The 144179-nt window shown below is 38.0% G+C and overlaps 1 protein-coding gene across 4 annotated transcripts; it reads left to right on the top strand.

The window, feature by feature from the left end:
• The first annotated feature begins 22368 nt into the window (after positions 1-22368).
• LOC149790267 (acyl-CoA 6-desaturase-like) lies at positions 22369-106117 on the top strand. 4 transcript variants are annotated; one of them, XM_089972314.1, is made up of 14 exons: positions 22369-22472; positions 47095-47321; positions 51948-52100; positions 57222-57368; positions 64644-64745; positions 72509-72568; positions 73662-73727; positions 76451-76511; positions 79213-79289; positions 83389-83486; positions 88751-88927; positions 93699-93824; positions 97369-97440; positions 98250-106117. In XM_089972314.1, the coding sequence occupies exons 2-13, from the start codon at positions 47133-47135 to the stop codon at positions 97427-97429; spliced, it is 1317 nt and encodes a 438-aa protein (XP_089828440.1). In that variant the 5' UTR covers positions 22369-22472; positions 47095-47132; the 3' UTR covers positions 97430-97440; positions 98250-106117. The 4 variants fall into 4 exon arrangements, with proteins under 4 accessions (XP_089828440.1, XP_089828442.1, XP_089828439.1 ...); XM_089972316.1 differs by lacking the exon at positions 22369-22472 and adding an exon at positions 39838-39954 and having other exon boundaries at positions 97369-97444; XM_089972313.1 differs by lacking the exon at positions 22369-22472 and adding an exon at positions 39838-39954.
• Positions 106118-144179: the final 38062 nt, after the last annotated feature.

Genomic DNA, 144179 nt, shown 5'->3' on the forward strand with positions numbered 1-144179 from the left:
TAGCGATGTAAAGCAAGCAGGACCGTTCCCGAGCTCTCCTTCCCACTAATGACAGCCAACCATTCAACTGTAGGGACCTTTATGGACCCACAGATTGAGGCCAAACTATCATGGTTCCTTGAATCCATAAAAGCCTGGGGGAGGTGGCACCATCCCCTTCCTCAAGAACAACTAGCAGACTGCGGTGCAGTCAGAAAAAAGTGGCACATGCACAATTGTGCGCACGCCACTATAATTAAACTCAACAACAAAAAATCACCTTAAATCAGTTCAATGATTCCAACCCAACCCCACACCTCATTCGTCACCTTATATCATTTCAACGATTCCAACCCCAACCCCCTGATTCCTCACCTTAAATCAGTTCAATGATTCCAACCCCAACCCCCTCATTCATTATCTTAAATCAGTTAAATGATTCCAACCCCAACCATCTCATTCATCACCTTAAAGCAGTTCAATGATTTCAACCCCATCCCACACCTCAATTATCACCTTAAATCAGTTCAATGATTCCACCCCCACCCCAACCCCTCATTCATCACCTTAAATCAGTTCAATGATTCCAACCCCAACCCCCTCATTATTACCTTAAATCAGTTCAATGATTCCAACCCCAACCCCCTCATTCATCACCTTAAATCAGTTCAGTGATTCCAACCCCACCCCACACCTCATTCGTCACCTTAAATCATTTCAACGATTCCAACCCCAATCCCCTGATTCATCACATTAAATCAGTTCAATGATTCCAACCCCATCCCCATCATTCATCACCTTATATCTGTTCAATGATTCCAAACCCAACCCCCTCATTCATTACCTTAAATCAGTTAAATGTTCCCAACCCCAACCATCTCATTCATCACCTTAAATCAGTTCAATGATTCCAACCCCAACCCCCTCATTCATCACCTTAAATCAATTCAGTGATTCCAACCCCACCCCACACCTCATTCGTCACCTTAAATCATTTCAACGATTCCAACCCCAATCCCCTGATTCATCACATTAAATCAGTTCAATGATTCCAACCCCAACCCCATCATTCATCACCTTATATCTGTTCAATGATTCCAAACCCAACCCCCTCATTCATTACCTTAAATCAGTTAAATGTTCCCAACCACAACCATCTCATTCATCACCTTAAATCAGTTCAATGATTCCAACCCCATCCCACACCTCAATTATCACCTTAAATCAGTTCAACGATTCCACCCCCACCCCCTACCCCTCATTCATCGCCTGAAATCAGTTCAATGATTCCAACCGCAACCCCCTCAGTATCACCTTAAATCAGTTCAATGATTCCAACCCCAATCCCCTCATTCATCATCTTAAATCAGTTCAATGAGTCCAACCCCAACCCAAACCTCATCTCACTACTATTTTAAAGAGTTGATCTTCTCTCGTCTTATCGTGTGCATATTATCTTCTTTTAAATACAGGTTGTTTTGAAACATGGAGTTGTGATTCGTAAAAAATATAAAACATGCACTCAACGAAACATAAAACATCAAAATGTTTACTATTATCCATCAAAATGTGCTTAAAATGCAAAATATGTGCAGTACCCTCCCAATAGCTGATTATATTACACGTATACTATGTATAGAATCATGATCAATCTACCTCTTTTCAGAAAAATATCGAGAGTAAATTTACACACATTTGCCACCACATCACTGGTAAACTTTAAACAAATCAAACAAGAGTAGTGAATGGGGATCCTATAGGGTCTATGGGACTTATCATTAAAATTACCCTTGGGACAATATAGGGTCTATGTAAATTAAACATGGAGAAAAATCGTGGGACAATATAGGGTCTATGGGAATTAACATGGCCAAATACCCTGGGACAATATAGGGTCTATGTAAATTTAACATGGCCAAATACCCTGGGACAATATAGGGTCTATGTAAATTTAACATGGCCAAAAACCCCTGGGACTGTATAGGGTCTATGTAAAATTGAAACAGGGAGGGTCTCTATCTCTAAAAAATAAAATAAAAAAAGGGGTAGGCAATGGAAAGGCTATCTCTTTTCGAGAAATATGGCTGGCCCTGAAAAGGGCCTTTGGTTTATGTTAATATGCCCTTAACATAAAGGGCATTTGCGACATCTTCTTGTCCTCAAACTTCGTCTTACAGCAGGGCCATACATCAGAGTTCTCTTGAGGCAACCTTGTCTCTCTATATAGACTCTTCTTATCCACAGGCTGCTGCTGGTCCTGTGGACAACGGTCCACTTGGATCGGACATACATGAGCATGTCCGTCCTGAACATCATTGTTCACACAAGGGTTGAAGATTCAACGTCTGTCCACATGTTGAGGCTCCGACAATAGGTGAATCAATGCAGTGAACTGCGCTTATTTATAGGGACAGAAAGGATTGAAACGGATTGAGTTCATTCACCAATCCGAACACGCGTTACAGAATTCAGTCAGTCCGCATCCAATCCGAAGAGAGCAGTCTGTGACGTCACGTAGTCTATATAGATTCGCTAGCGCTTGTGTGCAGTCAATCTATGCGACAGTGATTCAACATGACGGAAACTCAGAAAACGATCCAATGGGGTGCACAAGCAGGGGAGACCGCCCAAGGGAACCCGGACTTACTTTCAGAAGAGGTGAATTGGGATTTTGTGGATTTTCTTTCCTCGCAAGAATTTGTTCCGGAACCTTCGTTACCTTCTTCATTACCGCAAGTGGAGAATTTTAGACAGAGACAGAAAGAAGAATTGGAGAAATTTATACAACGACAAAAGGAAGCGGAACAGGCTTTTCTCCTACAGCAACAAGAAGAAGAGGTAAGAAAAAAACAACAGCAACAACAGCAAGAAGAAGTAGCAGCAAAGAAACAAGAGGGTGAAAATCAAACGGTCACGGTACTGTTGGACATTTTAGCGGAGTTAAGGAGTCTGAAACAAATGTATCAGACTTCTTTATTACGACCGAAGAGAATACGACCTTCCCGAGCTAAACACGTCAACCCTATGACTAAGCCTACCGTACCACCCTTAGTGATTTCAACCCAATCATTATCATCATCAACATTACGCAGTCCAGAAGTAGGCCTTGGCCGTGGCAAAGGCATAAGACAGTTAAAGTTGATTGCTTAAACTCAGCCCTTCACCATGAAGAAAAAGGCCCTTTTCAGGGCCGCACACATTTCTCGAAAAGAAATACAATTTCAATTTGCCAATAACTCAAAAAATAAACCCCACCCATTTTACCCTTATAGTACGTGTCTGTGTATGAGTGCGTGAGTGTACGTTCTTATTTTAAAATCAAAACTCAAAGACACTTATCTTATATCATTCATTTATTCTTTTATCCATTTTTTACAATCTAATTCACAATTCACAACACTTTAATAAAAAGTTCATTGACTTCTTCTTTCTCCTTGTTTAGTCTCTCTGTTTTTTAAATTTCTTCACCGTCATTCCCTCTTCTTTCTTCTCATTTTCTTCCCTTCTTCTTTTCTTCTCCTGTTTCTTCACCTGTCTTCTTTCTTCCTCAGAAGAATCCCTCTCTTCCTTTGAAGAATCCCTCTCTTCTTCTGAAGAATTCCTCTTTTCTTCTGACTCCTCTTGTTTCTTTTTTGGGCAATCTGGAGACCAATGTCCTTTTTCTCTACAATAATAACAGGTATCTTGACTTTTGTCTTTTTTATCCCCTGTTTTTGTTCTTTTTTGACGGTCTGGACACTCTGAAGACCAATGCCCTTTCTTCTGACAGATATAGCAAGTATCTTGACTTTTATCTCTAAAGGAAGGAGAGTAGTCCGTAGGCTGGTCTGAAGAGAATTTTCTAATGACCCCTCGCAAAGCTCTGACGAAACGTTCCATCTGGTTAGTCTCTTCCATCGTTGTGCTCGGCTTGAGAGTGAAATGAATAGTGAAAGGACAAGACACACACCCTTTTATATACGCTGGTCTACTATGACTATAAAGAAGCTCATGGTGTTTGAACTTGAGTCATTTGACTTTTTGCTTTCAAGATGAAACGATCTAATTCATTCGAGAAGAAAGAAGAAGAAAGTAAGAGGCAGAAACGTGATCTATCGCCTCGAACCAGGGCTGAAATCTTGGCACAAATTCATGCCAGTGATTTTGAAGAGGACATGAGTGAACCAGAATTTGAAACCTCTGAACCAATTTCACCACCCTTAGTCAACCCTGAAAAATACTATTCCATTCGAGAGACGGAAAAGCGCTCCTCTAGAAAATTTAGAACCACGGCTTACAAATACACGGTGAAGTTTAAAGATTTCAAGTCCGAAGTACCGTTAGAGAAAGCAGAAGGGTTCATCACCGGAGTGTGGGATTCTCTGCTCACTTCACTCAAGCGACAATGTCAACCCAAAGAAGACGATCGCTTGAGACTTTCCATACAACACGACGGTTTGAAATCCCCTGTTTGGATCGAGTTTAGCACCCCTGCAGAATTGACCGCTTCCAAAGTCATGGACAAGATTCAACACGTGCAACAATCTAATGACCAGTTTGACATCACCGATGGAAAAGCCACATTGGACATGACCCACGTCTCTCCTCCTCAAGGGACCGGACGCAAAAAGATGTTATTGGTGAACGACCTTCGCAGCATTAAGCGTAGCCTTGTCCAAATTCACAATCCTCATGACCAGATGTGTTTAGCCCGTGCCATCGTGGTGGGACGAACCTATGTCAACAAGAACGACACGGCAGAATGGAAAAGAGACTGGGAGAACATTCGACAATCGGACCGAGCCAAACAACGAAGTGAAGCAGAACTCCTGTTACGACAAGCTGGCATGTCCAAAGACACACCCTGTGGCATTCCTGAGATGCAAAAATTGCAAGATGCCCTAGCTCCACGATACACTTTGAAAGTGCACCCTCAAGAAGTGCGCGGGTCTCTGTTGTTTCGAGGGCAAGGTTTTAAGGACGGAAAATACATTCATGTTTATCATCACGATGACCATTTCGATACCATTACCAGTATCACCGGATTCCTGGGATACGGTTATTACTGTGAGAAATGTGACCATGGTTATAATAATCGAGAGCAACACAAGCATTGTGGATCGAAATGCTCAGGATGTTTGGCCTCTTCACCCTGTCTGAGCGAAGAACCAGTGCCTTGTTCAACTTGTCTGCGCACGTTTGTCAGCCCTACCTGTTACCAACAACATCTGAAAACGCAAGGTTCACAGCAGAAATGTGCTTGTCAACTCCTGAGATTGTGCCCTACGTGTGAACAAGTCATACGTACCAATAGTACCAAGGCACACGTATGTCGAGGAAAGAAAAAATGTCACATTTGTCACCACATCGTGGACTTGGAACACCAATGTTACGTGCAAAAATACCAACCCCCACCAGAGAAAGAGGATGGTCACAAGAAGAAAGGCAATTTCATCTTTTTCGATTTCGAATGCATGCAAGAGACCGGCATTCACATTCCTAATTTCTGCGTGGCTCATCGAGCGTGCGAGAAGTGCATTCAAGAACCTATCTTCAGTCATTGCCCTCACTGTAGCAAGATTCCTGGAGGGCGTGAAAAAATCTTTCGGGGACCGAACACGTTAGCCGATTTTGCCCAATGGGTCTTAGACCCCATCGACAAGACGTGGAGCCAAGAGGACATCGAACTTTACGGAGATTGTCATCGTCATGCCACGGTGATGGCTCACAATTTCTCCGGATACGATGGACAGTTTCTTTTGAGGTACTATACGGAACAAGGCACCGAACGTCCTAAAGTGACTTTGAACGGAGCCAAAATCATTTTCATGCAAGTGGGACAAGTACAGTTTAAAGATTCGATGAGCTATTTGGCCATGCCTTTGAGTCGAATGCCTAAAACGTTTGGAATGACAGAAATGGCTAAAGGGTACTTTCCACACTTTTACAATACGGAAGCCAATCAACACGCCGTTCTACCCCATTTACCTGAGGCTCACTATTACGACCCCGACAACATGCGTACCGAACAACGAGAAGCTTTCTATGCTTGGTACCAGGCTCACGCCTCGGACCCTTTCGACTTTCAGGAAGAAATGCTAAAGTATTGTCGTTCCGACGTGGACATTTTACGGCGTTGCTGTGGAAAATTTCGAGAACTGTTCATGGAACACGGAGGGGTCGATCCTTTGAAAGAAGCTTGCACCATTGCCAAAGCGTGTTCCTTAGTGTATCGACAACGATTCATGCCTGAAAAGACCGTGGCTGTCATCAGTCCTCAAACGACCCACTTTGTCAAACGTCAATACTCGGTCAAAGCCCTACGTTGGTTACATTACTTGTGTGACAAGGAAGACAAGTGGATTCAACATGCCCGCAACGGAGGGGGCGAAAAGACCATCGGAACGTATTCGGTCGATGGCTGGGACTTAGAAAACCCCAAGATCGTGTACGAGTTTAACGGTTGCTTATTTCACGGATGTCCCGTCTGTTACCCTGACCGTGGCACTAAAAATCAGTTTTTGCAACGAACCATGGAAGACTTGTACCAGGACACTTGTCAGCGACGCCTAAAGTTAGAACAGGAAGGATACCAAGTGGTGGAAATGTGGGAACACGAGTACGATCACCGTATGAAAACCGATCCCGAGTTTAAACACCTCGTGGAAAGTTACCAGTTCATGGACCCGCTGAACCCGAGGGATAGTTTGTACGGAGGAAGGACCAATGCCACCTGTTTGCTGTACCAAGCCGACGAAGAGAAAGGAGAAGAAATCAAATACTTGGACGTGTGTTCGCTGTATCCCTACGTGTGCAAATATTGTCGCTTTCCTGTAGGGCACCCGCAATTGTTCACGGAACACATCGACCTGAAAAACATTCGACAATACGAAGGCTTGATCAAGTGTAAAGTTTTGCCTCCCACGAACCTATACCATCCCGTCTTACATCACCATTGTCAAGGCAAACTGATGTTTCCCTTGTGCCGTACTTGTGCCGAAACGTGCAACCAAGACCAACCTTGTCAGCACAGCCAGGAAGAACGGGCCTTGACGGGAACCTGGGTCAGCGTGGAATTGTTCAAAGCTCTGGACATGGGATACCAACTGTTAGAAGTGTACGAAATTTGCCACTTTCCCAAGACACAACAGTACCGCAAGGGTGATCCCAGTCAGAAAGGTATTTTCGCTGACTACGTGGATGCCTTTTTGAAACTGAAGCAAGAAGCCAGCGGCTATCCGTCCTGGTGTCACACTCCCGAAGACCAAATACAATTCAAAGAGAAATACTACGAACAAGAAGGCATCACTTTAGACCACATCGAGAAAAACGAAGGCAGGCGATCGTTTGCCAAAGTGATGTTAAATTGCTTGTGGGGTAAAATGGCACAACGACCGTGTTTACCCAAGACGGAATATTTGACAGAACCTTCCCGCTACTTCCAGATGATTCACGACAAAACCAAATACATGAAACACGTGGACGTCGTTCGAGAGAATTTGATCTTGGTCAATTACGAAGAAGATCTGGACTTTGTACAAGACGACCCTTTTGGAAATGTCATCATTGCGGCTTACGTGACAGCCCATGCTCGCTTAAAATTGTACGAAGCTTTAGAACTGTTAGAAGAACGCGTCCTGTACTTTGACACGGACAGTTGCATTTACATCCATCACCCGATTCAACATCACCCTAACATCGAAGGAGACCGTTTAGGAGCCTGGACAGACGAGCATCCCGACGACAAGATTCTAAGTTTCGTCAGTGGCGGTCCCAAAAATTACGGCTACGAATACCGGGACAAACAAGGAGAAGTGCACACGACGTGCAAAGTGAAAGGACTGACTCTGAATTATCGTACCAGTCGAGTGGTCAACTTTGGGGTATTGAAAGAAGCCTTGCAATCGGGAGAGGATGGAAACTTTAAAGTGACCACTCACCAACCGAACAAGATTGTACGTTTACCCACTCACCACATCGTCAGTCGACCCTTGGAAAAAGTTTATCAAATCGTGTACCAGAAGCGAGTTCGACTTCCCAATCATTTTACCTTACCGTATGGACATGTTGGTATAAAACATTGGTTGTAAGAGGATAGTCACCCACCAGAAAGATGACTTCGCCACAGCAAGAATCGAGTGAGAAACCCGATGAGAACTCCAAGTTCAAACCCTACCATTTTCCAGTCTTCTTACCTGACTATTGTGATTGTGCCCGTCGATTGGACACGTTTCAAAAATGGCCTACGGATAGGGAAGGATTACCTTCTTCGCATGTTTTAGCTAGAACAGGATTTGTCTACTTGGGACCTGAGTCAGGATTGGGATACGAGGTACAGTGTTTCGCTTGCGGACTGAAGTTACGAATGGATCTATGTATCTATAAAGATTCAGCTATTCTGGAACATACTCGATGGTCTCCGCATTGCCCTTACCTTTCTATGGCCTTTCCACCCATCACACTACGGTACAATGTTGACGGTACCTTAGAGACGGTACCTTCCAGAACAGGACATAAAAAACGTAAAAAAGGAAAGATGTACAAGCTGGAGACTGCATTGCGACTAGTATAAAAAGGGGCTATGGTCAAGATCGATAGTTCATTGTGACTACCAAGACCGAGCAAACAAGATGAATACTTTCAGAGAAACACAGAACAAGTTGTTTAGAAAGGCACAATTCAAGTGTGAGGCTTCGGAAGTGGAATGCGATTGTGAGCCTTGCGATGGATACGATGCTGTACCTTGTGACCTGAGCGATGCCGTAAAGCATCATGGGAACTTTAGTGTCCCTACCCCTATCATGGAAAGTGATGCTGTGCGTGTCAAACCTGTGGGATGCGAAAGTGATGCCGCTCGTCCTCTTGGACATTTTACTGGGTTTCGTTTTAAAGGGGAATGTTCACCTTCACGTCTACCCCCCTACGGATGTCATCCAGCCCTGAGCAAACTCCTACCCATGTCACTCAACCCTCATCGAAACGAACCTGTGAAAGACGAATATTCGTTCCCTGTGCGTTTGTCGGAATACTGCGACTTTGAAAATCGTCTTCAATCGTTCAAAGGAAAATGGCCTAAGTATCTGGGAGGACCGACCCCCGAAGAATTAGCCAGAGCCGGATTTTTCTACTTGGGCGAAGGAGATAAAGTCAAGTGCTTCAGTTGCGGTGTGTCACTTCACCACTGGGAACCGCAAGATTCGGCCTACGTAGAACATGCTCGATGGTCACCGAATTGTCATTACTTACCCTTAGTGGGACCGAGACATTGAAGTAACTTCTTACCATGTCGTTGACGAAGAAGAAACCAGATTGGCTAGGAGTCAAATGTTGGACATCACCGAGACCAGTATTTAAACTTCATTTCAAAAACGATATTGAAACATTACCTAAAGAACTACAAGAGAAGATTTACAAGGAAGTTTGGCAGGGGTTTGCCAGAGTGAAATCTCAATGGGTCACTGTAGAACTTTTGTGTCGAGAAATTCATAAGAGGAAAGTGAAAAAAGTCAACCAGTGTGTTAGATTTCTTTGGGTCAAGGGTGCATTCATCCTATTGTATCGCTTTAGACCGTTTACATCAAAAGAGTTCAGTGACATTCTTGGACGTTACCCTGAATGGCAGTGGTCAGAAATTACTCACTATGTGGATTACTTTTGTGAATTGTAAGGACTGACCTATTCATGAATACTTTACAAGAGAACATTCGTGCTTTGCCTGTGGAGTTGAGAGAAAGGATTTACCGAGAGCTGGTCAAAATACAAGTGAAACGTAAAGAACAATTGCATCCGATACGTCACCAGATCTTTAACCACTGGTACCTGAATGGTATAAGAGAACTGATTCGTCAGAAATTCTTTCAATGGTCAGACATTGTTCAAAACTTTGAGGTCGCTAATGATCGACATGTTCATGATTATGGTTACTTCGAGATTCACCTAGTGCAACGCATTGAGGAAGACAAGTTAAAGGATTACAAACATTTGTTACGTGGAATCTACTTAGAGGAAGAGGAAACACCTAAACGAACTCTGACGTTTCGGTTACAGTATGCAAGATTTAGATTCGCTACTGGAGAACGAAGATCTCTGGCTAGAAAGTACGTGTATTGCATCCGAAAAAAAGAGAATATAAAAACAGGCTGCCATGCCACGGTTTATGTCACATGTCATCCAACAGATTCCGTGGAAGGAACTCAATGACCATATTCAAACCGTGGATCATTACCATCAATTATTACAAGAACTGTATCCATTCAATTTGGGACGACAAGTGGTGTGTGTCTTAGTGACTTGTTTTCTGGGATTTCGTTTACCAGCCGATTCTTTGTGGACTCTTTACGATCAGTACTTACCACCTCAATGGCCTTAAATGGTCACGAAAAACTCCTTTTGCTCAAAGCCTTGCGGTTTCATCTGGATACTTCTCGACCTCAACAGAAAAAAAAGATTAGTCAACTTTTAGCTACCCAAGACGTGTATGACGATGCGTGTGTAGCTTGTGACTTACATCCCCATTGGACAGATGTCCGTGCCTGGAAAGAATGGGGTTTTGAGGCTCGGACCCAAGAACTGGCCCAGTATGCACGAGAGTTGTTCAAGGAAAAAAGTTACTTTTCAACCCGTGTTAGTGACGGTGCCAGAAGAACCCGTCACCCAGGACAGGACTGTCGTGGACAGGCCTGAAAGACCCTTTCGGGAGGACACTTGTGTGACCTTACCCCCTACTATAGAACTGGTTAGAACATTACCCAAAACATGTTGTACAGACACTTGTGTTTATTCCACGTTCATAGTTATCATGTGCCTTTTATCCTTGTACTTAAGCCTTTGGCTTTTATGTATTTTTGTCTTTCGTATTCATGTTTGAAAAAAAACATTCAATAAACGTGTTCTGAAAAAAGGCATATAAACTCTTGTCTTGTTTGTTTTTCGTGTCACAAGTGACATTTCTCACACCATGGCTACCTCTGCTGTCTCTGCTCCCTCTTCCTCTACTGTCAAAGTCATCGACGAACACTTAGATCGTGCCAGTTGGGAGGCTTTGTATCTTCGCCATCCCTTTAACATGCTCATTGCTGGACCTAGCGGTTCAGGCAAAACCGAATTCGTCAAACGTTTGATCGAACATAAACATCATTTGATCGATCGACCCCCTCAACGGATCGTGTGGTGTTACAAAGAGTGGCAATCGGCGTACAGCCTCTTGCGAGAAAGTCAAGGCGATTCCATCGTGTTTGTGGAAGGCATTCCTAAAGAAGACGACGGCATCGTCTCTGACTCCCGTCAAACCCATTTGGTCATTTTCGACGACATGTTAGGAGAAGACGAAGAAGAAATTAAATTGTGGTTCACGCGCAAAAGGCATCACCGTTATGCCAGTGTCATTTACATCACCCAAAATTTGTTTCAACAAAGTAAAGCCCATCGCACCATCAGTCTCAATGCGCGTTACGTGGTCTTGTTTAAAAGCCCTCGAGATAAATCGCAAGTGCAAGTCTTAGCCAAACAGTTAGGAACGCCTTGGCTGACTCAGGCGTACGACGATGCCACTCAAACGCCACACGCCTATTTACTCGTCGATTTGAAACCTACCACTCCCGAGGATTTGCGATTTCGTACCCACTTGTTTCACCACTGGTGCCAAGACGGAGGGCCTGTCCTGTACACGTCTCCGTCCTCGACTTCATTTCACTCCCCATAAAAAAATCTATAAAAACCTCAGACCCTTTTTCGTCTGTCTCACTCTCAGTGCGAACATGACGTCCCTTCAGTCGCATCTTCCCGTCAAATTGATTCGTGCCTTGTATGGCATCAGTCGAGAAAAAGATCCACAAACACGAGCTCGTGTCTTAGAAGCTAGTCTCAATGAAGTCTTACGATGGTTCACGGTGACGGCACGTCAATTACTCCAAGGAATCATTCAGATTCCTCATCAAACCAAACGCTTTTTCGATCGAAACAAAGTCGCTTTGGTCCAACTGGCCGATCCCCGCATCGACACTCAAACCAAAAAACAAATCATTTTGAAACCTGGAGGGAGCGGTACTCTAGGAGGGGTCATCATTCGCTCACTCTTAAGATGGGATCCTAATGCCCCCAAAGTTATCCCCAAGACAAAAGTCCAACGAAGCCCCAAGAAGAAAAAGACCAGGTCCCCAAAGAGAAGAACTTCTCCAGTGGCAGGACCCTCCTCTTACCAGACACCACCCCGAAAAAAGAAAAGAAGCCCCCAGAAAAAGAAACAGAGAAAGAGTCCTCAGAAAAAGAAAAGTCCACAAAAGAAAACTAGTCGCAAGAGAGGCACTTCGGCCAGGACGCAACCTTACACTCGCAAACCACGACCTGCCACAGCGGTGACTGCGTCTCCGGCAGCCTCACGTTTATCCACTTCTCCGTTGATGTCACCAGGAACTGAAGAGTACTTGGAGACGTTGATCACACCAAGAACTTCTCCGTTGATGACCCCCAAAAGAACTTCCCCAGTGGCAGGACCTTCCAATTTAGCGGCAGTGGCTGCTGCTCACAAAGTACCTTCTCCCAAAATCAAAGTCCATGAAAGATCGGGTATGTTACAAAGTTTACTGGATTTGTCCAAGCAAGAACTGGCTCGATTTAGTCCGTTGCGTACCCGTGCACGACGTGTCATGCCTGTCCTCAAACTGATACGCCGTAAAGACAATCAGTGGCGACGCGTTCCAGTATAAAAAAGGCCTGTGACCAAGTAGGGTATCAGTGTTCTTTTGGTGCTCCTAAAGACTCAAAGATGTCACCCTCCAGAAAACCCCAAGGAAAGAAAAGGAAAGGACTGCCACCACGTTTAGCCAAACATGGGGACATGTTATCTGTCCTGTTCAAAGCTTCTCCACCCCTACGAAAAAAACTCATTCAAACAGCCTCCAAAGAGGTCATCGATACCGTGTGCGAATGTTGTTTGAACGTTTTGAAAGGCACGATCCCTTTGTCCAAACACCAGAAACAATGCTTAGGCAAACATCGTCACGTTCTTCGCCAAATGGTTCGAAAAAAAATTCCCATTCGTCAAAAAAAGAAGATGTCAGTGCAACGTGGAGGCATTTTGCCTCTCTTGTTAGGTCCCATACTGAAAGGAGTGTTGGGAACCATGTTGGGAGGACTGGTGGGAGCAAGATAAAAAGGCCCTCGGAAGTCCCAAGATCTCAGAATCGACCCCTGACAACCCCATGGAAGGACGAAAACTAGCTTTAGTGCCTTACAAACGATGGATGGAATACCATCGGTGGCAAGAACAACGCACCCCGCATTTACCTCCCAATCCCAATTTGAGCGAGATGTCCCAGTTACAACACGAATTGCAGTCCTTGATGGATCGCCAAGATTTGTCCGAAACAGAAAAATCGCAAAAGTACGGTCAACTCTTGCAACGATTGCAACTCTTTCACCAGAAAGCTTTAGACGAAACAGCTCTACCCACTTTGAAAGATTTTAAGACCTTGATGAAAAGTCCAGCACCATCACCAGTACCAGTACCAGTACCAGTGGTCAAGACAGAAAAAGGAAAAGAAGAAGAAGGGTTTCAAACTCCACGAGAAAAAGTACAGAAGTTAACAACACCACCTACCTCCAGAATTGGATGGATTAAAAAGATGATGGCCACCCCTTCTTCATCACAAGAGAAAAAGAAAGTGAAGACAGAAGTGAAGACAGAAGTGAAACAAGAACCGATATCCCCCACTCAGACATCCTCCTCCTCTTCAACACCTATTGCCGGTCGCACACGCAAAGCCTTGCAATCCAAGAAAATACCCCAAGAGAAAAAGAGTAGCCTCTTCCAAGAGTGGGTGCCTTATTAAGACACCAATCAACACAAAAAATGGAAAAAGTCTTAGCTAGCATTTACTACGATCCCTCCCATCCTGCAGGTTACGCAGGAGTTCAAAAATTGTATCGTGCTGCCAAAACGCAACTGAAAAGTCTCCGTTTACCTCAAGTGCAACGATGGTTACAAGAAAAAGCTACCTACACTTTACACAAACCCATTCGACGCAAGTTTGCCAGAAGTCGCACCCGAGTGGAAGGCATCGATCATCAATGGCAAGCCGATTTAGCCGATGTCTCTCATTTGGCCAGCTACAATCGCGGCTACAAATATTTGTTTTGTGTCATCGACGTCTTTTCCAAATTTGCCTGGGTCGTGCCCTTGACTTCCAAATCGAGCAGCGAGTTAGTGCGAGCCTTACAACGGGTGTTGAAACAAAGCGGTCGTCACCCTCTTCGATGGCAAACGGACAAAGGCACCGAATTTCTGAACCAAGCTTTTCAAAAAGAATTAAAGAAACGTGACATTCATTTTTTTACCACCGAAAATCCCGAAACCAAAGCCAGCATCGTGGAAAGTTTTCAACGCACTTTGAAAGAACGCATGTGGAAATATTTTACGCATCACCACACTCTGAAGTACATCGACATCTTACCGCACCTGGTGCAAGCGTACAACCAATCTTACCATCGAAGCATCGGACGTGCCCCGCAAGACGTGACTCCCGACAACGAAGTGATGGTGTTCGAGCGTCTGTTCGGTACGTCCCCGACGAGGGCTGTCCCCAAGAAAAGTGGAGAGTTGACCGTAGGAGATTGGGTACGCATTGGCAAAACCAAACGCACTTTTGACAAAGGTTACTTACCTAACTGGACGACCGAATTGTTTCGCGTCACTGGACGAGTGCATGGCCGTCATCCTGCCGTCTATAAATTGGAAGACATGAACGGAGAAGTACTCAAAGGAACGTTTTATTTGCCCGAGTTACAACGTGTCACCAAAAAAGAAGACGACGTGTACGACATCGAAAGCATTCTCGAACGCAGAACCCGTAAAGTGGGCAAACGACGTGTCAAAGAAGTCAAAGTACGTTGGAAAGGATATCCACCCAGTTTCGATTCTTGGATCGACGCTTCGCAAGTCATCGACTATAAAAAGAAGAAGTGACCATCATGCCCTTTCACTCAGCAGACGCAGCTACGTCGACCACTCCTTCTTCACCTAGTTCTTCTGTGCAAGATTTACAAAAACAACCCTTGTGGGTGTGGTGTGGAGAACGTGTGCCTAAAACGCAAATCGTCTTTTTCTGCCAAATCTTCGTGGTGTATTGTGTCATCGGGGCAGCCATTGCCAATTTGAGTTTGCAACAAGGAGACAAACAATTGTGGACCATTTTATTGAGCAGTTGCATCGGTTACCTGCTTCCCAATCCTTCCCTGAAATTCTCCTCGAACGGGAACCTTGTGTCCAGTGCCAGTGTCAGTCACCAGTCCAACCACAACCAGAACCCCATTTTGGGCGGAGACACGCCTCTGACGTCCAGTAATAACCTCTCGGACAGCCACAGAACTCTGGAATTATGAGTCACGAAAACCAATTTTACTTAACCTTACCCAGTGACAGTTCCATGGAGGTGTTTCCCAAGAACACGTTGTGCTGTTACACGGCTAAATTACCTCAGGCCATCTCCTTAGATCACGAAGCCCATTGGGAAGTGGCTTTAGTGGAAATGATTCACCCGACCCAAGTCCTCAATGTCCTTCCCAATCAAAATTTTTTTACGGTGGAAGTTCATGACGTGCCATTGCAACAGGAATTGAATAAGAGAACCATACCTGACAAGAAAATCTATAATGACATCACTAAAACGTGGACCTACCACTTGTTCATTCCGCAGGCTATTATTTTAGTGGTCATCATTTGGTCAGCGCCGTAGCCTCCAGGTTTAGTGGCGTGTTTGGGAAAGCTTTTGAGCAGGTCAAGAACAAAAGTGTCACCATGGAGTACCACAAAGTAGCTCGTCGCTTCTTGATGAAATTTGAGCAGAGTAAAATCGTGACCATTTTATTTTGTCCTGAATTGTTTGACATGTTGGGCGGTGACATGGAGCTGAGGAAGAAAGTAGAACAAAAACCCGATTCATCAGGCATTTTCGACAACGAGACTTTTGCCAAGTATTTTCGTACCCCGGTAGAACTGAACCAAGGACTGAATTTGATCTTTGTGTATTCCGATGTGGTGGAGTATAACGTAGTGGGACACACCTCCGTGCCGTTACTGCGTGTCATTCCTTTCAAAGTGGATTCTGCCACGCTCGCTGACGAGGAAGGTGGAAACACTTACCACGTCCACCGCGAATTTGTCCATCCTCACTATTTGCCTGTCAGCAAGTCGTATTTGGACACGGTCAACATTACTATAAAAGGAGATCTGGGACAAAATATTCCATTCACCAAAGGAAAAGTCACGGTGAAACTCCATTTTCGAAAACGGTTTTCTCACGACTCGTAAGTAAGTCATGTATCCAGTGTACCGAGGGGTCGCACGACAGCGAGGACACGGTTTAGGAGACATGTTAAAATCGGCCTTTCGTTCGGTGGCCCCGGTGTTGAAACCGATGGTGACACGCGGATTGCAGGCCTTGAAAGATGCGGCACTGACGCAAGGCAAAGAATTTCTCCAAAATGTCATCATCGACAAACAAAACCCTAAAGAAGCCTTCATGAGGGCTGGCAAAAATGTCTTGCTGCAAACGGACAAAGACATTTTAGGCCGACGAGACACACCTATAAATGCCCTGCACGCTACCGAGTCAGGCATTCAGCAAGGACAAGGCAGAAAGAGACGACGAAGAAAACACCCTTTCACTAGACTTCAAGCTAGAAAGGCCAAGAAAAGAAGAACCGTTCGAGACTTAGACGTTTTCGATTATTGAAACACAGAAAAAAAATGATGCACCGAGAGTCTTGCGCCTGTTCCAAGACGGAACTAGATCTGTTTGCCATGCCCCCCACGATGATGACGATGCAAGAATCCCAATGGGTGGAATTTAATCCCGTTTCCTCATTGATTGATTCCGCTCCCATCGAGTTTGATATCAAGGGACAGCCCGAAGATTACATCGATCTGAATAGCAGTTACTTGTACTTGAAAGTCCAAGTTCTAGATAAGAATAATGGTTCAGTAGAAGACAGTGAGAATATAGCTCCCGTCAACAATTTCATGCATTCCTTGTTCAGCTCAGTGGACTTGTACTTGAATAACAAACTGGTCAGCAGCAGCATGGATACTTACCCTTACCGTGCCTACCTGGAAAATCTCTTGACGTACGGAATAGATGCCAAGGATACTCATCTCAATGCTTGTGTGCTATGGGAACCTGACGAAGCGAAGGAGTTTGACGAGCTAGATAAAGACAATAACGGCTTCGGGGAAAGACAAAAGAAAATCGTAGGTGAAAAGAGTTTAGAACTGATGGATCGTTTGCATTTGGACATATGGTTGCAAGAGAAGTATTTGCTGAACGGGGTCAATGTTCACTTGAGACTGAATCGTAGCAGTACCGCTTTCCATTTGTTGGCTGATACTGATGCTACTACTGGTGGCAATCCTAAAAGCAAAATCGTGGATGCCAAACTCTACGTACGACGCGTGGAAGTGTTACCCAAAGTAGGTAACGACATCAGTCAAACGTTGAGCAGAATGACCGCCAAGTATCCCATACGACGCGTGGAAGTGAAAACGTTCACCATTCCCGCTAGCCATCATTCCATAACCCAAGATCATCTGTTTCAAGAACAGTTACCCAAACGTTTAATCCTTGGTATGGTCGAGAATGAAGCCTTCAACGGAGCATTCAAAAAAAATCCTTTCAACTTTCATCACTTCGACGTGAAGAAAATCGAAGTCAGTCGCGATGGCAAGACCTTGTGTACCCGACCTTTCGAACCTGACTTTGATCCCAAAAAAATGAATTACTTGAGATCGTACTTGTCCCTGTACGAAGCCACCGGTCAGTTAGGAACCAACACCAGTCACGGCATTACGTACGAAGATTATGCAGGAGGGTATGCTTTGTGGGCTTTTGATTTCACTCCAGACCAAGGCAGCGACGAGGGACATTTCCACCCTATAAAATCCGGCCAGATTCGTGTGGAACTTGAGTTTGCAAAGCCACTGGACAAGACAGTGAACGTCATCCTGTATGCAGAATTCGATAATACCATAGAAATCAACAGCTTGAGAGAAGTCATTCTAGATTACTAGAAGTCATGGAAGACTGTTATCCCTCTTTACCTAGTGGAGAAACTTTGGACATGAAATGTGAGGAGACCATGGAAGGAGAATCTCAAGACAAAGACGAAGAAGTGATCATAATGAAATCGAGATGGCCAGAACAAGAAGCCCATTTAGTCTCCTGTTTTGCCAAACACTTGGTGGAAAAAATGACGGAACTGATCAAGAAAAATTGCTATGGATGTCAAAACGATCATCCCAGTCAAATTCAACACGATAAATTCCTGATGTTGAGTCAAGAAGAAAAATTGGACGAGTATCTGGACGAAGCTTGGAGTCTCATCTCGAACAAAGACGTGTTGCACCAGTGGTATAAAGACTTGCGTGAACATTCTTGTCCACCATTAACCACTCAAGAGATCCATCGTATCGAAGCTCTCCTGAATCAGAGTGAGGAAACAGAACGAATAACCGTTTATTCGTCAGACATTTTCAAGCAAAAAGTCAGGATCGAATTGACAACGTATTATTACCTGTGAAGAAGAAGAAAAAAAAACACACACAAATCAATGGATACCTGGGAACTTTATTACCTTTTGAACCACAGTTCGTATACGGCTTCTTGGAATCCTGTCGTCTGTGCTAAAGATGAACTCCCTCATCGCAAACCTCAAGACCATCAAGCTTACGTGATCAACACGGATGACAGTCATCTTCCAGGAACCCACTGGGTAGCCGTCTACTTTCCTCAAGAAGGATGTGTGGAATATTTCGATTCGTACGGATTGCCCCCTTTGGAAGACGATATCATTGACTTTATGAGAAGAAATGCTCAGACCACCCGATTCAATAATGTGAAATTACAAGGCACAGATTCCTTGGTGTGTGGACAGTACTGTGTGTATTTTCTGCATCATCGCAGCCTGGGCTATTCCTTAGAACATTTAGTGACTCATTTTGATCCTCGTTCTTCTTCTAGAAATGATGTGAAAGTAGATCGATGGTTTTGTGACCATTATGCTTATCTTTTGTCTCAAGCTAGGAAACGTAGTGTCCATCAATGGCCTAATGATTTCCAAAAGTGGAAATCACAATTTCATTCACAACGTTGTCAGCCCTGTTCAAGGTAGATTGTATTTGAAGAAAAAAATGTTTGATGTTTTGAAAAAAATGTTTATTGTTATAATGTTGGATTATTGTTAAAAAATATGTTAGAAATGTTGTTGTTTAGTGTTAAGTAATTTTTGAATAAAAAATGTTGTGTTTTGAAAAAAATGACTTTGTCTTTTGTTTAGGTATAAGAATGTTGGATTAATGCTCTTTCATTTCTTACTATCCCTCTCATGACACTCACTGAACGTTGCGGCTCGAAAACCGTAGGGGATGTTTTCCTTCACGTCCGCGCTTTGACTTTAAGAACCGGGGGTTGTTTCAAGTCTAACCATCCATTGTCGACTCATCCTCCTACGAAGATGTGCTCCAAACTAGCTAAGCTCAACGAAGCCTACGTGAATTTGCATAGGGTCAGACACAGTCTGATACCGAAGCCAGAAGAAATAGAGAATGTGAGAATGTTAAAAGTCACTGAAGACCTGATAGAAGAGCTCTTCAGAGAAGAAATGAACCGGGAAAAAGAAGAATGGACAGAGAAGTACAGACTTCAGAGACAGCAGCAACAGCAGCAACAACAACAGTAGCAACCTGAAGCTGACAGAGGCTTTGTCGATTGTCGTATCGACACCAAAGAGTTCTTCTTCTCTTTCCGAAGAAGCAGACCTATTGCCAGAAAGTCTATCCTCAGAGGACATCGCATTCTTAGAAACTAAAAAAGAATGCCATAGCAAACAAAAAAACAGCCCTTTTCAGGGCTACCCCAATACTCTAGAAAAGAAATAACGATCGATTTGCCAATGTGTGTAGGTAGAGTAGTGTGAAAATAAACACTAACTCTTTCTTAAAAAATGTAAGGGTATGTGTTTGTGAGTTTGTGTTTGTGTTTGTGTTTGTAAGTGATCAAGTACGTTGGTATGGATAGTAGATTAAAATGATGTCTTTTTCAGTGTTTGAGGTGTATATTTGAGGTTAAATTGGATTGCTTTGCGTATGTGGATAGTCTATTGAAGTGATTTATAAACATTTTTAAAATAGTGATGGGTAGCATAAAAAGTGAGTGAGTGTTTCTTTTAGGTCAACGCGTTGTTGTTTTTGGTTATGATCTAGGTAAGATCAATTTTATGTTTTTAGGGGGATGTTTTCCATCACGTCCGCGCTTTCACTATAAATTGAAACTCGCTCGGCAGTCTAGCTACCCTTGTTGATTGATCAACACCAGAATGAATACCAGAATAAGCAAACTTCTTGAACTCCAGATACATCTGGAATATGTCAGGCGCCTGGTAAATGAACTGGCTGCGGAGGCTATAGTAGAAGAGGAAAGAATAAAGAAGGAAGAGGAGGAGAGAAGACAGAGGGAAGAGGAGGAAAAGAAAATAGGAGAGAGGATGGCTTACAAGATACCAGAGACAGAGGATTGGGGTGATGAAGCTAATCATCCTCCCTCTGCGCTCCCAGCCAAACGAGTCAACTGGAAAGACTGGAGTAGAAGATGCGTGTGTGGCGCCAGGCCAGGAAGGTGCCATCATTAGATAGGTGCATCTGGAGTTCAAAAAAAAAAACCAACAGCCCTTTTCAGGGCTACCCAATACTCTAGAAAAGAAATAACTATTAATTTGCCAATGTGTGTAGGTAGAGTAGTGTGAATATAAACACTAACTCTTTATTAATAGTGTGAGTGTATGTGTTTGTGTGTTTGCGTTTGTACGGGCTTGCGTAAGTTTGTGTGAATAGTAGATTATGGGTTTTTTATTGTTTCTTTGCGTATGTGGAGAGTATAGTTTGGGGTTTTATTATATGAAATGAGAAAAGTGGGGATGTTTTCCTTCACGTCCGCGCGTTGTTCGGTCATGATCTAGGTAAGATCAATTTTATGTTTTAGGGGGATGTTTTCCTTCACGTCCGCGCTTTCAGTATAAGAACCCACCACGTTCGTCGTTGGAACCATTCTACAAAGAAGATGGCTTGTAACCAAATGGACAAGATGCAAACCTTGCAAGAGGTTTTAGACAACTTAGGAATAATGGAACAGATGCTAATAAGACTGGTTGAAGACCATTATTCCTATAGTCCCCATCGTGTAAAGATGGAAATTAATAACTTAAGAAAAGCAAAGGACAAGATTAGTGGTGTAATGAAAGAGATAAAGGAGGAGAAGGAGGATGAAGAGGAAAGAATAAGAATACGCAAATGGAACGAAAAAATTGAAAAAGAAGAAGAAAATGAAAAGAGGAAGAAAGAAGAGGAGGAAGAGAAGAAGAAAGAAGAGGAGGAGAAGAAAAAAAAGAAAGAGAAGAAGAGTGTAGGAGATAAAATAAGAACTTGGTGGAGAAAAAGAAGAAATTAGAAGAAGAAGAAGAAGAAAACCCAAAGGCCCTTTTCAGGGCCAGCCATATTTCTCGAAAAGAGATAGCCTTTCCATTGCCTACCCCTTTTTTTATTTTATTTTTTAGAGATAGAGACCCTCCCTGTTTCAATTTTACATAGACCCTATACAGTCCCAGGGGTTTTTGGCCATGTTAAATTTACATAGACCCTATATTGTCCCAGGGTATTTGGCCATGTTAAATTTACATAGACCCTATATTGTCCCAGGGTATTTGGCCATGTTAATTCCCATAGACCCTATACTGTCCCACGATTTTTCTCCATGTTAAATTTACATAGACCCTATATTGTCCCAAGGGTAATTTTAATGATAAGTCCCATAGACCCTATAGGATCCCCATTCACTACTAACAAGTGACAAATTAATATGTTCTTGCACTAATGGTAGTAGTTATGTTTCACCCGCACCCCCACCCCCGATTCTCTATTCCCACCATCCAGCCCTCTATCAGTAAAGTTATCGAGATTCTAAAATCGATGTTCACGTCTTTAAAATACATCCAACTGTATTTCAGTATTTGAAGTCTCTGGTTCGGACGGCGAAGGAAAAGTTGTATGACGAGAACACACACACGCACACTCTCTCTCTCTCTCTCTCTCTCTCTCTCTCTCTCTCAACATGGGAAAGTATTGCAATTTATTTCCAACAAATCATCAAACAATGTTTCTGTGCCTTTCCCGATCGGACAAAATACAAAGTGTGTGTGTGTGTGTGTGTGAGAGAGAGAGAGAGAGAGAGAGAAAGAGAGAGAGAGAGAGAGAATTTGAGTCGTTGGCGCCCGTCCCGTTTTGGATCCATATGTTGTAATGGATTTTGTTTGTTTGCTTTTTGTTGTTTTTTTTTTGCTTTTAGCTCTGGAAATCACATTACATTTAGCTGGGTAACTGGATCAAGTACATCTACTACGAGTGCACTCTCCGGGGACAAATTCCACTGGAGATCTAGATGAACAGTAAACGGCTAGATCACCTCGACAGATTGGTAAGCTTTTAATGGTTGACTCGTTTTTTTTTTGAATTTTGTAAATATAATCTAACATAATGTCAAATAGGCAATTTATTATTATTATTATTATTATTATTATTATTATTATTATTATTATTATTATTATTGTTGTTGTTGTTGTTGTTGTTGTTATTATTTTGTTCTTCTTGTTCGTTATTTTTTCTTCTTCTTCCTCTTCTTCTTCTTCTTAGTTTCAAGACAATTGATTCCTCAATTATTAGTGTAGAAATAGATATTACATTTATGTATACATTACGTTTGTACGTGATAGATATTTGTATGACTCATCTACATTACATTGAACCATTCAGCAAAGAAAACAGTCTTAAAATATTTTATCTCAGTCCCTCTGTTGGAAATTTGCTATCCCCTAGAATTTAGACTTAGATTTTCACCGAAATTTTTTATTTGATCACCATGTACATACGGTCAAGATTGGATTTCAGAAGCATGTTTTACCGTTCCCTGTGTGGTCACGTTACACGATAGCTTATACAACGCATACCGTTTTACCGTTTCGTATATGCTCCACATATCATGTTATAGGACAGTTTATTAACGGTAAGAGTAATAGACTCGATTGTAACATGTTATTTCTCTTACCATGAAGCAAGCAACGACGGAATTTAAAAGTTATACAAGGAAACGATCTGTACACCAAGGTGGATTTTACGTTATGCATTTGGATAAATGATTTGATTAAATTTTAAATATTATTTGATTAAATTTTAAATATTATTTGATTAAATTTGAAATATAATTTGATTAAAACTGATTACGGTTTTCCCTTATTCGCTAATTGCAGGAACTACTCCGAACTAATCTAATTGTGTTATTCTAAGTCATTCGTCCGTCCGTCTGTCTGATGTTAGTCGTTTACTTACATCTTTAAACCGAACATTAAACTTGTGTGTCCAGTACATTAATTTACATATAGGGGCCCCTAGTGGCCGAGTGGTCTAAAGCGCTCTCCGTTACGGATCACTGCCATCTCACCTCTGTCTGCGTGGGTTCGAGCCTCGGATTCGGCCAATGTGGGTATGTGAGAAAGCTTGCCAGTAGCTTCTCGAGGGTCGGTGGTTCTTTCCGGGACTTTCCCGGATTCTTCCTCCACCATTAATACTAGCCGCCAGGTACAGCCTATCATGTGCTGAAAAATGGCGTTAAACCCTACAACAACAACAACATTAGTTTATATACTGGAAAAATCAGGTCACTAGTTCGTATCCATAATGCATCAAATGAAGGTCACTATTAACACCGCTTCCACTCCTCGTCTCATTTTTCGGTATGATCGTCGTCGTTAATAACATTCTTTCCACAGCTTACGTTGTTGCTTGGGAACCCAGAGCAAATGGCCAAAAAGCATACAAATGAACGTGACGTACATATAAACATATAAATGAGTAAATATACCCATGAATATATATATATATATATATATATATATATATATATATATATATATATATATATATATATATATATATATATATATATATATATATATATTCAAGCTTAGAAGTGAACGTGGCCTACTTGTGAACATATAAATATGACATACCCATGAACATACATGTGAAGATAAGCAAAATGTTCATGATATATGTTTGAGCTTACAAGTGAACGTGGCATACTTATGAACATACAAATGAGTATGACATTTATTTGTAGAGTACACTTTTCAGCATACATATGAAAATGATATACTAATGAAAATACAAATAAGCATGCTATTATTTTTGAGCATAAATATGATGAGCATAAAGCGGACATGTTACATCAGAGGTAAGCATGATATTTGTATGAACATGAAAATAATTATGACATACTCAAGCGACTCCAAATGAGTAACGTATTTTTAATAGCACACAATCGCGTTTGACATACAGGGGCGGATTAAGGCTCACTGGTGCCCTAAGCACTGACAAATCTTGGTGCCCCCCTCCTTTCCACGCTGACCGAAAGAGCAGTGCTCCTTGTGGTACACCTGGGAAGATAACCCTAGGGTGCACCATGATCAAGAAACATAACATTATGATCAATTTGCACTAGTTTTATCAATTTTGTTTTACAAATCTTCATTCGTTTTTTTTTCTTTTCACCCTTTTCTCAACTTTGTGGTGCCCCCTTTGGCCCTGGTGCCCTAAGCACGTGCTTAGTCTGCTTAATGGTTAATACGCCCCTGATGACATACCTATGATTATATAAATATGACATACTCATGACCATCCACATGAGTACCGTATATTTAATAAAATTCACTAGCGTATGACATACCTATGAGCATACTAACGCGTGCGCGAAGCGTATAAACATACAAATGAGTATGCCATTTATTTGCATATAAATGGGTATGACACACCTGTGAGCATATGCATGAGAGATGCCTGTATGGTACGAATGATAAAGGGACAAATAATGATTTTACTCTCTGACTAAGCAAATTTCGTGATCAAACTTTCAAACAGCAGCTTGTCATTGACGTTAATGGCAAACCATCTGTTATTCTGATGGTATAATGTAATATGTTTTAAAACTGGACAAGGAAAGATAAAAGTGAAACCTTACCAGTTGTATCTGCATTATAAAAGAAGGATGTGACAGTCTGTTTATCTCCAACGGCAATAACTCTTGATAAAATGATCCCAAGAACCGTAACTTCTTCTAGTTATTAAATCCCTTTCCACACACCTGAACTGATCAACACAAAACAGACTTTATTGCATGAGCAGTAAGTAAATTATTAATTCACACATGGACTTCGTAAGATATTTTTCACAACACTTTTATCACCTCGTAAAAGTTTTAACCATTTCTCCAAAATTCAGATTAGAGAAGCCGACATGGTTCAGTGGTTGGCATGCCCGATTCCCAGCAAGAAGGCTTTGCTTTTGAATGAATAAATTAACAAAACTGGTTCAACCGCCGTGGTGCGTCAGTGAGCTCACGCGGCACAATAAAGCCTTTCATTTCCCCCAAAAAGCGACCAGTTAAATCACTACATAATAGGGACCATACGGTAGAAGATAAAGACATTTGAATCAAGGATTATAAGATATCAATATTCTACTTCCGTCTCCATGAAGTGAGCGACAAAGGAATTTGAATGTTATCCGTGGAATATATCTGGTTATATAAGTCTTAACCCGTATGGCTTAAAATAGCATACAAATTTAAATTTTGAAGAAGAAAATTAAGTTGAACCCTTCTCTTTTCTTCCCTGGTCTAAAATGTTTGATGGGTTTCTTGATATTACGGTATATTATTTTTGCCATTCATATGTTAGTCCGACGTCATTTGCCCATGTAAATCATCGTGTGAATACTATAACATAATATTAGACAATCAGTGTTTTCTTGACTTGTATAAAATTTAGCACAGATGTCATTTCAATGGAATCGTAATATGCGATGAAGTTCCATGCAACCAAATAAAATCAATATTATTTTAATACATTCTGTATATAGACTAAAATTTTCTTGGTATTCGTCTCAAATTTACTACATATACGGAAAGTATAATTTGAAACTTTATATATGGGCTGCTTCAATTTGACATTTATTTTTGTTATACATACATACGTACATAGATACATACATAGATACCTACCTACCTACCTATCTACCTAGCTAGCTAGCTAGCTAGCTACCTACCTACCTATCTAGCTACCTACCTACCTACATACATACATACATACATACATACATACATACATACATACATACATACATACACAAATACATACATACATACCGTGACGTGACGGACTGTTATGCCGTCACTGTGGTAGGTGTGGGGTGGGGTCCTTCCAATATTTTATTTAAATTTTTATAGAAGTCCCACCCAGGCTCGATTTTTGTTGGAAGTTAAATTAGTGAAAGATAGATTTAAAGCTCCGAGCTCCCAGTCAGCAATGCCGACGGTTAAATGATTGAATATACAAGAAAGTGAAATTCAACGAATAAGAATTTAATAACAATTCAATAGTCAAATGATTAAAATTTCCCATGTACTCTCCTTTCGCTCGACCCTGTGATAGACTATTGCATCACTTGATTAGTAGTGTGAGATAGCTTTCCACCTGTCCTTGTATTCTACTCATCTGTGTATTCTTCCTTCTCCTCTTCCTCCCAACTTTCTCCAAATTCCTTCTCATCCTCGACTTCTCTTTACTCCTCCTCCTCCTTCTCCATTTTTTCCTCCTCGACTCCTTTCCCTCCTCCTCCTCGACTCTCTCAACCGACTAGATTTGTCGACTCCGACTGCTCTGCTAGTCGTACTTCCGTCTCCCCTCCTAGAGACTCTGGACTTAACCGAACCGGAAGTTCTGTCCCCCAGAAAAAATATTCCTTTACGAAGCTTTGTCTTTCCTTAGAATCTCCTCTCTAAGTTTTACCGCCAAACTACTAGTGGCTTCCTCGAAGTAACCCGATATTGCTCAGCAATGTTCCTAGGCGAGACTAAATTATCGCTTGCTAGCTAGAAAGTACAATTCATATCGAAATTGTTATCACACCCTCCGTCTCAATTCCGACTGGATGTCGCTTTGACCCAATCCAATCAAACTTAGCGGACAATGTCCTTCTCGCTGTCTGTCCACGTGGTGACAGATTTAGAAGACGCCCCGTTTCCTCCTCGCGGATTCCCCTGATCTTAGGACGAAGCTGTATTACGTAAGCGGGAAGTTGCGCTATCTAATGCCTGTGCCGATTCAAGATGCCGGATCTTCTCTCTGGTCACGGTAACCTTGCGTAAGATATTAACTCTAGCCTGCGTCCATGTTCAGATATCAAACAATGGTTTGTAATAATACCTTAGTTTATACACGACTTACGAACTGTGGCTGAGCAAACGTGACACCCCCCACGCCTGAGAATAAAATCGGGATTTTATTCCCCCCAAATTGTTACAATTGCAGACGCGCGTTACTACAAACAATAAAAGAAACAAAATCGCAATACGCTAGACGCTGACAACGGACACGAATATACACACAACATACGGTTATCTACTGAGCTATCTATGTCAATTCAGCGCTCCTGCCCATGAAATCGGCGCATAAATTCTCGGTTCCTTTCACGTATCTGATCTGCATCTGGTACTGCTTTAAGAACAGCGACCATCTCATCAAACGTCCATTCGACAATTTCGCCTGCGTGAGATAGGTGAGAAGTTGGTGGTCTGTCTCCAATACGAACTTCCTCCCGTATAGGTACCGCTCGAACCGTGATATCCCGAACACGATTCTGAAGCATTCCCTCTCCGATACGGAGTAGTTCTTCTCGGCAGCAGTTTCTGACTGCCGTACGCGACGCGACAACCTCCGGATATCGTTCAGCGTAATATATGACCGTTGAAATATACCGATTTCTTTGTGCCGACGCGGGTTTTATCGGTCCGATCAAATCCTTCGCGACGCGTCGAAACGGTTCATCGATAAAGGGTGCAGTTCCAAGAGGACAGGTCGTTCATCCGTTTTCGGTGCCATTTTCTGACACTTGTCACAGGAGAGACAGAATCCCTTACCATCTCCATGGACCCCTGGCCAGTAGAATTCCTTGACAAGACGATCACGCGTCATGGCAATTCCCATGTGTCCTCCCATGAGAGTTTCGTGCGCGAGTTTCAACACTTCACATCCTTCTTCTTTGGCACGACGATTTGCTTGAAGTATTCGTGTCCTTTCCTGGAATGGTGATACAAGATCCCCTTCTTGTACACGAACTTCGGAATATGTTTCTCCGTTCCATCTGTAGCGTATTTATGTAACTGCACCAGAACTGCGTCTTCCTGCTGAAGCTTCATCAATTCGGCCGAAAGTACGTTACTGTCCGGTGATGAAGTAACTTCTATCGGCGTCGGTTTCGTCTGTCGACTCTTGGACATAGTTTCCACAGCACTCACTGGCGTCGGAGTGCAGGTTGTGGCAAAACATAACGACATCCCAGTATACCGTCATGTGACAGTCCATCCAAGCACGCAGCTTCAATTCTCCCCTTCACGTACAGTGAATCAAGGTCAATGACAGCCACTGGGAACGAGTCACACGCGATGTTCGCATACTGGACCTTAATTACCTCCGCTGTGTAGTTCTTAGGCTGAACATACTTCCTATCGACAAGGGCGGGAACGTTACACCCATTGTTGTATAAGAGTATGGCACCTTCTCCGTTGACAGTTGCGGACGCGAGGTTTGCTGGTTTATAGCTTTCCTTACTAGCGACGACATTCACCTGGGTCTGCCTGTTTTTGGGACAGTCCCTTGCAAAATTCCCCGGGCACTTGCAGTTGTAGCACCTCGATGGCCCTCTCAGTCCTGCAGGAACTGATTTCGTGGGTGAGGCCTGTCCTGGTCTATGGGTGACATCCTTACCTGTAGATATCCCTCCGACCTTCTCGTCGCCCTGACGGTTACGGACAACCAGCTCTCCCTTAGTCACACGGCGCGACTCAGTGGGTCGGGGTCGGTCCGTACCCCCAGAACCTCCACTCTTCGAGTGTGCCTGCTCGTATCTCTCCGCCATGCTAGCGATCTATTCGAGAGTCCGATGCTCTCTCTCCGCAACGAATACTGGCAACTTGCGACGGTTAGTACTCAGGACATGCTCCTCGAGTATAACCTCGCGTAGCCCGTCGTACTATCGTTCGACTTCTGCCATCTGTATCCACTTCTCAAATAACCCTCGAACACGGGTGTGGAATTGAGAGTGGGTTTCCGTTGCCTTTTTTCGTCGAGTCCCGAGAAAGTTTACGGTACGTTTCGGTGGTCAGCCAATAATGGCAAAGAATGGCTTTCCTGAGCGCGTTGTAGTCGTCAGCTTCTTCTGCAGCTAAGTTATGGTAAATTTCGCGAGCTGCACCTTGCAAAAAGGCTGAGACATTGTTCGGGAATTTTATGAACGCCCGCAAGTTTCTCAAATTGCACGAGGAAATCGTCAATGGACGCTTCTCGTCATTGAACCTCGGTATACGTATCTGTACCATTTGCACCATTCGGTGGTCGATAATCGGTCGTACGCTCCCTCCAGAACTCGTTCTGGAGGCGTCCCTATCGGTGGTTCTAGCTTCTACCTTTCATTTTTCCATTTCGAGAGCATGATCGAGCTCTCTTTTATGCGGTCGTTGATATCCTGGCCAACTCCGTATGTGTCTCTCTGTTCGCTGTTATCTTGGCCAGCTCTAGCTCCCCCTGTGTCTCTCTGTCCGCCGATATCTTTGCCAGCTCCAGCTTTCTCTCTTTCGGCTGCATTTTCGGCCATCCTGGCCAGCTCTATCTGGGCCTCTCCTTCGGCTGATTTTTCGGCCCTCCATTCTTTGATTCTCTCCTCTATGAACGCTGCTAGGCGATATCCCTCGTACCCTAGATCTTGCGAGCACAAGGCGCGATACTCGTTAATCATCCGTCTTTCTGTAGCCATTTTATGATGATACTAACAGTAAGTGATAGCTTGTTTCGACTTACTAAACAACTGACAGATGTTACACGTTCATAACCCAATACTTAGCTGTTGACAACGGCTAACTTCGCTCAGGGAAGATATTTTGCCCGATATTTTCTTCGCAATTTCTGCAAGTAACTGAAATCTACCAAGCATGCAAATATCAAAATATAAGATACACAAGTTGACAAATCATAAAAATTCAAAATACACAGGATGGAAAATATCTCACACCTGTTCACTGATACTTCTTAATTACTAATACTTTAGGTCGTAAAGATGATATTTATGTCAAATTTAGATCCCGGACGAACCTGCCACTGTAACGTGACGGTTTGTTATGCCGTCACTGTGCTATCTGTGGGGTGGGGTGCTTCCAATATTGTATTAAATTTTTTATAGAAGTCCCACCCAGGCTCGATTTTGGTTGGAAGTTAAATTTGTGAAAGATAGATGTAAAGCTCCGAGCCCACAGTCAGCAATGCCGACGGTTAAATGACTGAATATACAAAAAAAGTGAAATTCAACGAATAACAATTTAATGACAATATACAAATGACTAAAATTTCCCAAGTAATCTCCTTCCGCTCGACCATGTGATAGCATATTGCATCAGTTGATTAGTAGTGTGAGATAGCTTTCCACCTGTCCTTGTATTCTACTCATCTGTGTATTCTTCCCTCCTATTCCTCCAATTCCTTCTCCTCTTCCTCCCGACTTTCTCCAAATTCCTTATCCTCTTCGACTTCTCTATACACCTCCTCCTTCTACACGTTCTCCTCCACGACTCCTTTCCCTCCTCCTCCTCGACTCTCTCAACCGACTAGACTTGTCGACTCCGACTGCTCTGCTAGTTGCACTTCCGTCTCCCCTCTTAGAGACTCTGGACGTAACCGAACCGGAAGTTTTGTCCCCTCAAAAAGCTTCCTTTCGAGGCTTTGTCTTTCCTTAGAATCTCCTCTCTAAGTTTTACCGCCAAATTACGAGTGGCTTCCTCGAAGTAACCCGATATTGCTCAGCAATGTTCCAAGGCGAGACTAAATTTTCGCTTGCTAGTTAGAAGTTATAATTCAGATCGAAATTGTTATCACACCCTCCGTCTCAATTCCGATTGGATGTCGCTTTGACCCGATCCAATTAAAAACGCACCGTTTCCCCCTCGCGGGTTCCTCTGATCTGAGGACAAAGCTGTATCACATAAGTGGGAAGTTGCGCTATCTAACGCCTGTGCCTATTCAAGATGCCGGATCTTCTCTCTGGTCACGGTAACCTTGCGTAAGAGATTAACTCTATCCTGCGTCAATGTTCAGACATCAAACCATGACTTGTAATAATACCTTACTTTATACATGACTTACGAACTGGGGCTGAGCAAACATGACACATACATACATACATACATACATACATACACACACATACGCACAGACACACATACATACAAACATGCATACATACATGCATGCATGCACACACGCACGCACACACGCGCACGCACGCACACACACACACACACACCTACATACCTACATACATACATACATACATGCGAAGATGGGCTGCGCACCCGAGGTCTAGGTTTGATTCCTGTTCAAGGTTTACCAAATGTTCCCACAGTTAAAACATCCCACGGGTTAGTTCTTACGGACATCGTTTTGTCAACGGCATTTTTTTATTTCTTAATTTAAAGCCATTCCTTTTTTTTTTTGTTTCAAGGTAGGAATGAATAGAGGTCATATATATACGTATCACTGACTCATCCACCCCACCAATACTTTGATTTATGCACATAAAGGTCACAACAACCTTATTTGCGGTCTGTGCGAATACTATTAAAAAAATAACGTTGGTCATATGATAAAGTATAGAACGTCTGCTTGAATAAAGGAACATTATATTTTTCCCTTCTATTCGTAATTAAACACCCACCAAGAAGTACAAAGGAACACACACACACACACACACACACTATTAGCTCTTTCGTTGCTCATTATAGCTCAGTGGAACACATTTCGAAAGGAGTAGTGGTTATTTCGTTATTTGCATACGACGCAATTGTGCACACATCCTCAAGTGACATATTTATTGATAACAACCAGTAAAGTGTCAAAATATCAATCAATAATACATTATAATGAATCGTGTGTCATCGCAGATTTTTAATAATATTTTATAATTCGAGCCGGTCTGTTATGATTACACACATAGAGTCTAATAAAAAAGATAACAAAATTAAAAAATGACAAATCGAAAATGTCACAGCAAGTTACTTTTGTTAGCTCTGGGCCCCCAACCTCTCTCACCTCACCCAACAGAAGCGCAGCAGAGGTAGCAAAATCCTTATATATATATATATATATATATATATATATATATATATATATATATATATATATATATATATATATATATATAGAGAGAGAGAGAGAGAGAGAGAGAGAGAGAGAGAGAGAGGAGAGTATCACCTAGCTCGGACGTTAGCGAATGAAGTTGTTATCGTTTCTTTTTTTGACGTAAATAAAAAAACGGTCAGTTAAACACGGGGAACTTTGATCAGACACACAGCAGAGGTCACGTATTGTAGGTTTAGTTTTCATGTATTGTGTAACATTTGACAATGTTTACAAATTGTATGATGGAAACATTCTGAGTGATCGTGATTTTTTACGCTAAAGATTGGTCGGAAGTTGGACCTGGATGAACAATCTGAGATTTTATATTGAAACACGACCGTACATAACAGAAAACACATTTAATATTGCGTATCATAGGTTCATAATACAATATATAAAAGGACCACACAAAAAAAAAAAAAATACGTAACAAAAAGAAATACCTGGTATGTTATCTATAAATAGCTTAATATGTGTCCTTAAGTAACTTAGTGCTTATTTCAATCGCATTTGACATAAAAAAAAGAAACGGTGCTAATAAAGGCATACAAGTGTGTATTAACTCTACGAGATCTGAGGTCGCCTGACCCAGCATGAGATACTATTAGTTGCCATGGTAATGGGGAGAAATACTAGTCCTTTGATGCAAAATTCAAACTTTCGACGTATAAGCCAGACATGCTAACGGTCGAGAGCATCATTCAACGTATAAACTAGAAAATGTTAACATTCTCAAACTTAAGAGATAACCATTCCAAAAGTCTTGCCATAGATCTTTTAAATCTGACTGTTTTGTACACCAATAAACTATGTGACTTGTCATAAGTGTGTTTCAGTGAATCAAAACCTATATTGTAAAGATCGAATATTAGATAAAATCTCGACAAATACATTTGTATTGGGTTACTGACCAATATAATGGTTATGTAAAAGTATTGTTCTACTGCAGTCACCTGACTGATTTCTCAATATGATACTACCCAGGTTATAAAATGGTCACAGAGTGAGCACTCTTTTAGCGTATTTGAACAAAACAGACATTGATTGGTTAAGTTTCTTATACATGATTATATATATATATATATATATATATATATATATATATATATATATATATATATATATATATATATGACTGACCGATTTTATTTTTGTCAGAGACTACAACAGGTAAAAACATGATCCTGAAACACAACATAGAATCACCTTACAACCTAAATCAGGTATGCTGCGATAACCAACGTTTAGGAATTCACAAAAGTTTTAAAAAGCAATCACAGCGTCCAAAATGGTTAAAACCCTAAAAAATACAAAGTCACATTTTGTATATAAACCTCACTCTTTTAAAAAGTCAAAGACTTTCACAACAGAAACATCAACATAAGGTACAACACAGTCCCCCCCCCCCCGGTTTCGTCCGTTAGGCGTGTCTTACGGCAAACTGGAGTGCGCATTGGATCTATTCTATATCCCAATACCCTAAATGGGACAAAAACACGTACAAGAATGGAAAATATGAAACGAAAAAAGTACTATACTGCATTGACTAAAATCATAATTTTCTAGAAATTTAGTTGTTCATTCGCACATATCTATAGAAACGTTTCTTTTCTATAAAATGTCAAAACGCACTACACGTAAATAATGAATGGAAATTATCATACGTCTCGAGTCAAATTACTATTACTAATAATTACTATTACGAGTAATTATATCTCCTCTACAACACCCAGTTTCTACACAAATAAACTATTATGCTCGCTGATGTATGCGATGCGTTTTGTTAATAAGAGATATAAGCGTGGCTAAAAAAAAAACTAATCTATTAGTCTATTCAAAGAACGCGGCAAATCAATGGTAATTTTTTTTAAATACAGTTGATTGTGTAATTAAAGCCGATTCCATGATTAACTGTACTAAACCGTAAAAAGAATAGATAAGAAATGCAAATTCAACTCACGAAGAGTACTGTTTACTAACGAGACTATTGTAAACAGTCACGTGCTGCCACGAGTAAAATCACATAAACTTTCCAGGTAATATTGAAAAGAAACACTTTTAATTTTGAATATGTTAAATTTCTATAAATTTATTCCTATCTTGTAGGTCATTTAAATTATTAATTGTTACTTTACATGTATTATGTAATTTTGAGAAGAAACTAAATAGATGGACAGAGGTTTGTGTGTGTGTGATTTGGATGTTTAACGTAACTTCAACAATTTTTCAGTCATATCGCTACGATGTCTGCAGTGTAGCAGTTTATAATGATGTCTAGCACTGGGGCATCATGCCGCAGACATGTAGCCTGATGTCCCACCCAGACACATTATCCTGACACCAGGCCGACCAGTCCTAACACTAACCTCTTAATGCTGAGTGTCTAGCGAGACAGCTGTTAGTACCATTTTTGTAAGTCTTTGGTATGACTCAGTAGGGGATCGAACCCACGACCTCCCGCATCCGAGGCGGACGCTTTAATTACCAGGTCATCGGAGCGGTCGGACATAGTTGTGCAAGGTCAAGTCTCCATAAGCTTCCATTTAAACATAAACTTTAAATATGGAGGATGGTGCTTTGTATTTTTTAAATCCTTTTTTCTGTAGCTTAAAGTAAAATATACCTATTCTTTGATTTCGTAAAAAAATAAGTAAATGAACTAATTATATCCATTATATTAATTTAAGAACAAGAAACTTTGATAAAAAGAAAATAATCCTGGTTGGAAAGAGCAACCTAGACCCCATACCCAAATATTGAATGGCAGGTCTCTGAAACGGTTTAAAATTACGACTTACATGCATATTTTTATCATATAGTTACTAAAGGATAGAAACAACGTTGGATATATATATATATATATATATATATATATATATATATATATATATATATATATATATATATATATATATATATATATATATATATATATAATTGTTAATTGCTGCTTAAGCTTAAACAAGTTATTTATTATTAATTGTTATAGGAATATTGAGATTTGCCATGTGAGAACTTATTTATTATTACTTTTAGTATGTGTGCTAAAACAGACTAAACCAAGATGTCATCCATGAAACGTTTTTGCGATACATCGGCGATTTATATGATATCATACACAAGGTGTGGGGTCTGATTTACTGTACTCATGGCGGACGATGGACTAGGCCAGTTTACAGAAAGAGCACTTTCATATCTCAGTTTAATATTCATTTGGTTTGGCATGTTACATTGTTTTAAGTTTTATGACATACGCTGTCTGAAGCATTATACTTTATTCCGTCATTCTTTCCAGCTCCGTGCCTGCATGAAAATAAAAATGTTGGGAACTATTCCCCACCCATCTTCTCGACAAAGCATGGTTTAATGAATTATATTTGATATTTGGCGTTGTTTCGGTTTTCGCCAGCATTGATTGTTGCCAAGTCCTCTACTATAATAACATTAATATTTCGCTCCGTTCATATATATATATATATATATATATATATATATATATATATATATATATATATATATATATATATATATGTCCGTCCTTTCATGCAGCCTTGACGTTTCGTTGAATTTTGTTTTATTGAAGTGGTTGTTGTGGAGGCAGTGGGGACTGGGATAGGCGTTTGAGATAGGGGAGGGGTATAATAAATCTAAAAATACACCCAGAAAGCAGTCTTTAAACTGTCTTTCATATGTGCATACTTATTATAGTTACGTTATGCTAGGTATTAGACGGTTTAAAATTATATTGTTTTATTTAAACACATGTAATTTTATCCACGCGAATCTGGAGACCTCATGAACTTGGGGGAGGGTGGGTCTGAGGTAAAAACCCTCGCTTGCATAAGTGGATTTCATAAGACTTTGAACGTGTACTTATGAACTAAATAATGACCAACAAGTCAAGGCAAAAGATCTAGGGAGAGAGAGGCACGTTAAATTGATTGAATATGCATGAGAAAGTACAAAGTTGAAACTGTTTAACAAAGTCGTCCATATAAAGCGCGCAGGTCTATTCAACAAATGATAACCACCACATCGTGCAGGGCTGCAAGAATACTTATCAACAGTCATTATTACTTAAACAATATCATTCGCTGACAAAAACCCCAAGGCCACATGCGCATGGGTTCGTGCGTTTAATTGCATTATTCAGTTTATACTTATACTTAGTATATGCTTAACCTTTACGTATCGCCACTCACACCGTGTATACTTGCTTTTAAGTCGAATCCAATTAACAAATGCGCAGACCTAGATCTAACAAATTGCATATTCTGCGCCGGCATATCTGGGTCTATACAATCAGTTCAACAAACAAATAGTACAGACCATGATCACCGGTGAATTATATGATGGCAGATCAGGGTCTCTGTTGTTTTCAGTTATAATTGACATATAAGCAAATAAAGACGGTACAACCATTCGATTCAGACAGGTCACCAGACTTTAATATCAGGAAGATTCACTCCATTGCATTCCTTTTATTGTTGTTGTTGTTGTTGTTTTCACCAATGTCTTTAGGTAGTGGTCACCTATTCGGCGTGGTCAGTGGTTACCATGATTGTCCCCAAATACAGATTGTTTACGTATTCAATGGTCAGTTGTGCATACATGTTTACATTATTTATATGACCTGTTAACAATACATTACTTCCATTTCTGGACAAAATAAAGATGAAAGTGGACACGCAGATGGTCTGTTTATTAAGTACTTAAAATCCACCTTTCTGTTTCTCATGCTAATCCTGTTTCTTCTTCCCTCCTTTGCATTAAGCGATCTCTATATAACTGCTATCTGTCGATAAAGGCCAATACTGGTCAGCACCCAAAATTATTACACAATGCAGATTTCACCATCAATCTTAAGTATAAATCTAGTTTCTACTACATGTCGGTCTTGACTGTGATTGTAAGGCTGAAGCATGTCTCTTTAATATGTCTAACAGACAGGGCCGGCCTCAGGTCGATTGGACCGATTTAGCACAATCGGGCCCCGCATGTTAGTAATTTTTAACAATATATCTATAGCACGAAAGTAATTTTAAAACGATGGAAGAAACTTTTTATGTTCAATATCATATAAAACTTGTTTAAAAGTTTATTTCCAAATGTCGTGCTCACAGGGGTGGGATGGGACCGCGCGTACATCCAGGGGACCCCGACAAAATGATCCAAATCGGGCCCAGCGTTTGCTAAGGCCGGCGCTGCTCAGAGTTTGGACATAGTTGTAAAATTTCTGGTATTGTGGTAAAGGTAAACGAAACAAGACATAATATATTTCCTTTTTTACCGCCTCCTCTTACATGACGAATTACCGATAAAAGCATCAGTACAAAAATGCCACGCCATTTAATTTATGATACACAGAAGTATAAACCCCTCAAAATACGACATTTTAACCGCATTTTGTTTCTTCAAATAGCAATCTTCCCTCATTAGGAGGAAGGAAAAACAGTTCTGAAAATAATGGAAGAGGGGAGGTATATTAACCTAGCTTTTATTCTTCGTCGTTATTGTTATCATCCTCGTTGCTATCATCATCATATACAACCAACAATAAAATCGGCGTTATCCTCGTCACCACTCTCTTCAGAATCGCCGTCGTTATAGTTTGAGTGGTCCCATAATTCGTTGGCTTTGAATTATGTATATCAAAGGTGTATAAAGAAATTCTGTCCCCCTTCCCCCGCAAAACTTATTTGAACTTTTTTTTATGGGAACATCCCCCCCCCCCGCAGTTGTTGAAGCGGTTACTTGGGCGCTTGCTACGCACCTGATGAACATGTTATTTACTGTAATGAAAATTACCTAGGTGTCTAACCACTATCAAACCATGCCGCCTGCGCAAGAAACAACCGCCAAAAGATGTAATTACGTTATGATTGATAAATTTACCAGTTTGACATTGATTGGATGGTCATTAGTATTGCGCATAAACATTCAGAACTTTACTGCAAATGTGTCTAAAGGCACTCTTGTGAATGAATAAATTACAAAACAACAACAACCGTTTACAGACAGCTTATGTTATACATAGCCATCCATTTCTTTCTATTTTTACAACTTTTGTGTAATAAAACAAAAACAACTTTTGTAGATACAGGGCGGTGTTTAGCGGAATCGTGAATGACACATTGTAGAACAACTTGGCCAACTAATTTTTCTTTTTCCTATCCTGCATAAACAACTTTAAGTTACCTGTGAAGTTATTTTATAGAAAGACTGTTGTCACATACTTGAAGGATGGTAGACAACAAAAGAGGTCAGAGTGCATTTCATTGTTGTTACTAAAAATAAAGAAGAGTTAATAGTTAGGACTTTTGACCTTGTATTTGCCCTCATCACTGCCTCTGGGTTAGCTGATAGAAACGTGACTGTTTAATTTGTCGGATATCACTTAAAATACACATAACAAAACAGAAATGAATGCACTTTTCGTCTGGTATATAGTATACTATTTTCTAAACATTTGTGAAGGAACTGAGGAAATATGAACAAATAACCCTTCCGGCAAGCACTTATGTAAGCTGTAATCTACATTCATCATGTACAGGTCATGTATTTCTGCCAATCCAAAGTTTAACTGGTAAAAAAAATCCCCAAAACCTTTAATATGGACTTTGCATTTTTATAGCATAGGTTTTAAAATACTAACACTTTTCCAAGGCTGAGACTATAAAAAGAATCCGGAATCCTCTTTAAGTACTTTATCATTGTTTGGGGAGTAAGTTTAGTCAATACAATTTTATAAAATTCATGCATTATTTTGGTATATTTAAAGCCGCAACAACACATATTTATGTAATGAATATATATTTTTTCTAATGTTTGACTTACTATGATATTGCAATCTCTTTTCACTGCCTGAATTTATTTCAAAGCTAACCTTTACTTATATCTTTTTCTTCAATAAAGCTTATTAATTTCGTTCTCATGAAAAATATTACAATTAGTTTAGATCGTGATTTAGATTATTTTCTTTGCTGTTTGCTATCTTAACAAAATCAACCGTTTTTAAATGCAATATTGGTGTCGTTTTGGGGTAGGATGGGGGAATACGATACTTCTACTTTCCACGTTCATCACATTTGACACTCGTTCGAATGCATATAGCGGTGGTTATTGATGGGAAATAATCGACTGTGATGAGCTTGAAAAAATATTTTCTTGCCCGTTTTAACGAGTAAATAGTTCTGTCCATAATAAGGAATCAGTGCAATGTTAGGATTCAAGGTAAATGACCCCTCCACCTCCTCTTCATCCCAACGCGATGTAAATAGGTGCTTAACTTCAGCACATGCCATTATACATGTGCGGTTTTGGGTTGCACATGACACGACCTTGAACTTTAGCTTTTTCTAAAGTTACTAAGCTTGCTAATCTCAAAATATGTATTATATTAAAACTAAAAATAGACATTGATATTTCACTGCTGTATTAATATTACTCGTGCGCTAACTTTAATATTTGACAAATCAAAGACCATGCAATCTGTGCAGAATATCACGCGATCAATGTTGTTCCGAATGAGTCAGTTCACCTTATGACCCGATATACCGGCATATCTGCAAGTTTAACTGCACCAGAATTTTCATCGACTGAGGGCTGGGTTATTTTAAGAAGGTAAATATATTTGCGAGAATAATTTTAAGAATTGGACATGTCATTACTCATTGTTCTTGGATAGGACAATAAATTTATCCATAGCGTTTGCTCTAAAGCGCCATTGATTTTTTTTTAATGGACGACGTTGAAATGTCGGGCGAGGCAACATATCACGATATTGCATTTAATTTACAAAATAAATGAAAGCTTGTATTGATGGACAAATACGTTTTTTAAAGTCACACATACCGTACCGCTAACGCGGAGTTAATTCAACTTATTCCAAATACCGAAAAGGGAACTGAGAAGCAGACAAAGAAATTGCTTTCCGCGTTATTTTGTTGGACGTGTTTATTCATAGGGTAGCCGGGTGCACAATTGTATCATTTACCTGTCTACCTTACAGTTTGGATTATAATAATTATGATATGTTTTGCAAACAATTAGAGGCTTGTCCGTTAATTAGTTGTTCTCGTTAGAGGAAAAATGTTGATAATGTTTATTTAAGTGTCTTGATTTGTTTTTTTTCTTCTCCAAAAGTGTTTTGAAAATAAATGTTACATAAGCAAGAAATATCATCATCCACTGTAGTGGAGTTAAAATATATCAAAATATCTAGATTCTGATCTTCATGACTTTTATTTATTTATTTATTTTTCTATTTTTTAATTCGTCTTTTGATATCTTGAATAAGGAAAAGAATTATGTTACTCAGATTTACTGCGCAAAAGTACACAATTCACTACAGAACATACATGGTAAACATCTAACATTACCAAATTTATCCTGCAAAAGATCCAGGATCTTCGAGTATTTTTGTTTTTTATAAAGTGCACCATTTGCAATCCTGAATGAAGAAAGAATTATGTTACATTTACTGTACTGAAGTACACAAAGCACTACAGAACAGAGTAAACAGCTGACATTACGAAAGAAATCTGTTACTTTCAAACTAATAACACTTTATCTTGCCAAATCTTCTGAACATAAAATAAAAAGAAACTTAGCTTCGAAAACCTTTACTTGTAACCTTCAGTCACAAAACCTTTACTTGTAACCTTTAGTCACAAAACCTTAACCTGTAACTTTTAGTCACAAAACCATTACTTGTAACCTTTAGTCACAAAACCTTAACCTGTAACTTCTAGTCACAAAACGTTGGTCTCACTTATCTTGATGACAGTTATTCCTACACAGCATATTAAACAAGAGGTTACAGAACCTTCTTTTAAATGGCCTGAGCAGCATACAATGAAACCATGCCATGATATGCTTCATTATAACACAACTTTTTTACCCACAAGATTCACTCTTATTATTTGAATATTTATATTTCTACTCGGGTAAAGGAGTTGAGCATTATAAAGTTTTCACAACTACTTACAAATGTGGAAATAAACATAATCAGTTGCATAATCAAGTATATTTTGCAGATCATATACAAACCATATAAATAGCTCTGCATATATATATATATATATATATATATATATATATATATATATATATATATATATATATATATATATGGTGACTGTGTGAATAGGCTTTCCAGACAATGTACATGGCTGCTGTGCAAAGTCTCTTCAAGCTGATGTAGACAGCAGCTGTGTGAATATAGCCTTCACATTTATCCTATATGATACTAAACTTATTAGAGTTTCTCTACAAATTGAGATTTTACGTCATCTTGCTTATGATATTTAAGACAAAATCATTGTCATGGAAATTATTCAAAATCATTTTAGTGCATGGAGACTTTTAATCTTGATAAAATAGAAATCTGCAAAACTTCCTCAGAGACAAGTGTAAACTTCTTTAAAGAACATGCAGGATTTTATGCATGGTAATTTCAAATTCATGTTGAATATTCTGTGAAAAAAGTGTCACTTACCAAGCAGTAAGAAAGACATTTAAAAATATTTGTTTGTGGAAGATATATTTACATGTTAGGTGATGCTATGGTCAGACCATTGCTGGGTACTACCTTTTTTCCACAACAATTGTGGTCATATTTTTATTGTTTTCACTTAACCTAGATTTTTCATCCTGCTTTGTCTCTTGTTGCTATGCTGCAGAAAGTTAATGCAGGGCAAAGAACAAAAGAAATTGTGAAACATTGTTGGTTAATGTCATCAATGTAAATGAAAATTATTTTAGGAAGAAAGATGCTGTAAGATCAGTTCAATTGTTTATTTGCTAAATGACCGTCTTGAAACCATGCACATTATGACATCATAATCCAGGAAGTTTTAATAAAATCCGCTATCCAGAAAATCTTTGCTGTATATTTGTAAAGAAATTGCTATGTGCATTTCTAAATGTTCCTAACCAGTTTATCCAGTTAAGTTTATTATAGCCAAAATTACTCAGTAATGCTACCCTGAGTCTCGCCATCTGTGGTCATTTGGGATAGGTATTTTTATTGGAGCGAGACCTTCCTGTATTTGTCCGAAGTCTGGTGCCCCAGAACCTGACAGCTCTATATTTCAGTGGGATTTTTCATATTTTGGGATTTAGGTCATTGGCTGGTCACAACTAGCTCATTCTGTTGCTGTCAGTGTTGCTCCAGTTGTCAACAGTGTTGTGCCATGAGTTGTGCAGTCTGCGACGAATGTGATTGCTCTGGCTGGGTGTCATATACCACTTCACTTGAAGGGACATCATAGCACTGCATGGAGCTCTTATTTATTGTACAAAAACTATTTTAGCTCCCTTGTCTGATTTTTATGCCCCTTTTCTTCTCTGATTTGGTGCCCCTCTTAAAACAGAGCCCTATGCCAGCACACTGCTTGCACATAGATTTGGCTGGTCATGGTTCATGTTCATGCGGTTGGATTAAAATCAAGATCCACATATAATTGTTACCAAGGTAACCAATAAAACTAAATTTTTTCTATTTCACTAATGAACAATGCAGATTGCCATTATAGCGGTGATTTTCTTCAGATTGCACCATCAATAAATTTTTTCTTCCTGGAGGAAGCTGTATATAATCCAAAAACCTTTGCATTTTAATGATGAATTGGCAGTTTCTGATCATTGGCAGGCCATATTCAGCATTTGGAACACCTTGGCTTATTCTTATTTTTGGATAACTGTTTAAACCCACTGCAGCCAGTTGTTTCATTTATATGAAAATAAGACACCAGTTTCATTCAGTAGAGCATTTGGAAGTAATTATGTAACGTGTGGAAGTGAACAGATCAGTATTCCAAGTTGTGAGCTAGTTGGATTTATTTGCACCAAATTAATGTTTGGCAGGTGAAAATTGTCAACTAGTCATGATCATGTGACTAAAGATGTCAGCAGGTACCCACTTACTCAGGTACCTGCGCATTGATAATAATCTGAGTAAAGAGGACAACTGGGTACCCATTCCCCCCCCCCCCTTCCCCAGGGTTCCAAGTTCAGATCAAAGACAGGTGATATTAGGAGCAAGCAAGACACAGAATAATGATTACAGTTTGAGGCTTGTGTTGTGTGACTGTTGGCTGCAGTGCATTTATCCATCGCTAGAGCTGTATCTAATTACCTTATTTTCTATTTATAGTAACTGTACATGAAACAGTTCCAAGAAAACAGACAGGTTTCTTGAATGTGAATGTGCCTTAGATTCGTGATATTTTGATAAACATGTATATAGCCTACTGGTCTAAATGTTTAAAAAAATGGCACCAGAAATTATAAAAACCTGCTTTATCAATGTGAGTCATGGATAATATATGATTGAAAAATGTTAAAAGGAGAGGAATTTTGGTTTCTGTGAGTTAGAGTTAAATATTTAAAAAAATATATATTTGTCCAAATGTTTACAAAACCCTACTGACCCCTGATTGTTGTGATGTACATATAATGTTAAAAAACCTAAACTACCTACCTACCATAATTTTGAAACTATTGCTCATTTCATCGAGATATTTGAGTTCAGTAATAAGTGAGATTTATGTATATTAATTATATGATCTTGCATCTGATCGTCTGTGCTTTTTAAAAATTAAATCTGGAGGCCAGATCAGATCAAATTTTGATATACTTATATTAAGATGTTGAAGTTCAGTAATGAGTAAGATTTGCTGCAATTAATAAGGTAATCATGGATCTGATTGGCTCATTTTGTAAAGATTCTGTTGCTAATATTTCAGTGTTAAAAGTGCTGAAGCATTTGCCATTTAGTTGAAATGACTTAGAACCAAGCAAGCTGTGGTATGATGTTTTGTCTATCATGCCGTGTACATTGTCAGTCCATCTACTAGGTCCATAAATCAGCCCCTCGTCCATGGTGTTATTGATTGGCAGTTTAGGGGCTAATATCACCTATTCATTAAAGCATGCGAAAAATACGCAGCCAATTTAGGCTGCACACATTGCTGTACATTTTATAGAATTTAACCATTGTTTCTCGCAGCTGTGGCACTAACGTTGGGTGAAGGGTTCTTTTGGTGGCATGTACATTATATTTGTGGAGCAAACCTAATGTTTGTTGACTTGTAAATCGACGTGGAATAGCACAAACCTCTGTCCCCTGGCCCTTTTGAATTTCGTGTTACATATTGTTGTTCTGGAAAGATTTATATGCAGCAAAGTGCACATTTTAATGAACAGGTGACATCTCAGCCATGTATCATCCATCAGTATCAACACGGATTTTGGGGGTTGATTTATCAGACGATCCATCCACCTACACATGCTTGTGAACACTCTTAGATGCTTTATCCACAATTTGATTGCAATCAAATTTGGTTTGTATGCTTTTATTATTGTGATCTCTGATGATGATTGCAATCAGATTTGGTTTGTATGTTTTTGTCCATTGTGCTCTCAGATAATGATTGCAATCAGATGTGCTCTCAGATAATGATTGCAATCAGATATTGTTTGTATGCTTTTAGCATCGTGATCACAGATGAGGAATGCTATCAGATTTGGTTGGTACGCTTCTTTCATTGTGATCTCAGATGATGATTGCAATCAGATTTGGTTGGTATGCTTTATCATTTTGATCTCAGATGATGATTGCAATTAAATTTGGCTTGAATGCTTTTATCATCATGATCTCAGATGATGATTGCAATTAAATTTGGCTTGAATGCTTTTATCATCATGATCTCAGATGAAGATTGCAATCAGATTTAGTTTGTATGCTTTTATCATTGTGATCTCTGATGATGATTGCAATCAGATTTAGTTTGTATGCTTTTATCATCATAATCTTAGATGATGTAGGAAGGAAGATCCTTAACACCGACATTAATAGAGAATACATCAACAAATGTGTTCCACAGATTTTCTTTCCCCTCTCTATAGTTTCATTATGTGTGTGAATTTGCACTCATAACACATGTCAGCAACTCCGGTGAATGATATCTCTTGCTATGCAGGTATTTTTTTCATTCATATTCATTTAGTGCCACCTGCTAATAATTGCTCACACGACTGATTTCTGTTCAGCGAATATTGCATCGAAATTGTTGGGACTAGGAAACACACCATATACCGGTATACTCTTATTAGACTAGTACAACTGCAAACTTAAAATGACCAAGATCTGCCATTGCATAATGTGCTGGCAGATTGGGGTCTGTGCAGTTTGCTAGTAATAATCAGTAGAACGTCGTAGGTCCAGATCTGCAGGTGCATTATGCTATGGCAGATCAGGATCTACGCAGTTTGACTTGACTTATAAGCAAGTATATTTATATACACTAATTTGAAATGACTGCTAAAAATGTTTAGAGTAGCATGTCTTATGGCTATTAAGGTTTCACAGATACTTGGAGCAGCACTAGTAGATGCTGTGTTTACCCCATTTTGGAAATAAAATGAATGAAAAAAGATGACAATAATAATGGCATTAACAAATGTATCATCAGCTTGCACCTTCTAAATTTAAGATTGATAGTTTTATTGTGTTGGTTGCTGATTCAGACTTTTGCTAGCAACAGGGTAATTGGTGAGCATTAGTTTGAAGCTATGGAGGCAGATAGATAAATGGTTGTCAGATGGACATGTCTTGACTGTCCTTAGGAACAAAATAGGAGTATTTTAAATGTGTATTTGACCAGAATTTTTGGCAGAGATGGTAGAGTAAGTTTGTGGGTTTAAACAGTGACTGATTTAGAATAAATTGAGTAAATTGAGTTAACTCTTACATAGTGGCAATGGTTACATCAGTGTATTTTGTGAAGGGTCATACTGCATTTTAGGTGTATATGTATGTGTGTGTGTATATATATATATATATATATATATATATATATATATATGCACACACACACACATGTATTCATACATTGGCCAGTCTCCTTAATTGGTACATGCACAGTAAGTAAAATTACTTGATCAACTTATCTCTAAATATTTATAGGTCAGAACAAATCTACACTGCCCCGACCTTGAATCGTTGGTTTGATAAGGTGTAAATTGTTTACGTGTTGATAATCACGTTTATAACGGCTTAGTTATGGACTTATAGCTAAATAAAATGACACCTATGTACATTTGATTTACCACCATGCTTGGACAACAGGACCAAATGGGTATTATACTTCAATAATACCATCATAAGGGAATTCATCCCTCCCCCACCCCAATCCAAAATAAAATGTTAGTTATAACCACATGCTATTAGTTTTTTGCACAAAGTTTTCCACAAATTGGTCTGAAAAATATCACGTTGTGCCAGTGGTGTTGAGTGTAATTGGGCCATAGATGGGTCATCAACTATAAAGTGTAATACAGAAAGTTATAGGATTTTATAAGCATGTCACTCAGCAATTTAAAATAATATTATTAATTATATATAGCATACTTTTCATCCGATGAAGAACATTTTTATTTAGCTCATGCTAACATAGATTTGTTCCATATTAATATATTAATACCTGCCATTAAATTGGTCTGAGAAATATCACTTTGTGCCAGTGGTTTTGAGTGTAATTGGGCCATAGATGGACCATCAACTGTAAAGTGTAATACAGAAAGTTATAGAATTTTATAAGCATGTCACTCAGCAATTTAAAATAATAGTATTCAGTATGTATAGCATACTTATTCAGATCTCTTTCAGGAACATCTGGTGCCATTAAATTTTCTGTGGATAGTCTAGTCTGAATGAGGGAGCCATTGTGATTAAAACTCTGTTTTGGACTTTTTCAGAGCATTTATATTGTTGATTTGACTTGCCGTGCTTTAAGATGGGAAAAGGTGGGAAGCTTTTTGAAGGGGCAAAGCCTAGTTTTTCCTGGGAAGAGATAAAGACTCATGATGTGAAGGAAAAGCCATGGCTGGTGATTGAAGGGGAGGTGTACGACATTACCAATTGGATAAAGAAGCACCCAGGTGGAAATCGTGTTATTGGTTTCTATGCTGGCCAAGATGCAACAGTACGTCCATTTATTTATCATTAATATTATATTTGTTTTAACCAATTATTATGGATTGCAAGACATTTTTCTGGCAGTGATATTGTCAGCTTTGTTTTCTGTCCATCCATGACATTATGTCCTGTCCTGTCTGTAGAAAATTGGGTTTCAGCATAATAACTAGATAAGGGCTATATGAATTGAAACATGATTTGATGACATGCTTTAAGTTTGATTTTCACTATTTATTTACAAAATTTAACACATGTTTAAGTTAGCACACTGTCTATTGATTACATCATATTTGTGGTATCATTCTCATATTTTGTGGTCATTATAGATTATTGCACAGCTGTTATGCTTATTCAATGAAACACTTGAATTAGTGTTTCAGTAGCTCTTCTAAGTAGGTATAATGTGTAAAAATCTTAATAACTTGATGCATAGTAATCCTTTAAATTTGTGATTTGACAAAACTTCTTTCACTTCTTACAGACTTGTAATTGTAATGTGGAATGAATTGCCCATTGAACTTAGACACAAAGACACAGTGATCCCATTCAAGAGTGCACTTAAAACTCACTTATTTTGACTGCAAGAACAAACTTAAAGACCTAAGAATGTTATATATGTTTTTCTATGTTACAGGTGTTGTCTAATGTTGTAAAGTGCTTAGAGCTTCTAAAGATTAGGTGCTATACAAAGTCCTCATTATTATTATTGTTATTATTATTATTATTGTAATTGACAATAAGTTGCGATTGATATGCAGTCTCATTGTTAATAGTGGTCATTAGAAAACAGCACAATATGTTAAAATAGTGGATTCATCTGATTGATGGTGTTCCGGTTTTCATGTGTTCTATAGTTGTCTCGAACCACACCAGTAATTTACAAATTTGAAAAAAGTCAGTTTGCCTGGAAAATTGAACTTACCCTTGGGAAATGTATGCTTGTTCCAAACATAATATCCAACATGAATTTAAAAAAATAAGATATAAGAAGAAGATGTGGGATATTTCAGGGAAATCACATAATATTTATTTTATTTCAATTTTCTTGTTATCTTTGTTAGCATAAACCATATGCCACTAATTAACCTTGTATATTATATAATGTATATAAATAGTTTGGATCGATTTGTAAATGAGAAAGGGTTAGAATTCATATAGAGTTAAAATATCAAAAACGGACATGTACATTTTGTACAGACAGGTAAATAGGTAGAAAAGGGTTTGGAAATATATATATTTTAAAGAGAGAGTGAGAGTGTGTGTGTGTGTCATTAATCCATGGTGATTGGCGGCTTCTGGCATCAAGCTATTTTGTTTTGCCTAGATAAGATAGCAGATTCATCGCCTTTATTATATCAACAATAATGAAAGCCAGACTGTTTTTAAAGAGTCATTTATACTCACAACTCTAGTATTAATGAATACTTAATTTATCCATTTTCTTACATTATTGTCTAGTCACCTTGAAATCAGTTGTTGTTGTTGTGGGGTTTAATGCCATTTTTCAGCACACGATAGGATATACATGGCGGCCAGTATTAATGGTGGAGGAAGAACCCGGGAAGAACCACCGACCCACGAGAAGCTACTGGCAAGCTGTCTCACATACCCACATTGGCCGAATCCTAGACTCGAACACACACAGACAGGTGAGATGGCAGTGATCCATAACGGAGAGCGCTTTAGACCACTCGGCTACTCGGGGCCCCCTTGAAATCAGTAATGTGCATCAAAATACTTGACAAGCTTATGTTTGAGATTGAAAACACTTATTTGCATTCATTTAAGTCTGTGTCAAAGAATTGTAAATGAGAATTGGGCTTGAAATTACAAGTGAACGAATGAAAGTTTTATGCCCTTTAGCAGATATAAATTTTCCTCAGAAAGCATGTGATCTGAATTGTGGATGCCAAATACACTTTATAATACACAAGTATAAACTGCATCACAGCATTGAGATGAGCATGAAGACCCACTTGGGTCTTTTTATCCAGGCATAATGTTTTCATTTCATTTCATTTATAATTAAGCTGCACTGTTTATTCTTCTCATTTATTTTGCAAAAACTAAAGCTAGATTCCAAAAGTTACCGGTGTGTGGACTTTCTAGCAGCCATCAACCAAAACCAGTTTACTTGATTGTTTGTTAAGATTAAATTGCAGATATTTCAGTGCTGAATTTTTGAAAAACCATTTTATAAATACTTGGAATATTTATCTATTTATGGAACCGTTGATCACCTTGCAATTTTATCTTTCTTCATGTTTTTAATGGTTTGTTCATTGGGAATGTTTATTCACTGAAACATGGTGTTCCAAACTTTCTTTTGGACTAACATAATTCCCCTTTCTGTAGCCTATCAGACTACCTTCCATATTAGAAATTTGTCCACCCTTAACTTTGTCTAAATCCTTTTTCTACGTTTTGAATTTATTTTGGGATAGTTTTGAAACTTTCTATATTTGTTAAAAGAAAATTTACAATGAGCAGCACTTGCATTGCTCTTTATGATATTTCCTGGTTTAACACAATAATAACTTGTACGTCCATATCTTCTTGCCTTTCATCCATTAAATGTTGAAAACTAAAAAATTGCCGTTTTTGTGTTTCTCATCACAAAATGCAACATTATGCTGATGAAAAAGAAAATTTTTGTTTGAATGGTACACTTCTGAAGTAATGAATGGTCAGCTTGTTCTAGAATTGAAGTCATGTTACAGCAAACCAAACCTAAATCAAGGGAGGTAATGCAGTGGGCAACTTTAGATAATCAAAGCATTAACTTTAAATCCTGATTAGTTTAATACAGTTTTTGATGTGAAAATAAACAAACTTTAAACAAAAATTTAATTGTTAATGGGCAGGTCAATTATATTTTTTAAAGCAGGAATATTCTTGCAATGTTGGATATGTGCAATTTTGCTTTGGCAAGGCTACGTATTGCTATAAGAATACTGAGTGTGATCATGATGATGCTATTAGTAATAATAATGTTTATCTTTCAGTATTATACTAAATTATCATCATGCAGTAATAATTATAGATTCTGACCATTATCAATATCTTATGATCATAATTCTGTTATAATTATGATGTTTTTTTTTCTTCTTTTTGTTTTAATGGCATTTCTAATCCGTTATTGGCTATATCATGCCTATGAAATGTGAACTAAGTTCCTTTCCTAAGGACACAGTTACATATAATCAGCTGAACTGGCCTGTCAGCTGAGAACATTAATTTGCCATTGAATATACATATATCATAGCAAAGAAGAATTTTTTTATTATTAAATTACATTCATTGACCATTATTATTATAACTTGATTGTTTATACAGTGTATTTTACTTTAAATAATAATGATGATGATAATAATAATAATAATAATAATAATAATTATAATAACTAATGATAATGGCAAGGGTGGTCATCTTAAATATGTTATTGATACTTTTGAACAGATGGCAATAATGACATTGGGTTGCCACTGAATGTCTTCTTTGTTCCTAAATTAAACTGTTGCCGATCTGACATCAAGTATGGCAGCCACAGCAGTCATTACCTGCTATAACTACTAGTCCTGAATGAGTGATCTTGTCTACATGAATTTAGTACACAGTGATTCCTTAAAATGTTAAGTTGATCCTAAATGAAAATTGTGCCCATTGGACTTCCAGTATAGCTGCCATGATGGCCATCTAGAAAATCTTGTATTACAGCTCTTGAATGGTTGGCCATATCAACATGGGTTTTGTTTTCAAAGATATTTTATGATCCTGGATGATTCTATGGGGAATTGAAAATGATGCTGATCTGATTTCCATTCGTTTTGATAGCCATGGTAGCCATCTTGAAAAAGTTGTTATCGCTACTTCTCCATATAATCAAGTGCATCCATTTGTCTTGGTCACAAAGCTTTCTCAAAGGCGTGATTAATATTTTCCTGCTCGAGACTCACTATTGTCATTTATGTTTTTAGGTGTTCACAAAAAAAAATCACCAGATTTGTAAGAAAAAGATAATTGGTTTTAAACCACATGTAAAATATCCAAGACATGAAATTCTTATTTAGATCTCTTCTTGAAATCGTGAATATAAAATGAACAATATAGACGCTAATGTGTCCGTGCACACTGTGGTGGCACTACGCTGTTAGTAGTTGGATCCATAAATGGTTGATATTAAACATGGATCAGTAAGATATTTGCTTTTAAAAAAAGTAATTAAAAATGATCTACAGATTGATAAATAACCATATTATTATTTTATATATTCCGATACAGAATTTGGAATACCATGTACTGGTACCTTTCTAAATCTTGATCAGGGTTTTGTCTTGTTTAATAGATTATGGTGTTCTTTGTTTCTGGAGTTGCCAGCTTTATTTTAATGAGGAAATATTAAATGAAATTTGAATCACATATACAGCTATTCTGATTCAGGAAAATGCTGCTTGGATTTTGCCTGTAGATGTATTGGCTTATGTGTTCGAAACAGGAGAATTTTCTGTGGAGTTTAAAATTTCTTGTAATTAATTGTATCATTTGAATTAATTTTACATTGAATATTTTCTTTCATTGTAAGGTGAACAGAAGGTTGATTTATTCTAATTTATTTTCTTTCTACATTTAAAAGGATGCTTTTCAAGCATTTCACAATGACCTTAATTATGTGAAGAAGTATCTAAAGCCCCTCAATATCGGGAAACTGGATGAGTCCCAGACCAAGGGAGATAAGCTTGAAATGGAGCAAGACTTTAGAAAACTCCGTGAAACTGCTGAAAAAATGGTAAGCCTAATTATTGTAAATGCAGCATTATTTTTGCAATTTATAAATGACATTTTCTGTTTCACGTTGACAAAAATGTTCAGTCATTTGGTTAAGTGGTGAGGTTTTTGACAGTTTTAAAATCACCTGCAGGGAAACTAGGTTTGCTAGATCTACTGTTGAAATATTTTATTTCTTTTGCTTATCTAAATAGTGATCTTGGTAGGTGGCAGCACTTTCATCACAACATTGACTATATCATGCAGTGCCTTTCCCAAGGACACCCTGAGGCAGCCAACCTGAGTTGGTCTGGGTGTGTATCGAATCTGTGACCTTGGATTACAAGTCTGATGCTGTACTACCAACTGATAGGTATTCCAAAGCCCATTACTATAGTTCAACAGTCCTGTACTGCATGAAAGACAGCCATATTGGATTAGGTTTCCTAGTGCATGTCCTATCGGTGCCATTGAGACACCGTGATAATGAAAAGTTCTCAGTTGATTGTGATGCTTGCCACTGTTACCCATAATGAAAGATTAAACCCATTTAAGAGCAGTTATAACATGTCGAAAATTTCTTTTCCTTTTTTTAAAAGCATGAAATATTTAGAGTCAGCATGCCAGTAATTGGGTCATTTGGGATAGAGGAAGGATGCCAGTAATTGGGTCATTTGGGATAGAGGAAACAAAGCTGTTGTTCAAGTACAACTCTTTAAAGTCTGATATTTAAAAAAATAATAATATAAACTGCCACATGGCAGACATTGCAGTGATGTGACTGAAAAATTGTTAAAGCTATGTTAAAAATCCAAATCACGCACACACACACAGATACATAATGAATAAAAGCAGCATCCTTATGGTTAAGATGTATATAAAGATGTGTCCATTTTTCATGTACTTGTAGTCGATCAGGTTACAATTACCTTAATACGTTACGTTAGGAATTTACAAATATTCTGATGTGAAACATTTTCTTACTAATTTTTAAGCAGTTAGTGACCAATCGCAATTTGCACAAAACAACAAAAGATACATCATTGTTTCAAATTACATTAAATTGGTATTAAAACTTTATTAGGGTTGAAAATGTAACTCATGTAATGAAGCTGGACAAACGGAATTTTATTTCTCTATTTAAAATTCATAAAATATTTGTTAGCCAGCAATTGGCAAGTTTGGTGCTGGAAATAGTTGCACCACATCTGTTGATAATATTTTACATTCAGATTCAACATTGCCTTTTAATTTGCCAACTTTCTTGACAAGTTAGGTAATTCTGATGTAATCTAAAAACAGAAGTACAGCATGCATCATGGGGAAGACTCCAAATTAGTAAATCTTGTAATGCCTCTCATTTCTGGATGATGTCCAGGTCTAAAACAGAGACAGTCATTTAAACAGGATGTTACAATTTAGGGAAATCAATTCATGCTGTCAAAACTCTAAGGGTGTAACGATACACCAATATGCTGGTAAATTGCAGTAAAAAATGCCTGATATGGTATATTGCAATTTAAGTATTGAAATACCAGTATACTTGATTTTTTCTTCACCTACACCAGACCTTCCCGAACTTACTTTGTGTAGACCAATGTCTTCCGTTAATCTTTGCATCATTACCAATATGACAGCTTCTAAACATGAGTTTATGAAGAATCCAAGAGCAAATAGTCCTATTTGGAATAATTTTTCACTATAAAGTGAGTTTGGCACCAATACACTTGACCTAAATAGTTGCTGCAGGTAATATATGCACAACCAAAATCAAACACATAGCTGGGATGACAAACCTCTCAGCTCATTTACAGTCCACCATTACTGTGCAACAATGACATGAGACAATCCCTGGCATAAAAAACTGAAGATTCCAGTAAAGCCATACCGAATGTTTGAGGTCAGCAACCAACACAGACTAAATACAAATCTTTGTCACAATGAGGCACAGCTGTCACTTATGACATCATCACATTCAGTATTCACAACTTGGGTCCATCCAGTTTTATGTCAGAAAAGGGATTTTTAAACATGGCATTGGTGCTTGATCTGCGATTTATTGTACAATCTAGACAAGTTTTCAGAGAAAATGATGCCAGATTTGTATTTAAAATCCAAAGAGGACATCAAATTATGCTTGTCCCTCACATCTACAATTGCATTAACAACTGACATTGTTAGTCTGATGTTGAAACCAACAAAAGTTTGGAATGATTGATATTTCTGATTCCTTTTTCAAATCAAAGCAAGATGTTTGTCGGTGTGAAAATTATGATTACATGCATTTTTTAAAACTTATTTTTGTTCCTTGTTGTGATTGTAATTTAAGATATAAACTTTTTGATCATTTTAATTTGTTGACCAAAGGTCTTTCTGATCAGGCTAAATAATACTTAAGTTCTTTTGCAAATTTTTCTTTCCTACTCAGAAGTTTTCACTCGTGTTCATGTATTGTTGGCTCTATTTTGAATGTAATTATATTAGCGGGTGTTTCGGTGAAATAAAAGGCAACATGATTTTATTTTCTTATTCAGAATTTATTACTTGCAAGGCAAATTGCTCATTATTGCAGACAGATAGGTATTGATACATATTGCAGTATAAACATACCGTATATGCAATATATTGCAATGTTTTTTTATCTTCCTGGCAATACTCACCCCTACCAAACTCCCTATGCAAATGAATGTAAATGTCACTATTTTGAGACCATAACTGAAGGGCTTCCTATAAGTGAAACAAGTCTAACTGTGTGCATTTTAGTGGTAAGAATATTATTTTACATTGCTAAGTGCTGAAAAAAACAAATCTATAGTTTTGTTTAAAAATGGACATTTGAGAGGACTGCAACATTAATAAAAGAAATCCCTTGAATGGTTTTATGATTTTGGAAGACGGCTCTGGTTGCCTAGTTGTTAGAGCATCCGCATTGGATGCAGGAAGTTGCAGGCTCAAATCCTGGCCGAGTCATACCAATTTGTACTTGTACAAATGGTACTAACAGCTGCCTCGCTTGGTGCTCAGCATTTAGAGGTTAGTGTTAGGACTTGTTGGTCTGGTGTCAGGATAATGTGACTGGATGGGACATCATGCCACATGTCTGCGGCATAATGCCCCAGTGCTAGACATCACTATAAGCTGCCACACTGTGGACATGGTAGTCATATGACTGGAAAATTGTCAAAGCTAAGTAAAATAAAATCCAAATCACACAAAACCAAAACCACTAATACAAGGCATATAGTCCAATGGAAACACATTTGCTTTCTGTCTTTATTACTCAGTTCCGTAAGATTGTTTACTTCAAGCAGATACATTTTGATAACATTACTTTAGCAAGTATTGAATCATTAATTTTATGACACCATAATGAGCTTCAAAATTACACTAGGCAAATATTCAGTTAACTGATTGGAAAACATTCTTCCAAATATGAATTTTACTTTGCTTTACCTTGAAGGTGTGAATTAGTATGTTTTGTTTTCATTATTATATTTAGCTTACATTAGTCCTTGCTCCTAGTGCCAATTAGCATCCCAACATTTAGAGCAACTTTTTGTGTTTGTTTCACTTCTGTTTTCTTTTTTGTATCACTACTGGCCATAGACCAGATGACCTTATGGGATGGCATGTCTTCCATTTTCAATAATCGGTTCCACTTAACCAGCTGATAATCAAATAGAATTGGTTTCTAAAAGTAATTTTTTTTGGTACAGGTAAATCTTTGCTCAAGAGTTCATATTGTTAACATATGTACTTTAGTAATCTCCTTTAATGACATGTATCCTTTAATCTGATACAAATATTATGTTTTTTTCTATTGTGTTGGTTTTGTTCCACAACTTTTTTTAAAATGAAAGCAACTTTTTATGGCAGACCAGTCTTATGCAACTGAAATACTGATGCAATCCCCCCTAAATCCTCTCATTCATATTTGATGTGTCTATGATTTAAAGTATAGAAGGACATGGTATTCTTGTTTGTCATTATTTACAAATACTACAAAGGATATTACAGTTAAACTGAAACAAATCGTCAGAATGTGTTTAAATTTATTATCTCAACAATTTAACAACTTAATTATTAATTATGTAATCATGACTATACGTTCCTAATTATGAAAATTTGCACTTGCAGAATATGGTATGGTTTTATATTTTTAAGTTGTGAGGCTATTTAGCTTACTGTTTACACTGGAGTTTTACTAACCTTTATGCTTTGCATGCAACTGAAAGAAGTAGTCTCCCTTTTCACACAGTTGATTAAGGAGTTTCACAATCGATTATCTTATTGGTTTGCTTAACCAACTGATGATCGCTTATAATCGATTATCGAACAACTCTAGTTTTCAAAATGACCAACATCTGAAACATCGTTAACATTATTCCAGCTGGTTTCAACAACCTTCATGTGTACACAGAAATGTTTGTGTTACATCACTGAAATTTTTTATTTTTTTATTAGTCTGGTTCCTCGATTATTATGTTATAGTGGAGTTTCAAGCAGGGTATCTGCAAAGGAGGGAAGCAGACTACCTGTTGATACACCACAAAACAAGACTCCTTTTTATATAAAAAAACTAATGACATTTATTTTGTGCAGCAATTGTCTAAGTCAGAACTCAATATTTGTAGTTTTCAGTTAGTAAAATATTGATGCCGTGATTTTGTTGCAAGTAATAGTGAATCTTCTCATCATTCAGTATTTTTCTGAAACTTGCCTCTCCTCGTGATCTGTGAAACAAAGCTCTTTATTTCATGAAGTATTCATTTTGCTTTGGTTGCCTTGCAATCTTTGATCACATTTATGACTGAGTAGCTTAATATAAGGTAGTCTGATTATATGTCACATCATTATTATTCTCATCAGGAGTCAACTGAATGCATGAAAATTGTTCCTAATATTTGCAGGCCATACCTTTGTGTAATTTACAAATCCACCCCATATTTAGTAAATTCTTCTTCTTTCAGATGACACTTGGAATTTTCTGGATCATGTTTTGTACTACAGCATACGTATAACCATCTTGATCAATTTCTCAAATTTTAAATTACTAGGAAAACTTGTGTTGTTGATACCTGTAATTTGTTGTGTAGCATATCAGGTTTAAATATTAACTGTTTATATTCTTTACTGTTTTCAGGATTTATTCAGTCCAAGTTACACATTCTTTGTCCTGTCCCTAGGGCACATTCTGCTTCTTGAAGTCCTTGCCTATCTGAATATGCTGTATTTTGGAACTGGATGGGGACCGTATTTACTTTCTGTTTTACTCTATACAATTGTACAGGTAGGTTAAAACAGTATTGTACTTTACATATGGGTATATCGGAGACGAGGTCAGTGATTTTTATGTCCATGATCTCAGGTTCAAGGTCGGAGACCATGACAAATAATTTGTTCTTTACATAGCTGTATCTTGTGAACTTAGATGTGTAAGGAAATATTTTTGTTTCAGAATTTGATATTTTGGAGTTTCAAAATAATATCAGAGATGGTTTCATTGCTCAGCAGATAAAAAGAATAAAAGGCTGAAGAAACAGAGTGAGATTGTATATCTGGAATTTCTTTAAAGCATTTGTAACTTCAAGAGACTTTAATGAGAAATTTTATTGTGTCTTTAAACATTACTTATAATGCTATTCTCATACATTTATTATTGTAATTCATGACAATTCACCCAGTGCTTTGGCATAGTGGGTTGATTCTTCAGTTAGCTGATGAACTAATCTACCTTGAGGCCCTCATACAAGGAACATATTTATATTTACCATGTTTGCATACATGCACCCCCCTTCAAAACACAACTTTCCTACTTGCTTTTTTAATCACATTGTACTGACTTTGACACAGTGCAATTTTCAGATCATATGATCATGACTTATTGGTGGATCATCTTTGAATCTCCACTCTGTAGTTAACTAAAACTTCAAGTCTGAAAGTTATCAACATCAGATAAAAATATAGAAGAAACCAAATAAAATAGAACACATCTCCCTTTCAAAGCTCGTTCAGTGAAACAGATGGGATTGTCCAATTTTTGTCTGACCTTTCCCAACCCATATTTTGACATTTTTATGGCCAACTCAAAATAGTTTGCCGATTGCTTTTCCTCAGATGAACAAAGCACTGAAAGTGTACATGTCTTGGAATGGAAATCAACTGGTCCCTCTACTATGGCGAATAAGTGGTTGTGCACTCAGTTTGTAAATGCTCAGGGAATCAGGGTATTGATGAGTGAGAGGGGTATGTTTTATTTGTTAGTGGTAACCTTTCTGGCACATATATGCATGGGCCACTTAGGAAACCCTAAATATCAGATTTCCAGAGTGGCTTATTACGTTTTCATTTGGCAAATACTGGCTGATGATAGTGATGATGACAATAATTTTTAAAGTAAGTGAAGTATATTGTAATAATGGAGCTGGGAAATTGTTAATGGAGATACCAGTGAGCGATGTGAGCCCGAAAATGGCGTTAAATACAAGTCAGATATACATGTTGGATGGACAAAAATAGATGGCCTGATGGTCAGTCTCCCATTCAGTGGTATTTCAAAAGTAGATGTAGAAAGGGCAGAATACTGAGCCTAATTAAAATAAAGACAATTTAAAAGTAGAAAGGCAAATTTTACTTTTATCAGTCATTATAGCCCTGCAGATCATATACTTCCAAACCATATATCCATATCAGAGTTAAGAAATCTGAATTAATATGGATTTAAAAAAATGAAATTAGGAAGTAAAGATATTTATTTGAATACGTCTGTCTGCACAAGCAAACTATGGCATTGATGGACTAAAAATCCTAATACAGCTTTATGGGACATAAGAAATCTGGTATAGCAGTCATTAAACTGCTGAATCAAGAAAGTATTTTTATTTAACCATTCTTGTCAAAACATCTGTTTTTCGGGTAGGCAACTGTTTACACATCTGGGGTCTTGAAGCATGACAAAAATGGTTGTTAAACTAAATTTGATTGGCACATTGTTCCCTGGAATAAGCTTTATGGTGTAATTTGAACCCTCCCGGAAGGAAGTTTTAGCGGATGTATCAACAAAAAAAATTATCTGTGAACTCTGGAAAATTGTACATAATAATCATAAAGATCAGTTTCTGATCTCCAGTTTGACAAAAATATGTATATGCCCCTTCAGAACAAAGCACAGAACAATATTCATACACAGATAAGGAACAGAGTAATGCTTAGAAATAATTAAGAGATTAATGCATATACATCTAGAGGTGACATCTTTTAAAGATTTTGATTTCATTAGAGCTCCTAGAAAGTGGGTCAGTAAGAACGAGAGACAGATATTGAAATGTTTGTTACATATTGCAAAGGTGTCTTGTTTTACTCCAGCTTATATGTTTAATTATCCTGTGATGGAACATGTTTGTTTTCAAAATTATCATTCAGAATTTAAATGAAATTTGTAAATGAAACCAGCTTGGACAAATTTCCACCCAGATACTCTCAATTTCATATTTCAGTTTCACCTTTTTCTAGTTACAGTCTCTAATATCTACATCAAGACCTCCCCCCTGCTGTCGCCTTGTTGCTGTATGATGGTTTATTGAAGCTTTGACAGTGAATTAGATTATCATTGTAGTTATCATTTAGTTTGGTTTTAGTGAGTCCTAAACCATGTATATTATTCTCCATGGAAGACAAAATTAACTTAATCTGGTCCACCCCCCACCTCTCCGCCTGCTACACCTTGTAAATTTTAGTGATCTGTCTTTTAAAAAAACATTCAATTTAGTTTTATGTTGGCTGTATGTACTGGTATGTCATCATGCAAAGGGTCACTCAAGGAGAGTGTTTCTATACTACATCATGCAATGGGGGCACTCAAGGAGAGTGTTTTCTTATTTCATCATGCAAAGGAGCACTTGAGGAGAGTTTCCATACTACATCATGCAAAGGGGCACTCAAGGAGAGTGTTTTCTTATTTCATCATGCAAAAGGGCACTCGAGGCGTGTGTTTCCTTACTACATCATGCAAAGGGGCATTCAACGAGCATGGTTCCATACTAATTATGCAAATGAATATTGAAGGAGAGTGTTTTGTTACTATGTCATGCAAAGGGGTACTTGAGGAGAGTGTTTTCATATTGCATCATACAAAGGGGCACTTGAGGAGAGTATTTCCATGCTACATTATCTTCAATTCATTTATTTTAAATATTCATATCTGTTAGAGCCCTCAGCTTGCATAGAACATGAATATCCTTGAACTGTTTTATTTACAATAGCATCCACTGAATTAGTAGAGTCACTAGTCTCTTTAAATTTGGATTATGTGTTAGAAATGAAGAATTGGTATCCTTATCTTTCTCAGCTTCCTAGTATGTATAATGCACTGATTCACAGAGTTTCTGTTTGTGTCCAGATTGATGGCAACTGTAGAACTTGTTTGTTTTCCATGATGGCATACCTGTGTCAAATGACCAGTAATACCATAGTAGTCCAAGACTTTTTTTCAGTACTACAATCTTTTTCTTTTATAAAAGATTTGTTGTTGTGGGGTTTAACGCCATTTTTCAGCACACGATAGGCTATACATGGCGGCCAGTATTAATGGTGGAGGAAGAACCCGGGATAACCTCAGAAAGAACTACCGACCCATGAGAAGCTGCTGGACAGCTTTCTCACATACCCACATTGGCTGAATCTGAGACTCGAACCTGCGCAGACAGAGGTGAGATGGATGTGATCCGTAACGGAGAGCACTTTAGACCACTTGTCCACTCGGGGCCCCCATTGTAAATGATCACAATGATGTTGTTTTGCTCTGCAGGCATATTGTGTGCACCAGTTTTCACATATATGGCCATTTTCTATTGGTTGGTACAGTAAAACCTGCCTTGAAAGACCACTGCTATGAGACCACCTGTCTTGAGAGACCACCTTCTCAGTGCACAAATTTATACATTATGTAGCATTGTGACCTGTTATGAGAGACCGCCTGTCTTGAAAGACCCTATTTTTTGGCTGTCACACTAACCTGACACCAGGCTGACTAGTCCTAACACTAACCTCTTAATGCTGAGCACCTATCGTGGCAGCTGTTAGTACCATTTTGTAGTAAGTCTTTGGTATGACTTGGCTGGGGTTCAGTCCCATGACCTAGACCATCCGATGGGTGGATGCTCTAACCACTAGGCCACCGGAGCGGTCTTGAACATGGTAGAAAGTGTGGGGAATTTATGAAACTTGATCAATTGGGGGTAGGCGTATGTGCTGAAGAGTTACTTTAATCTTCTAAACTTTTATTAAGGATCAGTTTTGGTATCTAGTAAAACAAATATTTTTCCTACATAGATACTGGATATATCTCATCCAGTGGTACAAAAAACACCGGATGTAGGTTCACTCATGCCTTTGATGTTTGTAAAAAGGACATGGTTTTTTTTACCACACAGTGAAATAAATTCCAGTATTAATGTAGGAAAAGAAAATATCCTCCATGTATATTAAGATTTTAACTAGTTTACTTTTTGTGGGTGGCATGGTGATACCATAACACAGCTTGGAATAGCCTGAATAGTGATGATGTGATTTTAAACCTTACATACACAGACCTTGGATAGGGTTACTGAATGTACTAAAATTTCAAATACAGTCTCATTATTAAATAGTTTTGACAAATTTATATTTGCAATCATAGCAGGAAGATACATTATTGATGGGGATAAACACATACACACACTTGATGGGGTTATGTTTTGCATGTTTAATTTTTCAATATTTTCAACTTGGGCACAGATTGTGAAAATATAACTTCCTCCATTTGAGGAAGATTAGGCAAAATGAAATTTAATAATGCTGTAAAATAAAACAAAAATAAACAATTTTAAAAAAAATTAGACAAATTTAATAACATGTAAATTTCCCTGAGACATGTTATGTTAGGGCTTTAGGGTTATGACCCATGGTCCAGAAAAGGAAGGGATGTATGTGAGTTGAATCTAAAATTAACTTTTTTCCTCAAATTATACAATATGTGAGAAAAAATTCTTGGTTATTTACAATGGCTAGCCATCAAAGTTGCTCTTTTTTAATATTTTATAAATATGCTTAATGCAGGGTTCCCATGCTACCGAGAAATTGGGAAAAAGTCGGGAGAACTAATAATTAATTTCTTGACCGTGAAAAGTCCTTGAATTTTCCAAATATTGATGAAAGTCGGGGAAAACCCTGGGAATTTTCTATCGCCACTTGACGCCTGAAACCGTCAGGTAATTGAGTCATAACTAAACTGATCGTGAGTTAAATTTATTGAGTTCTAACAAGAATATTTGGAGGGTGCAGTATGGATCATTTGGGTGTATGCAATAAACATATATGCTGGGTCAATCCAAATGCTCAGTGGATTAGGTTCATGTAGTAGACTTCTATTTTCAAAGTCAGCTCGATATTCGTATCTCTCGTTACATAGAAGGTATGAAAACCAGTTAAGTATCACAAGAGGCCACCATGATCCAGGCAAAGCGTAGCCGCTTACCTTATGGCCAAGCAAACTTAAACGTTGTTAGATCGAGTGATACATGCATGAAATCGATATAAAAATTACCTATTTTCTCAGAAATTATGAGTATTAAAATCGTAAATTTTTTAATCTGCTGAAAGACAAGATAAAACTATGGCGTTGATGAAATGTTACCTGGCACTTGTGAGAAAGCTTGCCAGTAGCTTCTCGAGGGTTGGTGGTTCTTTCTGGGGATTTCCCAGGTTCTTCCTCCACCATTAATACTGGCCGCCATGTATGGCCAATCGTGTGCTGAAAAATGGTGTTAAACCCCACAACAACAACAACCTGGCACTTGAGATTTGCATTGTCAGTTGCATGAGTACACAAATCTAACAACCCACATTTTCAAATGTTGTACAGAAACAAATATTAAATGAAAGTCGTATGCTGGTTGTAATAAAAATACAAAAATGAAAGAACACTAAATTCTCCAAATTTATATATTTCAAGAACAACTTCTTGAGTTCTGTATGACATGACTACAACGTTGACCTGTGCTCTCTGCTTGATGAATCAGACTGGCCAGATTGCTGGCTTTTACAAAAAGTATCCGACTTTCATTTTAAAAAATTAAATTTTTATACAACAACATTAAAAAAAGTTTCTTGTAGATATCACATGACTATTGGACTTCCGATGTCATTTTTGAGATGTGTGAAGTCATGTGACTAGTAATGCAAATGGCGAGTACAGGGTTAGGTTTCAGCTATGCCATATTTTTACCTAGTCTGTCAGTGGATTAAAGACATGACATTTATAATACTGGCCATTTCTAAAAAAATAAATCATTTTCCTATCGATTTCATGCAGGTATGAGTCGATATAATGTCGGTTTAAATTTTCTAGGCCCTCTGATAAGCGACTGCTATATGTCACTGCCGCATAATGGCGGCAAATTCCAAATTTCGATATGCAGTTGCAGTGACCCCACACCCCAACTTAAATGTTCAACTATGAAAAATGTGGTGGGAATATTCAGAGGAAACTCGGATTAGAAAACGGACTGCTATTCATTCTAAGCCAAATGTTTAGTCCAAATTGTTGAATCTCAAAGCTGAAATGAGAAATTGTTCCTTGTATTATATATTAAAAAACAATATGAGCCCCTGTATCAATACAGGCTTTGGGACTGGTTTAACGAATTACAAGACGACAAGTTGATTTTACAAAAAAATTCAGTCCTTGTTTATACGAGAGTACATAATTTTGAAGGTCTTTTGTCAAAGTTTAAATCAGCCCTTTTGAAAATGTTTTTTAAATGATGGACATTTGACCAGATCGTCTTTAGGAGATTAGGTTGTTTGAAAAATCTTGTTTGGGATTTTATTGGCACAGATAAATTCAGCGTTAAACTCTTTTCATTACAAGACAAGATTCTAATTATTTGCATTTATTGTTATTTTAATACTGTAATAGAATATGTTACTTTCTATGAGATGCATTTACCGGTATATATATATATATATATATATATATATATATATATATATATATATAAAATTCTTTAGAATTATAGGTTCGAAGGGAAACAAAAGATCATTATGTTCATTATGTTGTTCCCACTTAGCAACATAATGCTGCAAAATAAAGTTAAAATTTTTATTCTGTACATTGAAATGACTTTACATGCCAATTTATAGGAATGTAATCAAACTTGTTTCGTGTGATACATTTTGTGGTTTTGTACATGATCATCTTTTCTGACTTCATTGTTTTTGGAGAGCCTCGAAAGAGAAACATTTTTAGATTTAGAAAATGCTTGTTTTATAATCAAAAATATTCTTTAATTCCATTCAGTAATGGTCATATGTGAACCTTGAAAAAAGTAATTTCATCCTGGAAACCCCCCGGAATCAACATGGAAATTTATCTTTAGAAAAGCGTGGGAACCATGTTAATGTAATATATTCGCTAAAATTTGATGTCAGAATACATTAAAAGTCGACATTTTCACATGGAAATGCTTGTTGAATATGAAATTCATTTCCTTTTTATTTGTTAAATCTGATGTTTTTTTTTTATAAGGCTCAATCTGGCTGGCTGCAACATGACTTTGGACACATCTCAGTTTTCAAAGGAAAGAAATGGGACCATATCATACACCACTTTCTAATGGGCTTTACTAAGGTAAGTTAGCAGGGAGATATCGTGATACCTTCCATCTGTCGTAATCTGTTTCCTCTTAAACTGTTAGGTGGACATCCATCAGACTTAGTAAATAAATATGTATCCCACATAGTAATCAAGTGAGAAGGTTATATATTCATTTTTTTCCCCATGAGGTCCCTGAGTAGAGTCTAAAGTCATATGTCTTTTATCAAACTTAGTAAATAGGCTTATACTGCCAAGCTATCCATCCATTGAGTTTTATTATGATCTGCACACATTAATTAAATTCAGTGCAGTTAGAAAGAGTTCTCCATTTGTATGCAATATAAAAAATATTCATTGTAACATACTTGGCTTCTAATGCTAATGGGAAGTAACTCATGATATTGTCTTTTGTAAGATTGAGGGTCATAGCTCTTTCCCTTGCACAAGTTTGCAATCAGATTGAAAAAACATTAAATTGAAGAATGCAAGATAAATAAATTTCAGCAGAGCAATTGGTAATACATAGCAAGATCATACAAGTTAGGGATTAAAATAAACAATTTGTAGTTTAAACTGAAAGACAAAATGTGTAAATATTTTCATAATCCAAGGGGCACAACTTTGATACCCACCCTTTGGACAAGCATTTAGCTCCCATTTCCTTGGCATGATGTGGCCAATAAGGTGTTAAAAGTGCTGTTAAAACCAACATGCCCCCTCCCCCAATGTAAATGATTTGCTGCAGTAAGAAAATATTTCTTATAAAAACCATGTCAGGGTCTATAAACGTATTTATGGAAGAAGAAAAAAAATTAAAAAATAGGTCACATTCGAAATACTTAAGATTTGGAAGCAAGTAGTATATGTCTGGTGAAGTAGAGTTAGACAGTTGCTAATACTGTCGTGCCAGACACATTTATTATGTTACATTTTATATGTATTTATATTTTTGTTTTGTGCATTTTTTCATGACATTTCATATATTCAGTGACATCACTTGTAATATATTAGAAATTAATATTTTTGTATTTTAGTATAAAATAAAAAGTACAACACAATATGCTTTCTCTTGAAAAAATTCAAAATTTACTCAGCAAGAGTAAAGAAATCTATGGTCTTAAAAAGACTTCCTAGAATTTTGGGGGCCTAAAGGGTCAATCTGGAGATAATTTTACTGACTGATCATAGTGATCATAGTGTCTGTGTATCCCCAGGCACTTGAAAAGTTTCCCCTTGTTTGGCTTCTTGGTGGATAGGGAGCACTTGTGCTGAATTTTAAACAAATCAACACGGAAAGAAAAAAAAATCAACACAAACGCACCAAAACTGGATCTGAATTGTCAGATGACAAACCATGTAGTGTGGAGTCATTTCCATGCTACATGGTTGTACAATCTAAAGATGATAGCAAACCACTTCAGTGAATCCCCTGGGGGGGGGGTAAAATTGAGGGTCCCCCCCCCCATGTCAGAACTGGGGGGCAAATAGAAAATGGGATATTGCAACTTGCACAACATTCTCTCTCTCTCTCTCTCTCTCTCTCTCTCTAAAACTACAAATAAACCAACATGCACAATTAACAAACAAATACATTTTCCATAAAAAAAAAATTTTTTGTTCATTTTTCTTTCATTTTAAAGTCATACTTTTAACAGTCTCCTTATAATCTTTCTGCAGCAATATTATAGACCAAACATTAAGCCAATACAAAAAGCCAATTAAATCCTTTTAACCAAATGGCAGTTAACTTACTGCCTGACATAAAATGTGTACTATCATTGGTTTCATTGTACTTTGTCCTAGAACACATTTATCAAAAAATCAAAAAGGGCTAATGATTAATCTTCTTTCTAATAAGTTACACTTGAACTTTAAGATCTTTCTTTTGTTGCAGCAAGTTAAAAACCAACAAAATCTGCAGTGAGCCCATGACTTTGTAATCCAAATAACGCATTTGTCCCAGCAAATTTACTGATTTTTTTGTTGTGAAAGAAAGTCTTGGGTGATAATGTGTTCTTCAGATATCTTGTGGTGAATAAGGGCATATTTAAAAGAATTCTTAAACCCTGTCATGAAAGGATTTTTCACTTCTGCAGTCTTCACAATCATGCGATCAGAAGTCACACCGGTAATAATAATGGATGTGCCATATTCCAGTCATGGGAACTATTTTCTCAGTTTTTCATTAAAGTTAGATCCACAGTTATTCTTTCGTGTTCTGCTGCTTTCACTTTCTTCACTAATGATTCTTATTCCAAGCCATTTTAATCTGGTGATCACTTTCTGGTGCAACAAGCATTGATGTTAAATGTCTGGATGATATCTTGATGAGCTCGATGGAAATCACATGAGAGCTTGCGAGATTAGGGGAAGCTACTAGGTCATAACATTGCCTATGCTAGTCTGATTCCATGTTTCGTATGCTCCCTGTGTTGCACTCTGCTATATAAATAGCATATGAAGCAGGGAAGCACACTATGCATATGTTAAAAGTATGCACAATGCCATCCCTCATCCAAAGCATTTGATATTAAATAAATCCTGATTGATTTATGCGAATCCTTTGTGTAAAAAAAACATGGCAACAAAACTTGTGCATCAATTTTCTCCAGCGTGCGTCCATGGTGCACAAATGTGCATAACGAGAAATATTGCTGCTTGCTGCACTGTCTCCGTTTGTGATTGAAAAGACAAACACAGGATCGATCAGAACACCAAAAAGTGTTCAGATATTGAAATCATGGTTTCCCTCTAGTTGAGTGTGAGTGATAAGGTCAAACAGAAAATATCAAGAAAATGAAACCTTTCTATGATATTCCAGTGACCTCATTTTCTCACACAACACTCCATACGTCCATTTGCGTGATTCGTTGCCATGACTGGGCTGGAGTCAGCGACCCAGATGTCATTGAAGGGATGAAGAACGAAGGTGTCACTGCAGTCCGTAGACTACATATTAAACATAATAACAATCTGCAAGACACCAACACATTTATACTCACCTTCAACAAACCAACAGTACCCAGAGTGGTCAAAGTTGGCTTTTTACAAGTGATGGTCGAGATCTACATACCAAACCTCCTTTTGATTCTATAAGTGTCAGAAATATGGCCATCACAAAGACCGTTGCTCAAAAAGCCAAATATGTGGTCGATATGGAGACCATTCTCAATAGGAATCTGATTGTAGAGCAACTCTGCATTGTGTCAACTGTGGAAAGGAGCACCATGCCAATACCAAGGATTGTGATACCTGGAAACAGGAGAAGGAAATAGAGAAGGTAAAGTACACACCTAATATTCCCTATAAAGAAGCCAGAAAACTTGTACAGGCCAAAACATCCTATCCTGGCCCATCCTTCTCCACTGTAGTGAAAAACAATCCCAAAACAATGAAGGACGCTCAAACACAGACAGATCCACCCGATTCAGCATCAAGCTCTAACACCCCTCATTACCAAAAACAGAAAAACACGGCATCTACTCAAACAACTTTCAATAATACCGCACCACAGAAATAACCAAGGAATAAAAACGAATCTCAAGGAAATAGGCAGCAAAAGGGGTCAGATGACACCATTAAACTCTGCAACAGTTTTGGATACGTTCAGGACATGGATGCAGAAGAAACTGCACCATGTACTCAAGGTGGTTTCAGACCCACCAACAACAAATTCACCCCTATACTTCCGCCAGAGAAATAACCACACACATTGCTTCCGCGAATGGTCTAACCTAGCTCCACAATCTTCAATTTAAACTTATAATGAAGAACACCATCATACATTGGAACTGTCACAGACTTAAGGCCAACTACAATATTCTCCTGCTTTTAAAAGAACATGATCCTGCAGTGCTATGTCTTTTGGAAACAGTCTTGAAATATACAGATAACATCACACTTAAAAACTAATCCCAGTTTAACAACTACTTTCATAATGTTGACAGGGCCTCAGGAGGAGGTTCTTTTGTTGTGAACAATAGAGCCCCTCATAGCATCATCCCATTAAACACAAATTTGCAAGCTATTGCTCTAAGCATCACTCTACATGGAGTGATTACCTTTTGTTCTCTTTACATACCACCAAATAGCAACCTAGTACCAAACAAATTAGACAGTCTTGTTCAACAACTTCCCGTGCCATTTGTTTTACTTGGGGATTTTAATGTCCGTAACATTTTATGGGGATCAAGACATAAGTGACAGAGGCCACAAAGTAGAAGACTTCAACTCTAGACACGATTTGTGTCTATATAACACCAAATCACTGACATATTTACACCTGTGTATGGGTACATATACGTGTATCGATCTGACAATTTGTTCTCCTTCACTGCTTTTGGATTATGAATTGAAGGTTGCTGATGACCTTCACAGCAGTGATCACTTTCCAATCTCCTTTGAAAATATTAACTCTACAATTGAATATGAAGAAGACAATTAAATATAAAGAAGGCCGATTGGGTTATGTTTGAAACAGTGTAAAATTAGACTGATGGAGGATACAGTTTTCAATGTTAATGACCCTATTCAGGACTTTGCTTCTATTTTAATCAAGATTGCAGAAGAATCCATTCCCATGTCCTCACCGAACTGAATAAAAAGAACCCAAAAATCTTGGGTCACTAAGGAATATAAGGAAGCCATTAGACAGCACCAAGAAGCATTGAAATAATTTAACAATCATCCAAGACCCGAAAATTTAATTAAATACCATATTCTCAGGGCCAAAGCTTGCCGCACAATCAAAGAAAGTAAAAGATCATCAAGGAAGAAATATGTTTCTTCTTCAAACTCTCGTTCCTCTATTAGGAAAGTTTGGGACACTATCTGCAAAATAAATGGAAATAGAAAAAACAATTCTCTCTGACATCTGAAACTGAATTCGTTTAGTTCAAAATGTGACATAGCAAATACGTTTGCTTACAGTTTCTCTAAAAATTCCTCATCATCTAATTATTCAGAAGCCATCCAAAGATTAAAAATTAAAAGTCATATTTAAAATTCACATCCAGCAACTCGGAAAGTTAATACCAACTGTTCTTACTATTGAAGCTTATGGAGGTTTTAGACAAGGCCTTTGATACATCCGCTGAGCCAGACTAATTAAATTACCAGTTTTGGAAACACCTTCCAGAAACATCATTAACATCTCTTTTGAAAATCTTCAATGCTTTATGGATTACTGGTAATGTGCCTTAGATTTGGAAAGAAGTAACAGTAATACTAGTTCCCAAACCAGGTAAAGATTGCGCAGATCCTACAAACTATCAACCCATTGCACTGACAAGCTGTGTGTGCAAAACAATGGAATGAATGATAAATTTTCAGCTTGTACTTGGAAACTAACAATCTAATATCTCCTTTCCAAATTTGGTTTTTGTTATGGCCATAGCACCAATGCTCATTTTGTTAGACTGGAAACATTTATTCGTGACACATTTATCATGAAGGAAAATTTAGTAGCGGTTTTCTTTGCTATAGAAAAGGCCTATGACACGACATGGAAGTAAAGGATATTAAATGACCTGCACGCTGTGGGTCTAAAAGGCTGTCTGCCCTCTTTCATATCCAACTTTCTCTCAGACAGAGCATTCAAGGTATGAGTGAGCTCTACCATCTCAGAAATTCACAAGCAAGAGATGGGTGTGCCCCAGGGCAGTATTTTAAAACATCAAAATCAATAGCATCACCAAGTGTATGGCTCTTGGTCTAGATTGCTCATTATACGTTATGATTTTTCTAATATGTTATCGATCTAAGCACATGCATACAGTTGAAAGACTGCTACGACAAAATATCAACAAGATTCAAAATTGGGCCAGTACTAATGGTTTCAAATTCTCAAAATCCAAAATGGTATGTATGCTTTTCTGTCAGTCATGAAGACATGATGATGAACCTAAACTCACACTGGACGGAATACCTATTCCAGATGTTGAGAAAACAAAGTTTTTAGGTATTATCTTCGACAGAAAACTGACTTTTATTCCACACCAAAAGAACTTGAAAGCTAAATGCTTGAAATCTCTAGATCTACTTAAAGTAGTAGCGCACACAACTGGGGTGCTGATAGAAAAGTCATCCTCAATTTATATAGAACGTTTATTTGTTCCAAACTGGACTATGGTTGCATTGTTTATGGTTCAAGTAGGAAGTCATATTTGAAGATGCTTGACACAATTCATCGTCAAGGAATAAGACTCGCTCTGGGAGCATTTAAGACATCACCATGTGAAAGCCTTCACGCTGAAGTGAATGAACCACCTTTATCACATCGTAGAAAAATGCTTTCTGCACAGTATGCTTTCAAATTAAGATCAAACCCTCTGAACCCTGCTTTTTTGGCTGTTTTTCAACCCAAATACAAAACCTTATACGAAAATAAACCAAATGCCATACGTTACTTTGGCATTAAAATATCATCCAGCTTTGACAGTAACAAAATTGATCTTTCTAATATTCAGAAAACATTTGTTTCTGAAACACCTCCCTGGCTACTTAAAGAAGTAATATTAATACTACTTTTTTTGCTACACAATATAAATAATCTGAGACAAATTTTTCCATCTTCCGCAACTCTCATCATAAACTCCTCACTCAATTTAAAACCTATACAAGAATTTATATCAGATGATGAGGAAAAGGCTGCCACAACCTTCATTAGTGTAAGACACGACAACACAAGTTTGTTTACCAAATGGTATATCACGTTTTTCAGCCAAAATCAGAGCAATAGACCTTGCTCTGCAATATACTGAAAACAAACGTATTTTAAACAGCATCATCTTCTCTGACTCCCTGTCAGTACTTCAGTCACCACACAATAGAAAACTGGAGAACCCATTATCAACCAATATTCTCGTCAAAACTATTGTCCTGAATACCTCCTACAGTATACAGTATACTGTTGATTACTTAACCATATTGGTATTAAAGGTAATGAAAAGGCAGATCACGCTGCTAAAATTGCCCTATCCTAAGATTTTAAAATACCATATACTGATTTTAAAATACCATATACTGATTTTAAACGAAGTGTCAAAGAGTCTTTACATCAGAAGTGGCATAGAATGAGTGAATATAAAACTTCACGCCATCAAGCCAACCCTAGGAGAATGGACTCCTTCCTACAGAATCATGCGTAGGGAGATAGTCATTGCAAGAATTCGAATTGGTTATACATGTACGTATATAACCCACTCCCACATACTAAAAGGCAAAGACCCATCAGATTGAGTTTCTTGCAATGAACCATTCACTGTTAAGCACTTTGTGATAGTGTTTTGACCTTCAACCTACGCACGTCAGTATTACAGTATGCATGACATGAAGAAACTTCTTGATACAATAAACATCACTTGTATTGGGAAATTTCTGAAAGAAGTAAACATTTATTCTAAGCTATAACTTTTATGCCATCACCTTGAGCATTTTTGTTTAATGTATATACCGTCCCTTATTTTCAACAATTTTTCATCTGTTTTTATTAACATACCATTTACATTCCCCGTTGATTGGGAAGCTTTATTTATTACCATTACCATCTTAGCGTTTTACCTTCAACTCTTTGGTTTTATATCGCTGGTCGATACGAAACCTTTTACCACTTTTAAATGATCCTACATATAACCTTTTGTATGGTGCTAAATAGCCTGAAAGTGCTGGTGCACTGTAAAAAATATAATCAATCAATCAATCAATCAGTTTAATTTAATGTAATTTAATTAATCATGCTTAGTGAAATGATCATGTAAGTCAACTGAAGCTCACTTGAGTCTCTTGTTTATTTTTAGGGTGCCTCTTCATCCTGGTGGAAACATATGCACTATCAACATCATGCAAAACCTAATGTGGTAAGATTCTATTCTTCTCCTCAACATGTCTGGAAATGTTCATGAAAAGTATGGATTTTGTTGTCAAGTTTGTATGTTATAGTAATCAAAGGAAGTACATGCACTTGTAAGAGCTGTGCTTCATAGACATTAATTTTCAACACAAAACAAGGCAGAGTCTAAGTTCTAAAAAGTTTCAGTATTGTGATCTCTGTTACAAGGTCATCCATTTTTAAACATTGGAAAGGATCCCATTTTACATCACTGATCTGCTTTAGTTGTAAACATGTTATAGTTTTAAAAAAATGTGTCATATCATATTATGTTGTCATCCAACGATAACATGGCTACTAATGGGAGACAACCATACTGAAACAGGAAAAATAAAGATGACAGAGTTAGGTTTATCTGTTATACTGGTGGGAATAATGGAATCACTGTTAGGTTTAGCACTAAGGCCAAAAATATTCGATTGTAGGGATTATATTTAAACTTTTCAGTTTAATTTATTATAATTTCCATTGAATTCAAGAGCCTCACTGCCATAGTGGTAAGTGATTGTGACCCAAAGGGTGTGGGTTTAATTCTACTGTAGAATCACATCGGGTCAACTAGCATGGTGTGTTCCTGGGCAAGGCACATTACTACGATTTCCTTGGCACTAAATAATATTCATGCGTTGCAGTGTTGTAAAATATTAAACCATGCAATTGAACTCTTTGAGTGGAATAATCTTATCTCGGTGGTGACTTTTGCACTGAATACTTTACGTATTTGTTCTAAATTCAAGTGGAAAAATTGTTAATCTTTTTGGATCTTATTAGTACATCACTGACCCATTGCTAACTCATTCAGCCCCTGATTTTTGTTGTTGTTGCCTGAAATGGGGGGTAAGAAACACATTTTGGAGGCTAATTCTGAATGCGTCCAAGTACATATGAATTCAATAGATTTTTATTTAGCCAGATGCCTAGGTGTGTTAGAAACGTCATTTTTTTATTGTCTTTTTCACTTGCATGTGTTGATGGAAAAAGTTGCAGTTCTTTTTTTAATAGCTTATTGTACCCATACTTTTTAAATGCCTGTCCATGTGCATATGCTATTTTCCTTCCAGATAAACAAGGATCCTGATGTAAGGGTGGAGTCAATCTTTGTTTTAGGAGATGTAATGCCAGTCGAGGTATGCATTTTTTAACAACTTATCCATAATTTTGTTTGCGTGACATATGACATGGAAGGTGAAACAGACAGTCATTTATAATTAACAAGAAAAGGAGATAATTGTCCTATTGGGATAATTAATTAGTTTTTTTTATACCCCTATCTCTATAGAGCTAGAGTAGTAACTATGTCCTTTCATCTGTCCTTCCTGACAACTTCGGTGACCTAGTGGTTAGAGTGTTGCCTCGGATGCGGGAGGTCATGGGTTCGATCCCCGGCTGAGTCATATCAGAGACTTATAAAAATGGTGCTAACAGCTGCCTCGCTAGGCACTCAGCATTGAGATGTTAGTGTTCGGACTGCTCGACCTGGTGTCAGAATAATGTGACTGGGTGGGACATGATGCTACATGTCTGCAGCATGATGCCCCAGTGCTAGACACCACTATAAACTGCCACACTGCAGATGTTGTAGTGTTATGGCTGAAAACTTATTACACCTACATTAAAACTCCAAATCACACACACACCGTCTCTCCTTATTTCCAGTCCTTGTTAATAGTACTAGTCCTGCAATTTTAAATGAATGGTCACGAAACTTGGTAAATATTATCATCATTTGAAAATGTGCATATCAACGAATCACTTTGCTCACAACATTGTCTTTGAGTTCTTGTCATTTTTGTTTTGTGTGTAAAAAAATCTTGTTAAAGCCATGAAACTTGTTAAATATAATTTTGACACCTGGAGACGCACAGATTGACATATGTCTCTGCACCTACATGGTTTGTTTGAGCTATTGCTCTTTTTATCATGTTGTTTAATGCAGTGTATGATACAATCTTGTTAGTGCAACCAGTCCTGAAGTTTTGTCTTGCTTTTAATGATGGCTGAGTAACTTTATTATGGTTATCATCCAAAAGATACACATGTTGAAAAGTGCTTGTTCTCCTGTTATTTTTCCAGGAGTTATTTCCCTTTTTATCTCATGGCTGGATTACAGAATTTTGTGTCTCCAGCTACTCTTACAGTTTACAGTGGATTGATTTGAAACGTAGATTGTATTATTGTCACCATTGCAAGATATTCATGCTGACAAACTATTGTATTTGCACTATTTTCTGAAAAGTTGTATGCTTTTTTTGTTACTTGAGGCTGATGTTCTTCATAGGGCAGGGGTGAAATGTGGGAGAGGACGGGTTATATTTATGGGAGCAAATTGGTTACCATTTCTTAAGTTCTTCATCAAGTATAGGTAGGTATCTGAATTGGTTGATCAACATTTTGATTGATCAAGGTAAGTTGACACTTGTATATGATGGGAGAGATAAAGAGAGGGATTCCATGATTGGGGAATCAGAAAATTAAACGACAGCAGTAATGAATTCATGACATGAAGTAAAACATAAGTTATACAGACACCACTTATCCAGACCTTATGATCATACAGACTTACAGATTATCATACAGACTTACAGATTATCATACAGACTTATGGATTATCATACAGACTTATGGATTATCATACAGACTTTTGGATTATTATACAGACTTATAGATTATCATACAGACTTGTGGATTATCATACAGACTTGTGGATTATCATACAGACTTATGGAGTATCATACAGACATACAGATTATCATCCAGACTTATAGATTATCATACAGACTTATGGATTATCATACAGACTTATGGATTATCATACAGACTTATAGATTATCATACAGACTTATGGATTATCATATAGACTTACAGATTATCATACAGACTTATAGATTATCATACAGACTTATGGATTATCATACAGACTTATGGATTATCCACAGAGCTGTTTGCTGCAAGTTTCACTTTAGTTTCTATGGAAAATTTCACAAAAATATGGGCTTTGATTCAGAGTATCCTCTAGAAAGTATTTTTCTTCAAAGCATGTTTGTTTTTAGTTTATCTGTTGGACTCTTAAGCTTGATCACTACAGCACTTGAGAAGGTTCTGTTGCACTACATTCAAGCATCTTGAAGATTATAATATTACGGTCAAGACCGTAAGATTGATTGTGCAAATCATGTCATAAAATAAAGCAATGGGATTTTATGATCACCCTGAGTAAAGATAAGATGGTCTTAGAAATGAGAGCAGATTGGATTGTGAACTTGGGTCAGCCAATTCATGCAAATTGTGGTTTATGTGTAGGGATTTGTTGGAAGAGAGGGCTGATAGAGAATCAGCTGTGACAAAAGTGGCCGCATGAATACTTTGTGAGGTTTTTAAAAATGTTAATGTTAGAATGGTTGTGTAACTTTAGCATGACAGACAATGAATAGGAGATTAAAATTACAGACAAGAATTTTCCAAACTACTGATAGAAATCTCAGGTTTAACAGGTGTGTATCTCTAATGTACACAATTTAATATGTATGAATTTATCAATCATCTCTGCAACTATTTATCAGGATAAAATCATTTGTCTCGTGATGAGTTTGAGTAATTGAAGCCTCACTGTATGAAGCGTCAAATAAATTTTATGCATTTATCCATATAACTTGCGAGTGATGATTATTATTCATTATGCAGCCTTCATAGAGGTAGGGGCATACAGAAATCTTTGTATCAGTCCATCTGTTCCACAGGTTGTGATGGTATGCCATTTAATATGGCTCGATAATGGGTTATTAATAACAACATTGAACAAATATATCATTTTTGAATGTTTATAATAAGCTTATTTGTATGATGTTTACAGGTAGCTAAGAAGAGGAAAAAGAGTCCCCCATACAACTGGCAGCATAGATATTTCTTTCTCAGTATGTATTTTGTAATTAGTATACACCTCTTTTGATTGGCCTTATATGCTATGAAATTATACATTCATTTTGATGGGGCCTTGTTGTAATGACAATCGTACATCCATTTTGATGGGTCATTATATGTTATGACATCGTACATCTATTTTGACAGGGCCTTATATGTTATGAAATTGTACATCCATTTTGATGAAGCCTTGTTTGCTTTGAAATTGTACATCCATTTCAATGGGGCCTTATATGTAATGACAATCGTACATCCATTTTGATGGGGCGTTATATGTTATAACATTGTACATCCATTTTGATGGGGCCTTGTATGTTATGACATTATCTGTACATTTCTGTACATATATTTTGATGGGATGATACATTTGATGACATTTTACACCCATTTTGGTGGGGTTTTCAATGTTATGATGTTGTCTGTACACCCATTTTGGTTGGGTTTTTTATGTTATGATGTTGTCTGTACACCCATTGTATGAGGTTTTGTATGTTTTGACATAAACTGTGCATACAGCTTATCATTGTGATGGGTCCTTATATGCTATGACATTGTACACTCATTTTGATCTGAGCTTATATATTATGACTTAGTCTGTACACCCATTTGATAGTCTGTACACCCATATTTGATAGTCTGTACACACATTTTCTGGGCCTAATGTCATGACATGTTCTGTACACCCATTTGATAGTCTGTACACCCATATTTGATAGTCTGTACACCCATATTTGATAGTCTGTACACCCATATTTGATAGTCTGTACACCCATATTTGATAGACTGTGCACCCATATTTGATAGTCTGTACACCCATATTTGATAGTCTGTACACCCATTTGCTGGGCCTAATGTCATGACATGTTCTGTACACCCATTTGATAGTCTGTACACCCATATTTGATAGTCTGTACACCCATATTTGATAGTCTGTACACCCATATTTGATAGTCTGTACACCCATATTTGATAGACTGTGCACCCATATTTGATAGTCTGTACACCCATATTTGATAGTCTGTACACCCATTTGCTGGGCCTAATGTCATGACATGTTCTGTAGACCCATTTTGATGGAGCCTTGTATGCATTTACCATGGACGGATGAGTACCTGACATGGCTGGGTTTTGCACAACCCAGCTGGGTTTTAAGATCAAAATTGGCAACTTTATTCAAATATGTCACTAAAATAAGTTCAGCCAAATATGGCAGACAGCATCCTCAGATGGTTGTCTTTCAAGTTTGTACCAATGATGCAAATCTGCCGTAAGATATGGATATTGTAAAGAAAACAAAACCTTAAATGACCTCTTCTCAATGACCACTCAGTTTTTATTTATGTCTAAATTTGACAGAAAGCATTCTGTTATTAGAATCTTAAAAAATAGTAAAATTTATGACTTTTAAAAGACATGTAACCTAATTTTTACCGTATTTTACAGAAAGCATGATGGCATTAAGAGTTTTCTTTTTTTTATACAGATGACGCTGATCTACCATCAGATTTTGCCACCATTAGTAAAAATAGAAGAACAAAATTCTTCACAAAAAGTGCTTAACAGATTTTGACCAAATTTGACAAAACATCTGAGCAGTGAGGGTTTTCACATTTTGTTCAGTTTGTTCAATTGATGCCAGTTTTCGATCATATATTGCCATCAATAACACAAAAAAACCCAAACAGCTTTAAACAACTTCTTTTAGAAAGTAAATGAACAGAATGTTACTTAGTTTGAGGGAAAGCATCCTACCATGAAGGGGTTTCAGATTTATAGAAATGAAACTGTTCTGCCATCAAATATGACTGCTGTTAATAAAACTATGGGGGGCCCCGAGTGGTCTAAAGCGCTGTCCGTTACAGATCACTGCCATCTCACCTCTGTCTGTGTGGGTTCAAGTCTAGAATTTGGCCAATGTGGGTATGTGAGAAAGCTTGACGGTAGTTTCTCGTGGGTCGGTGGTTCTTCCTGGGGTTTTCCCGGGTTCTTCCTCCACCATTAGTACTGGCCGCCATGCATAGCCTATCGTGTGCTGAAAAATGGCGTTAAACCCAACAACAACAACGACAAAAACAATAAAACTATGATAACCTTTTCTTGATATAATTTGCAGAATTTGACCATGCTTAACAGAAAACATTATGACATGGAAGTGTGTACAGATTATCAGTAGCACAGTAGTGGCTATATGTTCACAAATTAAATTTAAAAAAATGTAAAATAGAAGAAGTGTTCAAAAACATTTAGCAAGATAAACCTATGCAAATAAATGTTAACATGAAGTACAAGGTAAAATACAATAGTAAAAGTGTTAAAATTCTGTCAAAGGTTTATAAATAAAAATTCTTAAAACATCTCATTAGGGCATTGAGGTCTTTTGTTATTGCTGATATTTCATCAGTTATACATGAAGATATCAAGACAATGAAAAACCTTGAAACAGTTGTTTTCATTTTTTAGTCAGATTCTCATAAATGTGACTGTTAAGCATACCTTTGTCAGGTGAGCAATCTTAGACTGGGCCTCTTGTTTTGAACTTAACTGTTTTCTTGTACTGTTTTCACTGATGATTGGTGTCTTGAAACAGATAATTGTAGAACTGTTGAATATTTAATCATAATGGATAGTTAATAGCTAGAATAATCTGGCATTTGATGGTCATATTGTTAACTGTTTTGTTTAACTTTGTTTCAGTTGGACCCCCTCTGCTCTTTCCAGTTTATTTCCAGTACATGGTCTTTAGATTTTCTATCACCAGGCGACAGTGGAAGGTTTGTTGAACAGAAACATAATTAACAAATTATTTTTGAGGCGGGGAGAAAGAGTTTGTAGATTCCATAACATTTTTCTAGCTTCTCCTTGGCAGAAGATTCAATTGTAAGCCTTTATTTAGTAAATATTCCAAAAATCACAAAAGTCTATTTTCTAACATGCAGCTATATCACACTGACAAGTTTTGAAATGCATATCCTGCTCAGTACTTTCATGCATTCACAGGTATTCAAAGCAGTTGTTCATGAGGCTTTTTCTTTAATTTTAAAAACAAACAAAACTACTTTTCTCATTATTTATAATGACTGTATTTATCTTGTGTGGCAGCCATGGAGTTCTCTGCCTTTAAAATTGTAACAAGTGTGTACCCTTTCATTCTCTGTCTTTCTTCCTTTTACAGAATGTTTGTAAGGACAGTTGATAACCTGCGTGAAATCTGCAAAATATATCCTAAAAATTTAAAGACTAATTACAGTATTGCTTTATCCCATTATAATCTGCTTTGCTATAATGTGATTATAACATGGTAACGCTATGGATCATACGACCCAGACTGTAAAAATGCAAAGGAAAATTAAATACGAAATTTATTTCTTAAGAATTTTGAACATCCATTATTGCAAATGTTACATTAGAGCCATTGTACTTAATTTGGATATTGCCAGAACATGTTTTCATATCAGCTTTATACTCTATGGGCTGTTTGATTTAAACATGTATGGTACCTTGGGAAGACACTTCATTAAATCTTGTGGCAGGGTACTATGGTTCCTCCCAGGGTTCATGTGAAAATGATTTTAAAAAATTATAAATGGTATCTATGTGTGGCTACTACATATTGAATGTGCCTTTCCAGGGCCCCAAGTATGTTTTACTGGAAACAACACCTTGCCAATCATGCAGGTATTTGTCAGACTTGTTATCAATAATCTTTTCTGTGATCATCATTCAATTATTGGTCCAGAAAACTTTAGTGAACTGCTGTCAGACATTTGATAGGTCAGAAACATTCCCTCCCCATTCTTCTTCCACTTTTATCTAGCTGTATATATATATATATATATATATATATATATATATATATATATATATATATATATATATATATATATATTACTAAACATTATGTACGCCATTGTTATCATCCCACATAATTTAAGTTGTGATTATTACTCCTTTTTCTGTCACCATTCGTTCTTTGTTAACTATTTTTTGAGTTTCCTCATCACCATTGAAATTAAATGGTCTACAAAACTTGGTTGAAGCAAGGAGCTCTGTAATTCCCAATAAGAAGTTATGTTGGGCCCTTTTTGACATTATCCCATGGTATTTATTGTTGACAGTTTAAAACTGAAGACTGTGTTGGGTGATTGATAATATTTTTACTGTTGAAATTAAGCAGTTTTACAAAACTCGGATAGTGATTTGTTGTTTTGATCTTTACTTTGATATTGTTCTCAGAATCTTTAATTTATTTCAAACTAAGCTGCAATGATATTCATTGTTATAGCAATGCTGACAATGTAATAAGGGGATTCTGTTCTGTATCTTATATCAGGGGCTGGCAACCGACATCACGCGTGCCACAAGTTGGCACATCAAGACATTTTGTGTGGCACGTGAAGAGCAGCCAAAAATCTTGATTTAACAGTGTTACTCTCTTACTGCTGGTTCGCGCTTGTTTATTTTGTAATTAATCCAGAAAAAGGTGGCACATTATGTAAAATAGGTTGCTGACCCGTTTTATATGACGGATAGCAGTGTTAGAAAAGGCATGGCAGTGTATGATGTAATTTACTTTGTTGGTTGAAGCATGAGCCCAGGATTAGGGAGCAGTTATGAATAATGAAGCTGGGAGTATGATGAGAGGCCTTCATCTATTTGGATTAGCATTTGTTGTGAACATTGTGCTTGTTGCTAACATTGTGATTTTAAATGGATTTCAAACATGCAAACACATTTCTTGCTTCTGTTGTGTTACTTGGGGTGTTCTGTGATTTGGTCTCTAATGAGTTAAGTATTGCTATAAACACAAGGTGAGATATTTAATTGACAAAAATGACTTGACATTGCTCCTTGTAAATTTTTAAGAGAAATAATTTGATGTTCAGTTATTTAATTGCAAAATTTGTTTAGAAGTGGTAAATAGGTGTTTAGAAGTGGTAAATAGGTGTTTAGAAGTGGTAAATAGGTGTTTAGAAGTGGTAAATATGTGATTTTGGGCTTGTAAATAAAACAATAATATTCTTAACCCTTTCATCACTATGGACACTTTACTGGTCTGGGGCAGTGTTCTTCTCTAACGTTATAGCACCCGACTATATAAATTTCGGTACCTCTAATAACTTCCTACTTGTAATGTAGATACTATATTTGGATTATCTCGTGAGTTTAGCTTGTATACAACTAGAAATATTGAACAAAGTAGACACTTTTAACGAGTTTCCCGAATGGTGAAATTTGTATCCAAAATGGCGGAGTTCGAAGAAAGATCAGATGAGAGTGAAGTGTAAGATTTTGATTTATCAGAGATTTTACCAATTTTGACCTAGTAAAGTTGGATGAAAATGAGAGAAGGCATCTGGAGAGGCAATGGAATGCGCTTATGGGTGACAGTGATGACGATGAAGAGGACTTTGAAGGTTTTGAACCGGAGGAAGTGTACGCTCCACATAATTATGTTTGGACGAAGTTGGAAAACCAAAGGGATTTGTTTCAGTTTTTTGAGAGAGTTGGACCCACCCGAGTGTTAGATGGCTCCAGGAAAGCTTTGGAATATTTTCAAATATTCTATTCAGATGAAGTTTTTGGAAACATTGTCCGTCTAACGAATTTGAATGCGACGATCAAACTACACAAATGCAAAGTTCCACTGTGTGTTAATGCCAGGAGCACCTGTTTTGTGGACTTTCATACAAAGATGTATTACTGGCAGTGAAGACTTACCTGTGTAGTCTGCAGCTGACAAATGAATAAATATTACATGTACAGACATTATAAATGATAGATTCTTCTATAAATTCAATTATTATGCTGGTGTTATCAGTTTTATTTTAGTTGAAGATAAAAGAAAAACAGCTTTGTGAAATTTATTGTTTTACTCCCGATTAACTTTAACTAGAATTTGACAAGCTTCTACCTGTCAAATACCTGAAAGAAAGACTTGTGTTGCTACTGGAATTATGAGTACATCTAGGGTCAATTGAACAATTTTTTCGAACTTTCTAAGTTTTCTAAGCGGTAAATAGATAATTACTTGTATTTTACCTGTTGTGATACCTGTTTGCACCTGTATTTTAACAGTTGTAATAGATATGCACATTTTATTCAGTTAGTCATAAAATTTGATTTTTAACCTTGATTTTGACACCAAATCCAGCCAGATATCTTTAAAATTGGCAAAGTTATATTATTTCAAAATATTTGCCTCAAATGCAGTTGAAATATTTTGTCAAACATTTTTTTTCCTTTCCAAATGACTGATTTTTCATCAGTTTAACTCACTTTAAACTTAATGACAGCTGAGGTTTTCAATGATATATGTTAAATGATGGTGTTTTATTGTTAGGGCTGTTCCATTAAAATACATGAAATCCAGGTAAGGCACTTTTAAAGTGGGGTACTCACCCATAGATGCAATTTAGAATTTTCTTATCATTTTGATATAAAAACTGCCTTCTCTACCTGTATGTTTAAATGGAACAGCCCATATTCATATGGTCTGATGTATGACAATGTTTTTTTAAGAAAAGAACATGAAGTTCAGTCTTGTATCTTTATTTCTTTTTCAAAAGATTACTTGAAAGATAAAATGTACAATTACCATGCAGTGGAATTTTTTTTTAAATGTACCTAACATAAGATTATGGCTGTATGTTTGATTGGCATTTCATCTCCCCTCCCATCCTAGTTTCCATACTTGCCATGCCATTTTTCTTTCCATAATGTGATCAATATTTGAGGATTTCCATTTGCCACTTTGTAATTGGGAAGGTTTTCATTGAATGTTTGGACACCCATTTACCATTTTGTTTGATTATTTTCAGAATATGAGCTTGCTATTTTATTTTAAAACTTATGCTGCATTTCTCATTACAGGATTTGGCAGGGTTGTTTGCATTCTTTGCAAAGCTACTTTTCCTCTATGGCCCTCTGCTCGGATTCTGGGGTGCTCTGCGTTACTACTTTCTAGTTAGGTGAGTCTTAGAAGAATATTTTATTTTATGATCAGTCCTGATCCATTTGGCTTAATGCATGTACAGGTGTATTTAGTTTTGGATGGATTGTGGAGGAATTTTGAACCCTACTAAAGTTATTGTCATTCTCTCTTTTATTCTCTAAAAAAAAATTGGGTTTCTTGTGATGTCAGAGAACCTGATGTAATAATGTCAAGGGACATAACTCAGATCATGTGTTTGAGAGAACAAAAATGATCCATGACATTGAATTTCATATGACTTTTTCTAAGTTCAGCATTTGGACCATTGGATAAGCAGCATTTTGTAATGTTACTTGTCCAGTGAGAAGAAAAAAACGTTTGCCAGATTTAGCGAAACTTGGTAGTTTGCCCTTGCATGTTGCTTGACTGGTACAATGTTATCATCATAGCAAAATGAAGTACAGTTTGCCTTAAAACATAACCAGTCTTTTGCTTTCATGGTTCAACTAATAAAAATGTTTGTTACACTTTGTATTGTTCATACTTGGTGGGCTGCCTTGGATGAATTTCAATGCACAAATTTCAGCTCTCAGCTATGTACCTTAACCAAAGCTTGTGGACGACGTAAACAATGGGTAAGAATGAAGCAAATTGATTTTGTGGTCCAAAGTTCAAAGGTTAGAGTCACTGAAAGAAGAATAATGAGTTTTTACATAAAAACTTTAGTTCCAGAATATTTAGGACTTATACCTAAGACATGGAAGAGGCCCATTTATGATGGTGTCAGAAGGTCAAAGGACATGAATACTGTGGGTCAAAGAAAAATGAGATTTCAGAACAAATCTGTTATAAATTAAATTCCTTAACCAAACTTTCTTGATGGCTTGTATTTAGGATAATAAAGAAACACTTTCCATGGTCTGGAGGTCAGAGGTCACTGTCATGGTAAGTCTAATAAGAAAATAATGGCTTCTGCACTGTAACTTTAGTTCGTGGCTGCATACTCTGACTGAAGATAGAAGTCATTAAGATGCATTGGTCAGTGATCACCACAGTCAACCATATCCTACTAGTTCTTACATAGAGGACTACTATTGCACACATAGTATAATATGCCATGTATGGCACACATTTTAAAATCTGTCATGTAAGAGCACAAGTCATATACAGTTTGCATAGTACAGACATTTTACTGGAACATTCTGGGAAGACTGAACTCTGGCTCAGTTCTTGCCATCATGCTTCAACAGTGTTTGAACTTACCATATATACTCCCTTTTATAGCTGCCAACCCTCACGATTTTGGCATGAATTTCATGACTTTTTCAGCGATTCACGATGCATGCAAACAAGTCTCGAATTCCCCAATGCCATTATTTTAAATCTTTAATAAAATAACCTATTTCTTGTTAAGAGCTAGTCGTGACATCAGCAGCTGACAAAATGGTCTGGTACTGCTGGTCACGATATTAGTGGAACTTTAGCTGATCGGTACTGTTGGCCCGGTCGCAAGCATTTTAGCGTATTTTAATCTATACAAATGCTTTTGAGAGAAACTGGGGCCTAACCAGAATTTTGCTCTGCGCATGTGCTGCAAACACTGGTTTTAATCATTTGGCACTGCATCTTGAAAATGTCTTCACCAACAAGGAAAAGGAAATGTATTGCACATAAAGTGAAGTTTAGTTTGAAATATACCAAAAATTGGCTGTGCATTCAGCCATCAAACACCAATATACATCATGCTTTTTGCATGCATTGTGCCTCATATTTTAGCATTGGGCATGGTGGCAGAGACGATGTGAGGAAGCACATTGGTAGCAAAAAGCACATAGCTGTTGAGAAAATTAAGAACTCACATCAGATTTCAGCTCTGGAATATTTGAAGCCATCAACAGAAGACCTGCAAGCTGCCAATGCTGACGCATTGTTTGTGAGTTTTCTTGTTGAACACAATCTACCTTTGTCAGCTGGAGACCATGTTAAACATTTGTTCCGACAAATATTCCCAGACTGGAAGATTGCGAATTCATGTCAAAGTTCACTGATATTTATTACTATTTTCACTGACTGCGAGCCTGGAGGGTTGGCAGCTATGCTTATAAGTGAAGTCAAACTGCAAACAACAAAGATCCTGATCAGCTATAGCATAATGTGCATGCAGATCAGGGTCTATGTTGTGTGTTTTAGTGATTACTTCTAAAAAACTGTTCAGACTCAGATCTACCAATGCATTATATGATGGTAGATCTGCATCTATGCAGTTTGAAGTTGGACTCATCTTAAAGTTAGTATATATAGTAGTAAATCATACTAGTAAACCATGTATAATGACAGTATTCTTGACTTTTTGATGTTGTTTGTTCTTTGCTTTTTTTTAGTACGTAGGATTTTAAAGGTAGTGGATCATGGAAAAGTACATCCTTTTATTCATATCTGTTGTGATGAAAGCCTAAGTAGATGGCTAAATGTCCAGCATTTTTGTGGATCATATACAAGGTATGCATTAGAACTGCATATAACTGCAGAGACATTACCAATGAATACCAAGAACTGCATGTCTGCCATTCTGCATCCTCACCAAGGGCAGTTGGAAAAATGCTTGATAATAAGATAATCCTTGTAAGCATTTATGTATACAGTTGCAAAATGTTGCTTAGCAACTGCCTGCTTTTGGAGGTTAATCTACAAGTCAAATGCTTATATGATTACATTGAGCTTTTTTCATATTAGTGAATGTTGCAGATTTTGTAATGCTTACAACAAATCAACTGTGTTCAATTAATGTGCATTTGCTAATTTTTCTTGGTGGGGATCATTAAATTTCATGCAGATTTACACCATTGTGAGTCCACGACAAAACACTAATTTAATGGGGATGGGGGGGTGGGGTGGTAAAGCCTGATGATATCTTGAATTGAAATTGTACTTATATGTCTCTTGTATTTAGGTCTACATACAGTTAATTTTTGGGGTGGTGGTTGTGCTGTTAATAAACGTTTGGCCACAATCTAGCAAAGATTTTCTTTCCTCTCAATGTCTAAATTTAACAAACATATGTAAACCACAGCAATAATTTTGTTATTACTAATGCTCCTGAATGGACTGCTTCGGTGGCCTATGTGGTTAGAGTGTCCGTCTCAGATGTAGGAGGTCATGGGTCATACCAAAGACATTAAAAAAATGGTACTGGCAGCTCGGCCTGGTGTCAAGATAATCTGACTAGGTGGGACATCATGCTACTTGTCTAGCATGAGGCCTTGTGCATGACATCACTATAAACTGCCAAACTGCAGTCATCATAGTGATATGACTGGAAAAATGTTAAAGGTACATTAAAAATTCACACACACACACACACACACACACAACTGTATGAACATGACAACATGGGGTTTCTACTATATTCCTTCTATGATGTCAAATTTTCCTAAATGAAAATGGTGCTAACCTGGTGTCCAGTGTAGCTACCATAGTGGTCATCTTGAAAAATCTTGTTGATCCTAAATGAAAATGGTACTCCTTGCAAATCCAGTATGGCAGCCACAGTGGCCATCCTCAAAACTTTATCACTGCTTCTGAATGGATGGTTGTATTGTCATGTGGTTTTACTGAATGACTTCTGATGTTTGATTGATCCTGAATGTAAATGGTACCACTCAGATATTCAATATGGCTGTCACAGTGGCCATATTAAAAATCTTCTTGTAATTGCTTCTCCTGAATGAATGGACACATCAGCATGTGGTTTGCACTGGAAAACTTCTTATGAGATCAAGATAGACAGGGCTAGGGTTAATGGTGAAAATGTTGCTGATCTGACTTCCATTATAGTCATGATTTGCAGGAGTCTATTTGTCACTCGTGTTTTGAATGTGAACACACTGAAATTAAAAATCGAAGAAAAAAATCTTATTTGCTAAAGCTGTGATTTACCACCTGAGAAAATCTTATATTTTGAAGGAACATGGTTTATATAACAAACTTTGACCCAATATTTAAAAAAATTTAAATTTGTTACATGTTACTTTTTTAGATACCTCTGACAGAATTGTAATATCTTTATCTTGTAGTATTTCATGCTTAATTTTATTTGGATGCATTTATCTTACTAAATTTGTTTGGTGCAGTTCTTATTTTTACAGTCCCCACAACTGCACCATATGTTAATGCTTACATGTATTGTCCTGAACCATAAATTGCAGGAACTCTAATTTTGCATCCTGTTTTAACATCCATACCTTTTGTTATCTTGTATTAATACATGTTTGCATTTATTTGGAATAGTTTATCTTCCTAAAATTAATTTGCAATTCTTTATCTCGTTATGTTATGTAATTTTACTTTTAATCTGCACCATGTTTGTGTTAAATGTTTTTGCCCCCCGTCCCTACCCCCGCTGGACAAAAAAAACCCTCCAGGGGTTAATGAGAGCATTTTGATGACGTCACCAAATTTGAATATTCCTTGCTTATTTAATCTCTTGTGCATAGACATTGCACATAAATTACAAATTGAGCCAAAACAACAAAAACCTTCAGGGGTTAACAAGTTAACATGGCCACCACAATGGCTAATTTGAAGATGTTACTGCTTAGGAATATCCCTGAAGAATTTCAAAGACGGTTTCAACACTTGGCAGTTAAAAAGATGAAATAAATTTTTATCTTAAATTGCTGGTAAGTCTTCTCAGACACTAGTGTCAGATCCTTAAAGGACTTGTGTAATTCTTTTAAATTCTTTTTTTTGTTCTGATTTTGGGACTAATTTTTTAAAAAATGTCATTTTGGTATAGAACCTTGCAAGCAGGATTATACAAAAGCCATTAAATATAGGTAAATGAAGTTTGGTTTATATACATTTTCATATGGATATTATTGGATTATATTTTTCTGTCGTGCATTATGTTTCCAGGTGTTTTTGTTCAGATTTTAAAACTTTCTTGATATCAGCTTTCTTTTGGACAGAAGTATTTGTTTTACAATTGCATTCCAGATTTAACCTTGTCCTTGTGCTGCATTGAGGTATAAATTTCTTCCAGATGTCATAGATGGCTGTTGGCAAGAGTGGCATTATCATAAGGAAATCAGGGTTAGGGAATCAAATTCTGAGATAATTATTGGCAGTTATCAAGTAAACAGTTATTAATAATGCTGCCTCCTCCTAACTATTGTGATCTTTTTAAAATGCAGTGATTTAGGATGCTAATTTTCTTTTTCATTTAATGTTTTTAGCAAATATTTTTTCTTATCTAGAGGACACATTTTTATGACTCAGACAAATTCAATCACTATCTTACAGATGTCTTGAGAGCCATTGGTTTACATGGGTGTCACAGTCTAACCATATTCCAATGACTATAGAAGAGGACCAGTCAAAACCATGGTTACAGCTTCAAATTCATGCTACTTGCAATGTTCAGAAATCTTTCTTCAATGACTGGTTTACAGGTCACCTGAATTTCCAGATAGAACACCAGTAAGTATGGAAAACCATTCAGAACAAATTAACAGTAGTATAAGCAAACCTGGTTATGGGGAAAAATAAAATGGAACAAAATGAGAAATCCAATATTTTAGTGTGTTAAATGGCACTGATCATTAGCAAAGGAATTTAATAATGAAAACAAAACAGGTCAGTTCAAATCTTCAAAGCATATAAAGCTAAGATTTATGTCGGGAAGAATGTTGTAAGAACAGTTTAGTTTATTATTTGTCTTAATGTAAGCAATCCACAAGGGGACACAGTTTATATAGTTCTTTTCCTCTGACCAATATAAGCAAATTCTTTATTAGATAAATTCTGGGTAGGTGGTGGTTCAGAGCAGTCAAGTTCCCTTATTGCCCTATTTTCAAAGTGTATTGTTATGACTTGAATATGGTAGTAACATTGTAATGTTACATTTTCTATCAGTATGTAACTTTATATGTCTGTCCAAACATACATTCAGTTAAGGTTACCCATGTCAGTCAGTATTTACTTTTTTTCCATCTGTCCATATGTATATTCAGTTAATGTTACCCTTGTCCATCAATATGTACTTTTATCTGTATGTCGATACATACATCTAGTTAATATTACCCTTCTCTTTTGGTATATTCTTAAACTCATTTGCCCAGACCACTCCAATGGCATAAGCGGTAAGAGTGCCTGTCTTGGATGTGGTAGGTCATGGGACAGAGTAAAAAGAAAAGACTTATAAAAATGGTACTAGCAGCTGCTTTGCTTAGCGCTCAGCATTAAGAGGTTAGTGTTAGGACTGGTATGCCTGGTGTCAGGATAAAGTGATGGGGGGACATGATGCCACATGTCTGCAAACATGATGCATAAGTGGTAAGAGTGCCTGCCTCAGATGTGATAGGTCATGTGACAGAGTAAAAAGAAAAGACTTATGTTGTTGTTGTTGTTGTTTTGGGGCTTAACGCCATTTTTCAGCACACGATAGGCTATACATGGCGGCCAGTATTAATGGTGGAGGAAGAACCCGGGAAAACCCCGGAAAGAACCACCGACCCACGAGAAGCTACTGGCAAGCTTTCTCACATACCCACATTGGCTGAATCCTAGACTCGAACCGCCGCAGACAGAGGTGAGATGGCAGTGATCCGTAACGGAAAGCGCTTTAGACCACTCGGCCACTCGGGGCCCCTAAAAGACTTATAAAAATGGTACTAACAGCTGCTTCGCTTGGCACTTAGCATTAAGAGGTTAATGTTAGGTCTGGTTTGCCTTTTGTCAGGATAAAGTGATGGGTGGGACATGATGCAGCATGATGTCCCAGTGCCAGACACTATAAACTGCCACACTGCAGACAAGTGTGTAGCTGTCCAGGAATGTAATCAGAGGCTACCAGAGTTTCATCCATATTAACCATCATATAGTCAGCAAAATCATCTTGTCTTTTGGCCTTCACAAATCGATTGAATGATTTTATTTTTATTTTCTCCTCCAAATCTTTTGGGAAACACTGGATAATCAATGTCTGTGTGTGAAGGACTAGATTGTGTCACTTTAAAACTGTTCCATTGTTTCAATTTATTTTGAAAATTCGTGTGAATATCAGTCAAAAGGAAACAAGGTTGGCTTTGTTATATTGGCCAACTTGATATTTAAAACAAATTGGCTCACTTAAAAGAATGCAAAATTTACCACTCAGGCTTCTATTTGCTTGCCATCTATAATTGTATTTGATACAAATAGGCATTGATATTAAATATTATACACAACAATATCTTGCTTTAATGATGCTTTTTGTAACCCATGCTAGCGAAAAGATGTGAATTTAAATAATAATATCTTTTTGTGAGATGTTATCATTTAGTTAACCTGGATATTTTGCACCCTATGTAATGTGTGAATGGCAGATGCCTCAAGCAGTCAGTTGATATTTCCATATCTCTCTCTCGTTTCCAATTTTTGTTGGATCCAGTTTTCAGTCTGATAACATATTCAAACCTTGGAGTACAACCAGACATGATTCATTTCTCTACATTTACGTCAATGAACAATATGTCATGTATTACCTGACATAAGCGATACACACTGTAATATGGATGCAGTAACACCATTCGGAGTTTTTGCATATATTTTGTTCTCTAATTGCTCACGATGAACAAAGAGGAATATATGATAATACTATGTGTTTAGGCTCTTACAAAAGTAATGGGAAAAGAGTGAAGACAACAAGCTTTGTAAAATTTAACAAATAATTTATTTCCCCATTAAAACAAGTAAAAAATGAGAAAAAGAACTTATGGCTTATGAGTCAAATTGAAAAATAAAGAATTAAAAAATATATATAAGTTATAGTAATAAAAAGTCCTAATAAAATTGAGTTCAAATCCCAATGAAATCCAAAATGGAAAGCGATGATGTATGCTGTGGTCAATGTCATACTGATGTGTCAGCAGTTCTTTGTTGAATCACAGAAAATAACATTCCACTTTTTTACTTCTGTATAATTTTTGATAAATGTCGCTGAACGCACTAGTATTTCTAGGAAAAACAAACTTGATATCCAAATAAATTGAAGAAAACAAAATAATTAGCCCAAAACTGGTCACAACATAAGACACTTTAACTTCTCAAGTGTTAAGGCAAGAATGACTTTTCTTTCCCAAAACATAAATTATAAACCTAACTACAACACAAAACAGATGCCCGGATGTGGGTCAATCCTCTGGAGAAACCAGAGTTTGTAACAATTGCTACATTTTATTTGACATGTAGGCCAGATATGACCTTGACTGAAATCAATGGTTCTTACTCTCAGAAGGAATAAAAAAAAAAATTGAAAAAATGTTGTTTATCAGATTCCTCAATGGTTCTGAATCAAGGTCAGAAACTAGAAACATACAGTGGCAAGAGCAGGGGGTGGGGTGGTGGTGTTGCAGATTCTTAAGTCTTGGAACACATGGCTTGGGTGAAAAGAAGTTTTGCCATTCTTGAACAGGAAAAAAGTTTTATTTTATAGTATAAATATGGTATGGTGAAATATAGTAATCATCTTTCCTCTGGTAGTGGTGACATCATCGTCACTGATATTCAAATTTTGCGTTTAAGTTTCTGAAAATCACATATCTTGAGCATCAGTTGTTGTGTTCAGTTGAAACTTTAGGATCATATCACTAAAGACCTTGATGTCTTAATCTGATATACAAAAAATTTGTGTCTGGTAGGTAAGAATCAGGGTTCAATAGAAATACTTGTTTATTGTTCCAAATGTATATGTGATGCAGTTTGCTTTACATACAACATGAACATTTGTGGTCTTTTTATTGGCTTGGGGGTTTCTATTAATCATAGCATATTGATCTTGGGTTTCAGTTTATGACATCCTATTCCTATCCAAGTTCCTATTTTTTTACAACTGACTGGGAGGTTTATATTTATCACAGCTGATTGGTCTGGGAATTTATATTTATCACAGCTTACTGACCTTGCGGGGGTTATATTTATCACAGCTTATTGACCTCGGGGTTTATATTTATCACATTGGATTGACCTTGGGGTTTATATTTATCACAGGTGATTGGCCTGGGGGTTTATATCAATCACAGCTGAATGGCATGGGAATTTATATTTATCACAGCTTACTGACCTTGCGGGGGTTATATTTATCACAGCTTATTGACCTCGGGGTTTATATTTATCACATTGGATTGACCTTGGGGTTTATATTTATCACAGGTGATTGGCCTGGGGGTTTATATCAATCACAGCTGAATGGCATGGGAATTTATATTTATCACAGCTTATTGACCTTGGGGTTTATATTTATCACAGCTTATTGACCTAGGGGTTTATATTTATCACATTGGATTAACCTTGGGGTTTATATTTATCATAGCTGATTGGCCTGGAGGTTTACATTTATCACAGCTTATTGACCTTGCGGGGGTTATATTTATCACAGCTTATTGACCTCGGGGGTTTATATTTATCACATTGGATTGACCTTGGGGTTTATATTTATCACAGGTGATTGGCCTGGGGGTTTATATCAATCACAGCTGAATGGCATGGGAATTTATATTTATCACAGCTTATTGACCTTGGGGTTTATATTTATCACAGCTTATTGACCTAGGGGTTTATATTTATCACATTGGATTAACCTTGGGGTTTATATTTATCATAGCTGATTGGCATGGGAATTTATATTTATCACAGCTTATTGACCTCGGGGTTTATATTTATCACATTGGATTGACCTTGGGGTTTATATTTATCACAGGTGATTGGCCTGGGGGTTTATATCAATCACAGCTGAATGGCATGGGAATTTATATTTATCACAGCTTATTGACCTGGCGGTTTATATTTTTCAAAGCTTATTGGCCTGGGTGTTTATGTTTGTCACAGCTGATTGGCCTGGGTTTATATTTATCACAGATCATGACCAGGGGGTTTATATTTATCACAGCTGATTGACCTGGGAATTTCTTTTTACTGTAGATATTACCCAACTTGCTGTATGCAGCTGAAATTTATATAATGTTACACTGCTTGCCAAACATTTGTATCCTATTATACTTGGTCTTGTACTTTATATTGATTCATTATTTCCAACCACATCTGGTCACAACTTGTACAATATAATAAATCTGGTCAGATATTGTACTTCTTTCAAGTCTTAAACTTATCTCACTTGAACCTGTTTCCCACTTTGCCCTGTCAGAAGTTGTACACGAAATCAGGTCAAGTAAAATCTCATTCTTATTTCATATCTTCAACTTAACTATTTCAGCTTGTTTCCTACCATGCCCCGCCACAACTTGTACAAGATAGCCCCTATGGTCAAATCACTGTGTGAAAAGCATGGAGTCACATATTGTGTGAAACCTCTAGGAAGAGCTTTCGTAGATATTATCAGGTAAGTACATTTTATTGTCGAGTAAAAACATTGTATTGTCAAGTACGTTCATCGTTTTGTCAAGTAAGTACATCGTATTGTCAAGTAAATACATTGTATTGTCTATAAGTTCATAATTCTGTCAAGTAAGTGCATTTTATTGTCAAGTAAGTCCATTGTATTGTCAAGTAAGTGCATTGTATTGTCAGGTAAGTTCATTGCCTCCCTCTTTATAATGCTGTTGATGGGGGCTGAAAAATGGGGCCACTTTCTATTGAGGTATATTCAAACAAATCTTTGTCATAAAAAAATGCACACACCCTTCAAATTTGGGTAGAACCATATTATAATTGGCCAGTGACTTTTGTTGATTTCATTGGGATTTTTCTTGTTTTTTTATGGCACATAAGCACGTTATTGGTTATATCATGCTGAGGAAATTGGAAGTGTGTGTCCAGAGGACACACTAAGCAAAAAAAGTTAAAAATAAATATCCATAACAAGCTGCTGGACAGAGTCTGGATGTTGATCCCACCCAAGAGCTTTTCATAAAATGGTATTGTGTAGATCAAGTTGTATCCACATATGAAGTAGCATGACTATTGTCAGCTGTATCAGAGAAATTGACCACAGACAGAAACTTTCACATTGAGGATGATCTCCTATATGGATGGATGGATGGGATGGGCGAGGATCACTGTGTCAGCTTCTGTCATGTTGGCATGGCGGGTTTAACGGGACAACTAACTTAATTGGATTCATGACCATTTCTGCATAGCAAGATGGCCATTTTTGTTGGAGACCATGTAAACATGTAGCTTGCCCGATGCGGTGGTAATACCATAGCTGCCAAGTGTTCTCTTTTTCCATATTTGTCCTGTATTTTAGGCCATAATATGACTATGTTTTTCTTGTTAAAAATCCATTTTTTACTATAAAATGTTAAATTAAAAATTTCCTTGCAATTTTCTGTTTTTTAATTGGTATACAGTTCCATTCTGAGAGTAAATGTATCACATGGAATATGAATATGAATTCTAAAATATGATTGGCTGATTTGAAATCAAGGCTACCATGCCAGTCTTTAACCACCATAATGGATTGCACAAACAGTTGCCGCTTTCACTGTATTTAGTATTCAACTTCTAATCATGTGGAAAAGGAAAGCAGAAGATCCAGAATTTTCTCCATCAAAGAAAAGAAAAAAAATCTGGAAGGACAACTGTGCCATCCTGTTTAGATTTGTGAAACCATCTAATAAAGGAGAAAACCTTACATTTTGCAAATTGTGTTATTGTGATTTTGCTATTGGGCATGGAGGTGCCATTGAAACAAAACAAGATGAAACAGTAATAATCAGCTTGCTGCTTCATCATCAACACTCAGCCTGAACTGACGATGTTTATAAATGCCAGAGAGAACGTTGATGTAATTTGATCAAAGTTTGGTTTACTTAATTTCTTTTAGAAATGAACCATCCACACTTACTAGTGTTTCTGGCGATTTATTTTGCACCCTTTTTCCACACAGTAGAACCACAAATTATTACTCGTGTACTAGAAGGAAAACAGTTCAGTAAAAAAATCGCACAGAATTCAGGTCGTCAGTGAAAGATGGTAAATTGAAATATCGATAATGATTGGAAAAAAGGTGTGGAAAAAAGCTCGTATAAACAGCCTGTGTCTGAGTGTGTTGCATTCTTGCACCTTCTGAATGTGGACCCGAATGGAACAGGGTGTCCATTCAGAAGGTGCAAGAGTGCAATACATGCATCTTTGACATTAAATAATTAAATAAGTTACTTTACTGATCGTTACAGATGTTGTTAATAGTTACATAATCATTAAAGTTTTATTAATCAGTAACTGATCCTGAAAATCAGTATTTTTATGATAAGCAGTCAGTACTTTTTTTACTCTTGGGTTGGTAGCTATGTAATACACTTGCATTACTTGTGTTAATTTTGTATAGTTCCTAGGGTTACACATGTTGTCCTTCTGGTAGTAGCAGCTATGTTGGCAGTATAATTAATATTGAAGTTTTTTGTTAAAATGTTTTGTAGGTCAGATAGGTTGTGTTGGGGTATTGTGGGATTGATATTTAAATTAATGGACTCAGGTCTAGATGCCAGGCTATGCAGTCACAAAACAGTCTAAGTACAGTAATTGAACTTGACTCAGAATATATAAAAAAATCACACTTAAATTTCTCAGTACCAGGGCAAACAATACACCACTAAAGTTTATGCAATCAACTAGCATTCACACCCATGCAGCAAAGAAATAATTGCAAATGATCACATTTTATCCCACAGTGAACAGGTGTTGCATGAATTGGGTGCTGCTTTATTTACAAAAAATAAAAACATAATTAACATCATTCTTGTGTTTTGAAGTCATTTTATTGCTTTACCAGTATGTTTCAAATCTGACTTGATCCTTTTTCCGTTAAATGTATTCACCTTCAGATTACTTTCATTTACACAGGTCAATGTTGATTTATATATCGAGCATTTTATTGTCTTTCATCCTTACAGTAATAAGTTCAAACTCCGCCTAGCATCATACCAAAGACTTAAAAAATGGTACTAACAGATGCCTTGCTATGCACTCAGCATTAAGAGGTTAGTGTTAGGACTGGTCCACCTGGTGTCAGGATAATGTGACTGGTTGGGACATCATATTACATGTCTCTGGCATGAGGCCCTAGTGCTAGATATCACTATAAACTGCCACACTGCAGACATCATAGCGATATGATTGAAAAATTGTTAAAGCTACATTAAAAATCCAAATCACCCACCCACTGTCCACTTGATTTGGGAACAGAACCATTCAAGTTTTAGGGGTTGAGGGTTTTGCTGCTCTTATCAAACATGGAGTTCCCTGTTTTTGCTGTGGAGTAATGCAAAGCCATAGTTATCAACATATCAGGGTTCTCGCAGGTTCTGGAATCCTGGAGAAATTTTGGAATTTAAAAAATCGATTTCAGGGGCCTTGAAAAATCTTGGAATTTCTCAATATCTTGCCGAGTTTTGGAAAAGTTATGGAACTTTGGACAATTGAGTTAAAAAATTGATAACTGCTAATTTTATATGGCACAGAGCTCCAATTAAAAAACACTTGTTTGCAACACAACACAGTCAATAATGCAAGATGATTTGGTCCTTGAGTTTTGTGAAATGGCCCTGGAATAGTTTTGGAAAAGTCATGGAATTTATTTTTGTAAAGTCTGCAGGAACTCTGACATATTTTTCAATTAATATAGTAAAAATAACTCTTTGTTTTAGGTCCCTAATCTGATGGATACTTCCAAAGTTGATTAAGGGTTACATCCTACTATTTATGGAGAATCTCTAAGGAAGTTTCACGCCTGATCAAATGTGAACTGAAATATAATTGTGCTGTAAGTTGTTTTGTATTGGAATAGTTCCTGCATTGTATTGAGACAAATTATGATCTGTGTTTTGATGATTTAACAATTATTGTTGTTATTGTTATTGTTATTAATATTATTATTATTATTATTATTATTATTATTATTATTATTCAATTTGTATTTTCAGGTCTCTTAAGAGCTCAGGGGATCTGTGGCTCGCCACATATGAAGCTCACCATCTTCTTTAGGATATATTCCAGTGTGTAATTACAACATTTTTGTTTGAAATTTGGAGTATTTCCTCTCTTTTATTCTTGGTCAATCCCACCATGGCTTATTATCCATTCTCTTTGACTAGATATATTTTGTATTACTAATAATAGTAACAAACTATGATCAACTAAAATTACTAACAAAAAAGAAATAGGTCCACTGTCCTTTAAAGCCAATTTTATGTTAAGGAAATTAACTAAAATTCAAGTCAGTGATTTAATTTGTGGTAGTGGGCCCCCAAGTGGTCTAAAGCACTCACTATTATGGATCAATGTCATTTCAACTCTGTCTTTGTGGGTTTGAGTCTCTGGTTCAGCCTATGTAGGTATGTGAAACATAGTCAAAAATCCTTTTAAAAGGATGTCACCACAGCAAGTCATCAAATGTTTAAATGTTAATATATTTTCTCTATTGACATGTAAAAAAAAGAAAATGTACAAAAATAGTCAAAGAATATTGACAGGAATTCTCTAGTGACATAAAGTAAAGAAAACTTTAGACTAATAATAAAAAGATTATTTGTAGTAATTTGTTGACATTATTGAAATTGACCATAATTATCATTACATAAAGAGTAGTATTCTCACATTTGATCTTACGTGTAAATTATGGTCGTTCTTTCCCAGTTTTTCCTGGGTTCTTTCTCCACCATTTATACTGGCCACCATGTATAGCCTATCTTGTGCTGAAAAATGGTATTAAGCTCTACAACAACAACAACAATGACTTGTAAATTAGTATGACTAAGCTCTCCAATCTAAGAGTACTTTCAATACTTTGATTTTTCTATTGTAGCAGATGTCATCAGATATGGCTAGTGGACCAAGACCAACCCTAACTGCATTTGTCAACTAATGAGGCATGGGAATTTTCCAGATAATTTAGAATTCTGAATAATGTTCAGATTGTATATTATAGATAGTGCTTTATTTTGTTTTTGCTTTTTAACTTCCTGTTCATGCCAATATTTTGTAATGATGGACAATAAGGACAGAACTTTTTTTTCGGTATCAAAAACATCAGTCATGATGAAGAGTTTAGAATATTTTATGGATGAAATGCAACAGTCTGGATTTCATTTAACATTCATGCCATTATATTGCACAGTTTAGCTCTAAACAAGAAATCTAGTCCAGTGATTCATTGCAAGCTTTTCTTGTGTAATTGATGTTTGTCAGTACTATCACTTACGATAATTTTTCAAACAGCTTCATACCATTATGGTCTGACAGCATTTAACGTATTGGATCATAATTGAGTGGGCTTCTGTGAAAGGAGTCCAGTATTCTAACTTATGTGTAGTAGACTATAAAAATGTCAGAATAAAACTGAGCTTTTTGAGCCTTTATATGTTGTGGGTCATTTGTAATTATTGTCGTACGAGTTTTTGTTCTGGTTAAGATTTGAATAATTATTGAGCATTTCTTGATTTCTGGTCCGAGTCCACTGGACCATTTGTGATCAGGATATGGTAGTCCACATCTAACATTCTAGTAGACTTTGGGTGATGGTACAAATAACTTTCAGATCCTGATGAACTATAAATGTTTAGTTTGCTGTTCAGTGAAGGTGACAATTGTAGAAAATTTGATTGAAGTGAACATACTTGATTTGATTAGAGAATGGACTCAATTTAACAGGATTGATTTGATTCGTGAACAGACTTTTAAAACCTTAACAGATCCTCACCCACCCAGTCCAAAAAACTATTGTTTATTCACAACCTTTATTTTCTTATTTTGACCCAAAATAGTGGTTAAAAAAAGCCACAGAATGTTTAAGGACTAAATTCAGCTTCCCTGTCCAAAAGCCAAGGTCCCTTGTGCATCATCTGTCACCATTTGCTTGTGAATGCAGTTGAGGCTTTGTTTCTGATTAGATTTTAATCAGATTTGGTGTGTAAGCTTATAGCATTAATCCCCTAGAATAACTTAATTATGACTGATATCCATGCATTTTAATGAAATAATCTTGCATGTGATTGGCTAAGGCAATATTTTTCATCAGATTTTGATACAAGTTTGTATTTAAACTCCTATTAACAAGATCTCAGATGAGTTCAGTTTCAAGTAACATCCATGTTATTAATGAGGTGATCTTTCATCTGATTGGTCAATCATGTGAACTCATGAAATTATATTTCAGATCGGGTTTTGATCAGACCTGGACTTAAAGCTTGTATCATCAAAATACAAGACAGATTAGGTTATGAACAACATCTATGCATATTAGTGAGGCAGACTGGCATCATGTTGACTGAGCATGTGCGCATGATATAGAGACTGCATTTCTGAGGAGATTTGTATGTGATAGTCTGTATCAAGACCATAGATGAGTTTGATTATGAGCAAAATCAGTAACATTTTAATGAGGATCCATGTTAATCAGATGGTGGGAATTGAACCTGCTACATTCTGGTCAGAAACACAAGTTGTGACCACATGGGCTAGGCCACAGGGATGTAAGGACAGACCATGCGATATTAGTACATGTATATTCTTGAAAGGTGGTGCTATGAACAGTTCCCATGTTATAAATTAGAACCTAGTTCACAGAGACAGTTAAAAATCTAGGGAATAATGCTGGTTGTGTAAATGACTAGTTCTTTTTGTATATTAAGATGTGTGTATATATATATATATATATATATATATATATATATATATATATATATATATATATATATGTCGACACACACACACACACACAAACACACTTGCTAGAAAAGAAGATAAATGACACCAACATTAACACATTGTAACTATATACTTCAATCTTTTCTTACCCATCTTCAGTTTCACTACATGTGCTTTTGCATTCTCAAGCTGTCATAGAACTAGTGAACAACATTTGGCTCACTTGGTCCACTTGTTGTGTCATTAATGGCACTCAAGAGGATGAAATTATGAATGTTTATACTTGGGTGAGCATACATAAATCATCCCTTTTTGAGGTGAAAATGGAGAACCTTGGAAAGCTAAGAACTCAAAATTTTAAATTCGATCCTGCACAATTTAGGTGTGCAAAGTTTCATTGTGTGTATTTGTTGTTGTTATTAAATCTGACTCTTTCAAACTTGACAAGATTGGCATGTAGTATTAGGTGGTGCCAGGTGATCTTTTAACACAGCTGAAGATCAGTGCCAGTCCTGATATATTCATGATGATGATTGTTATGCTGATATGAATAATATATTTTTGTCAGTTATATTTTTGGAATAGAAACAAGAGAAAAATATATAATTATTTTGAATTTTGGGGTTATTTTGTTATTACATATTTGTGTGTTGACTGTTTATAATGTTCAATATTTTGTCCATAATTATGATTGTTTAGACTAGTTTTTTGTATTTGTTTAGCTGTAGATTATAGTTGATCTGTTTTGTCTTTGTGATTCGTAATTTTGTTGAAATAATCAAAATTATTGCATCACACACTTTGTAAGCATCATGTATACAAACAAGATAATGAGAGAACAGTGCCACAGGGCATGAAGGTATGGTCTTGTTTTGTTGGTTGTAATAGCAGTTTTGGTAAGATCATGTCAAAGAAATTTTTAAGTGCCTTTCCCAAGAACAGTCTGTGGCATTTGACCCAAGTTAGCCCCGGGTAGATATAAAACTTGCTACCCTTCGGTTAAGAATCTAACGCTCTGCCAACTGAGTTACAATAGCTTTTGCCACATGTCATGATCCTAATGAAGAATTTGTTGAGCCCTATTTAAAAAAGTTAAATGATTGAATACCGTGAATAAATTGTCGGAGTAAAGATTTTAATTGATTCTGTGTCAGTACAAACCACAGATTTAAGGCATAATACAAATTAATCATTCTGTGGAAAGAACAAGGACTCCTTCGCAACCTCACAAATATAGGCACAAAAGAAAATGATGATTGAATCGGAGCTGCTTGCATAAATATAATGGAATAGTGCAGCAAGTGAGGTACACATAGTTACAAGAATCGCCTTGGCCCTCCATTGTAAAACTTCCACTAAATATTGCAAGTTATAACCGATTCACCAGATTTATAAATTGGTCTTTACATTCTGCATTTTGAATGGTCAGAATGGCTTTTAGTGAGAATTTGAGGGGTTTGTAAATTATGATGATGGATGGGCCAGATCTTTAAAGATGTATGGCAAATTTAGAACAAACTACCTTGCCCCAAAAAACTTTTAAATGGTGGAGATTTTTTGTTGTTGTTCCCTTTGGTTTGGTTTTGAACATCTAATATTTATGTGGTTGATCGATTATCTTTTTGGAGTTCCTGCACCAAATTGGTACTCCCCACAAAGTTAAATACCCACGTGTTGAAATCCAGTTATAATATTTTATTTAGGATAAGTCATCCTGTTTACCTTCAGAAGTAAAAATTGGTATGACTTTTTATATAGAGTATAGGGTCATATTTCTGTTATTTAAATATATTCAACACTACATTCGCTTATATTGCTCAGTTATACATGCATATAAAGTTTGAACAAGATTTCCACAGGTATTTTTGTGGCCATGAAACCTTTTTTTAAAATGTTTCATTTTGTTGTTGCTTTTTTAAATAACATTTTTGTATTTTCTGGCATGCACTACATGTTTGTGTTATAGTGACTGTCATTTCTAAAAGATGTGTTCCTTTTCATAAATTCTAACGATGTCATAAGTAAGAATGATAGTACAAGATGAGAGATTGGTATCAGTTTGAGTTGGATTATAGTCTTTTTCAACTTGACGTTCATCTTATTCCAAGAGATTTACACCGAGTTAGAGTCTGGTTACATCCTTGTACCTATGATTGTTACTGAAAGTCATTGCTCATGTTTTTTCTCCTTTTACTTTTCTCATTTGTTTGAACAAAACACCATTTATGTCATATGGTACATAGAAACTTACTTGACAGCAATGAACGATAAATCTAAAGATTTGTTATGTTCTGTTATGAGAAGTGATGGGACATATTGGTAATGGTGCATAAAAAATTTGCAGTTTTCTGTTGCCATGGAGAGTCTCAGTCTGAAATGCTCGCACAATGCTTGCCCTGAAGTGAAAAAATAAATACTTTTTGTAAGTATATTTCATAGTTTGTCCATAATGTAAACTGTAATTTACAATTTTGCATTTTTAGATTTCAATGACTATCACATAATCCATAACCAGGAGGTGTACCTAAGTTATTTATCAGTTTGCCTGATCATCAATTTTATAAGACTGGTGCTAAGTGTATTTTCAAGTGTTAAAATCAGTTGTACAGACCAGCAGTCCCCATGTGGAAATAGAATAGCTTATTGCATAAGGGACCACTAGTTGAAGAGGGTCTTAAGGTGAATTAGCATATTGGCCTACTGGTTGAAGAGGGCCGTAAAGTGGATTAGGATGAGGGCCTACTGGTTGAAGAGGGCCTTAAAGTGAATTAGCATGAGGGCCTAATGGTTGAAGAGGCCTTAAAGTGAATTATTTAAGGTAGACTAGTTCTGTTATGTAACTGAGTTACCCTAGTTAAATTAAATTATTATTATTATTATTATTATTATTATTATTATTGTTGACAGTAGTGGTACATCTTTTATGTCATATGTTGTACACTTGTGCTTTTATTTGGGTTTAAAAAATATTGGAAAGAACTGTTTTTCATTTAGAGTATTTGTCACTGAATCACATAATTCAAGGCTTAGAGTTATCAATTAGATGCCATGGCCTCTTGCCTTTTTAGATATAGCATTCTTTGGACTAATTATTTTTGAATACTAGTATTTTTTTATGGAACTTTGTAAATGTGAATGTGTAAGCAGTGAGTTCAATTATTGTACCATTTCTTTTGTTCAAGAAGTCTTATGAAAAGTGCTGTTTACTTTCTAGTTCACTGCCTTAATATCAAAGCCACCAAAACTCCGTTGAATGGGGATCCACATGGTTTCCAATTTATCACTCCATCAGAGGAGGTTGATGGGGTAAGGATTGATCCAGGAGTCCGTTGCTGATTGTACAGACTAACTCCCCTTGTAATGTCAATTAAATGTATATGTGTTAAGGGTGGGGCTATGGATAGTTTCTTAGTGATGAAGCAGGATTTATTTCCCAGGAGAGATCCAGTGGCTTTTTGTTCTTGTTTTGGGTACAACATCGTTTTTCAGTGCATGATAGGGTATACATGGCAGCCTAAATAACTGGTGGAGGAAGAACCTGGGGAAAAAGCCCGGTAAGAAGCACTGACCATTGAGAAGCTACTGGCAAGCCTTCCTCACCTACCCACCTTGGCGAAGCCCAAGACTCAAACCGATGCAGACAGGTGAGATGGCAGTGATTGGTGAAGGTGAGTGCTTTAGACCAATCTGTCACCTGTGGCCCTGACAAGGCTGCTTGTATAAATGACTTGTCATTTGTATATCTAGAAAGTGATTCTGTACATGTCATCTAAAAAGGAAGATAAATGATACAGATGTTAATAGAGTAGCATCCAAGCTTTTCTTATCCCTTCATAGCTCCAACAGATGTGTGAATTTGCATTAACATGCTGAGGTATGTCAGTGATTACATTTGTTTATATTGTTGGGTTTAATGTGTTAGGGAATAAACATGCTTCTTGCAGCACTGTTGTACGATTGAATTTTACTGCCCATAACCTGAATCTTACAACACCTGGCATTTGCAGTATCATATGAGGCTAGACACTGGTAAAAAGAAAAATGCTCTTTCATTAATTTGTTTGACATGTCCACTTTTTATATGGTCCAAATGTCCACTTTTCTGACAGTGTACAATAATTTTAGATCAAAAATATAGCAATCCAATATTTTTTGTATGTTCATGTAGACTGCCAAAGTTTTAGTACCAGTCTGTTTCTGAAAATAGAAATGGCAAGTTACCAACATAAATGAAGTGTTGACAGTTTCTGACATTTTCATGACATAGAGTATTCTCTCGTAACTCATTATTGGAGCCATTTAGTATTCCATATTATATTGAGACTGTCTTGTACTAAAGTACATTATACGCAGAGTATGCCCTCATTATAACTCTGCCCATTGGAGCCATTTAGTAAACCATATTATATTGAGACTGTCTTGTCTGAAGTACATTATGCACAGAGTATGCTCTCATTATAAATCTGCCCACTGGAGCCGTTTAGTAGATCATATTACATTGAGACTGTCTTAAAAAAAAACACATTATTCTCCTTCATTATCATGCAGTTAATAGGAGCCATAAAGTATAGATTATAGTGACACTTTCTTATAATGAAGTACATTATACAATACTCATTATAGCACCAACCATGGTAGCTATAGAGTATACAATATGATAGTGAGATTGTCTTATAATGAGGTATATTATAAATGTGTTACTCCCTCATTATACTGCTGTCCAGGGGATCCATAGATTTATAATGATGTATATTGTACATATGGTACTCACTAATTATAATGCTGTCCATGGATCCATAGAGTATACCTTATAATGAGAGCACCTTATAATGAAGTACATGATTGATGATTTTATTATTACCTAATGAAATTGTATACTTGCCTCATAACAAGAACTGTTCTTTGGTGAAAGCTTAATTGAGTAGTAATATTCATATTTGACAATGTTTTTAACTTTTAAACTACATACACAAAAAATAGAGAAAGCTAACCTAAAGCTTATGGGACCGTTACAACCTGCCGCATATCTGAGACAATCTGTTAACATTGCTCACCATTCCATCGAGCAACAGTTAACATTCAGTAGAGATTAAATCAGTCTGCTGATGAAGTCCTTAGTGTGAGGATGAAAGCTTCAGGTTAGCTTTCTCTATTGTTTGTGTATGTAGTTGATAGTGTAAAACCATTGTCAAATAGGAACTGGGTTGTAATAAAGGGCCTTAAATGGTGAAAAATCCCCGACAACAAGATTTGACATAAATTTCTGTTTCTGATAGGAAAGAAGGGAAGTAACCCATAATACTTTTGACAGTGAGTTCCTCAAAAATTCTTTCCTTGCAAGAAATGCAAGCCCAGAAAGAGAGAAACGTTAGCTTAAAATATGTTCATTTTAATAGAACCATTTATATCAGTCTGCACAGTAATACATCCTAGGGGTTAAAATAAATAGTTTTGAAAAAGGTGTCAAATAAAAATGTAATGAGTAGCACATTTATGAAGAGAAAATAATTGGCTACAAGATTAAGTTTTTAATCAGTAAATCATTATAATACTGAGACTGTAAGATAATGGTGTATTATGTGAGATAGCATTTGATTTGATGCATTGATGTTAGAAATCATGTATGTTTGCAGGTTACTGTAAACTGCATTGTTGTTTTATCTTTACATAATTATAGATATGTGTTTGCAAGTAATCGTGTTTTCTTTTCTTGTATTGATTTTGCTCAAGTAAGAAAATATGTGTAAAATTCGTTTAAGTTTACATATTTATTTGCAGATAATTATATCTAAAACCTTACCACATTAAATTTGTTTAAATATTTGGAAGCAGGATTGATGTGTTTGGTGGAGTAGAATTTGACAGTTGCTAGTATTGGCTTGTTTAAGTGCCTGAAACATTTGTCATTTATAGCTATCATATGTATTCTGCATTATTGTATGGCAGTTTATATATTCAATGCCATTGTTCACAATTTATTTGACACGTGTATTTTATTTTTAGCTTTGAATTAAAAAAATTCTTGAACATGAATTTTTCCTGCAACACTTTCAAAATTAATTACCAAGCGTAAGATTACCATGGCCTTAAGGGCCCTGAGTGGCCAAGTGGTCTAAAGCGCTTACTATTATGAATCATTGCCATCTCACCTCTGTCTGCATGGGTTCGAGTCTCGGGCTCAGCCAGTGTAGGTAAATGAGAAAGCTTGCCAGTAGCTTCTCATGGGCCGGTGGTTCTTTCCAGGGTTTTACAGGTTTCATCCTCCACCATTTATACTGGATACAACGTATAGCCTATCTTGTGCTGGAAATTGGCGTTGAATCCTGTAACAACAACCTCAAGAAACGAACAAATAAATTGCTGTGAACTATAATTTTTTGAAAGCTTAAGCTTCATCTGCAAATAAAATGTTTAAAGATCTTGGATGACCTCTTTTATGAGAATGAGACAGTGCATAATAATCATACCTTGATCTTTGGAAATAACTTTTATCAGACTTGAGAAAATAGGTATTTGGGAGATATTTGACATCATTCGTAGTATATAAACCTGTGCAACAAAGGAAAATATAAACATTTAGGTGATAATCAGAATTTCAAATGTATTGATTTAATATCAAATTTATGAAACTCGTTGAATAATGTCTAGCAAAAGCAAATGTCTAGAAAAATGTATTTGAGATCCTCTTTACATGGCCTTGTGACTGTTATATTTTTAGCATTCCAAGTTCAGGTAGATGAAACTTCAATAGCAGTAGGATTGTCACAATGTCAAAGGTCAAGGTTATGGAATGATTTAGTGCATACGAGGTTGCGATATGGAAAAAGTGATGGCACTAGCATGTTAATGTTACCACTGTAGAGGCTACATCTCTGTTTTGTCAGTGCTATCATTTATGCTCATACCATTGAAATCTTTGATGAGCTGCACTATAGTTGACATTTGTTCATATTTATAAGGACATTGGTCAGTAGGATGAGCTTGTTACCACACTAGAGCCTGCAATATTAAACAGTTTTTTCATTGTCATCATACACACACATTATCAATCTATCTATCTATCTATCTGTGTGTGTGTGTGTGTGTGTGTGTGTGTATATATATATATATATATATATATATATATATATATATATATATATATATATATATATGTTGACTATATGGTCTTAAACTGACAAACATAAACTGAAACCAACAAGTTTAGTAAAATTCAAGAAATAATGTATTTCCCTAAAATGCAAAGTGGAAATTTAAAAGGAACTTAAGGAATTATGAATTTAATCCAATATGATCCCAAAAAAATATAGGCCCAGAAGTTTCTAGCGTTTCAAATGAATTCCAGTATTGAATATGCTGAGGTACTTGTATGTGTTAATGTGTCAGCAGTCTCACAGTGATATCATCTAGAAAATCCATGTAATCCTAAAATAAGGATTTAGTCCAAAAGTCAATGACAACTTTGTAGATCCAGTAAATAGTGTAAATAAATACTCTCAAATCATAACTAACACAACTAAAATGATTCCACTAGATGCTAAAATAGGACTGAATAATTCTGATATAAACAACTATATATATATATATATATATATATATATATATATATATATATATATATATTTCCCACTTGACCCATGTTGCAATAACTTTTTCTGAATAACTTCGTCATTTTTTGGAAAATTACCTCGAACTGTAAACAAGGTCAGTTTTTTTTTTTTTAAATTTAAATTTAATTGAATTAACCTGACAAAAATCTGGTTGATCATAGAATTTCCAAGAGGAAATCCACTGTCCAGAACTCCGATCTAAGTAAATATCTTAAATATTATCTTTAGGTTTAGCCTACAATCATGAGCAAAAGTTGCTTTGTGATCCGTTGTTTACAAAGTGACCCATACAATCTTCAATCATGGTCAAAGGTTAAACACGAGAGAGTTAAATCTATATAAGTGTTACTTTTATGTGTCACGTGAAAGCCTACCCAAATATATATATATATATATATATATATATATATATATATATATATATATATATATATATATATAGGTAATAATCGAGTTCTCATTTTCCCGAAACCCAATAGATTTCGATACAAACTGACATTTGTTGAGTAATCGTATAAAAAACATTAACCATACATTTACATTAAGCAGGTGCTATAGCGCCCACATTCAGGTAAATGAACTAAAATTGAAAAATTCATCAACAAGTATGTACTTGGTTTCGTTTACTGTATATCGAGACTAAAATCAAAGCTTCACGAAGTGATGTCCAAACGACGTGTGTAGGTGTGGGTACGCATGTGTGTGTGTGTATATATATATAAAGTTAGATTTATATTTTTGAAATCCTGTTCATTTGGATAAGTAGGGAAAAAACTTGCGTTTCTTATTTTTCAGGAAAATGGGAGCAAATGACTGTTGTTTGGACAAGATAGGTTAATTATAAAAATAAGATTTGGAAACATTATGACCAGAACATGATCAAAAGTAGAATCCTGAGTTTACACTTTACACTCCTCTATATTTATTATGAAGTTTACGGTACTTTCATAGATTATGTATTTTGTTTCTACCTCAGTCGTCACATTGCAAATTTATCCTCGCTTGGCGCTCAGCATTAAGAGGTCAGTTTTAGGACTGATCGGCCTGGTGTCAGGATAATGTATCTGGGTGGGACATCATGCTACATGTCTGCGGCATGATGCCCCAGTGCCTGAAATCACTATAAACTGCCACACTGCAGATATCATATCGATATGACTGAAAAATTGTTAAAGCTTCGTTAAAAATCCAAGTCACACACACATTTATCAGAACAAATAAGTTTTTAATGCACGTGCTAAATGTGTACATCATTTAGAATGAATTGTTCCGAAAATTGTTAATGATATTTCTTCTCCCGATTGTTACAAAGGAACGAAACCAAGTTTCGTACAAAAGAAGGGTTACCATAGGGTAATGTTTGGCAAAAGCAATACGTGATTGTTTTAATGTATGCACAAACAGATTAAGTTTAACTTGTCAGAGAAAGTTTGAACCACTAGAAAAATAATGTATTTTAGAATTAATGTTTCTATTTATTAGGGTACAAATGGGTGTCAGATTAAACCCGTATCAGACCGCCCCCCACAAAAGACAAAACAACACCAAAAAAAAAAATTAAAAAAAATCCCATGCTTGGCTGAAGATCGATCACCCAGATCTTCCGTTGATAAACAATTCAATCCAGTTTTATTTTTTTAAAAAAAGAACTCTCTATAACTCTAGCTTACTCGAAGATAACTTGGTTTCCAATTCAAACTTTGCGTTAAACTAAAAGAAATGCTATAATATGAACTTAATTGAAATCCGAAGATGTTTTTGTTTGTTGTTGTGAGGAAATGCAATTTTTACGCTGACTTCAATATGAGAGATATATATTTGTAACGCTGCCTGCATTAAGTTCAAGAGACTTGTGCTATACGCCAGTGCCATGGCTGTCGTTGGCGTACACCGTTTAAGTCAATATTCGTATGCTGCCGTATAGTGCCCAACCATCCATGTTTGACGATTTATACCCACACTGTTAATTTCGATGAGCCAGTTTATAACCAAAGCTTTACCTGACAAGGTAGTAACCCAGTCAAACAAATCTTGTAAAAGTGACAGGCGCCAACACGTTCTGCCGATTAATATAAATAGCTGGTCCTTCATTTTATTTTTGTCCATCTTTCTTCCCACTGTCAATTATTTATGTTGCTTTGTCTTTTTTGTTTTTTCTGTTTCCATCCATTCATCCATTATGGTTCTATCTTTTTTATCACTCCACTGGATATATGTTTTAACACCAAAGTATTCATACCCCATTTCAGTTCAGGCCAATCATGCCTAGCTCACATTTCTTAAGAAGATCGTAAATTTTACCCTTTAATAAGTACATATATTGCCCGTTGACATCAAAACTATGAACCATATATATATATATATATATATATATATATATATATATATATATATATATATATATATATATATATAATTATTATTATTATTATTAAGTGGTAGCGTTACTAAACATTTCAAAATACTATCAGGCGTGATTTGAGAACACTTGCTTGCCCCTCCTCATTCGACTATTAAGATTGCCTGTAACTAAGACTCCACCCTACTAACCAAAATGTATATTCCATTTCGTGTATGAAACGTATGATCATAGTCACGGATATTATACAATTATTATACGCCTTGGGGGAGAAATGGACAGTACTTTGGGGAGAAATGGACAGTACTTGGGGGAGAAATGGACAGTGACAGTACTTGGGGGAGAAATGGACAGTGACAGTACTTGGGGGAGAAATGGACAGTGACAGTACTTGGGGGAGAAATGGACAGTACTAACAAACAAGGCTATTTATTAATTCTGTTTACTTGTCCATGATTTCATCAAGGCAATTAAAGTCTGAAATGTAAAAATCATCTGAACCCATTTGTCCCAAGTCAAAGTATAACAACAACGCCACTGGCCCGCGAAGCAGTATTGACGTCCCACTCACTAGGCCAAAAATATAATGTAAACGTTCAGTGCCTATCACCCCAGTTCTGTTTAATTTTAATCCGTCTAATCCTATCAACTATTTAGTTAATCTGGAAAATTAAGAAACCATGATGAAAAATGCGTACCTTTCGGCCGTACGCCTCTTTTCATTAGGTAAGCACGGGAAGGAAACATCTTATCTACAGTACAGGGATCACATCCTTTTCAAGATCTTGTTTCGTAGAGATACATCTTAATCAACATCTCGAAGCTTTTGTGTTGCTAGTTTTTCACGCAGCCCACTATACAAGTGACTCTGTGACTGATCTTGGTTGTTTCATTTCTACAGATGGTGGTTTATTTGGCATTTCTTTCTTTGTTTTTGTTATAATCCTTCATTTCATGTACTTTGCATCGTCCTTCTGGCTGATCTGGGTTCTGAACATAATATTTTGTTTTCTCTTTTTATTTGTTTTAAACTTGCCCTGTATTGTTTTTTTTTTTTTAAATCTGGCAGTATGGTTGTATTCATTATACATGGATAATATTTTTGTAAAGAGGAAACTTGGGTTTAAACCATAAATCTTTGGCTTACAAGTACGGCGCTTACAACGGTAAGTCCATCTCGCTCAGTCATAGATATTATGGTTTGTAATCTGTATGAGAACTGAATACACTTCCCGTCTGTTAGGGACTTTATGCATTATTTATTATGAATTATGATAAATACTATATACATCGAAGCAGTTACGTCCCTTATATTAGAATTTACTATCCCCATAAGAAGGTTCGTTTAGATATTGTAATCGCTTGCTAACAAGGTATACATAATTGTTGAATAATTTCAATCGTTGGCTAAAAATGGTATATAGGGGCCCCGAGTGGCCGAGTGGTCTAAAGCGCTCTCCGTTACGGATCACTGCCATCTCCCCTCTGTCTGCGTAGGTTCGAGTCTCGGATTCGGCCAATGTGGGGATGTGAGAAAGCTTGCCAGTAGCTTCTCGAGGGTCGGTGGTTCTTTCCGGGGATTTCCTGGGTTCTTCCTCCACCATTAATACTGGCCGCCATGTATAGCCTATCTTGTGCTGAAAAATGGCGTTAAAACATACAACATACAACATAAAAAAGGTATACAGTATTCAACTTGGTGAAACAAAATTAAATCGTTTTATAGCAAGGCATACAATATTCATTTTGTTGAATAATTTCACTTGTTTGCTACCAAGGTATACAATATTCAGATTATTTCACTTACATGCAAAATAATCACATTTAAGGCACTCGATAGAAAAGTTCAAGGCTAAATAACAAATTCAGATCAATTATCTGGAAAAGAACTTCTTTAATTTATTGCTTTGCCTTTGGCGAACGTGCTTTTATTCTCGTAACATCTGAGTATGGCATGTCCTATGTGACCTCCACTTTGGCACGTACGTTACATTCTAATTACATCTATTTATATGCAGCTGAGCTATTCACTCAAAAATGTTTATACAATCTCCTTTTAGTGACCTAATGACTTGTTAATATGTCACCCCTACGGACTTCAAGTACGTACGAAGTCTGTAATACACATCATCCGGGAAATATGACTGAAGTTCAATTCCATTTAAAAACAATTCGACCCTCCTGACCAGGTAATTTTAATTTGATCTTGAGATGCAAAAATCGCTTGTGATATATATTTTGTGGACCTTGATAAATCTGCTTAAGGGGTCTGCTGATAAAATAACACATATGATCTTTGATCTTCCCCAAGGAATGTTTATATACTCTGGTGGACACCTGCGAAATGTCTGAAGGTAACCTATATATTGAAGCACGAGAAAAAGGTAACTTACAGAAGAAAAGAAAATAACTGCGCAAACACCGTGATTTTGGTCCAAAGTCAAAGGAAGGCCGACAATAATATACCCAGTCGCACATTATACAATTTGGACCTTAGGTAAATATTCCCTTCGTATTCCAAATAAGCCAGCCACAAAGTGTCTAGGCATAAATGTCGAACTTGTGCAATTCATATATTTTACCGTGAAATCTCTGAGCTGGATGAGACATATCCCTGATTTGTGTGTGTGTATATATATATATATATATATATATATATATATTGATTTTCCTCAGTTAGTGCGAATCGCTTTGTTCGAAATACCCAACTAATTTGAAGAGATGTTATTATCCGCTGAAAACTAAATATTTACTAAGTCTCCGGATAATACGGTGAAGATGAAAACATGTTCTAAGTTTGATAACTTTTGATAAAAACACGAGAAAAGGATGCTTCCAGAAAACATAACCAATCGTCTGACCTTCGTCTTATATGAAAGGATAGAATCAGACCAAAACTAAAACTATTACAATCAACCGTTGGTAAGTTAGTCTCTCCCCCCCCCCCCCAATATCTTCAACTCTGAATTTATAATTAAACCCTTAATGGTAAAGAACGTGTTTTAACCAACGGTGACCTTTAAAGTCAGATAATGATCCGCTGATGTAACTGTAACCTAAAATTTAACGTAGATTGACAGACGGATGGACATGGCAACTGACGTATTCCTCCTTGATACTTTCGTCTCAAGAAAGACAACAATCCATCCATCGTAAACTGTCTTGAACGGACGATTATTGTAGCTTGATCATCCACCTCTCCAATCCATTCACAAGTCCGAACATCCATACTTCCAATGCCTAAGGTAACGCTATATTTATTGTGCAAACATAAGGTGTAAATCATACATGTTGATAATAGAGTTAATATTCACGGGAAATAAAAGTGCTTATTTAGACTTTCGTCCTTTTGCCCTTTAAGCATTATAGTATCTTAAAAAAAACATAATTGATATTTAATAAAGTTCAGAGTTCATCACCCACATACGAAATACAGGCCATGTTTACAATAATATACTTGGTCACACGTGATATGTTCTAAGATAGAAGTGAATATTGACTTTGCATTCAACAATTCAATCAGACCTGACTGAAAAGTGTCAGCTCATAAATAAGAGACGAGTTTCAAGGCTATGTTTACACATTATGTGCTTGGCCTGAACCCGGCCTTTTATTCCATTATTGAAAAACAGTCAGCCGCAGTGTTTCATTGAAGAAGTAATCGAGCGAGGCAATTGTACACCTCAAATAATCTCTCTCTCTCTCTCTCTCTCTCTCTCTCTCTGTAATCTTTGTATCTTCTTTCCACTCGTTACTATTCTAGTTTTGAAATCAACGGATAATACGCAATAAAAGAGCGATCGTTGGCCGTGAACGTTTGTCACAGCAATTTTAAATGACTCGTTCTGAAGGTATCCGTATACTGAATTGAAATCCTGATGTAATTACTTCTTTTTTCAAACTTGTTAATAAATTTCAATACATATTTAGGTTCAAATCCACAAAGACCATCTCACTTAGGATAAGTACTAACTAGGACACAAGCCGAGTGGTATAAAACGCTCTCCGTTACGGATCACTGCCATCTCACCTCTGTCTGCGTGGGTTCGAGTTTTGGATTCGGCCAACGTGGGTATGTGAGAAAGCTTGCCAGTAGCTTCTCGAGGGTCGGTGGTTCTTTCCGGGGATTTTCCGGTTTCTTCCTCCACCATTATTATTGGCCGCCATGTAGAGCCTATCGTTTGCTGAAAAATGGCGTTAAACCCTACAACAACAACAGCAACACAACTAGGACACAACATATGAAAATAGAAAATATCAATTATGTTGCATTTTCTCAAAATAATTGTGTTTTAATGAAATGTCTGAATGGTTAGTGCAAAATGTCGTTTTCAGAACGAGCAGATTGACTCATTTGCTTTGTCAACCTCTGCAAATGGTAACAATCTTAATAGAGATTTTATTTCTTATTCAGGTTGAAACGATGCTTTTTGTTGAATGTAGGTAATACTCTTCATTGGTTAGCAAATCAGAGAAAATATTAACTAGTTCCGAAAGACTAAAATCGGATGCAATAACAGCTCTGACCAAACTAGTGCTGTGCTAAATAGAAGAAAAACAGTCTTATAATTCCTCAGGAAATTCGAAGTTTACTTGCTTGACAAGCTAGAAATGATCTCTGTCTTGCTATTTAAGGTCTGCATTCATAAGAAAGGAAATATTGTAATCTAGTTTAAACACTTAACCGTGTCTATGGAGAATTAAAAATGCTGTGGGGCCATGAATTGAAACCTGGCTGGAAGAAGGGATCACATCAAACTTGTCATGAATTAAATTACGCAAATGCATAGTTTTGCCTGAATTGTTCATTTACTTTTCCTTGAATTATACGGTCTGTGTTAGAGACTCCTCAGATAAAGCATAACAAACGATTAAGCATCTACCCCAAGGATTTTGTTAGAGCTCTGATTCATCCTAAAAGAGACGTAGGGCTCGTAACTGCATTAGTCAACATAATGTGCTTGTTTGACAAACTCAATGATGCTTTCTTTGAACTCATTTTAAAATATCGACATAAAAGTAGAAAAAGGGAAAGAAAATATTTGTATTCATTTTAAACTGTCACCCTGTGGAAAATGCCTATATATCATCCCCATTGATTTCGACCCCTGTATCTGTGCAATATCAACAATATTTGTATTTATTTGCAGGCCCGGTTCAAGGGCAAGGCGAACGCGGCAACCGCCTTGGGCCCTGCATTTTTAGAGGCCCCGCCCTTTCAGGGGTCCCGCGCTGATGGCTATACATATTTTGTTATACTGTGGTGAGATAGAACATATTTGTTTGCTTGGGGCCCCGCTCATCGCTTGCTGCCTTGGCTCCCGCACTTCATAGGGCCGGGCCTGTTTACTTGACAATAGACAGCAAAAACAAAGGTCCACAACCGTCTTGTTTCAGACGAAAGTTTTAAGTCCAGCATCAATCCATCCATCCAAACAGAATTACTTTCTTACATGGTACGACAAGTGTAGTTTTGCTAAAACATTGTGCGTAAGTGAGATTAATTTTTATAGTTTAAACTTTCGTCTGTTCTATGCGTGTAACTCTTTGTCTTTTTGAATATTCATTTTCGTTCCCTAAGAAAGAAGTTTCTTTATATTTTCCCTTCACATTTGTCCAACATTCTTGTCATATACCATACAGTCGAAACAAGGAGGCACTAACGAGCGGAGGCGAGAACACGTTTAGAGTACACACACACACACACACACACACACACACACACCATTACGTTACTTGGGTAAATCACATGATGAGAAGTTGTTGGCACTTTAAAGAGGCCATGCATTAAATCTGGCTGGGTCCCACCATTACTACCATGAATTTCTCTACACAAGAGTAAACGTTTTAAGGAAGATATTCTTATGCGTGATTGCGAAGGTCACAATGTCGTTAGTGTACGTATTAGTAGCAACCCGGGAGCATATTGCGTGGAATCGACGTTGAGATGTTACGTAAGGGAGACGAGTATGGATAGAGCTGTAGTACAAGTTTACAATGTAGTATAATAAAGATGAAAATTGTAATATTATACATGTGTAACTGACCAATCAGAATCCTCTATGCTTGAGTCATAGATGCACTGGTACTATCTACAGGCTTCTGCCTCTTTGATACCACTCTTTGTTAGGACCTCACAGTAGTCGTTTATATATATTAAAGTTATTGATAGTTAGAACACGGCGTGTCATCTTATGTTTTAACGCAGTAACACAACATGTCAGAAGTGGTCATAATTATAACTGGAATAGCACATAGATCGTGATTGGATATTTTGAAACAATAACTTTATAATCCACGGAAGATTTATCACGAATTTAAAACCTTTAAAACGTTGACAATTCTGCATACAAACTTAATATCTTCGAAATGGATCTTTCCGGCGTGAGTAGTGAATGGGGTCACCCTACGGACAATGGGAATTAGCATTAAAAACACCCCTGGGTCACTCTACGGACAAGGGAAATTTAACATGGAGAAAAATCGTGGGTCACTCTACGGACAAGGGGAATTTAACATGGCAATAAATCGTGGGTCACTCTACGGACAAGGGGAATTTAACATGGCAATAAATCGTGGGTCACTCTACGGACAAGGGGAATTTAACATGGGATTTTTTTCTTTAAAAATTTTTTTTAAAAAAGGGGTAGGCAATTCAAAGACTATCTCTTTTCGAGAAATATGGCTGGCCCTGAAAAGGGCCTTTGGGTTTATGTTAATGTATTCATAAACATAAATGGCACCGCATTGGTCTTCTTCTTCTCCTTAGGCTGCGTCTCACTGTTGGTCCGTACATCAGCACTCTTTTCAGGCATCCTTGCCTCTCCACGTAGATCCTACGTATCCACAGGCTGGTGTTGGTCCTGTGGACAACGGTCCACTTGGATCGGACATACATGAGCAAGTCTGTCCGAAACATCATGGAAGACACAAGGGTGGATGACTCAACTGTAGTCCACATCTTGAAGCGACGAGAACAGGTGAATCAATGCATTGAACGGCGCTTATTTATAGGGACAGGAAGGATTGAAACGGATTGAGTTCATTCACCAATCCGAACACGCGTTACAGAATTCAGTCAGCCCGCATCCAATCCGAAGAGAGCAGTCTGTGACGTCACGTAGTCAATATAGATTCGCTAGCGCTTGTGTGCAGTCAATCTATGCGACAGTGATTCAACATGACGGAAACTCAGAAAACGATCCATTGGGGTGCACCAGCAGGGGAGACTGCCCAAGGGAACTCGGACTTACTTTCAGAAGAAGTGAATTGGGATTTTGTGGATTTTCTCTCCTCGCAAGAATTTGTTCCGGAACCTTCGTTACCTTCTTCATTACCGCAAGTGGAGAATTTTAGACAGAGACAGAAAGAAGAATTGGAGAAATTTATGCAACGACAAAAGGAAGCGGAACAGGCTTTTCTCCTACAGCAACAGCAACAAGAAGAAGAAGTAAGAAAAAAACAACAGCAGCAACAGCAAGAAGAAGTAGCAGCAAAGAAACAAGAGGGTGAAAATCAAACGGCTACGGTACTGTTGGACATTTTAGCGGAGTTAAGAAGTCTTAAACAAATGTATCAGACTTCTTTATCACGACCGAAGAGAATACGACCTTCCCGAGCTAAACACGTCAACCCTGTGACTAAGCCTACCGTGCCACCCTTAGTCATTTCAACCCAATCATCATCAACATTACGCAGTCCAGAAGTAGGCCTTGGCCGTGGCAAAGGCATAAGGCAGTTAAAGTTGATTGCTTAAACTCACCCCTGCACCATAAAGAAAAAAGGCCCTTTTCAGGGCCACCCACATTTCTCGAAAAGAAATACAATTTCAATTTGCCAATAACTCAAAAAAACTCACCCATGTTACCCTTATAGTACGTGTCTGTGTATGAGTGCGTGAGTGTACGTTCTTATTTTAAAATCACAACTCAAAGACACTTACCTTATATCATTCATTTATTCTGTTATCCATAGTTACAATTCAATTCACAACACAACACTTTAATGAAAAGTTCATTGACTTCTTCTTTCTCCTTGTTTAGTCTCTCTGTTTCTTGAATTTCTTCACTGTCTTTTCCTCATTTTCTTCCCTTCTTCTTTTCTTCTTCTCCTCTTTCTTTGCCTCTTGTAAATAGAATTGTCTTTTTTCTTCCTCTAAAGAATCCCTCTTTTCTTCCGAAGAATCCCTCTCTTCTTCTGAAGAATCCCTCTTTTCTTCTGACTCCTCTTGTTTCTTTTTTGGGCAATCTGGAGACCAATGTCCTTTTTCTTGACAATAATAACAGGTATCTTGACTTTTGTCTTTTTTAGTCCCTGTTTTTGTTCTTTTTTCACGGTCTGGACACTCTGAAGACCAATGCCCTTTCTTCTGACAGATATAGCAAGTATCTTGACTTTTATCTCTAAAGGAAGGAGAGTAGTCCGTAGGCTGGTCTGAAGAGAATTTTCTAATGACCCCTCGCAAAGCTCTGACGAAACGTTCCATCTGGTTAGTCTCTTCCATCGTTGTGCTCGGCTTGAGAGTGAAATGAATAGTGAAAGGACAAGACACACACCCTTTTATATACGCTGGTCTGCCATGACTATAAAGTAGTTTATGGTGTTTGAACTTGAGTCATTTGACTTTTTGCTTTCAAGATGAAACGATCCCATTCATTCGAGAAGAAAGAAGAAGAAAGAAGTAAGAGGCAGAAACGTGATCTATCGCCTCGTACCAGGGCTGAAATCTTGGCACAAATTCATGCCAGTGATTTTGAAGAGGACATGAGTGAACCAGAATCCCAACCCTCTAAACCAAGTTCACCACCCTTAGTCAACCCTGAAAAGTACTATTCCATTCGAGAGACGGAAAAGCGCTCCTCTAGAAAATTTAGAACCACAGCCTACAAATACACGGTGAAGTTTAAAGATTTCAAGGCTGAAGTGCCGTTAGAGAAAGCAGAAGTGTTCATCACCGAGGTGTGGGATTCTTTGCTCACTTCACTCAAGCAACAATGTCAACCCAAAGAAGACGATCGCTTGAGACTTTCCATACAACACGACGGTTTGAAATCCCCTGTTTGGATCGAGTTTAGCACCCCTGCAGAATTGACTGCTTCCAAAGTCATGGACAAGATTCAACACGTGCAACAATCTAATGACCAGTTTGACATCACCGATGGTAAAGCCACACTGGATATGACCCACGTCTCTCCTCCTCAAGGGACTGGACGCAAAAAGATGTTATTGGTGGACGACCTTCGCAACACCAAAACAAGTCTCGTCCGAATTAACAACCCTCAAGACCAGATGTGTTTAGCCCGTGCCATCGTGGTGGGACGAACCTATGCCAACAAGAACGACACGGTAGAATGGAAAAGAACCTGGGACACTATTCAACGTTCCGACCGAGCCAAACAACGAAACGAAGCAGAACTCCTGTTACAACAAGCCGGACTGTCCAAAGACACACCCTGTGGCATTCCTGAGATGCAAAAATTGCAAGATGCCCTAGCTCCACGCTACACCTTGAAAGTGCACCCTCAAGAAGTGCGCGGACCTCTGTTGTTTCGAGGCCAACATTTTAAGGACGGAAAATACATTCACCTTTATCATCACGATGACCATTTCGATACCATTACCAGTATCACTGGATTCCTGAGATATGTTTATTATTGTGAGAAATGTGACCGTGGTTATAATAATCGAGAGCAACACAAACATTGTGGATGGAAATGCTCAGGATGTTTGGCCTCTCCACCCTGTCTGAGCGAAGAACCAGTGCCTTGTTCAGCTTGTCTGCGTACGTTTGTCAGCCCTACCTGTTACCAACAACATCTGAAAACGCAAGGTTCACAGAAGAAATGTGCTTGTCAACTGCTGAGATTGTGCCCTACGTGTGGACAAGGCATACGTACCAATAGTGTCAAGGCACACGTATGTTCAGGAAAAAAGAAATGTCACATTTGTCATCACATCGTGGACTTGGAACACCAATGTTACGTGCAAAAATACCAACCCCCACCAGAGAAAGAGGACGGTCACAAGAAGAAAGGCAATTTCATCTTTTTCGATTTCGAATGCATGCAAGAAACCGGCATTCACATTCCTAATTTCTGCGTGGCTCATCGAGCGTGCGAGAAGTGCATTCAAGAACCTATCTTCAGTCATTGCCCTCACTGCAGCAAGATACCCGGAGGGCGTGAAAAAATCTTTCGGGGACCAAACACGTTAGCCGATTTTGCCCAATGGGTCTTAGACCCCGTCGACAAGACGTGGAGCCAAGAGGACATCGAACGTTACGGAGATTGTCATCGCCATGCCACAGTGATGGCTCACAATTTCTCCGGATACGATGGACAGTTTCTTTTGAGGTACTATACGGAACAAGGTACCGAGCGTCCTAAAGTCACTTTGAACGGAGCCAAAATCATTTTCATGCAAGTGGGACAAGTACAGTTTAAAGATTCTATGAGCTATTTGGCCATGCCTTTGAGTCGAATGCCTAAAACGTTTGGAATGACAGAAATGGCTAAAGGGTACTTTCCACACTTTTTCAATACGGAAGCCAATCAACATGTCGTTCTACCCCATTTGCCTGAGGCTCACTATTACGACCCCGACAACATGCGTACCGAACAACGAGAAGCTTTTTACGCTTGGTACCAGATTCACGCCTCGGACCCTTTCGACTTTCAGGAAGAAATGCTAAAGTATTGTCGTTCCGACGTGGACATTTTACGGCGTTGCTGTGGAAAATTTCGAGAACTGTTCATGGAACACGGAGGGGTGGATCCTTTGAAAGAAGCTTGCACCATTGCCAAAGCGTGTTCCTTAGTGTATCGACAACGATTCATGCCTGAAAACACCGTGGCTGTCATCAGCCCTCAAACGACCCACTTTGTCAAGCGTCAATACTCGGTCAAAGCCCTACGTTGGTTACATTACTTGTGCGACAAGGAAGACAAGTGGATTCAGCATGCCCGCAACGGAGGGGGCGAGAAGACCATCGGAACGTATTCGGTCGATGGCTGGGACTTAGAAAACCCCAAGATCGTGTACGAGTTTAACGGTTGCTTATTTCACGGATGTCCCGTTTGTTACCCTGACCGTGGCACTAAAAATCAGTTTTTACAACGAACCATGGAAGACTTGTACCAGGACACTTGTCAGCGACGCCTAAAGTTAGAACAGCAAGGATACCAAGTGGTGGAAATGTGGGAACACGAATACGATCACCGCTTGAAAACCGATCCCGAGTTTAAACGCCTCGTGGAAAGTTACCAGTTCATGGACCCGCTGAACCCGAGGGATAGTTTGTACGGAGGAAGGACCAATGCCACCTGTTTGCTGTACCAAGCCGACGAAGAGAAAGGAGAAGAAATCAAATACTTGGATGTGTGTTCGCTGTATCCCTACGTGTGCAAATATTGTCGCTTTCCTGTAGGGCACCCGCAATTGCTGACGGAACACATCGACCTGAAAAACATTCGACAATACGAAGGCTTGATCAAGTGCAAAGTTTTGCCTCCCACGAACCTATACCATCCCGTCTTACCTCACCATTGTCAAGGCAAACTGATGTTTCCCTTGTGCCGTACTTGTGCCGAAACGTGCAACCAAGATCAGCCTTGTCAGCACACCCAGGAAGAACGGGCCTTGACGGGAACCTGGGTCAGCGTAGAATTGTTCAAAGCTCTGGACATGGGATACCAACTGTTAGAAGTGTACGAAATTTGCCACTTTCCCAAGACACAACAATACCACAAGGGTGACCCTACTCAGAAAGGCATTTTCGCCGACTACGTGGATGCCTTTTTGAAACTGAAGCAAGAAGCCAGCGGCTATCCTTCCTGGTGTCACACTCCCGAAGACCAAATACAATTCAAAGAGAAATACTACGAACAAGAAGGCATCTCTTTAGACCACATCGAGAAAAACGAAGGCAGGCGATCGTTTGCCAAAGTGATGTTAAATTGTTTGTGGGGTAAAATGGCACAACGACCGTGTTTACCCAAGACGGAATATTTGACAGAACCTTCCCGCTACTTCCAGATGATTCACGACAAAACCAAATACATGAAACACGTGGACGTCGTTCGAGAGAATTTGATCTTGGTCAATTACGAAGAAGATCTGGACTTTGTACAAGACGACCCTTTTGGAAATGTCATCATTGCGGCTTACGTGACAGCTCATGCTCGCTTAAAATTGTACGAAGCTTTAGAACTGTTAGGGGAACGCGTCCTGTACTTTGACACGGACAGCTGCATTTACATCCATCACCCGATTCAACATCACCCTAACATCGAAGGAGACCGTTTAGGAGCCTGGACAGACGAGCATCCCGACGACAAGATTCTAAGTTTCGTCAGTGGAGGTCCCAAAAATTACGGTTACGAATACCGGGACAAACAAGGAGAAGTGCACACGACGTGCAAAGTGAAAGGACTGACTTTGAATTATCGTACCAGTCGAGTGGTCAACTTTGGGGTATTGAAAGAAGCCTTGCAATCGGGAGAGGATGGAAACTTTAAAGTGACCACCTACCAACCGAACAAGATTGTACGTTTACCCACTCACCACATCGTCAGTCGACCCTTGGAAAAAGTCTATCAAATCGTGTACCAGAAGCGAGTGCGACTTCCCAATCATTTCACCTTACCGTATGGACACGTTGGTATAAAACATTGGTTGTAAGAGGATAGCCACCCACCAGAAAGATGACTTCGCCACAGCAAGAATCGAGTGAGAAACCCGATGAGAACTCCAAGTTCAAACCCTACCATTTTCCAGTTTTCTTACCTAACTATTGTGATTGTGCCCGTCGATTGAACACGTTTCAGAAATGGCCTACGGATAGGGAAGGATTACCTTCTTCGCATGTTTTAGCTAGAACAGGATTTGTCTACTTGGGACCTGAGTCAGGATTGGGATACGAGGTACAGTGTTTCGCTTGCGGACTGAAGTTACGAATGGATCTATGTATCTATAAAGATTCAGCTATTCTGGAACATACTCGATGGTCTCCGCACTGCCCTTACCTTTCTATGGCCTATCCACCCATCACACTACGGTACAATGTTGACGGTACTTTAGAGACGGTACCTTCCGAAACAAGTCATAAAAAACGTAAAAAAGGAAAGATGTACAAGCTGGAGACTGCATTGCGACTAGTATAAAAAGGGGGCTATGGTCAAGATCGATAGTTCATTGTGACTACCAAGACCGAGCGAACAAGATGAATACTTTGAAAAAGACATCGTTCCAGTTTGGGGATTGTAAAAAAGTTTTATCTTCCTCTAGTGTGACTAATATTGGATGGATAAGACCCATGCATTGCGACGGAAAATGTCCGGAAGGAAACTGCGATTGTCCATGTGGTTACCATTGTAATTGCGTAACGGAGTTTGCAGACGAGTGCGATTGTGAGCCTTGCGATGGGACCGATGCTGTACCTTGTGACCTGAGCGATGCCGTAAAGCATCATGGGAACTTTAGTGCCCCTACCCCTGTCATGGAAAGTGATGCTGTGCGTGTCAAACCTGTGGGATGCGAAAGCGATGCTGCTCGTCCTCTTGGACATTTTACTGGGTTTCGTTTTAAAGGGGAATGTCGACCTTCACGTTTACCTCCCTACGGATGTCATCCAGCCCTGAGCAAACTCCTACCCATTTCACTCAACCCTCATCGAAACGAACCTGTGAAAAACGAATATTCGTTTCCTGTGCGTTCGTCGGAATACTGCGACTTTGAAAATCGTCTTCAATCGTTCAAAGGAAAATGGCCAAAGTATCTGGGAGGACCGACCCCCGAAGAATTAGCCAGAGCCGGATTTTTCTACTTGGGCGAAGGAGATAAAGTCAAGTGCTTCAGTTGCGGTGTGTCACTTCACCACTGGGAACCGCAAGATTCGGCCTACGTAGAACATGCTCGATGGTCACCGAATTGTCATTACTTACCTTTAGTGGGACCGAGACATTGAAGTAACTTCTTACCATAATCATCTGTTCATGGATACTTTACAAGAGAACATTCGTGCTTTGCCTGTGGATTTGAGAGAACGCATTTACCGAGAGCTGGTCAAAATACAAGTGAAACGTAAAGAACAATTGCATCCGATACGTCACCGGTGTTTGAACCACTGGTACCTGAAGGCTATACAAGGACTGATTCAATTGAAAGTGTTCCATTGGACAGACATTGATCAACGACCTCCTGGTTATAAAAAGGAATGGTTTGGTATTGACGATTCTATCTACTACATTGTAAACGTATTGCATCGAATTCCAGAGGAAGAGTTAACGAATTACCAACATCTTTCACACAATGTCAACTTGGTGAAAGAGGAAACTTCTGAACGAATTGTAATGTGTAGATTAGTGACTCAACGATTTAAATTCGACACTGAAGTGAAACCATGTTTGTGCAAAGAGTACATTTCTTGTGTCAGACCAAAGAGGATTTAGTATGACCTATTCATGGATACTTTACAAGAGAACATTCGTGCTTTGCCTGTGGAGTTGAGAGAACGCATTTACCGAGAGCTGGTGAAAATACAAGTGAAACGTAAAGAACAATTGCATCCGATACGTCACCAGATCTTTAACCACTGGTACTTGAATGGTATAAAAGAACTGATTCGTCAGAAATTCTTTCAATGGTCAGACATTGTTCAAAACTTTGAGGTCGCTAATGATCGACATGTTCATGATTATGGTTACTTCGAGATTCACCTACAGCAATACATTGAGGAAGACAAGTTAAAGGATTACCAACATATTTTACGTGGAATCTACTTAGAGGAAGAGGAAACACCTAAACGAACTCTGACGTTTCGGTTACAGTATGCAAGATTTAGATTCCCTACTGGAGAACGAAGATCTCTGGCTAGAAAGTACGTCTATTGCATCCGAAAAAAAGAGAATATAAAAACAGGCTGCCATGCCACGGTTTATGTCACATGTCATCCAACAGATTCCGTGGAAGGAACTCAATGACCATATTCAAACCGTGGATCATTACCATCAATTATTACAAGAACTGTATCCATTCAATTTTGGACGACAAGTGGTGTGTGTCTTAGTGACTTGTTTTCTGGGATTTCGTTTACCAGCCGATTCTTTGTGGACTCTTTACGATCAGTACTTACCACCTCCATGGCCTTAAATGGTCACGAAAAACTCCTTTTGCTCAAAGCCTTGCGTTTTCATCTGGATACTTCTCGACCTCAACAGGAAAAAAAGATTCGTCAACTTTTAGCGACCCAAGACGTGTATGACGATGTGTGTGTAGCTTGTGACTTACACCCTCATTGGACAGATGTTCGTGATTGGAAAAAGGGGGGTTTTGAGGCTTGGACCCAAGAAGTGGCCCAGTATGCACAAGAGTTGTTCAAGGAAAAAAGTTACTTTTCAACCTGTGTTAGTGACGGTGCCAGAAGAACCCGTCACCGAGAACAACCACTCGCTTCAGGACAGGACTGTCATGGACATGCCTGAAAGGTCATTCCGGGAGGACACTTGTGTGACAATACCTCATGTAGAGACTGTAAGAACATTACACACTGTCCCTAGGACATCTTGGTTAACCAAAACATGTTTTGTACAGACACTTGTTTATATTCCACTTTGATCGCTTTGCTGTGTTTTATATTCCTGTACATCACTATTTGGGTTGTATGTATTTTTGTCTTTCGTGTTCATATTTGAAACATTCAATAAACGTGTTCTGAAAAAAGTATATAAACTCTTGTCTTGTTTGTTTTTCGTGTCACAAGTGACATTTCTCACACCATGGCTACCTCTGCTGTCTCTGCTCCCTCTTCCTCTACTGTCAAAGTCATCGACGAACACTTAGATCGTGCCAGTTGGGAGGCTTTGTATCTTCGCCATCCCTTTAACATGCTCATTGCTGGACCTAGCGGTTCAGGCAAAACCGAATTCGTCAAACGTTTGATCGAGCATAAACATCATTTGATCGATCGGCCCCCTCAACGGATCGTGTGGTGTTACAAAGAGTGGCAATCGGCGTACAGCCTTTTGCGAGAAAGTCAAGGCGATTCCATCGTGTTTGTGGAAGGCATTCCTAAAGAAGACGACGGCATCGTCTCTGACTCCCGTCTAACCCATTTGGTCATTTTCGACGACATGTTAGGAGAAGACGAAGAAGAAATTAAACTGTGGTTCACGCGCAAAGGGCATCACCGTAATGCCAGTGTCGTTTACATCACCCAAAATTTGTTTCAACAAAGTAAAGCCCATCGCACCATCAGTCTCAATGCGCATTACGTGGTCTTGTTTAAAAGCCCTCGAGATAAATCGCAAGTGCAAGTCTTAGCCAAACAGTTAGGAACGCCTTGGTTGACTCAGGCGTACGACGATGCCACTCAAACGCCACACGCCTATTTACTCGTCGATTTGAAACCTACCACTCCCGAGGATTTGCGATTTCGTACCCACTTGTTTCACCACTGGTGCCAAGACGGAGGGCCTGTCCTGTACACGTCTCCGTCCTCGACTTCATTTCACTCCCCATCAAAAAATCTATAAAAACCTCAGACCCTTTTTCGTCTGTCTCACACTCAGTGCGAACATGACGTCCCTTCAGTCGCATCTTCCCGTCAAATTGATTCGTGCCTTGTATGGCATCAGTCGAGAAAAAGATCCACAAACACGAGCTCGTGTCTTAGAAGCTAGTCTCAAAGAAGTCTTACGATGGTTCACGGTGACGGCACGTCAAATACTCCAAGGAATCATTCAGATTCCTCATCAAACCCAACGCTTTTTCGATCGAAACAAAGTCGCTTTGGTCCAACTGGCCGATCCCCGCATCGACACTCAAACCAAAAAACAAATCATTTTGAAACCTGGAGGGAGCGGTACTCTAGGAGGGGTCATCATTCGCTCACTCTTAAGATGGGATCCTAATGCCCCCAAAGTTATTCCCAAGACAAAAGTCCAACGAAGCCCCAAGAAGAAAAAGAAAAAGACCAAGTCCCCAAGAAGAATAACTTCTCCAGTGGCAGGACCCTCCTCTTACCAGACACCACCACCATCACCCCGGAAAAAGAAAAGAAGCCCCAAGAAAAAGAAACAGAGAAAAAGTCCTCAAAAAAAGAAAAGTCCACAGAAGAAAACTAGTCGCAAGAGAGGCACTTCGGCCAGGACGCAACCTTACACTCGCAAGCCACGACCTGCCACAACGTCTCCGGCAGCCTCACGTTTGTCCACTTCTCCGTTGATGTCACCAGGAACTGAAGAGTACTTGGAGACGTTGATTACACCAAGAACTTCTCCGTTGATGACCCCCAAAAGAACTTCCCCAGTGGCAGGACCTTCCCATTTAGCGGCAGTGGCTGCTGCTCACAAAGTACCTTCTCCCAAAATCAAAGTCCATGAAAGATCGGGCATGTTACAAAGTTTACTGGATTTGTCCAAGCAAGAACTGGCTCGATTTAGTCCGTTACGTACCCCTGCACGACGTGTCATGCCTGTCCTCAAACTGATACGACGTAAAGACAATCAGTGGCGACGCGTTCCAGTATAAAAAAGGCCTGTGACCGAGTAGGGTATCAGTGTTTTTAGGTGCTCCTAAAGACTCAAAGATGTCACCCTCCAGAAAACCCCAAGGAAAGAAAAGGAAAGGACTGCCACCACGTTTAGCCAAACATGGGGACCTGTTATCTGTCCTGTCCAAAGCTTCTCCACCCCTACGAAAAAAACTCATTCAAACGGCCTCCAAAGAGGTCATCGATACCGTGTGCGAATGTTGTTTGAACGTTTTGAAAGGCACGATCCCTTTGTCCAAACACCAGAAACAATGCTTAAGCAAACATCGTCACGTTCTTCGCCAAATGGTTCGAAAGAAAATTCCCATTCGTCAAAAAAAGAAGATGTTGGTCCAACGTGGAGGCATTTTACCTCTCTTGTTAGGCCCCATACTGAAAGGAGTCTTGGGAACCATGTTGGGAGGACTGGTGGGAGCAAGATAAAAAGGCCTTCGGAAGTCCCAAGATCTCAGAATTCACCCCTGACAACCCCATGGAAGGACGAAAACTAGCTTTAGTGCCTTACAAACGATGGATGGAATACCATCGGTGGCAAGAACAACGCACCCCGCATTTACCTCCCAATCCCAATTTGAGCGAGATGTCCCAGTTACAACACGAATTGCAGTCCTTGATGGATCGCCAAGATTTGTCCGAAACAGAAAAATCGCAAAAGTACGGTCAACTCTTGCAAAGACTGCAACTCTTTCACCAGAAAGCTTTAGACGAAACAGCTCTACCCACTCTAAAAGATTTTAAGACCTTGATGAAAAGTCCAGCACCATCACCAGTACCAGTACCAGTACCATCACTACCCGTGACCAAGACAGAAAAAGGAGAAGAAGAGGAAGGGTTTCAAACTCCACCAGAAAAAGTACGCAAGTTAACAACACCACCTACCTCCAAAATTGGATGGATTAAAAAGATGATGGCCACCCCTTCTTCCTCACAAGAGAAAAAGAAAGTGAAGACAGAAGTGAAACAAGAACCGATATCCCCCGCTCAGACATCCTCCTCCTCTTCGACACCTATTGCCGGTCGCACACGCAAAGCCTTGCAATCCAAGAAAATACCCCAAGAGAAAAAGAGTAGCCTCTTCCAAGAGTGGGTGCCTTATTAACACAAAAAATGGAAAAAGTCTTAGCCAGCATTTACTACGATCCCTCGCATCCTGCAGGTTACGCAGGAGTTCAAAAATTGTATCGTGCTGCCAAAACGCAACTGAAAAGTCTCCGTTTACCTCAAGTGCAACGATGGTTACAAGAACAAGCTACCTACACTTTACACAAACCCATTCGACGCAAGTTTGCCAGAAGTCGCACCCGAGTGGAAGGCATCGATCATCAATGGCAAGCCGATTTAGCCGATGTCTCTCATTTGGCCAGCTACAATCGTGGCTACAAATATTTGTTCTGTGTCATCGACGTCTTTTCCAAATTTGCCTGGGTCGTGCCCTTGACTTCCAAATCGAGCAGCGAGTTAGTGCGAGCCCTGCAACGGGTGTTGAAACAAAGCGGTCGTCACCCTCTTCGATGGCAAACGGACAAAGGTACCGAATTTCTGAACCAAGCTTTCCAAAAAGAATTAAAGAAACGTGACATTCATTTTTTTACCACCGAGAATCCCGAAACCAAAGCCAGCATCGTGGAGCGTTTTCAACGCACTTTGAAAGAACGCATGTGGAAATATTTTACGCATCACCACACTCTGAAGTACATCGACATCTTACCGCACCTGGTGCAAGCGTACAACCAATCTTACCATCGAAGCATCGGACGTACCCCGCAAGACGTGACTCCCGACAACGAAGTGCTGGTGTTCGAGCGTCTGTTCGGTACGTCCCCGACGAGGGCTGTCCCCAAGAAAAGTGGAGAGTTGACCGTAGGAGATTGGGTGCGCATTGGCAAAACCAAACGCACTTTCGACAAAGGTTACTTACCTAACTGGACGACCGAATTGTTTCGCGTCACTGGACGAGTGCATGGCCGTCATCCTGCCGTCTATAAATTGGAAGACATGAACGGAGAAGTGCTCAAAGGAACGTTTTATTTACCCGAGTTACAACGTGTCACCAAAAAAGAAGACGACGTGTACGACATCGAAAGCATTCTCGAACGCAGAACCCGTAAAGTGGGCAAACGACGTGTCAAAGAAGTCAAAGTACGTTGGAAAGGATATCCACCCAGTTTCGATTCTTGGATCGACGCTTCGCAAGTCATCGACTATAAAAAGAAGAAGTGACCATCATGCCCTTTCACACAGCAGACGCAGCTACGTCGACCACTCCTTCTTCCCCTAGTTCTTCTGTGCAAGATTTACAAAAACAACCCTTGTGGGTGTGGTGTGGAGAACGTGTGCCTAAAACGCAAATCGTCTTTTTCTGCCAAATCTTCGTGGTGTATTGTGTCATCGGGGCAGCCATCGCCAATTTGAGTTTGCAACAAGGAGACAAACAATTGTGGACCATTTTATTGAGCAGTTGCATCGGTTACCTGCTTCCCAATCCCTCCCTGAAATTCTCCTCGAACGGGAACCACGGGAACCTCGTGTCCAGTGCCAGTGTCAGTCACCAGTCCAACCACAACCAGAACCCCATTTTGGGCGGAGACACACCTCTGACATCCACTAATATTCCCTCGGACAGCCACATAACTCTGGAATTATGAGTCACCAAAACCAATTTTACTTGACCTTACCCAGTGACAGTTCCATGGAGGTGTTTCCCCACAACACGTTGTGCTGTTACACGGCCAAATTACCTCAGGCCATCCCCTTAGATCACGAAGCCCATTGGGAAGTGGCTTTAGTGGAAATCATTCACCCGACCCAAGTCCTCAATGTCCTTCCCAATCAAAATTTTTTTCATGTGGAAGTTCATGACGAGTCATTGCAACAGGAGTTGAATAAGAAAGTCATATATGACAATAAAACCTATAATGAGAAAACTCAAAAGTGGACCTACCACTTTTTTATTCCCCCAGGTTATTATTTCAGTGGCCAACATTTGGTCAACATCATAGCTGCCAAGTTTAATGGCGTGTTTGGGAAAGCTTTGGAGCATATCAACAAAAGTGTCACCATGGAGTACCACAAAGTAGCTCGTCGCTTCTCGATGAAATTTGAGCGGAGTAAAATCATGTCCATTTTATTTTGTCCTGAATTGTTTGACATGTTGGGCGGAGACATGAACCTGAGAATGAGCATACTCAAGAACAACGAATTACCCATCGTTTACGACAACGAGTCTTTTAGCAAGTTATTTCGTACCCCAGTAGAACTGAACCAAGGACTGAATTTGATGTTCGTGTACTCCGATGTGGTGGAGTATAACGTGGTGGGACACACCTCCGTACCTTTACTGCGTGTCATTCCTTTCAAAGTGGATTCTGCCGCGAACGCTGACGAGGAAGGTGGAAACACTTACCACGTCCACCGCGAATTTGTCCATCCTCACTATTTGCCAGTCAGCAAGTCGTATTTGGACACGGTCAACATTACTATAAAAGGAGATCTGGGACAAAATATTCCATTCACCAAAGGAAAAGTCACGGTGAAACTCCATTTTCGAAAACGGTTCTCTCACGATTCGTAAGTAAGTCATGTATCCAGTGTACCAAGGGGTTGCACGACAGCGAGGACACGGTTTAGGAGACATGTTAAAATCGGCCTTTCGTTCGGTGGCCCCGGTGTTGAAACCGATGGTGACACGCGGATTGCACGCCTTGAAAGATGCGGCACTGACGCAAGGCAAAGAATTTCTCCAAAATGTCATCATCGACAAACAAAACCCTAAAGAAGCCTTCATGAGGGCAGGCAAAAATGTCCTGCTGCAAACGGGCAAAGACATTTTAGGCCGACGAGACACACCTATAAATGCCCTGCACGCTACCGAGTCAGGCATTCAGCAAGGACAAGGCAGAAAGAGACGACGAAGAAAACACCCTTTCACCAGACTTCAAGCTAGAAAAGCCAAGAAAAGAAGAACCGTTCGAGACTTAGACGTTTTCGATTATTGAGACACAGAAAAAAATGATGCACCGAGAGTCATGTGCTTGTTCCAAGACGGAACTGGATATGTTTGCCATGCCCCCCACCATGATGACGATGCAAGAATCCCAGTGGGTGGAATTTCATCCCGTCTCCTCTTTGACGGATTCCGCTCCCATCGAGTTCGAAATCAAAGGACAACCCGAAGATTACATCGATCTGAATAGCAGTTACCTGTATTTGAAAGTCAAAGTGATCAAAACTGACAACACCAATCCTGGAGCCAATGATAGGGTAGCGCCCGTCAACAATTTCATGCATTCCTTGTTCAGCGAAGTGGACTTGTACTTGAATAACAAACTGGTTAGCAGCAGCATGGATACTTACCCATATCGTGCCTACTTGGAAAATCTCTTGACGTACGGAAAAGAAGCCAAGAATACTCATCTGGATGCTTGCGTGGTATGGAAACCTGACACGGCAGGTGCAGGCACGTTTAGCGACACAGCCCTGACAGAAGATGACAATCCTCACAATGTGGGGTTTAACACACGTAGAACTAAAATTCTGCAAGGACGTAGTTTAGAACTGATGGATCGTTTGCATTTGGACATGTGGTTACAAGAAAAGTACTTACTGAACGGAGTTGATATTCGCCTGAGACTGAATCGTAGCACTGCCGCTTTCCATTTGATGGCCCATGCCAACGAATACAAAACTGTTATCCAAGAAGCCAGACTTTACGTACGCCGTGTGGAAGTGTTACCTAAAGTGGGAAACGACATCAGTCAGACGTTGAGCAGAACGACCGCCAAGTATCCCATACGACGTGTGGAAGTGAAAACGTTCACCATTCCTGTTGGACAGCGATCCATGATCGAAGATCATCTGTTCCAAGGACAGTTACCCAAGCGTTTGATCGTTGGTATCGTCAGGAATTCAGCTTTCAATGGACTTCACAACGAAAATCCTTTTGAGTTTCGACACTCTAGCGTGTCCAAAATCGAAGTCAGTCGTGACGGCAAGACCTTGTGTACACGACCCTTTGAGCCTAACTTTGCCCAGAACAATTACTTGAGATCGTACTTGTCCCTGTACGAAGCCACCGGACAGTTAGGAACCAATACCAGTCACGGTATTACGTACGAAGATTATGCAGGAGGCTACGCTTTGTGGGCTTTCGATTTCACTCCAGACCAAGGCAGCGACGAGGGACATTTCCACCCTATAAAATCTGGCCAGATTCGTGTGGAAATTCAGTTTGCAAATCGAGACCCTGCTGATCCAACGTTGAACGTGATCCTGTATGCAGAATTTGACAATACGATAGAAATCAACAGTTTGAGAGAAGTCATTCTAGATTACTAGAAGCCATGGAAGACTGTTATCCCTCTTTACCTAGTGAAGAAACTTTGGAGATGAAATGTGAGGAGACCGTGGAAGGAGAATCCCAAGACAAAGACGAAGAAATTGTCATGATGAAGTCGAGATGGCCAGAACAAGAAGCCCATTTAGTCTCCTGTTTTGCCAAACACTTGGTCGACAAAATGACGGAATTGATCAAGAAAAATTGCTATGGATGTCAAAACGATCATCCCAGTCAAATTCAACACGATAAATGCCTGATGTTGAGTCAAGAAGAAAAATTGGACGAGTATCTGGACGAAGCTTGGAGTCTCATCTCAAACAAAGACGTGTTGCACCAGTGGTATAAAGACTTGCGTGAACATTCTTGTCCACCATTAACCACTCAAGAGATCCATCGTATCGAAGCTCTCCTGAATCAGAGTGAGGAAACAGAACGAATAACCGTTTATTCGTCAGACATTTTCAAGCAAAAAGTCAGGATCGAATTGACGACTTATTATTACCTGTGAAGAAGAAAAAAACACAAATCAATGGATACCTGGGAACTTTATTACCTTTTGAACCATAGTTCGTATACGGCTTCTTGGAATCCTGTCGTCTGTGCTAAAGATGAACTCCCTCATCGCAAACCTAAAGACCATCAAGCTTACGTGATCAACACGGACGAAAGTCATCTCCCAGGAACCCACTGGGTAGCCGTCTACTTTCCTCAAGAAGGCTGTGTGGAATATTTCGATTCGTACGGATTGCCCCCTTTGGAAGACGATATCATCGACTTTATGAGAAGAAATGCTCAAACCACCCGATTCAATAACGTGAAATTACAAGGCACAGATTCCTTGGTGTGTGGACAGTACTGTGTGTATTTTCTGCATCATCGCAGCCTGGGCTATTCCTTAGAACATTTAGTGACTCATTTTGATCCTCGTTCTTCTTCTAGAAACGATGTGAAAGTAGATCGATGGTTTTGTGACCATTATGCTTATCTTTTGTCTCAAGCTAGGAAACGTAGTGTCCATCAATGGCCTAATGATTTCCAACAGTGGAAATCACAATTTCATTCACAACGTTGTCAGCCTTGTTTAAAGTAGATTGTATATTGAGAAAAAATGTTAGTGATTTAATGTTATACCGTTGGATTAATGTTAAAAAATGTTAGAGTTGTTGTTGTTTAGTGTTAAGTGATTTTTGAATAAAAATGTTGTGTTTTGAAAAAAATGCCTTTGTGGTTTGTTTAGCTATAAGAATATTGGATTGATGCTCTTTCATTTCTTACTATCCCTCTCATGAACGTTGCGGCTCGAAAACCGTGTGGGGGATGTTTTCCTTCACGTCCGCGCTTTAACTTTAAGAACCGGGTTGTTCCCAGTCTAGCCATCCATTATCGACTCATCCTCCTAAGAAGATGTGCTCCAAACTAGCTAAGCTCAACGAAGCCTACGTGAATTTGCATAGGGTCAGACACAGTCTGATACCGAAGCCAGAAGAAATAGAGAATGTGAGAATGTTAAAAATCACTGAAGACCTGATAGAAGAGCTCTTCAGAGAAGAAATGAACAAGGAGAAAGAAGAATGGACAGAGAAGTACAGACTTCAGAGACAGCAGCAACAGCAGCAACAACAACAGCAGCAGCAACAGCCTGAAGCTGACAGAGGCTTTGTCGATTGTCGTATCGACACCAAAGAATTCTTCTTCTCTTTCCGAAGAAGCAGACCTATCGCCAGAAAGTCTATCCTCAGAGGACATCGCATTCTTAGAAACTAAAAAGAATGCCATAACAAAAAAACCAAAAAAAAACAGCCCTTTTCAGGGCTAACCAATACTCTAGAAAAGAAATAACGATCGATTTGCCAATGTGTGAAGGTAGAGTAGTGTGAAAATAAACACTAACTCTTTTTTTAACAAATATTTTAGGGTATGTGTTTGTGTGATTGTGTTTGTAAGTGATAAAGTAGGTTGGTGTGGATAGTGGATTAAAATGATGTTTGTTTTTTTGGGCTGCTTGAGGTGTATATTTTGGGTTAGATTGGATTGCTTTGCGTATGTGGATAGTCTATTGAAGTGATGGGTAGCATAAAAAAGTGAGCGAGTGTTTCTTTTAGGTCCGCGCGTTGTTGTTTCTTGGTCATGATCTAGGTAAGATGAATTTTATGTTTTTAGGGGGATGTTTTCCTTCACGTTCGCGCTTTCAGTATAAATTGAAACTCGTTCGGCAGTCCAGCTACCCTTGTTGATTGATCAACACAGCCAGAAGAATGAATAGCAGAATAGTGAAACTGTTAGAACTCCAGATGCACCTGGAATATGCCAGGCGCATAGTAAACGAACTATCAGCGGAGGCTATAGTAGAAGAAGCAAGAATACAGAAGGAAGAAGAGGAGAGAAGACAGAGGGAAGAGGAGGAAAAGAAAAGAGAAGAGATGCTGTCGTTTAATATTCCCGAAACAGAGGATTGGGGTGCTGAAGCGAATCATCCTCCCTCTTCGCTCCCCAGAAGAAAGGTGAAAGAAGACTGGGGAAGAAGATGCGTGTGCGGCGCCAGGCCAGGAAGGTGCCACCATTAAATAGGTGCATCTGGAGTTTAAAAAAAACAGCCCTTTTCAGGGCTACCCAATACTCTAGAAAAGAAATAACTATTAATTTGCCAATGTGTGTAGGTAGAGTAGTGTGAGAATAAACACTAACTCTTTATTAAGATATTGTGAGGGTATGTGTTAGTGTGTTTGTGTGATTGTAAGAGCTCAGGTATGTTTGTGTGAATAGTAGATTATGGGTTTCTTAGCAAATGTGGAGAGTATAGTTAGGGTTATATTATATGAAATGAGAAGGTAGGGGGATGTTTTCCTTCACGTCCGCGCGTTGTTGTTTCTTGGTCATGATCTAGGTAAGATGAATTTTATGTTTTTAGGGGGATGTTTTCCTTCACGTCTGCGCTTTTCGTATAAGAACCCACAGTATTGTTCGTTCAAAACAATTCTACGGAATAAGAGATAAAAGATGGAAGTGTCGGCGTTGTTCAATGACTTAAGAAATGTTTACTTTTGGATGATGGATGGAGAGTACACTATTGAAAGGATAGAAAGAGAATGGAGGTTGAGAAAAAGTCTTGACTATGTCAATGAACTACAATTAGCGAGGAAGATGATAGAGGAGATGATAGAGGAAGAAGTTAAGAGATTGAGAGGATTGATTAAACCAGAGTATGTAAGAGTGGGGACTATAAAAGAGTCTATGGACAAAGTAAAAGCAGTGAGATGCTATTTAGAAGAACTAGAGAAATGGTCAGAGTGGAAGTTCGTGAAAAGGGGCATTGAACAACTAAAGAAAGCGGAAGAAAAGATGAAAAAGATAATAGAGGAAGAAGTGCAGAAAATTAAGGACAGGTGGGCAAAAGATAGAAAAGAACAAGAGAATAGAAAGAAAAAAGAAGAATATGAGAGACTGAACAATAACTGGATAAAAATCCAACAGAAGTTCCGAGCCATGGGTCACCCAGACTGGATACCGGAAAATGAAAAGAAGAAGAAAAAAGGAATTTGGGGAAAGATTAGGGGCTGGATGAGAAGATGGAGGAAATAGAAAAAGAAAGCCAAAGGCCCTTTTCAGGGCCAGCCATATTTCTCGAAAAGAGATAGTCTTTGAATTGCCTACCCCTTTTTTAAAAAAAATTTTTAAAGAAAAAAATCCCATGTTAAATTCCCCTTGTCCGTAGAGTGACCCACGATTTATTGCCATGTTAAATTCCCCTTGTCCGTAGAGTGACCCACGATTTATTGCCATGTTAAATTCCCCTTGTCCGTAGAGTGACCCACGATTTTTCTCCATGTTAAATTTCCCTTGTCCGTAGAGTGACCCAGGGGTGTTTTTAATGCTAATTCCCATTGTCCGTAGGGTGACCCCATTCACTACTGGCGTGCCAACCCCTACCATGGACTGGGGCAATTCCAACTTTACCACATCATGGGCTAAATTCCAACAACACTGTGAATTAATATTTAACGGACCGACGAGTAGAAGAAGCGATGCTGTCAAAGCCAACTACATTCTGCTTTGGGTAGGAGACAAAGGTAGATATATTTTAAATACATGGACTCTGACGGATGAAGATAAAAAGGACCCATCAACGCTCTTTACAAAATTTAAACATCACGTGCAACCAAAATTAAATCCGGTCTTTGCCAGATTCAAGTTTAACAACGAAATTCAAGGCACCAGGACAATATACCAATATGTGACTTCATTGAAACTATTGGCCAAGGACTGTCTCTTCAAAGACGAAGACGACATGATTCGTGATAGAATTGTTTTTCGGGGTATCGTCATCACGGATACGAGAAAAACTATCAGCGAAGGTGAAAAGTTGACCTTGGAAAAGGCTATTAACATCAGTCAAGGCCATGAATATGCCCAGGAGCAGTTCAATGCCATTTCTCCATCAGCCAGACCTGAAGTGCATGCGAGAATTCAACGATATACCAAGACAAACGAACTACAACCGAAGAAGAAATTGACCACATCTTCCAGACGGAGCGTCAATGCGACCTGTGGACACTGCGGACACAAATCACATTCAAGCCAGGAGAAAAGCCCTGCAAAAATAAAGAATTGCAATAAGTGTCATAAACTCAATCATTTTGAGAAAGTCTGTAGATCAAAAATGGTCAGTGTGATTGACAATAAACATCAAAACGAGAATTTATATATTGACAGTGTAAAAAGGGATACAATTGCCAATGGCCAGGCGTATGCGGCGATAAAGGTAGGACCTAATTTAGTTTCAATTGATTTTAAATTGGGTACTGGCTCTCAAGTTAACATCATACCATCGCATATATTCAAAAAGCTAGGCATAAAGCATCCCCTTCAACCTACATTAAACACATTATCTGCATATGACGGCAAATTATTGAGTACAATGGGTACAGTCAATCTCACGTGTAAACGCACTGAACGTGCACATGAACTCGAGTTCTACATTGTTAAAACGAAGGTACCACCTCTACTTGGTTTACAATTTTGTATGGAGTTAGGCTTAGTTAAATTTACATGCTCTGTTCAGACACAGATATCAAATTTACAATGTAACAAGAGTACGCCCCTTCACTAAGGCAGTTGTACTCAAGGAATATGGCGAAGTCTTCAACGGTATAGGTCTTTTCCCTGGGAAGTGTATCATACACATCGACCCCAAGGCTATACCTGTGGTGCACCCTCCGTGGCGAGTACCTGTCGCGCTTCAAGACAGACTCAAAACTGAACTTGATCGCATGGAAAATGAAAATATTATTGCCCCGGTTACATCACCTACAGCATGGGTAAACTCTATGGTTGTCATAGAAAAGCAGTTGGGTAAACTAAGGGTATGTCTCGACCCACAAGATCTTAATAAAGCAATTTTGCGTCCCCATTATCCTATACGCACATTAGACGATATCCTACCCCAATTATCAGGTGCAAAATACTTCACCAAATTCGATGCACAGTCAGGATATTGGGCAAAAAAGCGGTCATGTGACTCTTCATACCACACAACTTTCAACACCCCTTACGGCCGATACCGTTTCTTGCTTGTCCCATTTGGTTTGAAATCATCTCAGGATGAAGATCGATGAGAGTTTTGAAGGTTTAAGTGGTATGGTTTCGATATGCAACGATATACTGTTTTTCGGACGCACACGCTAAGAACATGATACAAATTTGAGAAATGTTCTCAAACGTTCCCTCGAAAAAGGAATCCGGCTAAATGAGGAAAAACTAGAAGTAGGTGTTACAGAAGTACAGCACTTTGGCACATTCTGTCAGCAGAAGGTCTCAAACCCGACCCTGCCAAAGTATCAGCGGTCAGAGAAATGGAACCTCCTCGTAACCGCACGGAGTTAGAAACCATTCTTGGCATGGTTGACTACTTGTCCAAATTTGCCCCAAATTTGGCTGGGGTCATCAGTCCACTGAGACAACTATTAGCGAAAGACGTAGAGTTTTCATGGGACTCTCAGCAAATAGACGCATTTCAAAAGGTCAAATACATAATTACCATAAGCCCGGAACCTGTTCTGTCCTATTTTGACCCTAAGAAACCACTGACTTTGCAAGTTGACGCGTCAAAATATGGGCTCGATGCCGCCCTAATACAAGATGATAAGCCCGTGGCTTATGCATCGAAATCCTTGACTACTACTGAAACTAATTATGCTCAGATAGAGAAAGAAATGATCGCTATACTGTTCGGATGCAAACGGTTCCATCAATATGTATACGCGAGAAAGGTACACGTTCAAAACTGACCACCTTCCACTTGTCGCTATAATGAAAAAGCCCCTATATACAGCCCCACCGCGACTACAACGCATGTTTTTGCAACTGCCGCGTTATGACCTAGTGGTAAAACATTACCAAGGTAAGAGCATATCCGTAGCAGACACACTCTCCCGTAAGTTCTCATCTGATATACACCCCACCTTATCTGAAGGTATAGATATGCAAATGCATATGGTGTTATCAGCATTACCTGTATCTGATCGTAAGAAGGAAGAAATTTAATCTCTCACTGAACAAGACCCACGGCTGGTCATACTTGAAGGTTGGCCTGAAAAGAGGCCAAGCTGTCAATCAGAGATAATTGACTATTAGAATTATAGAGATACACTTTCAGTTGTAGATGGGTTAATCGTGAAAGGTCAAAAAACAGTCATACCACAAGTTCTCAGGCAGAAAATGCTAGAAACTGTACATTCAGGACATTTAGGTATTGAGACGTGTCTGAAAAGAGCCAGAGATGTCTTGCTTTGGCCAAGAATCTCAGCTGACATTTCCGATTTAGTGTCAAAATGCTCTATCTGCTTGGAGCGCAGAAGTTCTAACCTAAAGGAACATCTCATCCTCCATGACGTCCCTGAATACCCATGGCAAAAAGTCGCCACATACCTATTTACATGGGATAATAAAGAGTACATTGTTGTAGTAGATTATTTCAGTCGCTACTTTGAAGTTATGGCACTCGCAAGCTCAAAAAGTTGCTCGTTATTAATCACATGAAAAGCATACTCGCGCGCTTCGGAATACCGGAAGTCGTTGTCAGCGACAGTCAAACATGCTATTCTTCCCTAGAGTTCGCAAGCTTCGCGAAAGAATGGGACTTTAAAGATGTTACATCGAATCCCACCTACCCTCAGTCGAACGGCCTAGCGGAGAAAACATTTCAAACTGTAAAGAGAATTCTCTCAAAAGCAAAAGCCGATGGCAGAGAACCGCTTATAGGCAAATTAGAGTATCGAGCCGCTGCTCTGCATATCGGGTTCTCACCAGCACAATTGTTGATGGGAAGACAACTCAGATAAATTCTCCCAACATCCCGCGAAAAATTAATTCCCAAAACATCCATCACCGCTGAGGTCAAAAAGAAAATTACACTTCGCAAGAAGAAAACAAAGAATTATTATGATAAAAGTGCAAAACCACTAAAACCACTTAAGGAAGGGGAATCAGAGTTCAATTCAAAGGTCAAAACTGGGAACCTGCCGTTATAATAAGAAAGCACAACGAAAGGTCATACTCAGTTCGCACCAAAGATGGTACCATTTATCGTCGCAATTGACGTCAGCTCATTAAAACTAATGACCCCCCCCCCCTTCATTGTAATATAAATGCGCCCTTCTCTCATATTGAAAACACACGGCGTACAACTGTTTCACTTTCCGCAAATGCCAGTAAATTAATTTCACAATCAATGGAATCTCAGTGTTTCAGCCAAAGTACGCCTGAGCTTGACGCAACAAACCCACAAGATTGTCAGCAAAGCGGATACTACACACCTTCTGGAAGGCTAGTAAAACCAACGATAATAAAGTCAGTGTAATATCAGTTCCTAAAATCTGTACATATCCTGGATAAGGCAAAGTTGTGAAATCCTGTACTCCCAGATAAGGGAGACTCAGCTAATAGAACAGTCATTATTGTAGCACATTGTATGGTTTTGTTGATAAACACAGACGGTGATTCAAGATAAGGAGCAGCAGTGAACATTACATAGCAATCAAACAAGCAACATGATCTTTAAAATGTACAATGCATTCTCAGTCTGTCTCAGAGATTTGTTCATTGATCATTGTAATCAAAGACGCACTTGATTTGGATATATTGGTTATAATGGCTCATGATTAATTTAGACAGTTAATTAAAAGTTTATTAAAACCTTTTCTTTGTAAGAAGAGAGATGTAATAGTATACATGTGTAACTGACCAATCAGAATCCTCTATGCATAAGTCATAGTTCCACTGGTGCTATCTACAGGCGTCTACCTCTTTGATACCACTCTGTGTTAAGACCTCACAGTAGTCGTTTTGTTTATATTAAAGTTAGAACACGGCGTCTCATCTTATGTTTAATCGCAATAACGCAACAGAAATGAAGAGAAAGCCGGACGTGCTTGAAATGGCTGTATGAACAAATGGTCTCAACAGTGTTATTATATTATTGTAATACGACTGAAAGGGGACGAAGAGACAAGTGCTGGCATGTTGCAACACGCTCTTCATCATTGGTTTATCGGGATGAAATGAGATGGAGTGAAGACAATGTTTACACATGAGTTAATTCATAGCAAGTATATACCTTTAAATTTACATGCTTGCACACAGGCAACATTGTTCTAAGTTTTGTTTGATGCTGGCCACTTTCGAGGCTTTATACTAACAGCAAATCACATTTAGCACCACCACCGCTCCGGTGGCCTAGTGGTTAGAGCGTCATCCTCGGATGAGCGAGGTCGCTGGTTCGAACCCCGGCCGAGTCATACCAAAGACTTACAAAAATGGTGCTAGCAGCTGCCTCGCTTGGCGCTCAGCATTAAGAGGTTTATGTTAGGACTGGTCGGCCTGGTGTCAGGATCATGTGACTGGGTGGGACATCATGTTACATGTCTGCGGCATTATGCCCCAGTGCTAGATATCAATATAAACTGTCACACTGCAGACATCGTAGCGATATGACTGAAAAATTATTAAAGCTACGTTAACAATCTAAATCACACACACACACACACACACACACACACACACACACACACATTTAGCACCATTCCTTTAAAATGTATTTACATTGCAAAACACATTTTTTTTTTCTCTCCATAAAGCATACAAATTAAACATGCTAAAAATTGCACACTGAATCATAAAGCATTTTAATGAAGCTTTGCGGGTGCAATCATATTAGAAAGAAATATACGATGTTACGCGTCTTTGATACAATCCGAATCGATACTATGATCCGCAGGAAAGAAACGTTTGTAGAAATGTAATTTGATACATGCTTTTGCCGATCGAGGTTTGTTAGCGATAAACACTTTTGCCATGTACCACATTAAACAAGGACAACTTAGTTTTTATTATGTTGGGAAAAAACTGTTAATCAACCAAAAGAAGGAAAAGAAAATTTAAACAGAAAAAAAGGAAAACAAAGAGAGAAAATAAAACAAACAAATGTACTGAGCAATGACCAGTCGGTGCATTAAAATTCTGTTAAACCGACGTAGAACATCGAAGAAACCGTTAAATGGGAACAACATCCCAATCAAGCGTTGCTGTGTTTACACAAACGAGCAGACAGCCGTCATTTTAAGAGTACGATAATTCTAATATTATGTGATATGAGAACATGTGGAAACGTGGATTCACTGAAAGGAACAAGTACGACTGCATAGCTTAGAACCATTGCTCATGGAAAATGCTAATTTACTGAAACATCATGTAAGTCATGCGTTAGCGTCTAAGTATATTTGCTTTGTGTATGTAGATCAGTGAGAAAACTTGATTGACCCCTCCCCCCATCCTGTCGCTTCTGCTGTTGATGGAGTTGGTAGTACAAGTTCTTAGTGAATATTAGTCAAGATGGCAGGTAGACGTAGATTTGGCAGTTCATTCTAGTTACCATGTCTAAATCCACAAGGGTAAACTATAAAATCGGAGTAATTTTCCTTGATTTGACAAATGCACGGAAAGCCATTATTGCACAACACACAATGCGCTTGGAATGGTTTGAAATGTATGTAATAAAGCTGCAATGATATTGAACCATATATATGTATCATTTTGCAAGCGAAAATCATAAGAATTCTTTGTGTAAGTGTTTTGAAGTGTATTTCAGTGTGGTACCATATGGCGGAAAATAGAATCCAAATATGACAGTTTGAAAAGGTCAGAGGTCACTATCACAAAGAGAATGCGAATACAACATACGTTACAACCACCACTAGAGTAATTATATATTTGCGCTGTGGATGCGATATTTATGCGATGAATACAAATTTAAAAAGTTGATTAATTCTCAGACTGAGCTTTATATACAATATTTTTATTATGTGATATCAGGATTGCTTTGATTTTAAAACTAGTGAACCAGTACAGAACCAACAAAACATGAGATATATTAGTACTAATCCAGGTGGTTTTGCTAAGCCTTTCATATAGATGGTACTTGAACAGAGGTGCTGAAAGTAAGTACTAGTATTAATGTCTGTCTTTTGAAAAGTGTTTCCTCATGATGAATTTAATTAACAGAGTAAGAACAACCACAGTAGTTAAGTGGGATACATTAGGGACAATGGGACTTAGCATTAAAAAGACCCCTGGGACACTTTAGGGACAATGGAAATTTAACATGGAGAAAAATCGTGGGTCACTTTAGGGACAATGGAAATTTAACATAGAGTTTGAGTCTGTCTAGGGACAAGGGAAATTAACATGGGAATAGAGTTTGGGTTTGTCTAGGGACAAGGGGAATTGAATATGGGATTTTTTTTTTTAAAAAGTTTTTTTAAAATTTAAATTTAAATTTAAATTTAGAAAAGGGGTAGGCAATGGAAAGGCTATCTCTTTTCGAGAAATATGGCTGGCCCTGAAAAGGGCCTTTGGGTTTTCTTCTGCTTCTAGTTTCTTCTTTTTCTCCACCAAGTTCTTATTTTATCTCCAACACTCTTTCTCTTCTTTTCTTTCTTTTTTTTCTCCTGCTCTTCTTTCTTCTTCTCTTCCTCCTCTTCTCATTTTCTTCTTCTTTTTCAATCTTTTCGTTCCATTTGCTTATTCTTATTCTTTCCTCTTCATCCTCCTTCTCCTCCTTTATCTCTTTCATGACACCACTAATCTTGTCCTTTACCTTTTTTAAGTTATTAATTTCCATCTTTACACGATGGGGACTATAGGAATAATGGTCTTCAACCAGTCTTATCAACATCTGCTCCATC

This window comes from Sinohyriopsis cumingii, chromosome 10, assembly GCF_028554795.1.
Source record: "Sinohyriopsis cumingii isolate HCF-2022 chromosome 10, ASM2855479v2, whole genome shotgun sequence".
NCBI classification, from domain to species: Eukaryota; Metazoa; Mollusca; class Bivalvia; order Unionida; family Unionidae; genus Sinohyriopsis; species Sinohyriopsis cumingii.

What these genes read in the sequence shown, in the direction of transcription:
- LOC149790267 (XM_089972314.1), top strand. Translation starts at nt 47,133, where the DNA reads ATGGGAAAAGGTGGGAAGCTTTTTGAAGGGGCAAAGCCTAGTTTTTCC. An exon ending in ATCATGCAAAACCTAATGTG is followed by an intron (nt 72,569 to 73,661) that starts GTAAGATTCTAT and finishes TTTTCCTTCCAG; the next exon opens with ATAAACAAGGATCCTGATGT. An exon ending in CGTTACTACTTTCTAGTTAG is followed by an intron (nt 83,487 to 88,750) that starts GTGAGTCTTAGA and finishes ACTATCTTACAG; the next exon opens with ATGTCTTGAGAGCCATTGGT.